Source organism: Astyanax mexicanus, unplaced genomic scaffold, assembly GCF_023375975.1.
Source record: "Astyanax mexicanus isolate ESR-SI-001 unplaced genomic scaffold, AstMex3_surface scaffold_41, whole genome shotgun sequence".
Taxonomy (NCBI): domain Eukaryota; kingdom Metazoa; phylum Chordata; class Actinopteri; order Characiformes; family Acestrorhamphidae; genus Astyanax; species Astyanax mexicanus.
This window is the reverse complement of record NW_026040051.1, coordinates 1,049,077-1,152,500: the sequence shown is the minus strand read 5'-3', so window position 1 is coordinate 1,152,500 and position 103,424 is coordinate 1,049,077. Positions and strand designations below refer to the sequence as shown.

The 103,424-nt window shown below is 42.8% G+C and overlaps 3 protein-coding genes and 1 long non-coding RNA gene across 4 annotated transcripts; 1 reads left to right on the top strand and 3 right to left on the bottom strand.

Moving 5' to 3' along the window:
* Positions 1 to 13,471: 13,471 nt before the first annotated feature.
* On the bottom strand, positions 13,472 to 16,922 carry LOC125794539 (uncharacterized). The gene is made up of 9 exons (XM_049473610.1): positions 16,827 to 16,922; positions 16,366 to 16,446; positions 15,564 to 16,242; positions 15,262 to 15,436; positions 14,938 to 15,161; positions 14,765 to 14,836; positions 14,521 to 14,684; positions 14,149 to 14,400; positions 13,472 to 14,055 (listed from the first exon to the last, which is right to left on the bottom strand). Exons 1-9 carry the CDS (start codon positions 16,920 to 16,922, stop codon positions 13,918 to 13,920), a joined length of 1,881 nt encoding a protein of 626 aa, XP_049329567.1. The 3' UTR covers positions 13,472 to 13,917.
* A 7,337-nt stretch (positions 16,923 to 24,259) lies between these two features.
* LOC125794546 (uncharacterized) lies at positions 24,260 to 27,207 on the top strand. The gene is made up of 3 exons (XR_007433647.1): positions 24,260 to 24,853; positions 26,648 to 26,756; positions 27,070 to 27,207. It is a non-coding gene; the product is annotated as an uncharacterized LOC125794546 (long non-coding RNA).
* Positions 27,208 to 59,440: 32,233 nt separating this feature from the next.
* On the bottom strand, positions 59,441 to 73,882 carry LOC125794538 (cationic amino acid transporter 2-like). The gene is made up of 9 exons (XM_049473609.1): positions 73,803 to 73,882; positions 73,541 to 73,677; positions 72,465 to 72,687; positions 66,236 to 66,372; positions 64,591 to 64,693; positions 64,334 to 64,449; positions 62,664 to 62,824; positions 61,254 to 61,362; positions 59,441 to 59,588 (listed from the first exon to the last, which is right to left on the bottom strand). The coding sequence occupies exons 1-9, from the start codon at positions 73,880 to 73,882 to the stop codon at positions 59,497 to 59,499; spliced, it is 1,158 nt and encodes a 385-aa protein (XP_049329566.1). The 3' UTR covers positions 59,441 to 59,496.
* Positions 73,883 to 86,672: 12,790 nt separating this feature from the next.
* On the bottom strand, positions 86,673 to 90,478 carry LOC125794543 (cationic amino acid transporter 2-like). Its single transcript, XM_049473633.1, has 4 exons — positions 90,146 to 90,478; positions 89,889 to 90,004; positions 88,217 to 88,377; positions 86,673 to 86,915 (listed from the first exon to the last, which is right to left on the bottom strand). The coding sequence occupies exons 1-4, from the start codon at positions 90,241 to 90,243 to the stop codon at positions 86,751 to 86,753; spliced, it is 540 nt and encodes a 179-aa protein (XP_049329590.1). The 5' UTR covers positions 90,244 to 90,478; the 3' UTR covers positions 86,673 to 86,750.
* Between the last annotated feature and the right edge of the window lie 12,946 nt (positions 90,479 to 103,424).

Sequence of the window (103,424 nt, the reverse complement as noted above, 5' to 3'; positions counted from 1 at the left end):
GCGAGCTTAGCTTCCTGATGAGGTTCTGTGGGATGATGGTGTTGAATGCTGAACTGAAGTCTATAAACAGCATTCTGATGTAAGTGTCCTTCTTCTCCAGGTGGGTGAGGGAGAGATGAAGGGTGGTGGTGATGGCATCGTCCGTGGAGCGATTGGGACGATACGCAAACTGCAGTCGTGTCTTGATGTTTCTCATGACTAGCCTCTCGAAGCACTTCATGATGATGGGTGTAAGTGCAACGGGACGGTAGTCATTGAGGCAGGACACTGTGGACTTCTTCGGCACGGGAACGATGGTGGTGGACTTGAGGCACGTTGGGACAGTGGCGCTGCACAGGGAGATGTTGAAGATGTCCGTGAGAACATCTGTCAGCTGGTCTGCGCACTCCCTGAGCACTCTGCCGGGGATGTTGTCTGGAGCTTTTCATGGGTTGACTCTGCGCAGAGTGTTCCTCACATCCACTGCAGTCAGGCACAACACCTGCTCGTCCGGCTTGGGCATGGTCTTTCTCGCCATCGTGTTGTTTTGTGCCTCAAACCGTGCATAAAAGTTGTTCAGGGCATCAGGGAGGGAGGCATCACGTTCACAGGACGGTGGCATTGTCCTGTAGTTGGTGATTGCCTGGATGCCCTGCCACATACACCGCGCGTCACCCGTGTCCTTGAAGTGGCTGTGGATTCTCTGGGCGTGTGCGCACTTTGCCTCTCTGATGGCTCTTGACAGGTCGGCTCTCGCTTTCCTCAGGGCCACCTTGTCACCCACTCTGAAGGCGGAGTCACGGGTCCTCAGCAGCGCACGTACCTCAGCAGTCATCCAAGGCTTCTGGTTTGGGCATGTAGTGATGGTCTTGGAGACAGTGACATCATCAATACACTTGCTGATGTAGCCAGTGACTGATGCTGCATACTCCTCCAAATCAACAGAATAGCCTTCAGTAGCAGCCTCCCTAAACATGTCCCATGCAGTGCACTCAAAACAGTCCTGAAGGGCAGAGATGGAGCCTGCCGGCCAGGTTTTCACCTGCTTCTGAACTGGTCTGGAGCGTCTGATGAGTGGTGTGTATGTTGGAGTCAGCCAAACACACATGTGGTCCGAGAAAGCGAGGTGGGGGCGGGGCTCCGCCCGGTACGCCCTGGGGATGTTTGTGTAAACAAGATCCAGCGCGCTCGCTCCTCTCGTTGCAAAGTCCACATGTTGGTGGAATTTAGGGAGCACTGACTTGAGATTTGCGTGGTTGAAATCTCCGGCGATAATAAACAGTCCGTCTGGGTGTTTGTTCTGCAGATCGCTGATAGTCCGATAGAGTTCACACAGAGCCTCTTTAGCATTAGCACCAATGCTAGCGCTGGGTGGGATGTAGACAGCAGCTATTAGCACGGCGGAGAACTCCCGTACTAAATAAAAAGGTCTGCACTTGACTATCAGGAACTCCACCAGCGGAGAGCAGTGTTTGGCGACAGTCACAGCGTTGTTACACCATTCCGTGTTGATGTAAACACACACGCCTCCACCGCGGGTCTTCCCGGATAGAGTATAGTGCAGAGTATTCTGCAGAGTATAGTGTCTGACACACAATCCTTAAATCTAAAATTAATTTAGAGGCAACCCCAGAGGTGACATTTGGCCTACGTTAACTTCTGTGGCATGAAACTCTGCAGGCGATCATAAAGGCATGATTCTCTGATGGAAATCCCAGAGGGTCCAGTTGGACAGCATATTTTGATTTCAGACCTCTGGGTGCTCGAAGGAAGGAGTTTGGCCCACGTTAACTTCTGTGGCACGAAACTCTGCAGGCAACCCTAGAGGTGCTATATGGACAACATAGTGCAATTTCAGATGTCTGGGTTGTTGGGGGAAGGAGTTTGGCCTACGTTGACCTTTGTGAACCAAAACTTTACAGGCAATCCTACAAGTGCTATATGGACAACATATTTCGATTTCAGACCTCTAGGTGGTTGGGAGAAGGAGTTTGGCCTACGTTGACGTCTGTGGCACGAAACTCTGATAGCAACTCCAAAGGTGACAGTTGGACACTATACTGTGATTTCAGACCTCTTGGGAGTCAGGGGAAGCAGTTTGGCCCGCGTTGACTTCTGTGGCACAAAACTCTGCTGGCAACTCCAGAGGTACCAGTTGGACAACATACTGTGATTTCAGACCTCTTGGTGGTCGGGGGAAGGAGTGTGGCATACGATCACTTCAATGGCACGAAACTTTACAGAGAAAGCCAGATGTGCTATTTGGACATCGTATTCCAATTTCAGACCTCTGAGTTGTCAGGGGAAGGAGTTTGGCCTACGTTGACTTCAGTAACACGAAACTTTACAAACAACACCAGAAGTGCTATTCGGACAACATATTACAATTTCAGACCTCTGCGTTGTCAGGGGAAGGAGTTTGGCCTACATTGACTTCTGAGGCACGAAACTTTACAGGCAACCTCAAATGTGCTATCTGGACAAAATATTACAATTTCAGACCTCTGGGTTGTCGGGGGAAGGAGTTTGGCCTACGTTGACTTCAGTAACACGAAACTTTATAAACAACACCGGAAGTGCCATCCGGACAACATATCTCGATTTCAGACCTCTAGGTTGTCAGGGGAAGGAGTTTGGCCTACGTTGACTTCAATAACACGAAACTTTACAAACAACACCAGAAGTGCCATTCGGACAAAATATTTAAATTTCAGACCTCTAGGTTGTCGGGGGAAGGAGTTTGGCCTACGTTGACTTCTATGGCACGAAACTTTACAGGCAGCCTCAAATGTGCTATTCGGACAACATATTACAATTTCAGACCTCTGGGTTGTCGGGGGAAGGAGTTTGGCCTACGTTGACTTCAGTAACACGAAAATTTGTAAACAACACCAGAAGTGCCATTCGAACAACATATTTCGATTTCAGACCTTTGGGTTGTTGGGGAAAGGAGTTTGGCCTACGTTGACGTCAGTAACACGAAACTTTACAAACACCAGAAGTGCCATTCAGACAACATATTTAAATTTCAGACCTCTAGGTTGTCGGGGGAAGGAGTTTGGCCTACGTTGACTTCTATGGCACGAAACTTTACAGGCAGCCTCAAATGTGCTATCCGGACAACATATTACAATTTCAGACCTCTGTGTTGTCGGGGGAAGGAGTTTGGCCTATGTTGACTTCAGTAACACGAAACTTTACAAACAACACCAGAAGTGCCATTCGGACAACATATTTCGATTTCAGACCTTTGGGTTGTTGGGGGAAGGAGTTTGGCCTACGTTGACGTCAGTAACACGAAACTTTACAAACAACACCAGAAGTGCGATTCAGACAACATATTTAAATTTCAGACCTCTAGGTTGTCGGGAGAAGGAGTTTGGCCTACGTTGACTTCTGTGTAACGCAATTTTACAGGCAACCTCAAATGTGCTATCCGGACAACATATTACAATTTCAGACCTCTCGGTTGTCGGGGGAAGGAGTTTGGCCTACGTTGATTTCAGTAACACGAAACTTTGTAAACAACACCAGAAGTGCCATTCGGACAACATATTTAAATTTCAGACCTCTAGGTTGTCGGGGGAAGGAGTTTGGCCTACGTTGACTTCTATGGCACGAAACTTTACAGGCAACCTCAAATGTGCTATCCGGACAACATATTACAATTTCAGACCTCTGGGTTGTTGGGGGAAGGAGTTTGGCCTACGTTGACGTCAGTAACACGAAACTTTACAAACAACACCAGAAGTGCCATTCGAACAACATATTTCGATTTCAGACCTTTGGGTTGTTGGGGGAAGGAGTTTGGCCTACGTTGACGTCAGTAACACGAAACTTTACAAACAACACCAGAAGTGCCATTCAGACAACATATTTAAATTTCAGACCTCTAGGTTGTCGGGAGAAGGAGTTTGGCCTACGTTGACTTCTGTGTAACGCAATTTTACAGGCAACCTCAAATTTGCTATCCGGACAACATATTACAATTTCAGACCTCTCGGTTGTCGGGGGAAGGAGTTTGGCCTACGTTGATTTCAGTAACACGAAACTTTACAAACAACACCAGAAGTGCCATTCAGACAACATATTTAAATTTCAGACCTCTAGGTTGTCGGGGGGAGGAGTTTGGCCTACGTTGATTTCTATGGCACGAAACTTTACAGGCAACCTCAAATGTGCTATCCGGACAACATATTTCGATTTCAGACCTCTAGGTTGTCAGGGGAAGGAGTTTGGCCTACGTTGATTTCTATGGCACGAAACTTTACAGGCAACCTCAAATGTGCTATCCAGACAACATATTTCGATTTCAGACCTCTGGGTTGTCAGGGTAAGGAGTTTGGCCTACGTTGACTTCAATAACACGAAACTTTACAAACAACACCAGAAGTACCACTCAGACAGAAATTTACCAACACGTGAACATCCCAACGCGAGGTAATAATACGTTAGACAGCGTTTATTCCTCCGTGAAAGACGCTTACAGGGCATTCCCGCGCCCCCACCTCGGGCTTTCAGACCACATCTCCATCATGCTGGTCCCCGCATACCACCCCCCGCTGCGACGCTCCAAACCCACACAGAAGACCATCACTGTGTGGCCCAGTGACGGCGACGCTGTGCTGCAGGACTGCTTCGGCTGCACAGACTGGCAGGTCTTCAGGGATGCTGCTGAGTGTGAGGGGGAGCTGGATCTGGAGGAATACACATCTGCTGTTCTTGGGTACATCAGCAAGTGCACTGAGGATGTCACCACCACCAAGACTGTGACTTGCTACCCCAACCAGAAGCCCTGGCTGAACGCAGAGGTGCGTTCTCTGTTGAAAGCCAGGGATGCTGCCTTCAGGTCTGGAGACCCAGACGAACTCAGAAGGGCTAGAAGAGAGCTGACTGTTGGAGTTAAGAGGGCAAAAGCTGCATATGCTCAGAAAATCCAGGGACACTTTTCCTCCCAGGATCCACAGAGCATGTGGAGGGGCATCAAGTGCATCACGGACTACAAATCCAACGCTGCACAAAGCTCCAAAGACCCATCCCTGCCTGAGGTTCTCAACAAGTTCTACGCCCGCTTTGAGAATCCTGACACCCCCCCCAGCACCAGACTCCCACACTCACCAGGAGAGGAGCCCCTCAGCGTGACACCAGCAGAAGTAAGGAGAACGCTGAGAAGGATCAACCCCCGAAAAGCTGCTGGCCCGGACAACATCCCCGGACGGGTGCTAAGAGACTGCGCAGACCAGCTCTCGGACGTCCTGGCCGACATTTTCAACGCGTCCCTCATCCAGGCAGCTGTCCCCACTTGCCTGAAGACCGCCACCATCATCCCAGTCCCCAAGAGCTCCGCAGTGACAGGTCTGAATGACTACCGGCCAGTGGCCCTCACTCCGATAGTCACAAAGTGCTTTGAAAGACTGGTTCAGACCCACATCAAAGCCACCATCAACGTCACTGTGGATCCACACCAGTATGCATACAGGAAGAACCGATCCACAGAGGATGCCATCTCCTCCGTGGTCCACACTGCCCTCACCCACCTGGAGCAGAAGGATTCCTACGTCCGTATGCTCTTTGTGGACTTCACATCCGCTTTCAACACCATGATTCCACAGACCCTGATAAATAAACTCTCCTCACTAGGACTGAGCTCTTCGCTGTGCAACTGGGTCCTAGACTTCCTGACCAACAGGCCGCAGTCTGTGAGAATTCACAACATCTCCTCCCCCACTATAATCCTCAGCACTGGCTCCCCTCAGGGCTGTGTGCTGAGCCCCCTCCTGTTCACACTGCTCACATATGACTGCTCACCTCTCCATCCAGGCTGTCATATTGTGAAGTTTGCAGACGACACAGCAGTGGTTGGATGCATCACAAACAGAGATGAGTCCAGCTACAGGCAGGAGGTGGAACACCTGGAGGGTTGGTGCAGAGAGAACAACCTCTGCATCAACGTAAAGAAGACGAAGGAGATGATTGTGGACTTCAGAAGAGGCCAGCATGCCCACCTCCCCCTGCACATTGGAGGATCTGCGGTGGAAGTGGTCGACAGCTACAGGTACTTAGGGGTGCACCTGAGCAGCAACCTCACCTGGAGCAACAACACCTCCACTCTGGTCAGGAAGGCACATCAGCGGCTCTACTTCCTCAGGAGGCTGAGACGAGCTGGACTCGGGAGCGCAGTCCTCACCTCCTTCTACAGATGTGTGGTGGAGAGCGTCGTGTGCTCCAGCATCAACGTGTGGCATGGAAGCTGCTCTGCTGCAGACAGGAAAGCTCTGCAGAGGGTGGTGAAGGCTGCACAGAGGATTGTTGGAGTCAGCTTCCCCAGCACCATGGACATCTACACCTCCAGATGCAGGAAGAGGGCCACCTGCATCAGGAAGGATCCCACCCACCCAGCACACGCACTTTTTGTCCCGCTTCCCTCAGGACGGAGGCTGCGGAGCATCAAGTGCAAAACAACAAGACTCAGAAACAGCTTCATTCCGGAAGCTGTAAGACTCTTAAACTCCACTTAACAACACACTGCACTGACACCAAGGACAATTACTGTACAAACACGGTCACTTTACTTGCACTGAGACACTTTATTTTCTACTGCTCTAATTCATTTCATGCTGCTATAGCACATTTGCACTCTGGACTTGTTGTTACAACCTGTCTACTCTTTCTATTTATTTCATTTGGGGTATTTATCTTTAACTATTTTGTATATTCTATTTTTATTGTATTCCTTTATTGTACTTTTATCTATATATCTATTTAATAACAGCTCCTGGGTGTAAACTGGATCGTGAGATCACAATTTCGTTCCACCTCATGTACCACATAAGATGCGAATGACAATAAAATCTCCTTGATTCCTTGAATCCTTGAAGACAACATATTTAAATTTCAGACCTCTAGGTTGTCGGGGGAAGGAGTTTGGCCTATGTTGACTTCTGTTGCACGAAACTTTATAAACAACACCAGAAGTGCTATTCGGACAACATATTACAATTTCAGACCTGTGGATTGTCGGGGGATGGAGTTTGGCCTACGTTGACACTCAGAAACTAAGATGGCGGCGCGTGCACACGCTGCGGCTTCTCGCTCTCCCGAGGATACAGCGCTTTCGTGTTTTTTGTCCTGTTTTTGTACGTCTTTGTCATGCGTTCACGTCCTGAAACGCACCTACAGCCGTGAGTTTCTGCTGGAAGCCGGTAGAAACTCACTTTTGGATTTAAACCGCGATCTCCGAGAAGAGCTGCGAGCCTGCGGCGTGCTCCGGACACCCGCACCCCCACCGACCCCCACCGCTGCAGCTCGCCCACAATGGAAGCGCCACAGGCGGCGGGAGAGACGGCAGAAGCGCGGTAAGCGGGGAGGTATCCGAGCGAGGCTAGCAGCTAGCCCACACAAGCCAGCTATCCCCACCATGCTTTTGGCGAATGTAAGATCGTTGGACAATAAACTGGACTACATCCGCTTACTTCAGTCAACTCAGAAGACCGTGAGAGACTGTTGTGTTTATATTTTCACGGAAACTTGGCTCAACAACAGTGTCCCGGACCATGCCGTTCAGCTGGAGAGGCTAACATGCTATCGGGCAGACCGCGCGCTAGCTGACGGAGGTAAGAGCCGCGGCGGCGGACTCTGTGTTTACATCAGCGATGCTTGGTGTCGGAACGTTGTTGTGGTCTGTAAACACTGCTCACCGGTAGTGGAACTGATGATTATCAAATGCCGTCCGTTCTATCTACCGAGAGATTTCTCCGCCGTGCTGATCGCTGCTGTTTACATCCCTCCGACCTCCAACAACAGCGTGAGGAGTGAAGCACTGAATGAACTGTACCAGTTCATCAGTGAGCAGCAGACAGCACACCCAGATGCTTTTCTCATTCTGGCTGGAGATTTCAACCATGCAGACCCAAAGAGTGTGTTTTCTGGACTTTTTAAACACATAGACTTTCCAACCAGGGGAAACAACACTTTGGACCAGGTCTTTACTACAAAAAGAGGGGCTTACAGAGCCTCCCCCCTCCCCCACCTCGGAGCGTCTGACCACCTCACCATTATGCTAATGCCAGCTTACAGACCACTGGTTAAAGTCTCCAAACCAGTTCTGAAGCAGGTACGAGTGTGGCCAGAGGGTTCCTCAGAGGCACTTCAGGACTGTTTCAGCACAACAGACTGGAACATGTTTAGAGAGGCTGCCACCCACAACAACTCCACGGACATTCAGGAGTACACAGGAACTGTCTCTGCCTACATCACCAAGTGCATTGATGATGTAACCGACCTCAAGACCATCACTGTTCGGGCTAATCAGAAGCCATGGCTGACAGGAGAGGTCCACAAGCTCCTGAAGGCTAGAAATGCAGCCTTCACAGCTGGAGACCAGGCAGGCCTGAGGACAGCCAGGGCCAACCTGTCCCGCGGCATCAGGAAAGCTAAGAGGCAGTACTCCAAGAAGATATCCCAACGCTTCAGCGACAGCAGAGACACACGGAACCTGTGGCAAGGGATTCAGTCTATCACAGGCTACAAACCCCATCCACAGACCTGCAACAGCGACACATCTCTGCTGAACGACCTGAATGGATTCTTCGCAAGGTTCGAGCCACTCAACAACACACCCGCCCAGAAATCCATCCCTCCTCCTGGTGACCAGGTGCTAACGCTCTCCCAAGACAGTGTGAGGAGAGCATTCAGCAGGATCAATGCTCGAAAATCTCCTGGTCCTGACAACATTCCTGGTCGTGTGCTGAAGGACTGTGCCTGGGAACTCGCAGAGGTTTATACGGACATCTACAACACCTCTCTGAGTCAGGCGGTGGTTCCCACATGCTTCAAAGCCACCACCATCATCCCTGTCCCTAAGAAGGCATCGCCATCCTGTCTCAACGACTATCGTCCGGTTGCACTCACCCCCATCCTCATGAAGTGCTTCGAACGACTAGTCATGCACCATATCAAGTCTTCACTCCCCTCCTCCCTGGACCCCTACCAGTTTGCATATCGGTCAAATCGCTCGACCGATGATGCCATCTCCACTGTTCTCCACTCAGCCCTCACACACCTGGACAAGAAAGACACCTACGTCAGAATGCTGTTTGTTGACTTCAGTTCAGCATTCAACACAATCATCCCCCAACAGCTCATACACAAACTGGACAGTCTGGGGCTGAGCACTTCCCTGTGCAACTGGCTGTTGGACTTCCTGACTGGTAGACCACAGGCAGTGCGGGTTGGCAGCAACACATCCAGCATCACCACACTGAACACAGGGGCTCCCCAAGGATGTGTACTGAGCCCCCTCCTGTTCACTCTGCTGACCCACGACTGCACACCAGAACACACCTCCAACCTCTTTGTCAAGTTTGCGGATGACACGACGGTGGTGGGTCTCATCAGCAACAACGATGAGTCACACTACAGGAGCGAGGTGAGCCGCCTGGCCTCCTGGTGCAAACACAACAATCTCTCTCTGAACACAGAGAAGACTAAGGAGATTGTTGTGGACTTCAGGAGAACTCACACACTGCACACTCCTCTGTCCATCAACGGAACTGCTGTGGAGAGGGTGAGCAGCACCAAGTTCCTGGGTGTGCACGTCACAGAGGACCTCTCCTGGAGCACCAACTCAGCATCACTGGCCAGGAAGGCAAACCAGCGTCTCTACTTTCTCCGCAAGCTGAGAAGAGCTGGAGCCCCCACCCCCATCATGACCACTTTCTACAGAGGGGCCATCGAAAGCATCCTGACCAGCTGTTTCACCGTGTGGTACGGGGCCTGCACAGCATCCTGCCGCAGGACCCTCCAGCGCATCGTGAGAGCAGCTGAGAAGATCGTTGGCACCTCTCTCCCCTCCCTTCAGGACCTGTACAGCTCCCGCCTCACGCGGAAAGCCCTCCGTCTGGCTGGAGATCCCTCCCACCCACTACACAGCTTCTTCAGCCTGCTGCCATCAGGGAGAAGACTGCGGAGTCTCGTGTCTAGGACCAGCAGACTGCGAGACAGCCCCATCCATCAGGCTGTGAGGATGCTGAACTCTCTTCCCGCACTACCCCCCATCCCAATCCTGCCCACAGCACACACACTCATCATCCTGACCCCACATCCTCCCACCAACACAGTACTGAAACTCTGCACTAGAACACACACAGTACTGTAACTTTTGTAAAAGGACCTGCACTACACACCCAATACCTGCACTACTGTTACGCTGCACTGTCATACACACTTTAATTCCCCAAGAACTGGGAACTTTACCAGTCTTAAGCTAGATACAACATTGCACTACTGTTATACGGGTTCTATTTATATTGTCACTTGATCTTAATCACCATTAATATTGCACTATTATCTTCTGTCTCACAAATGTCTATTGTGTTTTTGTTGTATTGTACATATAGTGTCTCCCACTCATTTAGATTTAGATTATATATTTATTTCTTTTTATTTCTATTTATATATCTATTTCACCCCACCACTACTGCACCTTGTTCTGTCTCATGTATGTCTGTGTCCCTGCTGCTGTATTGTACACATAGTGTCTCCCCTTTTTCTTTATTTTTCTTTATTATCCATTATCTGTACTTGCTGTAAAATTGGGAAGGAGAGTAACGTAATTTCAATTCTATGTATGTCCTGTACATATGCAGCATTGACAATAAAACTACTTGACTTGACTTGAGTAACACGAAACTTTGTAAACAACACCAGAAGTGCCATTCGGATAAAATATTTAAATTTCAGACCTCTAGGTTGTCGGGGGAAGGAGTTTGGCCTACGTTGACTTCAGCAACACGAAACTTTACAAACAACACCAGAAGTGCTATTCGTACAACATATTACAATTTCAGACCTCTGCATTGTCAGGGGAAGGAGTTTGGCCTACGTTGACTTCTGTGGCACGAAACTTTACAGGCAACCTCACATGTGCTATCCGGACAAAATATTACAATTTCAGACCTCTGAGTTGTCGGGGGAAGGAGTTTGGCCTACGTTGACTTCAGTAACACGAAACTTTACAAACAACACCAGAAGTGCCATTCAGACAACATATTACAATTTCAGACCTCTGGGTTGTTGGGGGAAGGAGTTTGGCCTACGTTGACTTCTGTGGCACGAAACTTTACAGGCAACCTCAAATGTGCTATCCGGACAACATATTTCAATTTCAGACCTCTGAGTTGTCGGGGGAAGGAGTTTGGCCTACGTTGACTTCAGTAACACGAAACTTTACAAACAACACCAGAAGTGCCATTCAGACAACATATTTAAATTTCAGACCTCTAGGTTGTCGGGGGAAGGAGTTTGGCCTACGTTGACTTCAGCCACAGGAAACTTTATAAACAACACCGGAAGTGCCATTCGGACAAAATATTTAAATTTCAGACCTCTAGGTTGTTGGGGGAAGGAGTTTGGCCTACGTTGATTTCTATGGCACGAAACTTTACAGGCAACCTCAAATGTGCTATCCGGACAACATATGACAATTTCAGACCTCTGGGTTGTCGGGGGAAGGAGTTTGGCCTACGTTGATTTCTATGGCACGAAACTTTACAAACAACATCAGAAGTGGCATTCAGACAACATATTTCAATTTCATACCTCTGGGATGTCGGGAGAAGGAGTTTGGCCTACGTTGACTTCAGTAACACGAAACTTTACAAGCAACACCAAAAATGCCATTCAGACACCATATTTCAATTTCAGACCTCTAGGTTGTCGGGGGAAGGAGTTTGGCCTACATTGACTTCAGCCAGAGGAAACTTTATAAACAACACCGGAAGTGCCATTCGGACAAAATATTTAAATTTCAGACTTCTAGGTTGTTGGGGGAAGGAGTTTGGCCTACTTTGATTTCTATGGCACGAAACTTTACAGGCAACCTCAAATGTGCTATCCGGACAACATATTTCGATTTCAGACATCTAGATTGTCGGGGGAAGGAGTTTGGCCTACGTTGACTTCAGTAACACGAAACTTTGTAAACAACACCAAAATTGCCATTCGGACAACATATTTAAATTTCAGACCTCTAGGTTGTCGGGGGAAGGAGTTTTGCCTACATTGACTTCTATGGCACGAAACTTTACAGGCAACCTCAAATGTGCTATCCAGACAACATATTACAATTTCAGACCTCTGGGATGTTGGGGGAAGGAGTTTGGCCTACGTTGACTTCTGTGGCACGAAACTTTACAGGCAACCTCAAATGTGCTAACCGGACAACATATTACAATTTCAGACCTCTGGGTTGTCGGGGGAAGGAGATTGGCCTACGTTGATTTCTATAGCACGAAACTTTACAGGCAACCTCAAATGTGCTATCCGGACAACATATTACAATTTCAGACCTCTGGGTTGTCGGGGGCAGGAGTTTGGCCTACGTTAACTTCAGCAACACGAAACTTTAAAAACAACACCAGAAGTGCTATTCGTACAACATATTACAATTTCAGACCTCTGCGTTGTCAGTGGAAGGAGTTTGGCCTACGTTGACTTCTGTGACACGAATCTTTACAGGCAACGTCACATGTGCTATCCGGACAACATATTTCAATTTCAGACCTCTAGGTTGTCGGGGGAAGGAGTTTGGCCTACATTGACTTCAGCCAGAGGAAACTTTATAAACAACACCGGAAGTGCCATTCGGACAAAATATTTAAATTTCAGACTTCTAGGTTGTTGGGGGAAGGAGTTTGGCCTACGTTGATTTCTATAGCACGAAACTTTACAGGCAACCTCAAATGTGCTATCCGGACAACATATTACAATTTCAGACCTCTGGGTTGTCGGGGGCAGGAGTTTGGCCTACGTTAACTTCAGCAACACGAAACTTTAAAAACAACACCAGAAGTGCTATTCGTACAACATATTACAATTTCAGACCTCTGCGTTGTCAGTGGAAGGAGTTTGGCCTACGTTGACTTCTGTGACACGAAACTTTACAGGCAACGTCACATGTGCTATCCGGACAACATATTTCGATTTCAGACATCTAGGTTGTCGGGGGAAGGAGTTTGGCCTACGTTGACTTCAGTAACACGAAACTTTGTAAACAACACCAAAATTGCCATTCGGACAACATATTTAAATTTCAGACCTCTAGGTTGTCGGGGGAAGGAGTTTGGCCTACATTGACTTCTATGGCACGAAACTTTACAGGCAACCTCACATGTGCTATTCGGACAACATATTACAATTTCAGACCTCTGGGTTGTCTGGGGAAGGAGTTTGGCCTACGTTGACTTCTGTGACACGAAACTTTACAGGCAACCTCACATGTGCTATTCGGACAACATATTACAATTTCAGACCTCTGGGTTGTCGGGGGAAGGAGTTTGGCCTACGTTGACTTCAGTAACACGAAACTTTGTAAACAACACCAGAAGTGCCATTCGGACAACATATTTAAATTTCAGACCTCTAGGTTGTCGGGGGAAGGAGTTTGGCCTACATTGACTTCTGTGGCACGAAACTTTACAGGCCACCTCAAATGTGCTAACCGGACAACATATTACAATTTCAGACCTCTGGGTTGTCGGGGGAAGGAGTTTGGCCTACGTTGACTTCTGTGGCACGAAACTTTACAGGCCACCTCAAATGTGCTAACCGGACAACATATTACAATTTCAGACCTCTGGGTTGTCGGGGGAAGGAGTTTGGCCTACGTTGATTTCTATAGCACGAAACATTACAGGCAACCTCAAATGTGCTATCCGGACAACATATTACAATTTCAGACCTCTGGGTTGTCGGGGGAAGGAGTTTGGCCTACGTTGACTTCTATGGCACGAAACTTTACAGGCAACCTCAAATGTGCTATCCGGACAACATATTTCGATTTCAGACCTCTAGGTTGTCAGGGGAAGGAGTTTGGCCTACGTTGACTTCTATGGCACGAAACTTTACAGGCAACCTCAAATGTGCTATCCGGACAACATATTACAATTTCAGACCTCTGGGTTGTCTGGGGAAGGAGTTTTGAGTGTTGAGTGGCAGGTAGAACTTTGCTGCCACAGCTTCGCTGTGGCACATCTGCCTGTGCACAGCTGCCTTCTTAGAAGGGCTTAGGTCCTTAGTCTGAAAAAAAATCAAACAAATAAGCAAATTATTAAAACTTGAGTTCAGTCTAGCCTTGGTTGTTTAGTGTATGTCAATAGCCCATGTACTTACGTAGTGCACCACTGAAGTTCGGAGGTTACGGAACGTAAAGGAGCCCTTCAGCCCCATCTTCTTCCACTCCTTCTGGAAGTAATACAGAAGCTTTCTGCATTTTCCTCCAGAAGCAGAAAAGAAGAAGTAGGGGCTGTCGGACCCCTCAAAGTTGTCTCGCATGTCAAGCAGGGACATGAACCAGCTGTATTCCTTTTCGTTCACTGACACCTGAGCATGCCCATAGGTGCCCGCAGATTTGTGGCTTTGAACCTATGAGAAAGGGGAAAATAAAAAACATAAAAATAAAGAAGCTGTAAACATCCGTTTAGGGACAAAGTTCACAAAAGTGTGGCTGTTCACCAAACTGTATTTTGATCAAATAACACATACCTCAATGATGCTGCGGTTGTCCTCAAGTTCGGCCTCTCGGACCTCGGACACGAGCATGTTTGCCATCACCCCTGTCCGATGTCCAGAGAGGCTGATGAAGTACCCCGCCAACAGACCGAACACTTCACAGAGTCCCTTTCTGGAAGGATCCTTCTCCAATGCACCTATGAAAAGGATATGGCACTAAGTATGCTTGTATTAAAAGAACAATTTTTTAGCCTTTTTTCATAAAAATAATACTTACTCAGTTTCATGGGAAGGATCCTCCGCGCCTTCTTTCTAAAGGCTTTTGAAGAGTCAATTGGCACTATATTTCCTGTAGAATAAAGAACACATAAAAAAATAATAATTACAACAGTGTTTAGGTAAACAAAAAAAAAAAAAATAATAATAATAATAAAATAATTAGATACTTACTTCGGCCGGCTTTCCGGATCTTCTGCCGGTGAATCGTCACATCTCTGTGGAGGTCCCTCAGCCGCTGTTTGAGCTGGCTCAGGAGGCGATCAAAGGCCTTATCACTGACCTTTGTGACCCCGACCGGCTGGTCTTTCAGGAAGAGCACGAATTTCCTAATATTTATTAGGTTCACCCTGATAGTAGTTGGCTTCATGCCATCCTCCTTTAGGACCTGCACCCAGCTAAAATAAATACATAATAGAACAAAGCAAACAGTTAATAAAAAGTAAAAAAAAATAATAATAATAATAATAATAAATAAAGTATTTAACAAATACTTACTCAGATACTACTTTGGCTTCCTTAAGGAAGGCAAAGTCCCCTCTCAACAGCTGCCCCTCTCCTGAAAAAAGCAGGAAACGCCGTACGTGGCTGCGGCACGTGTTTCCGTTGTCTTTTACTTTACTGCTCGGGTTAGACCCGACACAGTATAGAAAAAAGTCATTGAGCATTTGTTCTGTAACACACAGGTAATAAAACTTTGTTAAAATGTTATTAAACAGTCATTACAATAAATAAAACATTCAGTTAAAATTCTAAAACAATTTTGTATAAACAGGTAGAATGAACATATATGCACTTACCATATTTGGGGTTATGCTCATCTTCAAAGGAGTCTTTTCTTGTAAACTTTTTCCTTGTCTTCTTCTGGGGGCTTGACATATAGAGCCGGACCAGCCGGGCCAGCTCTTCGTCTCGTGACTTGCAGTCCTGCCTGGGGCAGGCCCCCGGACTCAGCCCCAAACGTGCCATAAGCTCCATATTTTGGCGGCGGAGGTCCTCCTTCTCCCTATCGCAAGCCTCATTCCCGCAGGATGTGCATGGGATGAAGGGGTCCTCCCCGCCGCTTGCCCCGCCTCTGCTTGCAGCTCCTCCGCTAGCCGCGCCGCTGCCGCTTGCCGCTCCGTCGCCGCTTGCCGCTCCGTCGCCGCTTGCCGCTCCGTCGCCGCCGCTTGCCGCTCCGTCGCCGCTTGCCGCTCCGTCGCCGCTTGCCCCGCCGCCGCCGCTTGCCCCGCCGCCGCTGCTGCTTGCCGCGCCGCCGCTGCTTCCCGCTATGCTTCCTCGTCCTCCGCCGCCTCCGCGACTGGTGGACGGCCCGCCGATGGCCCCCCCGCTGGTGCCCAGCCCGGCACTTGCTGGCCCGATCCCCACATCAAGCACGCTGACCATGGGTATGGCCGGGGAGGACGCCCTTAGCTTGGCCAGCTGTTGCAGAACGTAGTTCTGTTTACATTTTTGGATCTGCCACTGTGCTTTTGGGAGCTATAAAGTAAACAAACGTATAAAAAAGTATTCACTAAGCATGTTACTACCAATGTACAACTAATTCAATTCAGAATGCTAAATATATATACACATATAAACATATATATTAGTTTTACATGCCTCAATATCGCCGTGGCAGTCCACATAGTGGCGATCCAAACGCTTCACTGTTTTGCCACATCCTAGCTCCTGGCAGACGAACTGCCCAGAGACACTAAACATCAAAAAAAACATTAATATTACTTCAATCCTATACAAATGTACTCGGATAACACGTTTTTTTAAACTAATTAAGCATCAAGTGTAACTATTACTAGCCTAATATGCGTAAATAAATGAGTTTTTACCGTCCGCTGGAGAGGCTAAGCAATAGCAGCTTCTCCTCGTTTGCAACGTTATGAATGCCTGAGAGGTGTTTAGGCAAGTTGCTATACACCACATGGCACAAAGGGCACAACTGTTGTCTCATTTCTGCCACAAAACATAAGCAACATCAAAACAATCACTTTAGGTTAAGACAAATCCGTTTTTATTCTAATTTATCACTAAAATCTGAAGAGCTCTAATGTAACGCTACTTACTTGGTCAAACTCCGACGACTCCACTGACTGACGAATACGCTTACTCACTGTAACAAAGAGGACTCCACTGACGCATGCGCTCTTCGGGTGTCGCATTGCGGAAAAAAGGGGCGGTGCCCCGTTAGCGATGACGTGGCGCTATGTTCACTAAAGGGTGGATGTTCACTTAACTGTATTTTGACCAGTTTTGAAGAAATGACAAGTCAAATAACATCCATTCTTAATGTAGGTTATTTTAGGCAACTATACTGTTCAAACTACACACTTGGTGGTGTTAAAAATGTTTGTTTAAACTTAGTTAGGAAACATGATCACATAAACGTGGCTGTTCACAAAAGTGTTATTTTTCCACTTTAAATCCACCTGTAAGTCACACCTTCACCAAACCACGGTTAGGTTGTTCAGGGCGCCCAGTCAGATAAACTGACATTTGTAAGCTGTTTATTACGTTGTAAAAAATCATGGTTAGGTGGACTTAAAGTGGAAAAATAACACTTTGGTGAACAGCCACGTTTATGTGAACAAGTATCCTAACCATGTTTTTTACAACGTAATAAATAGCCCAAAAAAAGTGTCATTTGATCGGCCTGGGCGCCCTGAAGAACCTAACTGTGGTTTGGTGTATGTGTGACTTAAAAATGGCGTTAAATTGGAAAAATAACACTTTGGTGAACCCCCACGCTTTGGTATAACATTTAAATGTGTTTAATTACATTCAAATACGTATTAGGTCAATGAGGAGAACAGGTATGTCAACATAATGCACTTTTTGGGGGTGTGAAAGGTTTTTTAGTTAGGAGTTAGGAGGTTAGGAGTCAGGTTCACCAAAGCGAGGCTGTTCACCAAACTGTTTTTTTATCAATTTTGGACAAATGAAAGGTCAAAGATAAAATATTTTTAGTGTAGGTTACTGTAGGGGAGGAGACTGTTCTAATGACATATTTTTTTGCTGTGTAAAATCTTTTTTTCAAGTAGTTAGGAACTTTGTTCACCAAACTGTATCAAGTTCACCAATACGTAGAAAGTTCACCAATACGTAGAAAATTCACCAACATGTCGTTGTTACCTAACCCTAACCAAACGTTACCAAATATGGTGGTGGATGAGTCACAGGGGGTGTGGCCAAGTTCACCAAAGTGTATTGGTACCGTTTGGTGAACTTCATGCCTACCCCTAACCGAACTTTACCAAATATGTTTGTGGATGAGTCACAGGGGGTGTGGCCAGGTTGACCAAAGCGTCCAGGTACCGTATGGTGAACTCTTTCCTAAGTAACATTTTTTTCATGTCCGAAATCGGTGGGCGTGGTCTGGGGGCGTGGCCACGCCCCCTTAACGGGGTTTCAGAGTGATCTAAAGCTAACTTTTGAACCTTGACTTGTACAGCTAAACCAGAAAACTTAGCCATTTATCGGATTGGAGTACAGTGTTTTAGGGTTAGGGACCAGGTTCACCGAACTGTATTAAGTTCACCAATACGTGGAAAGTTCACCAACAAGGTATTAAGTTCACCAACATGTTGCTGTGACTGAATCCTCAAACAGACCCTTTCTTTCCAAGTTATGAGTGTTTGAATCTTGGGTTTTCTAGGTTGTTTTTTGAGTTCAACATGCCGACTTCTGCCAAAGGTCACTAGGCTTTTCCGTTAGGTTGTTCAGGTCAACTATACGGACATTCTGACAGTGGGTTCGAGTGTCTTTGTCCCATACTTTAGGAGATAGGACTTCAAGTTCACAAATCCGTTATGGGTTCACAGAGGTGTTATGACTTTGGTCTGTATGTTTTTTTCACGCATGTATAACTTTTTGCCCAAACATCCTAAAATTATGGGACGCCCATGAGGGCGCCCTACGCGTCATGAGGATGATGCCTGTGTCATTTACGTGCGAATCGGAGACATTTTGTTGAATAGGTGTTAGGACTGACCAAGACAGTTCAGTGAACCAATGACAGTTTGGTGAACTTTCGGCTATGGACTGATCATGGTCTCCTCTTTCAAATTAGGAGAGTTAGGAGTGACGTTTACAAAAATGTTACTCACTGTGAACGCCATCTGGTGGTTTGGCTGCGGTACTGCAATTTTTACTAACATGGAAACGGAAGTAGATAGAAACGCCATTCCAATTTAAAAAAAAACTAGGGCCTCCCTGGATCACTACACAGTTGGAATGGTGTCTCTAGCTCTTTCCTACGATCGTCAAAGTTTTTCTATGGGATTTCCCATTCATTTTTTTTGACCTTTGAACTTCAATAACTTTTGATAGAAAGGTCAAAGGTCAATTCTGACACCACCACTGGATTCCATTTTTCGAGTAGATAATTATAGACCCCATGTTCACAAAAGCGTATCGTGCCCTAATTAGGGTTAGTGTTTAAGAAATTGGCTGGGCTGAAGATTCTGAGCTCGTGCTTACGTCCTCACATGTCGCGGGAAGTTCAGTGTTCACGTGTCTTCAGTGAGAGCTGCTCCCAGGCAGAGAGCTACATACGTTTGGCTCCACGTTTCTCCGTGAAGAGTCATTTAATTTACATTTTAAAGTCATTTTCTGTTCCTTCTGTGCGTCATAGAAGATTTTCCTCCACCTATACCCAACGTTCTCACATACGTCAGCAGCGCATCACTCTGCTCGGCGCAGTTGTTTTGAGAAGGACCGCTCTTCTTTCACCATGCCTCACTCCAAGCCTCAGAGATGATCAAGTCTGGAATGAACATTGGTCGTTTGAACTTCTCCCACGGTTCTCATGAGGTTTGGCCTTTTGTTTTTCCCACTATTTTTTACGTCACTGTGACGAGCAGACAGGCTTCTGTGCTTGCTAAATTTCCTTCGTGATCAATAAAGTATCTATCTATCTGTCTGTCTGTCTGTCTGTCTGAGCCCAGGCAGCCGCAGGAACGTCCGGTTTCCTTTTATGCACCACATCCCCCGTATCCCTTGGTTCTGGAGGAGAGTGGTCCAAGGCCTCATTATGACAACTTGGAGGATAAGGTAGACAAGAACGAGATGCCGAGGCCGATGCCGACCACTGACATTTTCTTCAAGGAGCTACCACACACACGTAAGTATTATTCCTATTGAGAGGTTTAACAATTGTTATTTTAATAGAAGCATATTAATTGTTCTGTGCTTTTAATAGACTTGTTACAGAAGGACCCAACACGGGTCCGCCTGTGCGGAGTGTTCGGCCTTCTGGCCGGATATTTCATAGGAATATGCGGCCACAGGACAGGAGTCCTGACAAATATGTTGGTCTCGGAAGTCCGGGAAGCCCAGCTAGAAGGTGAAACTGTGAGTATGTTACAGGAATGATTCTTACATATTTGGAAAGTACACAGGAAATTTGGCAGTGTTAAATGAACACTGTTAGTGTAAAATTAACACTTATTAGTGTTAAACTTTACACTCTCAGTGTTGATTTAACACTGCCAAATTTCCTGTGTACTCACCCCCTGTGTTACAGGAAGTCTAAAAATACGCTTTGGTAAACACAGACACTTTAGTAAATATATTTCCTAACTCCCTAACCCTAGCTCTCAGGAAGCTCAAAATGTACCAGTCTTGTCTGTCTAGTCTCCATAATAAACATTATATAAACGATAAATACATATTCACTGAAATCAACTTTTAATGGGTTGCTCTTTTTTTGTTTCTCATTTTTCAGGGAGCAGGGAGAAAGTGATAGCGAGGAACCGGACCTTCGCCAAGGACACCATTATTATTATTTTTTTTTTTGTAAATAGTTAATATTTGTAAATATATTTACAAATATTAATAAAAATATGTTTTTATATAGAATAGCAAAATGTGTCAATCTGTCCGTCTAGACGCCAAAATAAACCTAATGCTACCGATAATTACATATAAGTTAACATTATTAAAAAACTTCAAAAATACACCTTTGTAAACTAAGACACTTTAGTAAACACATCCCCTAACTCCCTAACCAAAGGTTTTGGGAGGCTCAAAATGTGTCAATCTGTCCGTCTAACCCCCCATAATAGCTGGTATTCCCCCCTTTATATTGATATACCATTAAGAGAAATTTATTTTTCTTTATTAACAAAAGGTATTATGTCTAATATAAAAATATATTTATATTTATATCCAATTAATAGAAGATTCACAGTTCACTTTTTTTTTCCTGTTTCCCTTTTTTGCCCCAGGGAAGAAGAACAAATTGCGAGTGTATTATCTGTCCTGGCTGAGGAACAAGATCTTGCACAATGACCCGGAGGTGGAGAAGAAGCAGGGCTGGACCACAGTTGGGGACCTGGAAGGCTGTGTCCACTACAAAGTTGGTAAGTTCCAAGTTCATTTCTGGACACAAGACAGTAAAGCCGTTTCAGTTTTAAAGAATTAACTGAATCCTGCTGTGACTTTAAAGAAGTCATTTCTTACGCTGGTGCGGTAGATTAATGCACCCCCTGTGACTCATCCACCACCATATTTGGTAAAGTTCGGTTAGGGTTAGGCAGACAGTAAAAGTACAAAAAGGAACGTTGGACGAGGAGTGAGATGAGGAAGTTAGGAAAAATAAAAATACACCCTGGTAAACACAGACACTTTAATAAATACATTTGCCAGTCTTGTCTGTCTAGTCTCCATAATAAACATAATATAAACAATAAATACATATTCACTGAAATCAACTTTTAATGGCTTGCTCTTGTTTTGTTTCTCATTTTTCAGGGAGCAGGGAGAAGGTAATAGTGAGGAACCAGACCTTCGCAAAGGACACCATTTTTTTTTTTTTTTGTAAATAGTTAATATTTGTAAATATAAAAAGTTTTGAAGTTTGCTGTGTTTGTGAGTGTGTGTCTCTGTGTGTGCAAATAAATATGTTAATGTTTAAGAAATGTCTCTTTTTTCTTGTAGTGTAATACATTAATAACATATAAACAACATTTTAAATTAAGTTTAATTATATTCTAATAGGTATTAGGTTATTGAGAAGAACTAAATAGAAACTTTAGATACTTAATATTCGACGACTCTGTTAAGAAAAGGTGTTATTTAAACATATTTTTGATGTTTTTATATAGAATAGCAAAATGTGTCAATCTGTCCATCTAGACGCCAAAATAAACCTAATGCTACCGATAATTACATATAAGTTAACATTATTAAAAAACTTCAAAAATATCACGTTACATGTCCCAATGTGTCATGATTTTTCATTTCTAGGGCTCTGGCAACACTTTGGGACATTGTTTACATACTTGTTAATCTTGAATAAATGTTATTAATGGTTAAGAAATGTCTCTTTCTTGAACATACACATCAATATAATAAGTCAATATAATATACACGATGTATAAGTAGTGCAGGGTTCTTTTGCAGGGTCCATGGTGGTAAGTTAAATGTAAAACCTGAAGAAACACCCCTTTTAAATTTTTCTTTTTGGTTTAGGACTAAGGATCACGAAAGCGTGGCGGATCTCCAAAGTGCTTATTTGTCATTTTTGGCTAAACCTTACGTCCTATTTTCACCAAACCTATACCTATGTGTTGGGGACGGCAAGCCGCACCAGATGACACAAAATTTTTGACCAAAAGTATTTACTGTAAGGAGATAGGGCCCAGTTGTTTTTTTACAGAAAGCGAAGGGTTAATCCACTAATTCATTGGTCACTTGGTCCGGCTCGGCGTGCCGACCCACCCCAACAAGTTTGGTAGTGGTCAGACTTACGGCTTAGCCAAAAAATGCAAAAAAGCGCTTTGGAGATCCGACACGCTTTGGTGATAAAAGCCCTAACCAGATGATTTTACACTTAAAAAAGCTTTTTAATTGCTAAAAAGTGAAATGTGTGGAAGAAGACCCAAGTACAATGAACATATGCGAGTTTGGTGACCCTAGGGTCAAAGGTCGCTGAGATACGATTTTTTTTTTCAAATTTTTTTGAAGCCTGAGTGTAGGCCAGAAAATCCCTTTTTTGCTCCCATGAGGGCTAGGAAGGTCACGAAATTTGGTTTGCATATTGTATTCATCATTCTGAAAAACATATCCAAATTTGGTGAGTTTGTTTTGGCAATTTTTATTTATTTATATGTTTAGGACTAAGGATCACGAAAGCGTGGCGGTTCTCCAAATTGCTTTTTTGTCATTTTTGGCTAAACCAAGTTTTGGCTAAACTAAGTCCTATTTTCACCAAACCTATACCTATGTGTTGGGGACGGCAAGCCGCACCAGATGACACAAATTTTTTGACCAAAAGTATTTACCGTAAGGAGATAGGGCCCAGTTGTTTTTTTACGGAAAGCGAAGGGTTAATCCACTAATTCATTGGAGTAAATGTGACATAGGGCTTTGGACGTGGGAGGGGCCTGCGAGGGAGGGGGAGGGGCTAGGGCCGCAGGACCACTGCAGGCCACAAGGGGGCGGTCGTGTGCTTCACATATCCGAAGCACTTGTCCCTACCACCTAAAGAAAGGAGAGAAGAAAAAGTGTCCTGAAAGACGACCTGCAGCCTTTCAGAAATGGTATATCAAAGGAGCTGATGCTGAACACGGTGCAGCGAGGTGTGGGAACACATTACCAGGTTATCGGGCACAAGCTCTACCGAGAACAGGACTGCATGTTCCCGGCAAGGTGCAGTGGAGTGGAGCATTTTATCCTGGAAGTGATTGGACGTGAGAGATAAATTTGAAGGGGCTGAACGTTAATTTTAATTAGTTGCTTTTGTTTTCTTATTTTTCAGACTAAAAACCTCTCACCAACCAAAAAGGCGGCGGTGCGCAGGTACATGTGCCACTCGGAGGCAGTAGCCTCCAAGTTTTATGTGCCACTTAGCACCGAGGAGGCCCGGATGAAGAGGAGGAAGAGGATGTACAGGAGGAAGAGGACAGTGAAGAAGAGGAAGAAGAGGAAGAAGAAGGCCCAGAAGAACCAGAAGAAAAAGAAGAGGCCGACCGCCACTCCGGAGAGGCCATTCTCAGTTCTCCACGCTATAAAACATACAGCAAAAGACATTTTAAAATATTAAGGGATGGGAATTTTCTTTTTTGTGCAGTACATTGCTTTAATTTTTTTTTTTGTTGCTTTTACATAGTTTTCATTGTTTTTGAATAGAAACCTTTTATATTGTGTAGTATTTTTAAAGAATGAAAACTTAATGCTTGCTTTTATTTGTTTTCCCCATTGTTTATTATTATTATTATTATATTTAATTTTATTTTGTTTAGTGTCTTTTTTTTTGCTTCTTTTTCTATTTATTTTTTATTTCTGTATTTTATTTATTTATTTTTTAACATTGTTTTCCTATTTATATTTGGTTTTCCTTCTGTAGTTTCTTAAAAAAAAGAATGCTTGCTTTTATTACATTTAATTGTCCTCTGTTCATTTATTGTTGTTGTTTTTTAATAAAGTCGCTGCTTGAATTATTTTTCCGCTTGTTTATTGTGCATACTTTATTGCATCTTTCTGAAAATAAGCAATTTTATAGTGTTATTAAAACACAGACAAGCATGCTATTAGAAAATGTAACAGGTTACTAGCAATCAAAACAACTAGCTAAGTTAGCCGATTTTGTCAATGAATGTTTTATATTACAACACAAACCTATTGCCTACATCTCAGTCAAACCTAGAATCTCCTAGGTATTTAGTTCGCTAACCAGATATATTAATATTCAAATTCCACAAAAACGTTACATCTCAGTCAAACCTAGAATCTCCTAGGCACCCCAAACCCAAAAAGTATAAAATATATTTGTAAAGTATAAAGTTCATTAAACTATTGTTGCTTGTTATAACCGTGGTTTCGTACAATGAGCAGTCGGCCAAGTTGACTTTTATTTTGAAGCATGTGAAAAAAAACTGTGGTGACGTCGTTTCCGGGACTCAGGGACGAGCTAGGTGTCGTAGAAGAGGTCGACTGACAAATGATATCTGCGGCCTGACGCTGTTGGCTGAAAACCGAGAATATATTTAGAATATATTCTTTCCTCCTCAAATTTTTTCAAGCACTAGTGGGATAAAACTGTGGATTATAGGAGACTGGATTGACTCTTAAGTTTGGACGCGTTTTGAAGGTAAGAGCTTGGGCTAGCGCTGAGGGGTGTTGAGGGGGATGTGGGGTTTCCCGCCGCGGTAAACAAACAGTTTTTAACTGTAAACATGCGCTTCGACGCGCTTTTTCAGCTCTAATTCAGTAAAACAGAGCACAGTTTCGGAATCAGGAGAGCCAACCGATTAGAATGGTGTATAACATGACCGCATTCGATCAAATATGAACGAACTATAAACGCAAATATGAGAGTTATGTATTCTTATATTCATAACCAAGGCATATTTCGCCCTAAATGTTTATTTTCTGAAAGGAGATACTGCTAAATAGGCTAAATAACTGAAAAAGCAGATATTCTAAGCTTTAAAATTATATATTGTTTGTCTATAATGAGCCTATAAGTGTTCATAACTATTCATAAACACATCCATATATTATTTTTCATTTCTGGCCCGCCGGCGGGCCAGGGCGTGTTAAGAGGTTAACCTCTTAAGCTCCAAGCCTATTTTGACCATTTTCCACCTGAAATTACATACTCACATTTGAAGGCTTATCGCTCTAATATTAAATAATTCAGAGTCAAATCTATGAATTAATATTACTTAAAAGCCTTTACACAATTCATTTAAGACACTTTAATTATTCAATTGAACATGTAATGGCCAAAATATGGTAAAAAAACAAAACAGGAACATTTTAGGCGCTTTTCAGATTTTCTATTTTTATTTTTTTTTTCAGACATATAAAATGAACTATTTATATGGATGAAGGGTTTTACTAGCTAACATCGTAAAATTTGTCCGATATAGCCATAAAATTTTGGTGATTTTAGGACTTACTGTGGCCGAGATATTTAGCTTTATTTGCGTCAGTGCGTTTATAAGGGCCAGCGTTTGGTTAGAGAGTTAGGAGGTGTGTTAACAAAAGTGTATATTTCATGTTTTTGAATTAAAACTAATTTTGTCTTTTAAAAAGATTAAAACCCAATCTTACAAATTTTAGAGTACCTCCCTCCTCCATCATCAACCTCGTAAGGACACTTTAGGGACCCATCAGCTATTCACCTAGGTATTTCTCGGTATAAGTAGGTTTATTAGGGCGACTAGACAGACAGATTGACACATTTTGGGCTTTCTAAAACCTGTGGTTGGGGAGTTAGGGTATTCATTCACCAAATGGTCTCTGTTCACAAAAGAGTATATTTTAAGTTTTTGAATAATGGTAAATAATATGTATTTCTCGGTATGTTTATAAGGTTTATAAGGGCGACTAGACGGACAGATTGACACATTTTGGCATTTCTAAAACCTTTGGTTGGGGAGTTAGGAGGTGTGTTAACCAAGAAGCTCTGGTGAGTAAAATTTACCTGCTGATAGATAGCACTGATAGATTATGATGCTATACTTAAACTGGTGTGTATCTAAGCAGAAAATGCAGAATAAATGTAGCTGAATTGACCGGGGCAAGTTAAAACGTCAAAATGCAAGTTACCTTATTAGTTACCTCTTAATTTCAACAGTTGCATTCATTTGTATGTTTATAGATGTATAACAACCTGCTGTAGAATTATTTGTATATTATATAAGTAGTAGTCATTAACGAAAACTTGTAATTTTAAAGAAATTTTGTCTTTTAAAAATCTTAAAACCCAATCTTACAAATTTTAGAGTACCTCCCTCCTCCATCAGCAGCCTCGTAAGGACACTTTAGGGACCCATCAGCTATTCACATGTTAAGCACTTGAGGTGCGAACACGCCCCCCGTTATACAGGTATAAGTAGAAGCACACTTCTTCACTAGTTCACTTCTTTCCCTACAGACTGGAGGAACAGACTGCTGAATCTCCGCTGCTGATCCAGGAACACACCGCTGAAGCTACGCTGCCGACTGCTTGTTCTCCGTTGCTGATCAAGGATCAAGAAGCTCTGGTGAGTAAAATTTACCTAGCACTAATAGATTATGATGCTATCCTTAAACTGGTGTCTAGCTAAACAGAAAATGCAGAATAACTTTAGCTGAATTGAGCAGGCAAGTTAAAACGTCAAAATGCAAGTTACCTTGTGTAACTATAGTTAAAGCTAGTTTTTAGCTTGATTTTTTTTTAAATTGTACACCATAGAAAGCAGGTTGACTCAAGGTATGGATTGGCAATAAGTTAATGTGTGTTTCAAAAGATGTTGTTGTCATGAGTTTCGTCGAATTTATTTGTCCTATGTTTAAAAATGTGCTCATTTATTTCAGATGGCTCCCTGTCCAGTTTGCCAGAAGGTGCTGTCCTCCATCTCTGCGCACCTTTCCACAGTACATCATGTGGAAAACGTAGAGGAGAAGAAGATCCTGATTCAGCTGGCGAATCAGAAAGTGTCGATCCTGACATCTCCGTGTTGTAGCGGCTCAGTGGTTTAATACCTGGTGCTAATTGAGATGTTGAAATATTTTTTAATTGGGCGCCAGTTATTAAATTAATTTAATTAGATTAATTAATTAATTAATTAATTAATCAAATTAATTAATAACACAAGACATCTCAGGGTGTGGTTTCTACAGGTGACAGAAATTTTCATAACCAAGTTATTCAGAAAAACACACTGAAATGACAGGTTTTGTAAAATAAAAGTATTTATTAAATCACACAGATATGAGTAAATAATTCATTAAAAAGTCATAAATGTAGCCATTAGATATCAAATCATAGTGTAGAATAATAAATGAGAAGTAAAACAACAAACACGTTATAATGCTGACATGAAAGGAATAGAGATTAATAGAACTATTAAGTGAATATTTCTAAATAAGGGTCTAAATGTAATGAGGTCAAACTAATCAAATGAGAACACTAAAATAAGTAGATAAGTAAGATATTTTACGGCCTACAAAGATCATCCCTTTCGCCAAATAACTAAAAATTAATCTATACTACGAAGAGAGTTAAGAACAATAACCAAACTAGACTTGACCAACCAAAACACCAATTGCTGAGAGAAATACCCAAACTGCCTTACTCTGAGACGTCTACAAAGGGGGGTCCCCATCGGTTCGGTCCGCTGTTTAAACCTCTTGTTCGGCTGACATCCTGCACCCCTAGAAGGTCCGGTGTGGACCCATCCGCAGGGTAAAGATGGTGCTCTGTGGGCCAGCGGCGCACCTGGACGACACCCGCTTCTAGTCTCTGCACAGGGAAGGCCTTCCCTGGAGCTGGCTCGGCTGGCGTACCCTCTCGGTGATCCGTCGGTTGGTCTAGTTGGTTTACTGAACTATATTAACTATCTTGGCAAGCAGGAGAACTCTGTAGATCATAAAATAGCCTAGTTATTTAAACTAGGATAGCTAATATTAATATACTTGAAGATTAAATGCACTAGTCTAAGAAAACTAACTTAAGATGACTACACTAATAGTCTATCCTTTCTCCATCTCTGGGCTCCCTAACCTCTCTCCTCTAACTGTTTTCCTCAACTCATCTTCTTCCACTCCTTCTCTAACTCCAACTGAACTGCTGCTTCTCCTCCAACTGCTCCGAACTGCACTGCAAACTCTACTGGAAACTGAACTGTGTCTGCCCAGTTTAACTATTAGACTCTGTGGCCTGTTTGGCCCTCGAGCTATGATTGGCCCTGTGGCCCAAATGTCTTTGTTTTGATTGGTCTAGGAGCAATTTCAAACTTTGGCAGGGATTCACAAAGGGCCATAAACCCCCCCTCGCTCACATGGTCAGCATGCTTCAGCATTTTTCTAATAGATCAAACCAAAAGAAAACTCAATTAAACAGTGGATCAAAATACATTTTTCAGCATATCAGTTTGTGATGATAAATTCAGGAAACACAATCTTACAATTGAATCACAATAAATGTAATATATATATATTGCCCACAAACAGTTTTGTAATACTCAAGATAATCTTAGAAATACAATGATGGATGGTACTCTGTCAGAAAGAGATCAAGAGTCATGATATTATTTAAACCCAATTAAATCACTAAAATACATGGTTAAACCACTGATAACCAAATAAAGCTAAATTATCAAATGCTAGTTAAACCTTGTTGATTCAGACTTGAATGGGTAGGAAAATTTAAATCAGGACACATCCAGACACATATACCATATACCAGACACATATACCATTATTTAGTAAACATTCTATAAAACACCTTTTTTATATAGTCAATATATATGTATTTTAAGCAAAATCTTCTCAGTGAGAAATTCCTCTTCTCTGCTGAGTGTAGATAAGCGGTTGGCATCGGAATTTACGATGGTGGGGGAAGGAGTTCTTCCTGCACCCCACAGAATTTGAGCCTGCAATGTTGAAAATGGAATCCCAAGCTTAGACCATTTCTGTCAACTTATTTCTTAGTGCTTTGCAGAAATAACTAGGCACAAACCCCTAAATTGGTACAACATTTGGTGAATTAACAATTTCCAAGGCATTAATTAAGTTTTGACACTCTCTTAAGTCCGCAGTCCCGTCCTAGTGATGCAAATGTTGCAAATGTGTTGCAAATGTTCCAAATGTTTACATTAACTCCGAGGTTTATGACTTGGAGGAATGTAAACAGAATTTTACCCTAAACTCGCATTTAGGGCTCTCGGGCGAGGCTGAGTGAAGAAATAGTCAGTAAATGTCATTTTGAAATTTAAGGTTGTTTGAAAAAAAGATTACTCCAAGGTTTTTTAGAGTGTTCTGGGTTCGAAGTTTCCTTATAGGCCGTAAAGTGGGGGTAGTGTGTGTTTGTGTCCAAGCAATGAAGAAATCCTCTGGTTAATCCACTACATTCCCCCCCCATCGATCGATGGGCCACTGGACGTTGGGTCATCGGTCGATGTCAACCTGGATTTCTGTAGACAGAGCACGTTAGGGTACATCTTTCATGCAATTGGTGTCTTGTTGGTCATGCTTTCTTAAGACAATCTACTACAAGGTCGCTGACAGAGTTTTTGGTCTAATGGATATACAATTTCTCTTTTGAGGTATCTATCAGTTTGTTTTTTTTTTGTAGCTATTGGCTTTTGGTTCTGAATAAAATAGTTAATTTAATGTGATAGTGTGGCAACAAGCATAGGAAAGGGTCACAAATAGTTTGCTAGCTATTTGTTCCTTTATAACTTTATCAAGACAACCTACCCATAAGGTATGCTTCAATAATTAGCCACTACTTAGTCAACAATTGAGAACAATATAGCGGAGCAAACGTAGTCAGAAGGGAAACAAAATATGTTTTGGGCACCTGAAGAGAGGAGAAAGAAAAAAAAAAAAAATTGGCACCCCCCCTCTCCACGTATTTATTATACTGCTATGCTAATGGTTTGAAATGGTGATTCAAACTCTAGGTTTAACAAAATATCCAATTTGTTGTGGGTTATGCTACTCGGATAGGTGAGTTCCAGACAATGAATGTGTGGTACGTTCTCAATTTAACAATTGCGTCAGGCCAGAAAATGGTGGACAATGAACACTCAGTGTGTCTAAGTATTTGGCCCAGTATTATGATTTAACCTAGGGCATTATTGGTCCCGACTTGTCCCATGGGGCTTTTGCATAGTTTAATTGGGTTACAGTGAACTTGTTTGAGAATCAGTTTAATAAAACACTGACGATGCGGGATTTGGTTCCAGATGCGAGGCAGTTTGTCTGCCTTTGCCTGAGGACCAAACCAATGAGACCTGAGCTCGCGAATTGTTTTGCCAGTGCTGTGCTGGGACCTCACCAGTAGCTTGTCAGCAGTGTAGCACAATGGTTGGTATCCAAGCGTGCTTTTTCCCAGTTTTGGGTGTTTCCGCAGTTCACCGCTAGAACGGTGAGATATACCAACACCTGAGAAAGTGTGGTTCAGCGAAAAAGTTGTGGCCTGAGCCATTTCAATAGGGTCTGGGGGACGTCCCCCCCATCTGGCAAATGCACCTGCCACAGTGATGAGATGTTTGTTCCTTCGGACAAATTTCATGAGTCTTTCGACCCAATCCATTTGTGGAATTGGCCATATACCACACAGATCTTCTGAAGATTGGGGCTGAAAACACACTAGCCTTTTTCCAACAAGTGGCAGATATGTCAATTGTGGGAATGCTCGGTGTGTTTCCCCCATCATTTTGTGGTCCACCCATGGGTGATCGAGGGCCTGGGCTAGGCTCTCCCCCCCATGGCGCTGAGGCACCACGAATGAAGATGAAGCGTGTGTATCTGGGGCATAAACAAACAGGCCCTTGAGCATCCTGAAAGACGCACAGTAAGTGGCAAGTGGATCAAGTTGAAATGCCAGTGTTCTGAAAGAAGTGTTGCCACATGCACCAATTGTCATGTTAACTTTCCATTTGATTTGAGCATTCCGAAAAGCACATCCATCTGTGTAGATGGTGGGAATGTTTTTACATTCATAAGAATCCAAGGGACTGTGTTTGTCTGGAACCACTGGTGCAGGAACACGAAGAGAACAATCCTTTTGGTGCATGAACAGAGGATCACAGTTAGTCCGTGGCAAGGAACCTGCAGGTGGTCTGTGAACAGCTGACTTGTCAGCCCATGGAACAAAGATTTCACCGTTGACCGTTGTGTTAAGAGTGAATGACTTTCCAGCTTTTGGGTTGTACTCATCTACAGCCATAGAGGGAGTCAATGCCCATGAACAGGTGTTTTGTTTTAGAGTCATGCTAGGGGACTCTAAAGATGGTGGTTTCAGAATCCTGACTGTGAGCTTCTCATTGATTTCCGTGGAATTTGAAGGCTCAATGTTGCTAGCAACATGATAGCATTGAACTCTATCCTGTGCCTTAGGACAGGGCAGGGGTTCGCAAACCTGTGCCCAGATTCTACGATGCTGAAAGTCAATCAATGGTTTGAATCGGTCAAGGAGGTCTTTGCCAAAGAGCAATGGGACATTCTCCAATGGAGAAATGTGAATTGGATGGGTGAGGCTCATTGGACCGATGGCAACGTGCGCCAGGGCTGCAGAATGCAGAGTGATACCAGTGTGCGAATGTGGTTGAAGGTGAAGAGCACACTTTTTCAGAGGTATCTCTTTGTTGTTTCGGCGGGCTGTCGCCCTCACCTGGTCAAAAAGTGAATTTGACATCAAAGAAATGTCTGACCCCGTGTCCAAAAGAGCTTCATACCCGAACACATCTTCCAGCCTGGTGGCTAGATAGAATTTTGGTGTTGTCCCTTTCTCGGTTAAGAAACCCAAGAATTGTTTAGGTGGTGGATCCTCCAGGCTGAGGGAAGGAGCTTCCTCAGTGTGGTTGTCTTCAGCGTCTGGCTGTACAACCAAGGCGGCATTGGAGTGGATGGATTTCGCACCCCCCCAAGCAGGTTGATCTGGAGCATGGACAATTGGCAAGAATTCAGATTCAGCATTGTCCTGCTTGCGTATTTCGTTACGAAATTGTCTGAGCAGACTGCCGTCTTTAGTGCTCAGGTTAGTTGGATATCTCTCATGCTTGTGCCCTTTAGGTGGACACCAACGTTTGTGGTGCTTTGGGCTCTTTCTCCTGAGCGGAGATTGAAGTTTGCTGGAGCTCTGTGCTCGAGCATGGTGCTGTGAGTGTTTGCCATTCCAACTGCGTTTTATCCTACCTTTCCTTCGATAGGAGGGCTTTTGGTCACTTTGCTTGGCCCAATGTAGGGACGAGCGACGCCAAGAGTGGAACACTCTCTGGTTTTTGTGGTTTAACTGGGTCTTAGGTGGCATTGGAGCCTTGTGTGCCCCTTTTTGCTTGACGTGGGAGGACTGCTCATTAATTATCAGGACGTCATTTGACTCTGATTTTTTATTAATGTTTTGTTGGAACTTAGCAAATCCTCTGAGAGCCAAATCACGCAGCTGCCGGCTTGTTAGCGTACGAGGGCAGGCTGCGACTCCAAAAGAGTGACTGGTGGAGGGATGGAGGTTTCTCACGAACAATGTTTTGAAAACTTCCTCTTCCTCCATTCCAGGCTCATTTCTATAGCCGAAATAAGCTAGCCTGAGGCGGTGATAGTACTGTAGGGGTGTTTCCTGGCGGCTCTGCTTAATTGCAAGAGCTGCAGCAAGGCCGGTTTGAACAAGGTGGTTGGAGAACTCATTCTCCAAAGCCTTGCAAAGAGCAGGATAATCTCTCTTAACCTGGGGTGGTTGGCGCTCAATGAAACGTCCAACTTCCCGACTAGAGGACACCTTAATGAGGTAGATTTTATCATCTACCGTGGCCTTGGGGAAACGGCGTAAGAAGAAGTCAATGTCGCGAAGATACTGGTGGACATCATTAGAACCGTCCGGTTCTGGTTCAAAGCGTGGGATGTTACGCGCAATTTTGTCCAAATCTCTATCAGAGGGTGCTTGAGGTTGCACAGAGGTCCCATGTGGCTGGGAACGCTGAGTGAACCTTGGTTCTACTGGCGCTTCAGCACCTTTAAGGGAGACTAGAGGGATTGTATTTGTGGATGGTTGTTGCTTAGGATCCGGAACCCCAGGGGTTCCTGATTTACCAGCTGGATTGATGGGGGAGTCTCCCTCCATCATCAGCTCAAATGTTAACTCTGTTTGGTCTCGAGTTAATTTGACTGCATTGTTAGCATGTGCTAATTCAGTTTGTAGCTCAACCTGTCTTGCAATAGCATGTTTTAGTTTTTCCTGTGACTGATCTGCAAGTTGGGTAGCTATGTTGGCTTCCTTTTGAAGCAGCTGCACTTCGGTTTTGAGGTCTCTTTGGTTCATTTCAGACTGTACAGTTTTGTTCTCTAGGTCTGCAACTCTATCATTTAAAGTCACAATCTCTGCTTGGAGATTTTGAATGGTTTTGGAGGAAGCAGCAAGTTGATCCTGTGACAACAGCAGTTGTTTCCACAGTATTAGGGAAATCGGATCCACTTGTTGCTTGCCCTCAAGGATTTTAGATACACACTCATTGAGGCTTTTGGCAATTAGTGCATGGAGACCCCCACTGTCCATTTGTTGGACTGGGACGGTAAGTCCTGGGGGTAAACCAGCTGTAAGCTCTAAAAGAGCTTTTTCAGTGACACACATTTTGATTTACGTAAAGCACGTGGAATTAAACACTTTTGATGACAAACAAGTTTATTTTATGTTCGAGTTAATTAGCATTGTGCCTTTTCTAAGAAGAAAATCTGTAAAAGTGGGTGACCTAAGGTTACAATTAGTAGATTAATTTTGAAAGAATAGTTAGATTTGTTGTCAGTGGTGCTAGTGAACAGTTTAGTAACTGTAGGCCACTATACACAGTATGTCTAAATATGAGTATAGTTATTAACTATGTACAGGATGGGAGAATTTAACTATGTATTAAGCACAGGTGTGCTGGGTATATGGTTGAGTAACTGATAACTGGATAGGTTTTTTTTTTTTTTTTTTTTTTTTTTTTTTTTTTTAGTGGTTAATTAATTAATTAATTTCAATCAGTTATTAATAATTGATCTTAATCGATCAATAATTAAGCTTAATTTATTTGAAGATGGTTGAATTAAATTGAAATTAATTAATTAACAAAAATTTTATTAACTTTACTTAATCAAATTGATTAAAATGACCAGTTAATTATTTTATGTTGTGATTAGTTACTCAATGGAGATAGCTATTTAGCTTGGTTCAATGTAACATAAAGAGTGATGTTTGAGAGAGCAGACCTGAAACTTAAATTTAACTATTTAATATAAACCGATTAAATGAATGCAGTTATTTGTTTACTTATTTAGAAACCATTTAACCAAACCACAATGCAAATTCCCTTTATTAACTTAACGAAAAGTTTGTTTGAAATTGGCACCCTCTGGCGACAGAAACTCTAAATGCACTCTACAGGATGATAGCAATTACACAAATACAACACCAGGTGGCGACACAGCTATATGGCTAAGTGGCTCCCTCTGGTGGTCAAACAAATGAAATGCACCTTTCTGCACTGTATGCAGTTAACCAAATCAAACACCAGATGGCGATGTGGCAGTGTACCCCCCCTAGTGGTGAGGGGTAGTAAAACACCCTTTGAGTTTGAGTGTAAATAGTCAGGCTGTCCACCAGATGGTGGCAGAGGCCGACTGGTGGGAGTGGTCACGCCCACTGATGATGCCACGTTAAGGACCGCCCCTTGGGTCTGGGACCTGGTCAGCAGATTTGACTGACTCAGTCGACTGTGAATAGCAGAGGAGAAGGACACGGCTGTCCGAAAGTTTAACACAGCAGCAACACACTTCACAAGATGAGCAAAGAGGATTTACATCCTGGCGTGGTTAGTTTAATCACGCACACAATAAACTTCCTGCCACTCAGGGTGGTGTTACGTAAAAGTTAGCTACTCTTTTACGCACGTGGAAGTGTCCAGTACTGCAGGATTTTACGGATTTCGCGCAAAAACCGGCAGTTTTAACTGGAGCGCGGAGTCAATGAGCCGGAAATCCGCGACTCAGACCTGCGCGAAGGCCTTATCAGATCAACACTGGCAAAATATGTCTATTTTACCGGAAACAGTTCGAACTTTATGTAAGTACACACGTATATACACGTATATACACCCGGGTTTAAGGTTGCCCACACACGGCGGTGTGTCAACCAAGCTTATTTTACAAATAAGAGTAATGTTTTCAAGAGCGCTCAAGTACCACACACACAACTGTACACGTTATACAGACACACAGGGAACTGTGCGCGCGACGCACACACAGCGGGGGACTGGCCAGTCCTGAATTGTAAACAAAGAACACGTGTAGAACATGTGCGTGTGTTTCTAACACGCTAGGTTTATGCAGTTAACTCCAGCTAGGCCAGCTAGCCAGCAGCTAACGCATTTAATAATAAAAACAAAATACACTTTATTCTGCAACTTACAGCGCTATTTTCTGGAACTGGTTATGAAATGTGTATATTCTGGTCTCGCGGCGGAGAACCAATAAGAATATAATCCTGCCCCACGTTGGCGCGCCAATTATGTAGCGGCTCAGTGGTTTAATACCTGGTGCTAATTGAGATGTTGAAATATTTTTTAATTGGGCGCCAGTTATTAAATTAATTTAATTAGATTAATTAATTAATTAATTAATTAATCAAATTAATTAATAACACAAGACATCTCAGGGTGTGGTTTCTACAGGTGACAGAAATTTTCATAACCAAGTTATTCAGAAAAACACACTGAAATGACAGGTTTTGTAAAATAAAAGTATTTATTAAATCACACAGATATGAGTAAATAATTCATTAAAAAGTCATAAATGTAGCCATTAGATATCAAATCATAGTGTAGAATGATAAATGAGAAGTAAAACAACAAACACGTTATAATGCTGACATGAAAGGAATAGAGATTAATAGAACTATTAAGTGAATATTTCTAAATAAGGGTCTAAATGTAATGAGGTCAAACTAATCAAATGAGAACACTAAAATAAGTAGATAAGTAAGATATTTTACGGCCTACAAAGATCATCCCTTTCGCCAAATAACTAAAAATTAATCTATACTACGAAGAGAGTTAAGAACAATAACCAAACTAGACTTGACCAACCAAAACACCAATTGCTGAGAGAAATACCCAAACTGCCTTACTCTGAGACGTCTACAAAGGGGGGTCCCCATCGGTTCGGTCCGCTGTTTAAACCTCTTGTTCGGCTGACATCCTGCACCCCTAGAAGGTCCGGTGTGGACCCATCCGCAGGGTAAAGATGGTGCTCTGTGGGCCAGCGGCGCACCTGGACGACACCCGCTTCTAGTCTCTGCACAGGGAAGGCCTTCCCTGGAGCTGGCTCGGCTGGCGTACCCTCTCGGTGATCCGTCGGTTGGTCTAGTTGGTTTACTGAACTATATTAACTATCTTGGCAAGCAGGAGAACTCTGTAGATCATAAAATAGCCTAGTTATTTAAACTAGGATAGCTAATATTAATATACTTGAAGATTAAATGCACTAGTCTAAGAAAACTAACTTAAGATGACTACACTAATAGTCTATCCTTTCTCCATCTCTGGGCTCCCTAACCTCTCTCCTCTAACTGTTTTCCTCAACTCATCTTCTTCCACTCCTTCTCTAACTCCAACTGAACTGCTGCTTCTCCTCCAACTGCTCCGAACTGCACTGCAAACTCTACTGGAAACTGAACTGTGTCTGCCCAGTTTAACTATTAGACTCTGTGGCCTGTTTGGCCCTCGAGCTATGATTGGCCCTGTGGCCCAAATGTCTTTGTTTTGATTGGTCTAGGAGCAATTTCAAACTTTGGCAGGGATTCACAAAGGGCCATAAACCCCCCCTCGCTCACATGGTCAGCATGCTTCAGCATTTTTCTAATAGATCAAACCAAAAGAAAACTCAATTAAACAGTGGATCAAAATACATTTTTCAGCATATCAGTTTGTGATGATAAATTCAGGAAACACAATCTTACAATTGAATCACAATAAATGTAATATATATATATTGCCCACAAACAGTTTTGTAATACTCAAGATAATCTTAGAAATACAATGATGGATGGTACTCTGTCAGAAAGAGATCAAGAGTCATGATATTATTTAAACCCAATTAAATCACTAAAATACATGGTTAAACCACTGATAACCAAATAAAGCTAAATTATCAAATGCTAGTTAAACCTTGTTGATTCAGACTTGAATGGGTAGGAAAATTTAAATCAGGACACATCCAGACACATATACCATATACCAGACACATATACCATTATTTAGTAAACATTCTATAAAACACCTTTTTTATATAGTCAATATATATGTATTTTAAGCAAAATCTTCTCAGTGAGAAATTCCTCTTCTCTGCTGAGTGTAGATAAGCGGTTGGCATCGGAATTTACGATGGTGGGGGAAGGAGTTCTTCCTGCACCCCACAGAATTTGAGCCTGCAATGTTGAAAATGGAATCCCAAGCTTAGACCATTTCTGTCAACTTATTTCTTAGTGCTTTGCAGAAATAACTAGGCACAAACCCCTAAATTGGTACAACATTTGGTGAATTAACAATTTCCAAGGCATTAATTAAGTTTTGACACTCTCTTAAGTCCGCAGTCCCGTCCTAGTGATGCAAATGTTGCAAATGTGTTGCAAATGTTCCAAATGTTTACATTAACTCCGAGGTTTATGACTTGGAGGAATGTAAACAGAATTTTACCCTAAACTCGCATTTAGGGCTCTCGGGCGAGGCTGAGTGAAGAAATAGTCAGTAAATGTCATTTTGAAATTTAAGGTTGTTTGAAAAAAAGATTACTCCAAGGTTTTTTAGAGTGTTCTGGGTTCGAAGTTTCCTTATAGGCCGTAAAGTGGGGGTAGTGTGTGTTTGTGTCCAAGCAATGAAGAAATCCTCTGGTTAATCCACTACATTCCCCCCCCATCGATCGATGGGCCACTGGACGTTGGGTCATCGGTCGATGTCAACCTGGATTTCTGTAGACAGAGCACGTTAGGGTACATCTTTCATGCAATTGGTGTCTTGTTGGTCATGCTTTCTTAAGACAATCTACTACAAGGTCGCTGACAGAGTTTTTGGTCTAATGGATATACAATTTCTCTTTTGAGGTATCTATCAGTTTGTTTTTTTTTTGTAGCTATTGGCTTTTGGTTCTGAATAAAATAGTTAATTTAATGTGATAGTGTGGCAACAAGCATAGGAAAGGGTCACAAATAGTTTGCTAGCTATTTGTTCCTTTATAACTTTATCAAGACAACCTACCCATAAGGTATGCTTCAATAATTAGCCACTACTTAGTCAACAATTGAGAACAATATAGCGGAGCAAACGTAGTCAGAAGGGAAACAAAATATGTTTTGGGCACCTGAAGAGAGGAGAAAGAAAAAAAAAAAAATTGGCACCCCCCCTCTCCACGTATTTATTATACTGCTATGCTAATGGTTTGAAATGGTGATTCAAACTCTAGGTTTAACAAAATATCCAATTTGTTGTGGGTTATGCTACTCGGATAGGTGAGTTCCAGACAATGAATGTGTGGTACGTTCTCAATTTAACAATTGCGTCAGGCCAGAAAATGGTGGACAATGAACACTCAGTGTGTCTAAGTATTTGGCCCAGTATTATGATTTAACCTAGGGCATTATTGGTCCCGACTTGTCCCATGGGGCTTTTGCATAGTTTAATTGGGTTACAGTGAACTTGTTTGAGAATCAGTTTAATAAAACACTGACGATGCGGGATTTGGTTCCAGATGCGAGGCAGTTTGTCTGCCTTTGCCTGAGGACCAAACCAATGAGACCTGAGCTCGCGAATTGTTTTGCCAGTGCTGTGCTGGGACCTCACCAGTAGCTTGTCAGCAGTGTAGCACAATGGTTGGTATCCAAGCGTGCTTTTTCCCAGTTTTGGGTGTTTCCGCAGTTCACCGCTAGAACGGTGAGATATACCAACACCTGAGAAAGTGTGGTTCAGCGAAAAAGTTGTGGCCTGAGCCATTTCAATAGGGTCTGGGGGACGTCCCCCCCATCTGGCAAATGCACCTGCCACAGTGATGAGATGTTTGTTCCTTCGGACAAATTTCATGAGTCTTTCGACCCAATCCATTTGTGGAATTGGCCATATACCACACAGATCTTCTGAAGATTGGGGCTGAAAACACACTAGCCTTTTTCCAACAAGTGGCAGATATGTCAATTGTGGGAATGCTCGGTGTGTTTCCCCCATCATTTTGTGGTCCACCCATGGGTGATCGAGGGCCTGGGCTAGGCTCTCCCCCCCATGGCGCTGAGGCACCACGAATGAAGATGAAGCGTGTGTATCTGGGGCATAAACAAACAGGCCCTTGAGCATCCTGAAAGACGCACAGTAAGTGGCAAGTGGATCAAGTTGAAATGCCAGTGTTCTGAAAGAAGTGTTGCCACATGCACCAATTGTCATGTTAACTTTCCATTTGATTTGAGCATTCCGAAAAGCACATCCATCTGTGTAGATGGTGGGAATGTTTTTACATTCATAAGAATCCAAGGGACTGTGTTTGTCTGGAACCACTGGTGCAGGAACACGAAGAGAACAATCCTTTTGGTGCACGAACAGAGGATCACAGTTAGTCCGTGGCAAGGAACCTGCAGGTGGTCTGTGAACAGCTGACTTGTCAGCCCATGGAACAAAGATTTCACCGTTGACCGTTGTGTTAAGAGTGAATGACTTTCCAGCTTTTGGGTTGTATTCATCTACAGCCATAGAGGGAGTCAATGCCCATGAACAGGTGTTTTGTTTTAGAGTCATGCTAGGGGACTCTAAAGATGGTGGTTTCAGAATCCTGACTGTGAGCTTCTCATTGATTTCCGTGGAATTTGAAGGCTCAATGTTGCTAGCAACATGATAGCATTGAACTCTATCCTGTGCCTTAGGACAGGGCAGGGGTTCGCAAACCTGTGCCCAGATTCTACGATGCTGAAAGTCAATCAATGGTTTGAATCGGTCAAGGAGGTCTTTGCCAAAGAGCAATGGGACATTCTCCAATGGAGAAATGTGAATTGGATGGGTGAGGCTCATTGGACCGATGGCAACGTGCGCCAGGGCTGCAGAATGCAGAGTGATACCAGTGTGCGAATATGGTTGAAGGTGAAGAGCACACTTTTTCAGAGGTATCTCTTTGTTGTTTCGGCGGGCTGTCGCCCTCACCTGGTCAAAAAGTGAATTTGACATCAAAGAAATGTCTGACCCCGTGTCCAAAAGAGCTTCATACCCGAACACATCTTCCAGCCTGGTGGCTAGATAGAATTTTGGTGTTGTCCCTTTCTCGGTTAAGAAACCCAAGAATTGTTTAGGTGGTGGATCCTCCAGGCTGAGGGAAGGAGCTTCCTCAGTGTGGTTGTCTTCAGCGTCTGGCTGTACAACCAAGGCGGCATTGGAGTGGATGGATTTCGCACCCCCCCAAGCAGGTTGATCTGGAGCATGGACAATTGGCAAGAATTCAGATTCAGCATTGTCCTGCTTGCGTATTTCGTTACGAAATTGTCTGAGCAGACTGCCGTCTTTAGTGCTCAGGTTAGTTGGATATCTCTCATGCTTGTGCCCTTTAGGTGGACACCAACGTTTGTGGTGCTTTGGGCTCTTTCTCCTGAGCGGAGATTGAAGTTTGCTGGAGCTCTGTGCTCGAGCATGGTGCTGTGAGTGTTTGCCATTCCAACTGCGTTTTATCCTACCTTTCCTTCGATAGGAGGGCTTTTGGTCACTTTGCTTGGCCCAATGTAGGGACGAGCGACGCCAAGAGTGGAACACTCTCTGGTTTTTGTGGTTTAACTGGGTCTTAGGTGGCATTGGAGCCTTGTGTGCCCCTTTTTGCTTGACGTGGGAGGACTGCTCATTAATTATCAGGACGTCATTTGACTCTGATTTTTTATTAATGTTTTGTTGGAACTTAGCAAATCCTCTGAGAGCCAAATCACGCAGCTGCCGGCTTGTTAGCGTACGAGGGCAGGCTGCGACTCCAAAAGAGTGACTGGTGGAGGGATGGAGGTTTCTCACGAACAATGTTTTGAAAACTTCCTCTTCCTCCATTCCAGGCTCATTTCTATAGCCGAAATAAGCTAGCCTGAGGCGGTGATAGTACTGTAGGGGTGTTTCCTGGCGGCTCTGCTTAATTGCAAGAGCTGCAGCAAGGCCGGTTTGAACAAGGTGGTTGGAGAACTCATTCTCCAAAGCCTTGCAAAGAGCAGGATAATCTCTCTTAACCTGGGGTGGTTGGCGCTCAATGAAACGTCCAACTTCCCGACTAGAGGACACCTTAATGAGGTAGATTTTATCATCTACCGTGGCCTTGGGGAAACGGCGTAAGAAGAAGTCAATGTCGCGAAGATACTGGTGGACATCATTAGAACCGTCCGGTTCTGGTTCAAAGCGTGGGATGTTACGCGCAATTTTGTCCAAATCTCTATCAGAGGGTGCTTGAGGTTGCACAGAGGTCCCATGTGGCTGGGAACGCTGAGTGAACCTTGGTTCTACTGGCGCTTCAGCACCTTTAAGGGAGACTAGAGGGATTGTATTTGTGGATGGTTGTTGCTTAGGATCCGGAACCCCAGGGGTTCCTGATTTACCAGCTGGATTGATGGGGGAGTCTCCCTCCATCATCAGCTCAAATGTTAACTCTGTTTGGTCTCGAGTTAATTTGACTGCATTGTTAGCATGTGCTAATTCAGTTTGTAGCTCAACCTGTCTTGCAATAGCATGTTTTAGTTTTTCCTGTGACTGATCTGCAAGTTGGGTAGCTATGTTGGCTTCCTTTTGAAGCAGCTGCACTTCGGTTTTGAGGTCTCTTTGGTTCATTTCAGACTGTACAGTTTTGTTCTCTAGGTCTGCAACTCTATCATTTAAAGTCACAATCTCTGCTTGGAGATTTTGAATGGTTTTGGAGGAAGCAGCAAGTTGATCCTGTGACAACAGCAGTTGTTTCCACAGTATTAGGGAAATCGGATCCACTTGTTGCTTGCCCTCAAGGATTTTAGATACACACTCATTGAGGCTTTTGGCAATTAGTGCATGGAGACCCCCACTGTCCATTTGTTGGACTGGGACGGTAAGTCCTGGGGGTAAACCAGCTGTAAGCTCTAAAAGAGCTTTTTCAGTGACACACATTTTGATTTACGTAAAGCACGTGGAATTAAACACTTTTGATGACAAACAAGTTTATTTTATGTTCGAGTTAATTAGCATTGTGCCTTTTCTAAGAAGAAAATCTGTAAAAGTGGGTGACCTAAGGTTACAATTAGTAGATTAATTTTGAAAGAATAGTTAGATTTGTTGTCAGTGGTGCTAGTGAACAGTTTAGTAACTGTAGGCCACTATACACAGTATGTCTAAATATGAGTATAGTTATTAACTATGTACAGGATGGGAGAATTTAACTATGTATTAAGCACAGGTGTGCTGGGTATATGGTTGAGTAACTGATAACTGGATAGGTTTTTTTTTTTTTTTTTTTTTTTTTTTTTTTTTAGTGGTTAATTAATTAATTAATTTCAATCAGTTATTAATAATTGATCTTAATCGATCAATAATTAAGCTTAATTTATTTGAAGATGGTTGAATTAAATTGAAATTAATTAATTAACAAAAATTTTATTAACTTTACTTAATCAAATTGATTAAAATGACCAGTTAATTATTTTATGTTGTGATTAGTTACTCAATGGAGATAGCTATTTAGCTTGGTTCAATGTAACATAAAGAGTGATGTTTGAGAGAGCAGACCTGAAACTTAAATTTAACTATTTAATATAAACCGATTAAATGAATGCAGTTATTTGTTTACTTATTTAGAAACCATTTAACCAAACCACAATGCAAATTCCCTTTATTAACTTAACGAAAAGTTTGTTTGAAATTGGCACCCTCTGGCGACAGAAACTCTAAATGCACTCTACAGGATGATAGCAATTACACAAATACAACACCAGGTGGCGACACAGCTATATGGCTAAGTGGCTCCCTCTGGTGGTCAAACAAATGAAATGCACCTTTCTGCACTGTATGCAGTTAACCAAATCAAACACCAGATGGCGATGTGGCAGTGTACCCCCCCTAGTGGTGAGGGGTAGTAAAACACCCTTTGAGTTTGAGTGTAAATAGTCAGGCTGTCCACCAGATGGTGGCAGAGGCCGACTGGTGGGAGTGGTCACGCCCACTGATGATGCCACGTTAAGGACCGCCCCTTGGGTCTGGGACCTGGTCAGCAGATTTGACTGACTCAGTCGACTGTGAATAGCAGAGGAGAAGGACACGGCTGTCCGAAAGTTTAACACAGCAGCAACACACTTCACAAGATGAGCAAAGAGGATTTACATCCTGGCGTGGTTAGTTTAATCACGCACACAATAAACTTCCTGCCACTCAGGGTGGTGTTACGTAAAAGTTAGCTACTCTTTTACGCACGTGGAAGTGTCCAGTACTGCAGGATTTTACGGATTTCGCGCAAAAACCGGCAGTTTTAACTGGAGCGCGGAGTCAATGAGCCGGAAATCCGCGACTCAGACCTGCGCGAAGGCCTTATCAGATCAACACTGGCAAAATATGTCTATTTTACCGGAAACAGTTCGAACTTTATGTAAGTACACACGTATATACACGTATATACACCCGGGTTTAAGGTTGCCCACACACGGCGGTGTGTCAACCAAGCTTATTTTACAAATAAGAGTAATGTTTTCAAGAGCGCTCAAGTACCACACACACAACTGTACACGTTATACAGACACACAGGGGACTGTGCGCGCGACGCACACACAGCGGGGGACTGGCCAGTCCTGAATTGTAAACAAAGAACACGTGTAGAACATGTGCGTGTGTTTCTAACACGCTAGGTTTATGCAGTTAACTCCAGCTAGGCCAGCTAGCCAGCAGCTAACGCATTTAATAATAAAAACAAAATACACTTTATTCTGCAACTTACAGCGCTATTTTCTGGAACTGGTTATGAAATGTGTATATTCTGGTCTCGCGGCGGAGAACCAATAAGAATATAATCCTGCCCCACGTTGGCGCGCCAATTATGTAGCGGCTCAGTGGTTTAATACCTGGTGCTAATTGAGATGTTGAAATATTTTTTAATTGGGCGCCAGTTATTAAATTAATTTAATTAGATTAATTAATTAATTAATTAATTAATCAAATTAATTAATAACACAAGACATCTCAGGGTGTGGTTTCTACAGGTGACAGAAATTTTCATAACCAAGTTATTCAGAAAAACACACTGAAATGACAGGTTTTGTAAAATAAAAGTATTTATTAAATCACACAGATATGAGTAAATAATTCATTAAAAAGTCATAAATGTAGCCATTAGATATCAAATCATAGTGTAGAATGATAAATGAGAAGTAAAACAACAAACACGTTATAATGCTGACATGAAAGGAATAGAGATTAATAGAACTATTAAGTGAATATTTCTAAATAAGGGTCTAAATGTAATGAGGTCAAACTAATCAAATGAGAACACTAAAATAAGTAGATAAGTAAGATATTTTACGGCCTACAAAGATCATCCCTTTCGCCAAATAACTAAAAATTAATCTATACTACGAAGAGAGTTAAGAACAATAACCAAACTAGACTTGACCAACCAAAACACCAATTGCTGAGAGAAATACCCAAACTGCCTTACTCTGAGACGTCTACAAAGGGGGGTCCCCATCGGTTCGGTCCGCTGTTTAAACCTCTTGTTCGGCTGACATCCTGCACCCCTAGAAGGTCCGGTGTGGACCCATCCGCAGGGTAAAGATGGTGCTCTGTGGGCCAGCGGCGCACCTGGACGACACCCGCTTCTAGTCTCTGCACAGGGAAGGCCTTCCCTGGAGCTGGCTCGGCTGGCGTACCCTCTCGGTGATCCGTCGGTTGGTCTAGTTGGTTTACTGAACTATATTAACTATCTTGGCAAGCAGGAGAACTCTGTAGATCATAAAATAGCCTAGTTATTTAAACTAGGATAGCTAATATTAATATACTTGAAGATTAAATGCACTAGTCTAAGAAAACTAACTTAAGATGACTACACTAATAGTCTATCCTTTCTCCATCTCTGGGCTCCCTAACCTCTCTCCTCTAACTGTTTTCCTCAACTCATCTTCTTCCACTCCTTCTCTAACTCCAACTGAACTGCTGCTTCTCCTCCAACTGCTCCGAACTGCACTGCAAACTCTACTGGAAACTGAACTGTGTCTGCCCAGTTTAACTATTAGACTCTGTGGCCTGTTTGGCCCTCGAGCTATGATTGGCCCTGTGGCCCAAATGTCTTTGTTTTGATTGGTCTAGGAGCAATTTCAAACTTTGGCAGGGATTCACAAAGGGCCATAAACCCCCCCTCGCTCACATGGTCAGCATGCTTCAGCATTTTTCTAATAGATCAAACCAAAAGAAAACTCAATTAAACAGTGGATCAAAATACATTTTTCAGCATATCAGTTTGTGATGATAAATTCAGGAAACACAATCTTACAATTGAATCACAATAAATGTAATATATATATATTGCCCACAAACAGTTTTGTAATACTCAAGATAATCTTAGAAATACAATGATGGATGGTACTCTGTCAGAAAGAGATCAAGAGTCATGATATTATTTAAACCCAATTAAATCACTAAAATACATGGTTAAACCACTGATAACCAAATAAAGCTAAATTATCAAATGCTAGTTAAACCTTGTTGATTCAGACTTGAATGGGTAGGAAAATTTAAATCAGGACACATCCAGACACATATACCATATACCAGACACATATACCATTATTTAGTAAACATTCTATAAAACACCTTTTTTATATAGTCAATATATATGTATTTTAAGCAAAATCTTCTCAGTGAGAAATTCCTCTTCTCTGCTGAGTGTAGATAAGCGGTTGGCATCGGAATTTACGATGGTGGGGGAAGGAGTTCTTCCTGCACCCCACAGAATTTGAGCCTGCAATGTTGAAAATGGAATCCCAAGCTTAGACCATTTCTGTCAACTTATTTCTTAGTGCTTTGCAGAAATAACTAGGCACAAACCCCTAAATTGGTACAACATTTGGTGAATTAACAATTTCCAAGGCATTAATTAAGTTTTGACACTCTCTTAAGTCCGCAGTCCCGTCCTAGTGATGCAAATGTTGCAAATGTGTTGCAAATGTTCCAAATGTTTACATTAACTCCGAGGTTTATGACTTGGAGGAATGTAAACAGAATTTTACCCTAAACTCGCATTTAGGGCTCTCGGGCGAGGCTGAGTGAAGAAATAGTCAGTAAATGTCATTTTGAAATTTAAGGTTGTTTGAAAAAAAGATTACTCCAAGGTTTTTTAGAGTGTTCTGGGTTCGAAGTTTCCTTATAGGCCGTAAAGTGGGGGTAGTGTGTGTTTGTGTCCAAGCAATGAAGAAATCCTCTGGTTAATCCACTACATTCCCCCCCCATCGATCGATGGGCCACTGGACGTTGGGTCATCGGTCGATGTCAACCTGGATTTCTGTAGACAGAGCACGTTAGGGTACATCTTTCATGCAATTGGTGTCTTGTTGGTCATGCTTTCTTAAGACAATCTACTACAAGGTCGCTGACAGAGTTTTTGGTCTAATGGATATACAATTTCTCTTTTGAGGTATCTATCAGTTTGTTTTTTTTTTGTAGCTATTGGCTTTTGGTTCTGAATAAAATAGTTAATTTAATGTGATAGTGTGGCAACAAGCATAGGAAAGGGTCACAAATAGTTTGCTAGCTATTTGTTCCTTTATAACTTTATCAAGACAACCTACCCATAAGGTATGCTTCAATAATTAGCCACTACTTAGTCAACAATTGAGAACAATATAGCGGAGCAAACGTAGTCAGAAGGGAAACAAAATATGTTTTGGGCACCTGAAGAGAGGAGAAAGAAAAAAAAAAAAAAATTGGCACCCCCCCTCTCCACGTATTTATTATACTGCTATGCTAATGGTTTGAAATGGTGATTCAAACTCTAGGTTTAACAAAATATCCAATTTGTTGTGGGTTATGCTACTCGGATAGGTGAGTTCCAGACAATGAATGTGTGGTACGTTCTCAATTTAACAATTGCGTCAGGCCAGAAAATGGTGGACAATGAACACTCAGTGTGTCTAAGTATTTGGCCCAGTATTATGATTTAACCTAGGGCATTATTGGTCCCGACTTGTCCCATGGGGCTTTTGCATAGTTTAATTGGGTTACAGTGAACTTGTTTGAGAATCAGTTTAATAAAACACTGACGATGCGGGATTTGGTTCCAGATGCGAGGCAGTTTGTCTGTCTTTGCCTGAGGACCAAACCAATGAGACCTGAGCTCGCGAATTGTTTTGCCAGTGCTGTGCTGGGACCTCACCAGTAGCTTGTCAGCAGTGTAGCACAATGGTTGGTATCCAAGCGTGCTTTTTCCCAGTTTTGGGTGTTTCCGCAGTTCACCGCTAGAACGGTGAGATATACCAACACCTGAGAAAGTGTGGTTCAGCGAAAAAGTTGTGGCCTGAGCCATTTCAATAGGGTCTGGGGGACGTCCCCCCCATCTGGCAAATGCACCTGCCACAGTGATGAGATGTTTGTTCCTTCGGACAAATTTCATGAGTCTTTCGACCCAATCCATTTGTGGAATTGGCCATATACCACACAGATCTTCTGAAGATTGGGGCTGAAAACACACTAGCCTTTTTCCAACAAGTGGCAGATATGTCAATTGTGGGAATGCTCGGTGTGTTTCCCCCATCATTTTGTGGTCCACCCATGGGTGATCGAGGGCCTGGGCTAGGCTCTCCCCCCCATGGCGCTGAGGCACCACGAATGAAGATGAAGCGTGTGTATCTGGGGCATAAACAAACAGGCCCTTGAGCATCCTGAAAGACGCACAGTAAGTGGCAAGTGGATCAAGTTGAAATGCCAGTGTTCTGAAAGAAGTGTTGCCACATGCACCAATTGTCATGTTAACTTTCCATTTGATTTGAGCATTCCGAAAAGCACATCCATCTGTGTAGATGGTGGGAATGTTTTTACATTCATAAGAATCCAAGGGACTGTGTTTGTCTGGAACCACTGGTGCAGGAACACGAAGAGAACAATCCTTTTGGTGCACGAACAGAGGATCACAGTTAGTCCGTGGCAAGGAACCTGCAGGTGGTCTGTGAACAGCTGACTTGTCAGCCCATGGAACAAAGATTTCACCGTTGACCGTTGTGTTAAGAGTGAATGACTTTCCAGCTTTTGGGTTGTACTCATCTACAGCCATAGAGGGAGTCAATGCCCATGAACAGGTGTTTTGTTTTAGAGTCATGCTAGGGGACTCTAAAGATGGTGGTTTCAGAATCCTGACTGTGAGCTTCTCATTGATTTCCGTGGAATTTGAAGGCTCAATGTTGCTAGCAACATGATAGCATTGAACTCTATCCTGTGCCTTAGGACAGGGCAGGGGTTCGCAAACCTGTGCCCAGATTCTACGATGCTGAAAGTCAATCAATGGTTTGAATCGGTCAAGGAGGTCTTTGCCAAAGAGCAATGGGACATTCTCCAATGGAGAAATGTGAATTGGATGGGTGAGGCTCATTGGACCGATGGCAACGTGCGCCAGGGCTGCAGAATGCAGAGTGATACCAGTGTGCGAATATGGTTGAAGGTGAAGAGCACACTTTTTCAGAGGTATCTCTTTGTTGTTTCGGCGGGCTGTCGCCCTCACCTGGTCAAAAAGTGAATTTGACATCAAAGAAATGTCTGACCCCGTGTCCAAAAGAGCTTCATACCCGAACACATCTTCCAGCCTGGTGGCTAGATAGAATTTTGGTGTTGTCCCTTTCTCGGTTAAGAAACCCAAGAATTGTTTAGGTGGTGGATCCTCCAGGCTGAGGGAAGGAGCTTCCTCAGTGTGGTTGTCTTCAGCGTCTGGCTGTACAACCAAGGCGGCATTGGAGTGGATGGATTTCGCACCCCCCCAAGCAGGTTGATCTGGAGCATGGACAATTGGCAAGAATTCAGATTCAGCATTGTCCTGCTTGCGTATTTCGTTACGAAATTGTCTGAGCAGACTGCCGTCTTTAGTGCTCAGGTTAGTTGGATATCTCTCATGCTTGTGCCCTTTAGGTGGACACCAACGTTTGTGGTGCTTTGGGCTCTTTCTCCTGAGCGGAGATTGAAGTTTGCTGGAGCTCTGTGCTCGAGCATGGTGCTGTGAGTGTTTGCCATTCCAACTGCGTTTTATCCTACCTTTCCTTCGATAGGAGGGCTTTTGGTCACTTTGCTTGGCCCAATGTAGGGACGAGCGACGCCAAGAGTGGAACACTCTCTGGTTTTTGTGGTTTAACTGGGTCTTAGGTGGCATTGGAGCCTTGTGTGCCCCTTTTTGCTTGACGTGGGAGGACTGCTCATTAATTATCAGGACGTCATTTGACTCTGATTTTTTATTAATGTTTTGTTGGAACTTAGCAAATCCTCTGAGAGCCAAATCACGCAGCTGCCGGCTTGTTAGCGTACGAGGGCAGGCTGCGACTCCAAAAGAGTGACTGGTGGAGGGATGGAGGTTTCTCACGAACAATGTTTTGAAAACTTCCTCTTCCTCCATTCCAGGCTCATTTCTATAGCCGAAATAAGCTAGCCTGAGGCGGTGATAGTACTGTAGGGGTGTTTCCTGGCGGCTCTGCTTAATTGCAAGAGCTGCAGCAAGGCCGGTTTGAACAAGGTGGTTGGAGAACTCATTCTCCAAAGCCTTGCAAAGAGCAGGATAATCTCTCTTAACCTGGGGTGGTTGGCGCTCAATGAAACGTCCAACTTCCCGACTAGAGGACACCTTAATGAGGTAGATTTTATCATCTACCGTGGCCTTGGGGAAACGGCGTAAGAAGAAGTCAATGTCGCGAAGATACTGGTGGACATCATTAGAACCGTCCGGTTCTGGTTCAAAGCGTGGGATGTTACGCGCAATTTTGTCCAAATCTCTATCAGAGGGTGCTTGAGGTTGCACAGAGGTCCCATGTGGCTGGGAACGCTGAGTGAACCTTGGTTCTACTGGCGCTTCAGCACCTTTAAGGGAGACTAGAGGGATTGTATTTGTGGATGGTTGTTGCTTAGGATCCGGAACCCCAGGGGTTCCTGATTTACCAGCTGGATTGATGGGGGAGTCTCCCTCCATCATCAGCTCAAATGTTAACTCTGTTTGGTCTCGAGTTAATTTGACTGCATTGTTAGCATGTGCTAATTCAGTTTGTAGCTCAACCTGTCTTGCAATAGCATGTTTTAGTTTTTCCTGTGACTGATCTGCAAGTTGGGTAGCTATGTTGGCTTCCTTTTGAAGCAGCTGCACTTCGGTTTTGAGGTCTCTTTGGTTCATTTCAGACTGTACAGTTTTGTTCTCTAGGTCTGCAACTCTATCATTTAAAGTCACAATCTCTGCTTGGAGATTTTGAATGGTTTTGGAGGAAGCAGCAAGTTGATCCTGTGACAACAGCAGTTGTTTCCACAGTATTAGGGAAATCGGATCCACTTGTTGCTTGCCCTCAAGGATTTTAGATACACACTCATTGAGGCTTTTGGCAATTAGTGCATGGAGACCCCCACTGTCCATTTGTTGGACTGGGACGGTAAGTCCTGGGGGTAAACCAGCTGTAAGCTCTAAAAGAGCTTTTTCAGTGACACACATTTTGATTTACGTAAAGCACGTGGAATTAAACACTTTTGATGACAAACAAGTTTATTTTATGTTCGAGTTAATTAGCATTGTGCCTTTTCTAAGAAGAAAATCTGTAAAAGTGGGTGACCTAAGGTTACAATTAGTAGATTAATTTTGAAAGAATAGTTAGATTTGTTGTCAGTGGTGCTAGTGAACAGTTTAGTAACTGTAGGCCACTATACACAGTATGTCTAAATATGAGTATAGTTATTAACTATGTACAGGATGGGAGAATTTAACTATGTATTAAGCACAGGTGTGCTGGGTATATGGTTGAGTAACTGATAACTGGATAGGTTTTTTTTTTTTTTTTTTTTTTTTTTTTTTTTTTTTTTTTTTAGTGGTTAATTAATTAATTAATTTCAATCAGTTATTAATAATTGATCTTAATCGATCAATAATTAAGCTTAATTTATTTGAAGATGGTTGAATTAAATTGAAATTAATTAATTAACAAAAATTTTATTAACTTTACTTAATCAAATTGATTAAAATGACCAGTTAATTATTTTATGTTGTGATTAGTTACTCAATGGAGATAGCTATTTAGCTTGGTTCAATGTAACATAAAGAGTGATGTTTGAGAGAGCAGACCTGAAACTTAAATTTAACTATTTAATATAAACCGATTAAATGAATGCAGTTATTTGTTTACTTATTTAGAAACCATTTAACCAAACCACAATGCAAATTCCCTTTATTAACTTAACGAAAAGTTTGTTTGAAATTGGCACCCTCTGGCGACAGAAACTCTAAATGCACTCTACAGGATGATAGCAATTACACAAATACAACACCAGGTGGCGACACAGCTATATGGCTAAGTGGCTCCCTCTGGTGGTCAAACAAATGAAATGCACCTTTCTGCACTGTATGCAGTTAACCAAATCAAACACCAGATGGCGATGTGGCAGTGTACCCCCCCTAGTGGTGAGGGGTAGTAAAACACCCTTTGAGTTTGAGTGTAAATAGTCAGGCTGTCCACCAGATGGTGGCAGAGGCCGACTGGTGGGAGTGGTCACGCCCACTGATGATGCCACGTTAAGGACCGCCCCTTGGGTCTGGGACCTGGTCAGCAGATTTGACTGACTCAGTCGACTGTGAATAGCAGAGGAGAAGGACACGGCTGTCCGAAAGTTTAACACAGCAGCAACACACTTCACAAGATGAGCAAAGAGGATTTACATCCTGGCGTGGTTAGTTTAATCACGCACACAATAAACTTCCTGCCACTCAGGGTGGTGTTACGTAAAAGTTAGCTACTCTTTTACGCACGTGGAAGTGTCCAGTACTGCAGGATTTTACGGATTTCGCGCAAAAACCGGCAGTTTTAACTGGAGCGCGGAGTCAATGAGCCGGAAATCCGCGACTCAGACCTGCGCGAAGGCCTTATCAGATCAACACTGGCAAAATATGTCTATTTTACCGGAAACAGTTCGAACTTTATGTAAGTACACACGTATATACACGTATATACACCCGGGTTTAAGGTTGCCCACACACGGCGGTGTGTCAACCAAGCTTATTTTACAAATAAGAGTAATGTTTTCAAGAGCGCTCAAGTACCACACACACAACTGTACACGTTATACAGACACACAGGGGACTGTGCGCGCGACGCACACACAGCGGGGGACTGGCCAGTCCTGAATTGTAAACAAAGAACACGTGTAGAACATGTGCGTGTGTTTCTAACACGCTAGGTTTATGCAGTTAACTCCAGCTAGGCCAGCTAGCCAGCAGCTAACGCATTTAATAATAAAAACAAAATACACTTTATTCTGCAACTTACAGCGCTATTTTCTGGAACTGGTTATGAAATGTGTATATTCTGGTCTCGCGGCGGAGAGCCAATAAGAATATAATCCTGCCCCACGTTGGCGCGCCAATTATGTAGCGGCTCAGTGGTTTAATACCTGGTGCTAATTGAGATGTTGAAATATTTTTTAATTGGGCGCCAGTTATTAAATTAATTTAATTAGATTAATTAATTAATTAATTAATTAATCAAATTAATTAATAACACAAGACATCTCAGGGTGTGGTTTCTACAGGTGACAGAAATTTTCATAACCAAGTTATTCAGAAAAACACACTGAAATGACAGGTTTTGTAAAATAAAAGTATTTATTAAATCACACAGATATGAGTAAATAATTCATTAAAAAGTCATAAATGTAGCCATTAGATATCAAATCATAGTGTAGAATGATAAATGAGAAATAAACAACAAACACGTTATAATGCTGATATGAAAGGAATAAAGATTAATAGAACTATTAAGTGAATATTTCTAAATAAGGGTCTAAATGTAATGAGGTCAAACTAATCAAATGAGAACACTAAAATAAGTAGATAAGTAAGATATTTTACGGCCTACAAAGATCATCCCTTTCGCCAAATAACTAAAAATTAATCTATACTACGAAGAGAGTTAAGAACAATAACCAAACTAGACTTGACCAACCAAAACACCAATTGCTGAGAGAAATACCCAAACTGCCTTACTCTGAGACGTCTACAAAGGGGGGTCCCCATCGGTTCGGTCCGCTGTTTAAACCTCTTGTTCGGCTGACATCCTGCACCCCTAGAAGGTCCGGTGTGGACCCATCCGCAGGGTAAAGATGGTGCTCTGTGGGCCAGCGGCGCACCTGGACGACACCCGCTTCTAGTCTCTGCACAGGGAAGGCCTTCCCTGGAGCTGGCTCGGCTGGCGTACCCTCTCGGTGATCCGTCGGTTGGTCTAGTTGGTTTACTGAACTATATTAACTATCTTGGCAAGCAGGAGAACTCTGTAGATCATAAAATAGCCTAGTTATTTAAACTAGGATAGCTAATATTAATATACTTGAAGATTAAATGCACTAGTCTAAGAAAACTAACTTAAGATGACTACACTAATAGTCTATCCTTTCTCCATCTCTGGGCTCCCTAACCTCTCTCCTCTAACTGTTTTCCTCAACTCATCTTCTTCCACTCCTTCTCTAACTCCAACTGAACTGCTGCTTCTCCTCCAACTGCTCCGAACTGCACTGCAAACTCTACTGGAAACTGAACTGTGTCTGCCCAGTTTAACTATTAGACTCTGTGGCCTGTTTGGCCCTCGAGCTATGATTGGCCCTGTGGCCCAAATGTCTTTGTTTTGATTGGTCTAGGAGCAATTTCAAACTTTGGCAGGGATTCACAAAGGGCCATAAACCCCCCCTCGCTCACATGGTCAGCATGCTTCAGCATTTTTCTAATAGATCAAACCAAAAGAAAACTCAATTAAACAGTGGATCAAAATACATTTTTCAGCATATCAGTTTGTGATGATAAATTCAGGAAACACAATCTTACAATTGAATCACAATAAATGTAATATATATATTTTGCCCACAAACAGTTTTGTAATACTCAAGATAATCTTAGAAATACAATGATGGATGGTACTCTGTCAGAAAGAGATCAAGAGTCATGATATTATTTAAACCCAATTAAATCACTAAAATACATGGTTAAACCACTGATAACCAAATAAAGCTAAATTATCAAATGCTAGTTAAACCTTGTTGATTCAGACTTGAATGGGTAGGAAAATTTAAATCAGGACACATCCAGACACATATACCATATACCAGACACATATACCATTATTTAGTAAACATTCTATAAAACACCTTTTTTATATAGTCAATATATATGTATTTTAAGCAAAATCTTCTCAGTGAGAAATTCCTCTTCTCTGCTGAGTGTAGATAAGCGGTTGGCATCGGAATTTACGATGGTGGGGGAAGGAGTTCTTCCTGCACCCCACAGAATTTGAGCCTGCAATGTTGAAAATGGAATCCCAAGCTTAGACCATTTCTGTCAACTTATTTCTTAGTGCTTTGCAGAAATAACTAGGCACAAACCCCTAAATTGGTACAACATTTGGTGAATTAACAATTTCCAAGGCATTAATTAAGTTTTGACACTCTCTTAAGTCCGCAGTCCCGTCCTAGTGATGCAAATGTTGCAAATGTGTTGCAAATGTTCCAAATGTTTACATTAACTCCGAGGTTTATGACTTGGAGGAATGTAAACAGAATTTTACCCTAAACTCGCATTTAGGGCTCTCGGGCGAGGCTGAGTGAAGAAATAGTCAGTAAATGTCATTTTGAAATTTAAGGTTGTTTGAAAAAAAGATTACTCCAAGGTTTTTTAGAGTGTTCTGGGTTCGAAGTTTCCTTATAGGCCGTAAAGTGGGGGTAGTGTGTGTTTGTGTCCAAGCAATGAAGAAATCCTCTGGTTAATCCACTACAGTGTCCTGTTCCGGGATGTGGGTATCAGAAGTCTCGTCTTGACCGCCATCTGACCAGCTGCCACCGGGACCTGTCCGACCAGGCCAGGGATAGATACATACAGACGGCACAGAGGATCAAAGCCATTACTCTCCTGAGAGAGTTGAGGGCCAGCAGTCCGAACGTGCCCATGGCCACTCGCTTGGACTTGGCTGCTGCTGACGTGTGAGTGGCACTTTCTAAATAGCACTGTTAGTTAAAAGTTCATATTTATTTTCATGTCTCTATTCTAATGTGTTTTTTTTTCCTGTCTTTCATGTTTATCTCTCTGATAGATCTTCAACGCACGACTACGACCGAGTACTCGAGTCAGCGAAACCTGGCGTCCTCGATATCAGTCGTAGACTGAGAATGGGACAACAGGTGGAAGAGAGTCTGCAGACACTGTTCCGGTACGTCTGTGAGGCGATACTACTGAAGGAGCATCAACTGGCAGAGAGTGCTGTGCTGAACTTCAAGGTAGCTTTTCTTGCTGTCCTTAATGCCTTGCATTTCTCTCAAATGTTTTATAAATACAAACTGGCTAATGAAGATATATTTTTTTCACCCATACAGGTAGAGCATTGGGTAGCTCGAACCCCGTCAGCCAGTGGCATTGTCCTTGACCACTTTGACATCAGTCTGACTCCCCAACAGGAAGAGGTACAAGATGTATAATATAGATGTATAATTTAAAATTCAGTTTTGAATGTAGTTTGTCAAATACACTAAATGAATAATGTTCCTTTTTTATTTTTTGTTTCAATACAGTGGCTGGAGATGTACTTCGCTCACATCAGGTCATGGAGCGTGAAAAAGTCCAGCCCCGATGTTCATGATGGAGGCAGCTTCTTTCTCAGCCAGAAAGGAGCTCCTGTGGTTAATCTGCAGCTTGATATGAAGCGGCTATGGGAACTGTAAATCCATCAGATTAAAGGCTCATCCAAAAGCACTGCTCCACATATAGCTTTATAATAACATTGTGTGTGTCTTTTTTTTTTTTAACACAGGTATCCACAGGCTTCAGGGACCGACCTGCCAGCAGTTGCCCCCAGTAGCCAGCTGAGGTAATTTTAAGCAAGGCATCTTATATAACAAACGCTGTTGTTTTTTCACTGTTGTTGTTTTTACTTATGGATTGATCTTTATAACACTCGCCCCATCTTTTAGCTCTGCTGTAGGTTCTGAAGAGGGGGACGATGAGCAGCCTTCCTGCTCACATGCTGTGGGACAGGCAACTGGACAGCCACAGGCTCCGAAGAGGGACCACTCCCCTTCATCCTCTTCATCGGATGGAGACACAGAAGAGCCTAGTGGTAGTCGGTAAGCTTTGTGTCATTTCATAAATGAATAAAAGGCATGTTTATATGAGCATGATTGAAAGCTTGTTGTTTCAGACAGTGCTGTCAATATGTGTTCTTATAATGTGTGAATGTCTATTTCAGCTCTGCGATTGCAAGGAAGCGGAGGGCTAAGTCCACCTGGCTTAGTTTTCTTGCCCTTGCCCTGACTGTTCATGCCACGACACCCACATCTGAGGAAATTGTCGGCGGTGGGTTTGATCGGGAATCCCTCCGTTACTTTCGCAACAAATGGAGGACAGTCCAGCGGGAACAGCGCATCCAATATATCTTGGGTAATGACTTCCTCTCTATTTTATCAACACACAGTCTCTGGGCAAAATGTCTTATCTATGAAGAAGATGCAAGAAGAAGAAGAAAAAAAATAGTATAAATTTAGAACCATTTGTTTTAAATAAATATATGTACATAAAACATTTAAATAACAAAAAAAAATATTTACCCGCAAATAAGGGTGGTGCTGGCCATAATGACGCTGAAGGCTGTCAACAATGGCCCCACACCCACCCTCTGGGCAAATAAACTCAATTATTACTACTCTGTTACACAAGTAATAAAATAACCCATACGTGTATTTCTGTCACATGCTCACGTTCTAACCAACTAAAATGTCCTCTCTCTTTTTCACAGATAAGTGCAAGTTCAGGAACCGCCCCTCAGAGGCCAGGGTATACCATCTGCTCCGTGCTGAGAACTGGTCGGCCAACTGTCCAAGCGCCATGGATGTGGTCAAGTCTTGGGTCCCCGTAAAGGACCACATCAAGAGTCCGGACATCATCCGGCGCATTCAGGCACAGTCTTGGAAAGGACTTTGGGCCACCAAAGAACAAAGGTAAGGCCATTTGATGTTATGCCAGGATTCTATTAAAAGTGTCATATTTAAAAATTTTTTTTTGCAATTTTTATATTACCACCCTAACCATTAACATTTGTAATATTACCACCCTTACCATGAATTCTTTTTAATAGTACCACCCTAACCACTATGTCTTATTCTCTTTTGAAGGGGTGATTTCGACGATGCCCTTTTCCAAGGGAGAGGTGGTGTGCGACTACCATGGAGAGTACGTCACCCAGGAAGAAGGGAATCGGTGAATGGAACAGCTGTTAGACGAAGCCTGTTACGTCTTCTTCTTTGCGGGATGTGGGGAAAAGGTCTGCATAGACGCCCAACATTCTCCATGCCAGTGTCACCCACACCAGGACACGTTTGGTCGTCGGATGAACCATTCAAGGAGAAGTCCAAATGTGAAGCCACACGTTTTCAAACTTCCACTCCCAGAGGGAACAAGATGGCATCCCATTTTCCTCGCGCTTAAGGACATCCAAGTCAACGAGGAACTTCTTTGGGACTACGGTGTCCTCTGCGACGAGGGATTTGGAGGCGAAGCTGCTGCACTGGACTGGTTGGCTAGTTGAAGTCCTGGACAACAACCTACCCCTCTGCCATCTCATACGAACTCACTGCACGCGGCACTTTACTTCACCCTGCACCACAACTCATTCTGTACCTGTACTGTCGCCTACTATACTTCACACACACACACACACACTGGGCTTTGGGCTTTATTTAATTTGGTCAAATCTCTTAAAATGACAAGCAGACATTCAAGTGGGCTGATGTGGGTGAAATCTGTGGACTGACCATTGGGGGCGCTATTAATGATATACCTGTTTGTTAAATAAAAAAAAAACAAACGAATAAAAAAAAAAAATAACAGAATAAAGAAGCTAGCAGTTATCTAACAGCCCGTGGCTCTATCAAAAAATCTTTAATAAATTTTTCTGTTTTGGAAAATTAAGTTTCTAAATAAAGAGCATTTTTGAGACGGACAGTGCGATTTTTTTTTACATTATAGTTCAACCTCACGGGCCAGATGTTTCTTGCTTGCGGGCCGCCTATTGCCGACCTATGACCTAATACCTATTAGAATATAATTAAACTTATTTTACACTGTATTATTATATAATTACTGTATTTCAACAAGAAAAAAGAGACATTTCTTGAACATTAACAGATTTATTATATAAAAAACACAGAAAAACACAAAAAAGAACAACACTGCACACACACACACACACCAAACTTCAGATAAAAAAACAAACAATACCTATTTACAAAAAAAAAATAGCTGCCTAACCGCACACACACACACACACCAAACTTCAGATAAAAAAAACAAACAATAACTATTTACAAAAAAAAAAAAGCTGCCCAACCGCACACACACACACACACACACACACGCACACACACACACACACACACCAAACTTCAGATAAAAAAAACAAACAATAACTATTTACAAAATAAAAAAGCTGCCCAACCGCACACACACACACACACACACACACACACCAAACTTCAGATAAAAAAAACAAACAATAACTATTTACAAAAAAAAAAAGCTGCCCAACCGCACACACACACACACACACACACACACACACCAAACTTCAGATAAAAAAAACAAACAATAACTATTTACAAAAAAAAAAAGCTGCCCAACCGCACACACACACACACACACACACACACACCAAACTTCAGATAAAAAAACAAACAATAACTATTTACAAAAAAAAAAGCTGCCCAACCGCACACACACACACACACACACACACACACACACACACACACACACACACCAAACTTCAGATAAAAAAAACAAACAATAACTATTTACAAAAAAAAAAAAGCTGCCCAACCGCACACACATTTTTTGTAAATAGTTATTGTTTGTTTTTTTATCTGAAGTTTGGTGTGTGTGTGTGTGTGTGTGTGTGTGCGGTTGGGCAGCTTTTTTTTTTTGTAAATAGGTATTGTTTGTTTTTTTATCTGAAGTTTGGTGTGTGTGTGTGTGTGTGTGTGTGTGTGTGTGACTCAGTTTAGAGCTTGGTTTGAGGCAGAGTCGTTACAGAGCCGTTTCTATCAGTCGGGGAGGAGCTTCTTCACGCTTCTTCTGGACGCTGTGCCAAACTCCATACCCGAAATAGATCAGCAGACCTGAGGTCAGAATGAGAAGAAACAGCTCAGTTTTTGCAGATTTTACCATATCTAGTGGAGTCCCACAGGGTTATATTGTAGGGCCTATGCAACTAATGGTAATTCTGACAATAATGTAGCTATGAAAGCAAAAGTAAGTCTATTTTACGTAAAATTGAATATTTCCAATCATTACTCAGATACTTAGAGTTAAATCAACTTATAATAACTTGAGTTTTGTCTGTTTTCTATTGGTTTTGGCACAATTTATTTGCATACTGGGTATTTCCACCAGTTGCTGACCCTCACCATCAGTGTGTAGTCACCCCCCAGGCTACCTTAGGTAAACTTGGTTTGATGTACTGTATTTTTCACACTACAAGGTGCACCGGATTATAAGGCTCATTATGCGACTCTAGTAAGGAACAGGGGTGTCCCCATGTTTTCCTTCTAATTCAGCTGGTCTATAAAGCTAAGCTAAGTTAAGTAAACAAAACTGTAATTCTTAAAAAACATTTTCTTTTAAAGTTAAACGAGCGCTGGATGTTAATCTACACAGATTTATCTCCTTAAAACGGGTTATCTGGGTGAATAAAGCACTTCTGTTTATTTACAGTTAGATACGCTTAGATTTCCAGAGTTCCACTAAGACTAGCTGCGGTTAGCGGCTAATGCTGCCCGACAGTGCTACACTGAAGAACCCTGAGTGTTCTGGTAATCCAGGGCAACATTAGCTAGTGGTTCGTCCTACCAATAATACTAGCCTCTGAACGTTGAAAGAGATAGCGTTTGGCATTGTTAGCAGCTAATGCTAATGTTCCAACAGTGCTAGCCAGGGATAGCAGCAGGCTACAGGCTGATTATTCTCACCTCTGAACGGCGAAAGAGGTAGAGCTTAGAGTGGTTAGCGACTAATGCTAATACTGCTGCAGCAATGCTAGCTGGGGTTAGCAGCAGGCAACAGTTCGATCATTCTCAGCTCTGAACGGCGAAAGAGGTAGAGCTTAGAGCGGCTAGTGGCTAATGCTAATGCTGCTCCAGCAGTGCTAACTGGGGTTTACAGCAGGCTACAGGCTGATCCTTCTCACCTCTGAACGGCAAAACAGCTAGCACTTAGCACAGTAAGCAGCTAATGCTAATGCTGCTGCAGCAATGCTAGCTGAGGTTAGCAGCATACTACAGGCCGATAATACACACAATCTGACTGATAAAATTCATAATTTTTTTTTCTGGAAATTTAAGGATTTTAAGTGTGCCTTACAGTGCGAAACATACAGTAGGCTGTAGGTCATAAAACCAAGCTTAGCTGCTAATTCATATTTTAGTTAAATAAAATCAAAAGGAAGACTAAATACAAATCTATTTTTTCATCTGAACATAAAATTTGACATTTTTTTAATGGTGTTTATGCTGAGTGTGACTGAGGTGCTGGTGGATGTCGGTGATTCAGGGTCGCCCTCATGTCTATGTTACCTCCTGTCTCTCTCTCTCTATCTCTACCATTAATAAAGCTGTTACAGTCAGACCTGCTTTAGCCATTAGCCGCTAAAACTGAAACTGACGTACTGTAGTTTCAGCCCTCAGATGAGAACATTAGTCGTATTTGTTGGATTTGATTTGGTTTAATTTGTTAAAAAAACTTTCCAACACAACAGTGGAAACCCCAGCTTGAGATGTTCATCTTACCTATTGCCATCCAGACGGCGTAGCGGATCCACGTATCTGCTCCCAGCTGAACCATCAGATAAACATTCACAAAGGTGCTAACCACAGGAAGCACCGGCAGCAGAGGAACCTGCAGAGTTTAGCATGAACAAAATAGTAAATAGAATAATATAGTATATTAATATAGCTATTTATAGGTTTATGTTTGAGTAAAATGAACATTGTTGTTTTATTCTATAAACTACAGACAACATTTCTCCCAAATTACAAATAAAAATTCAGAGCATTTATTTACAGAAAATGAGAAATGTCTGAAATAACAAAAAAGATGCAGAACTTTCAGACCTCAAATAATGCAAAGAAAACAAGTTCATATTCATAAAGTTTTAAGAGTTCAGAAATAATCAATATTTGGTGGAATAATCCTGGTTTTTAATCACAGTTTTTTTTCATGCATCTTGGCATCATGTTCTCCTCCACCAGTCTTACACACTGCTTTTGGATAACTTTATGCTGCTTTACTCCTGGTGTAAAAAATTAAGCAGTTCAGTTTGGTTTGTTGGTTTGTGATCATCCATCTTCCTCTTAATTATATTCCAGAGGTTTTCAATTTGGTAAAAACAAAGAAACTCATAATTATTATACCCCCATCTGAAGAAACTCAACAATAGATGAGAAAACATGGAATGCTGGTGAACCTTCCCAGGAGTGACCGGCCGACCGAACAAAATTACTCCAAAAGGGCATGAAGAACTCATCCAGGAGATCCCAAAAGAACCCAGAACAACATTTAAATAACTGCAGGATCTCACTCACCTCAGTTAAGATCAGTGTTAATGATTCAATAATAAGAATAAAGAGACAAACGGGTAAAAATGATCTCCATGGGAGAATTGCAAGATAAAAAACACTGCTTTTTACATACTGAACGTAAAATGTAAAACATGGTGGTGGTAGTGTGTGTGTGTGTGATGATGGTCTGGAGCTGCTGGACTTTAACTTGCTGTAATGGATGGAAGTAGGAATTCTACTGTTCTCTAACATAAAATCCTGAAGGAGAATCAGAATCCGTCCATCTGTTCCTTACTGACCTCAAGCTCAGCAGTACTTTACTTGGGTTCTGTAGCAGGACAATGACCTAAAGAACACAAACCTCTAAAGTTCACTGTCTCTGAATGGATTAAAAACTAAAAACTAAATGAAGGTTTTGGGGTTAAAGGTCTAGTTAAAGTCTGGATGATTGAGATGCTGTAGATGATCTTAAACAGGACTTTTATTCTGGAAAATGCTCCAATGTGTCTGAATTAAAACTGTAATTCTATAAAGAAGAGTGGAACTAAATTCCTCCACAGAGATGAGAAAGGGCTAGATTGGTTTGGATAATCTGAAAAATATCAGTATTACAAAAAATCCCAGCTGGGTGACTCTCACCATGAAGGCAGCTTTGACGCCGCTCTGTGGTTGCCTCCAGATGATGATAACGGTGATGAGTAGACACAGCAGAGCTACGGTGATGATCAGGATCATCCACCACTCGCCCACCGACTGTATTCCCTTAGTCAGGATCACACTCAGAACCACTGCAAGAGCAACTGCACAAAAAAAACAGACAAAAATAGGGTTTTTCAGTGAGACTGAGGTGGAACTGTATGTAGATAAAGGCATGATGTTGTACAATCAAACTACTGAAAACCAAAAAAAAAAAAAACGTTTTATTGCTTTAGTTTAAGTGATATTAGAATGTTTTTTACATAAGTAGTAGTTCCCAGCTAGACATTATTGAAACATTATGAGAATGTTAGAAGTGACGTTCCCAAAACTTTTTGCAACAGTGATGTTGCAGCAACGCTTGAAAGGGTTTAAACATTCTGAAAATTTCTGATATGATAATTGGTTAATTGTAAACCAGCTAGACATTCTGGATACATTATACTGTACGTGTACACTTAGTTCCGACCCTGCAATGTGATTGGCTGAAAGGCGTTCTATGAGTGCCGTTTTCAGCCTGTAATGCACTGTAACCAAAGCTCTCCATGTGTTACTCCACGTACAGGTAACCCAGCAACGATGCAGCGCTTACAAACCAAACACAAACCAAATACGATGTGATTATACACCACTGGGGGGCGCTGGTCTCCATAGAGGCAGTGCAGAAAAAACATGTCTCTAATAGGTGGCGTAGACAAAGACGTGGCCTTACGATTTAAAAATATGCATTAATACACACATTTTCAGCCACTAATATCAGGTTAAGAGTTGTTATTATTAAAATAAAAGCTTAAGTGTATATATTTTTATATTTTCTAGTTGATATTGGGTATTTTAAGCTGAATGTAATTTAAAGCTTGTAATTTCACAGTTCCTGCTGCTGGGGGGGCGAGGTAAACAAAACTTTCTTAAAAAAAAAAAATAATAAATAAAAATCAGTCAAACGAGCGCAGGACTTTAATCTACACAGATTTCTCTCCTGAAAACTGTTTATTTGGGTGAGTAAAGCGCTTCTGTTTATTTACAGTAAGATTAGATTTCCACAATTTTGACTGAAATGGTTGATAATGCCATGACAAGCAGAGCAGCAATTAAACTATTTTAACTGGCGGAGTTTTATAACAGATCCTATTTTCTCCTCCTCTTTAACTCAAAATCTTTTAATAAACAGTGATAATGCAAAACAAAGCAGTTACAGCACGAACTTCAAGTGTATTATTGCATTTATTATACCACAATTCCATTATCACTGTTTATTGAAAGATTCTGAGTAAAAGAGGAGGAGAAAATAGGATCTGTTTGGTTATAAAAACTCCAGCAGTTAAAATAGTTCCATTGCTGCTCTGTTTGTAGCTGCGTTTGTGCAGTTTGGCTTGTAAGCGCTGCATCGTTGCTAGGTTACCCTGTACAGTATGTGGCGGAGTAATACTGTACATGGAGAGCTTCGGTTACAGTGCATTACCGGCTGATAACGTTACTCATAGAGTGCCTCTCAGCCAATCACATTGCAGGGTCAGAACTAACTGTGGTATAATAAAGATTCTAAAAAATCGATGATAATCGATTAATCGTTGATTAAATGCAATAAAGAGCAATAAGTTTACAGGACTTACTGGTGCAGATGGTCAGGTACGACACGACGCTTGAACTTGTTGAGGTTGGTGAAGACGGCGGCCGTAGAAGATTCCACTTCTGCTTGTAGTTCATCTCATTTGGATCTGCTTGGTATCTGCAGTCATACAACGTTTGTTTTTTAGATTGCAGAATGTCCATGTTGGTTTTTCCAATATACTCAACTGGCCCAAAGAAACAGTCGCTAAAAAACGAGAACGTTAGCAGTGAAGTCTTTGTTCAGAAGAGTGGAACGTACCTGAGGATGAGGATACAGATGGCCACCAGGGTGTAGGCAAACAGTGTCCCAATGGACATCATGTCCACCAGAGCCTTCAGATCAAACACCAGAGCCATGATAGCTGTAAAACAGGTACACTGATTCCTCACATTCTGTTCAACTTTAAAATTACTGCTATCTGTAAGATTAAGTCCTATTCTATTGGCAATACTTTCCTACTATAGGAATTAGACAGGCTGTGTGTGTGTCAGCAATGGATGCAACTAAGTAGTTGAATGCAGCGATTTTCTCTTTCTCAACTGCAACCGTCTGGTAACCACTTAGCAACCACCACCAATATTATAGCAACACCTTAACTACCACCTAGCAACCACTTAACAATGACATATCAACCTTCATGTATACCATTGCAACACCTTAGCAACCACCTAGCGGCCACCACAGATACCCTCGCAACACTTTAGCAACCAGTTGGCAACACCATGGCAATCACCCAGAAACCACTGAGCAACACTATAGTAATCACCACAGATACCATCGCAACGCCTTAGTAACCACCTAGCTACCACGTAGCAATGACATAGCAACCAATACAGATACCATACCAACCCCTTAGCAATCAGTTAGCAACACCATAGCAACCACCACGGTTACATTGCAACACCTTAGCAACCACCTAGCGGCCACCACAGATACCAATGCAACACCTTAGCAACCACCTAGCCACAACTTAGCAATGCAACAGCAACCACCACAGATACCATACCAACCCCTTGGCAACTACCTACCAACCACCACGAACACCTTGAAACACCGTAGCAATAGCAGATACCATAGCAACACCATGGTTACCAACCAGCAACCACCTAGCAACACCATAGCAACCACCACAGATACACTGCATCACCTTAGAAATCACATAGCCACAATTTAGCAATGACATAGCAACCACCACGGTTACATTGCAACACTTTAGCAACCACCTGGCAAACACTACAGATACCCTTGCAACATCTTAGCAACCAGTAAGCAACACCATAGCAATCACCCAGCAACCACTGAGCAACACTATAATAACCACCACAGATACAGTACCATAGCGACACCATGGTTACCACTCAGCAACCACCGAGCAACACCTTAGCAACCACCTACCAACCACCACAGACACATTGCAACACCTTAGCAACCACCTAGCAGCACCATAGCAACAAATGCATAGCAACACCCTAGCAATAGCAGATACCATAGCAACACCTTAGCAACGACCTAACGACCACCACAAACCACCTAGAATCACCATACCTAGCAGCACCATAGCAACAAGTGCATAGCAACACCCTAGCAATAGCAGATACCATAGCAACACCTTATCAACTCCTTAGCAACCACCACACACACACTGCAACACCTTAGCAACACCTTAGCAGCACCATAGCAACCACATGGGATAGCATAGCCACCACCTAGCAACACCTTAAAAACAACCACATTGCAACCACTTAGTAACACTATAATATGACATGAGATGACCCTACTAATCAGTGTGAGCCACATTAGCTGTGCAATGATCCTCTGTTTCCCTCAGAAAATTCACTTTTTTTTGTTTTTTATTAAATTAAAACTACAAGTAACAGAGCTGGTGAATTCTCAGGTGTGTTACCTGCCGCGACTCCTGAGGTGAGGGTGGCGATGACGGGACTCTGGCGGGAGCTGATGTTACTCAGAGGTTTGAAGAGCAGTCCGTCTCTAGCCATGGCGAACAGGACCCGGGGCATCGGGAACATCATCCCCAGCAGACTGCAACAAAACAACCAATCAGAGGGCATTAGATCAACAGTATTCAGTTTATGTAACAAAGTAACAAATGGACATTTGTGCACAGCATAATCTTAACCGGAAACAACTGCGTACATTTAATAGGCTATATGTCATACTGGGGATTAGTGAAGAACTCAAAAAAAAACATTTTGTGATTTTGTGAAAACTTTGATTTTCATTGGTGCACTTCTTTTCTTGATATTTATCAATAGCAATTACAGATTCCTAAGGTGTTTTCAAGCTTAGCAGCAAGTCTACGTATCTTATTCCCACACTATTGAAGCAATTATCGCTTGTAAATTATCGTAAACATCTGGGAAACCCTGTCATGAGTAGCTGTGTTAAAAAGAGTTTTGATTTTAAGATGTTGAAAACAATTGATGCAAATTCTCTAAAAACGAAGGATTGAAATGTGTGTTTTATCACAGCTGATTTATTCTAGTCTCAAACATTATGAAGGCAGTGTATTATACGTATTATTAGGAGCACTAAACTGAGCAATAAACGTTTATTTTCTGGTGTATTTTCATCCGTAAGGCGCACCGGACTATTAGGCTCATTAAGCGACACTTAGCAACACTATAGCAACCACCATGGATACCATAGCAACACCATGGTTACCACCAAGAAATCACTGGGCAACACTATAGCAACCACCATAGATACCATAGCAACACCTTAGCAAGCACCTAGCAACCACTGAGCAATGACATAGCAACCTCAATGGATACCATAGCAACAGCTTAGCAACCACCTAGCAACCCCTTAGCAATGACATAGCAACCTCAATGGATACCATAGCAAAAGCCTAGCAACCATTTAGCAACATAGCAACCACCACAGATACTATCGCAATGCCTTAGCAAACAGTCAGGAACACCATACCAACCATGCAGCAACACTATAGCAACCAACACCGATATTATCGCAACCCCTTAGCAATCAGTTAGCAACACCATAGCAACCACCACGGTTACATTGCAACACTTTAGCAACCACCTAGCGATCACCACAGATACCCTCGCAACACCTTAGCAACCAGTTAGCAACACCAAAGCAAACCCCCAGCATCCACTGAGCAAAATTATAATAACCACCACAGATAGAGAACCACAGCAACACCATGGTTACCACCCAGCAACCACCTAGCAACACCATATCAACAACCACAGATAGCACAGCAACATCTTAGCAGCCACCTAGCCACAACTTTGCAATGCCACTGCAACCACCACAGATACAATACCAACCCCTTGGCAACCACCTACCTACCACCAGGGACACAAATCGAAATGTGAGCATGGGTGTCGCCATGTTTCACTTCTAATGGGGAAGCTGGGGAAGCGCCTAATTAAACAAAACTGTAATTCTTAAAAAATAAATTTTCTTTCAAAGTTAAACGAGTGCTGGATGCTAATAGCAGATTTCTCTGCTGAAAATTTTTTATTTGGGTGAGTAAATAGCTTCCATTTATTTACAGTAAGCTTAGATTTACAATATTTTGTCTAAGGGTGAGTTTTCAGTGAAGTTTCTCCAGCACTAAGGCTGGGTTCAGCAGCATTAGCATTAGCATTAGCCGCTAACTACAGTGGATAGCGCTAGACTAAGGAACCAACTAGCGGCTCATCCCATGTAGCTTATTACAACATGGCGAACACGCAGACAGCTCAATATACTCACCTCTGAATGGTGAAAGAGCTAGCACTTACTGTGGTTAGCAGCTAATGCTAATGCTGCTGCACCCAGCCTTAGTGCTGGAGAAACTTCACTGAAAAATCACCCTTACAAAGTGCTGTACTTCAATGTTAAAGTGGCTTTACTTCTCCTTAATACCTGACTGGTAGAATTCATACATAAGGAGCACCGGATTATAAGGTGCACTGACTATTTTTAGACAAATTAAAGCATTTTATAGTCAACACAGTTTATTTTACAGCTGTATTTGCCTTTTTAACAGCACAATCGGTCTCAACCTGTTCCAGACCCATTTTAACTGGACTGAACTGCATTAGCTGTTACTGGAATCTCTTAAAGACCAGCATTATCTGTCCTGTAAATCCTGACGAGTAAATGTTTAACTTTTCTCAGCATCGCAGAGCTCGGCATTATCCATCACACACTCATTACCAAGCGAATCAGGAACCATTTGGAGTTACGAGTTTCCGCTTGCTCGTCTTGTAAGAAAAGACAGTGGCGCCTCATGTTGCATCGAAAACGAGCCCTAGAATATCTAGGTTTAGTAGAATAAAGAGAGTTCAAAAGAAAATCTAGCAGAACCAAAAAAATACAGGTTTAAACATGCCAATTTCACATCCCCAAAACTGTTACATCACAGTTTTGACTGATAAAATTTGCATTCCCAATATTCACATAAACCCAGTGCACTAGTGTAAGCCATTAGCTGTGTCTAGGCTGCATTTCTCAGCTACTTCTACATCATAGAAGATTAGGAGGACGCAGCTGATGTATCCTTCACATTCTTCAGTTACCCACACATAACTGTGCACATGCATTTTTTAAATATAGGTATTTTTGTTCGAAATATATTTAATTTCCCTGACGAAATGATGTGGGACCTTTTTGATGGGCGTGGTGTTCTGGAAATCTCTATCTTGGCAACAGAAAACACAGGATGTCATACCTGACTGGGATCAGGCAGAGAGAGAGAGAAAAGGGAGACACTGCTGGGATGGAATACGAAGCAGTTGTGTTTATTAAGAAACACGGGAATAATATAAAACTCAAAAATGGAAAACAAATGAAAACACAATGAACATGCAACAATAACTAACTGGGGAAAACTAGAAACAAACTTAGAAACTGACAAATAAAGTGGGACTGGGCAAAGTAAAGAAAAAGCTGAAAAACGGGAGAAACGGAAAACGGCCAAAACAATAAAACCAGGAAGTGGCCAAAACAATAAGACCAGCGCGTAGCGCAGTACAAAGGGGAAAACGGGACAACTAGGCTACAAACTAGAACGAAAAACTACTAAGCAGAGCTTAGGGAAAATGGCTAGACTAAAAAACTCAAACTGGGCAAAGAAACAAAATAAGAAAATATAACAGAAAATACTTAGGCAAAGGGGACTGCGGGAAAACGGGAAGACAGGATCGTCTGAGAGAACGCTTTGTAAGACAGCTAACAGGCTGGAACTGCAGGGAAACACAGACCATGATAGTGACCATTACTCGGCGAAGAGTGGAGGAGAACAGCGTGCTTTTAAGCTGCTCTCCACAGCTGAAGCCAGTCTGTGATCAGGGCTGAGCAGCCGTGTGTGTGTGTGTGTGTGTGTGTGCTCTGAAGGAGCGGATGTCCTTATATGGGCATAGTGCTCTCTCAGAGAGTGCCGGAGGGGGGGCGCGGTTGCTCAGGCCTGACACAGGAGCTCCACTGACTGAATAAAACCTAGACAGACGCCAACAGTCAGACGTTCATCGCTATCTTGACAACTTTTACATCAACAATAAACAGAATAGTAAATAAAATAACATTGCTGTTCCCGTAAATGAGCTGCTGGAGCTCCTTCACAGCGTCAACCAGCAGCTCAGTTTCCTCTGCTGAGAAGAGTCTGTTGGACACGTCCAGGTAGCTGCACCGTTACAATAGCAATCCACCAAAGTCAGAGCTCACCTGACTCTTAAAGAGAATGATGAGCAAGAGACACTCTGATTGGTTTTTTATTTCACATTACGCCCAAAATGAACCACACCCATGATTAATTAAGAGAATTAGTACGTCTTTTACGCAATTTGAGCTAAGCAAAGTGTACTTTTCTCATCATTACGATAGCAAAGACACACTGACACATTCTAAATCAAGTTGCACAGTGCAAGTTTCATCCCTTTAAATCGCAAAAAGTAGGGTCCAATGACTGATAACTTAATATATTAAATGTAAGACAATGTTTTTTTTACTTTAGCATGTAAAACATGAACATTATATTGAGTATCTTCACATTTTTATGCCCAAATTTGAGAGATTTTAAGCAAAACTGTAGATTTTTAAGATTGAAACACATTTAATATAGGAAATTAAACAACAATAGCCCACAATACTTACAGTATATCCCCTTTTCTACAGGTTTGTTGGTTTATTTCACGTTATGCCCAAAACAACCATGATTAATTAAGAGAAATAGTGCATGCCCAATGGGTGTACTTTTCCCGTCGTTATGATAGCAAAGACAGTTTAATTAGAACCCCAGTCTATAATAAAGGTGGCCACATGAAATTTTAATAATTTGATCACAATTTTGCCTTTTTGAGTTATTTTCAGAGGAAAGTAAATACACACTAGAATAGAATATATTTTTTGCAGAGACGTAAGTAGTGTACTCACTTTTGGAGGATATTGTATTGATTTTCTTTTTGTACTTGAATTTGTTTATTTGGATGATGCATTCTTAATTTATTTTAAGTTTTTTTTTATTTAATTGTGCATTTTATTTCATTTATTTTATTATAATGTTGTGCAAATGTAGTGTCTGTACCTTCAACCGTCCTTATTTTGACCATAAAAAAAAAAAAAAAAAAATATATATATATATATATATATATATATATATATATATATATATATATATATATTCTTTCTTTTCTTACTTCTGTCTTTTATTAAAAATAATGCAACTTTATGTTTTATAGAGATTTTTGGCTAAAATTTCTTTATCTAAATGTTACATACTGAAAAGATACTTATTTTACCTTGGGTGAATTGACAAATATCTTACAATTATGATTACTTATCTTAGTATCTATAATTACATAATCATTGTGTGAAACCTTGTATTTTATACGCATTAACCAATACTCACATTATATTTGATCATTTTTATTACTCACGGTGTATTTTACACGCATTTATATAGAAGATTAACCAATAATCAAAATATATTCTTTACATATATAGTAAAACATTGTTTGATCAGGCATGTGACTAACACAGACTCTATTGTGACAAATTAACCCACACGATACATAAGGCATTTACTAACACATAGGGTCTATTGTATGGCGGTCTAACCACGCGCTACTAACACATTAACATATAACATATGAAATTCATTGTGAGACTTGTGTAGCTCATGCTTGAAGTATTTCGTTCACTGCATGTCTCAGACTAACGGCCATCAATCATCAACTGGTGCACTCTGTACGAACTGAATTGATACAAAGGAGACTTCAGGACGAACAGTGCGGCCTTTCTCTCTGTGTGTGTAAAATCCTTCACCTACCAAAGCGGGAGGAGGACGCACGCACATAGTGAGGGCGGCACTGTCTAATTACTGAAACAATATCACACTGTCCGGCTGGACACAGTCAAGGCCAAACACTAGTGGTCCGGTCAGACATGTGAATCTTGAGTACTAACACGTGAAATTATGCATATTAACATGAGCTAATCGTTAGCAACGCCTCATCAGCAGGTTTCACGTCATTTTGGGGTATAAACATGGAGTCGGATCAGAGGGGTTCAGAACTTATGCTGGGACGGCTGTTAGACGGTCTTTCATGTGTGGGTTCTCCTGAATATTCAGTACTTTGTAATAAATACTTGGTTTGCTTTCAACTCCGCTCCACCTGTCTGCGACTCTCTATCAAACGAACACGTAGGGGAGTTGTACCCTGGATGAGGGGTGGGTGTGGACCCATCTTACATTTTCTTTTCTACAACAATACCCAAACCTTCCCAGTCTTTTAGCAGAACACTATATTACCCAGAAGGCGTTTTTATTGCAGTATATTGTGATGTATTGTTATTGTTGCGTTTCATTGTTCTCATCACTGACCTTGTGTGTAAAGCCAGTGAATTCAGAACCCCTGCCAGGAAAAGCACCCTCTCTCGGGAGCGTACCCACGTCTATTAAGCTTTAATTGCACTTAGAAAATGGAAATACCCAAGATACTGTTCTAAGCTACGCTGAAATAAGGAAAAAAGAACCTGCAGCTTCTCCCGAGAGAGGGTGCTTTTCATGGCAGGGGTGCAGAATTTGAAAGTAAAAAGATAATTTTAAAACAATGACTTGACTTTGCTATGTCAGTGTATGTAATATTTAAGAGCAGTATTACCTGGTGGAAAGCGCACACTGTGATCCCACAGCTACAACGTACTTGGCCGGATCCCAGCCCACGTGGGTGAAGGCTACGGGCAGCGGGCTCTGAACGCTCAGCTGGTAGTACGGCATCATCAGCGTGAGAGCGGCAGACACGCCAAAATACACCACAAAGCAGATGAGCAGAGAAGCTACGATACCGATCGGGATGGACCTCTGGGGGTTCTGGACCTCCTCACCTGAAGAAGAGAGAGAAATCCAGGAAAGAATGCTAATAATCGTATTTTACGGACTATAACATGCAATTAAACATACTTTAATATCCCTAAAAATCATCAGTATTAGCATTAGCCGCTAACCACAGCGCTAAGCTCTAGGTCTTTCCCTGTTCAGAGGTGAGTATTATTATTATCAGCCTGTATCCTGCTGTTAACCCTGGCTAGCACTGCTGGAGCAGCATTAGCATTAGCCGCTAACCACAGTGCTAAGCGCTAGCTCTTTCCCTGTTGAGAGAGTTGAGTATTATTATTATCAGCATGTACCCTGCTGTTAACCCAGGCTAGCACTGCTGGAGCAGCATTAGCATTACCCGCTGACTTTTACACTAATTAATTACACTTTTTGTTGTTGTTGTTTTGGTCGTGTTTAATTTTTAGTTAACTTTTAAAACCTATGATTTTATGATTCCTACTAAATTCTTTTTTTTTATCTTATTTGTTTTATATCTTATTATATCTTTTTATTTATTTATTATTTTTCTTTGACAATCTGATTTACTATGAATTATTCAGCATCTACTATGAATTATTCAGAATCCCTTAATAATTATTCAGTATCTACTATGAATTATTCAGTATCTCAATTCCTACTATTTTTATTGAATTTGTTTTATATCTTATTTTAAATGATCTTATATAACTTTATTAAAATGCTGGGTCTTTTTATTGGCTCAGCTACACTGTAATGTAACTGTAACTCAGTTTAAATGTAACTGTAACTGAGTTTAAATAAAGGTTGATTGATTGATTGATTAATTGGTTGATAGATAGATTGATTGATAATATATATAGGAATAAAGGAGGGTAGACTCACCTGTAGTGGCGATACAGTCAAATCCCACGAAGGCATAGAAGCAGGTAGCGGCTCCCGCTAACGTTCCCTCAAACCCGAACGGGAAGAATCCTCCCACTCCGTAATTCACCGGAACAGTGGAGTTTATACTCGAGTTTCTATAGAGAGCAGAATACACAATACAATACATAATCAATACATTATCAATACATTATCAATACATTACAGAAGAACATTAAAATTATACATTTCTAAAGATCTAATATAAAACAGAAACTCTTACACTGAGACTGTGGCGTTGATGATGTCCTCCTCAGTTAGCTGCCAGTTCGCAATATCACCTGAATTAATCACATATCTCATTAATTATTCAGTACACACTGTGAATTATTCAGTATCTAATATGATTTACACAGTAAATACTATACAATAATCAGTATGCACGTTCAACTATATATTATGTATTATGAATTGCTCAGTGTATGTTATAAATTATTCAGAATCCACTCTAAATTATTTAGTGTCCACTATGAATTATTCAGTATCTACTATAAATTACTGAGTACTTCTTATTATTTAGTATTCACAGTTAATAAATTCAGTATCTACTACAATTCTTTCAGTATCCACTCTGAAGCATTCAATATCCACAATGAGTTATTCTGTTTCTACTATGAATTATGTAGTATCTCCTATAAATTATTCAGTATCTACTATGAATTATTCAGTTTCTCCTATGAATTATTCAGTATACACTATGAATTATTCAGTATACACTATGAATTATTCAGTATCTCCTATGAATTAATCAGTATCTACTATGAATTATTCAATATCCACTATGAATTATTCAGCATCCACTAGAAATTGTTCAGTATCTACTAAGAATTGTTTAGTATCTCCTATAGATGTTACAGTTTAGCCCGTGTCTGTCTTCTGTTTCTCCCTCGTTTGGTCTCTTGTGCTCCTGCCCCTCTGTTTTCCTGTCAAGTGTTCCCAGCCATGTGCTTGTGTTGTTGTTTTTGTCTCCACCATAGCTCCGCCCCAGCCCTGCCCTAGCTATTAGTGTTCTCACCTGTGTCCTGTTTGTAACCCCGCCCCCTCGTCATCCCAGCCCAGGTGTTTCTCACTCCCCTCCTGTATTTAAGCCCCTCTGTTTGAATGTTCAGTGTCGAGTCTTTTGTATTTTGTATCCTGTATATTTTGTATCCTGTATCCGAGATCCTTAGTCTGTATGTATCCTTGCTGCCCGTATGTTTCCTAGTTTCTTAGTCTGTGTTTCTTAGTTTGTTATCCCAAGTCTTGTTGTTTTGCGTTACCCGTGTTTTATTTGTTTTGATTTATCTTGTTTGTTAAAAAATAAATATCTTTGCACTTACGTCCTCCTCCATCCCTCCGTCTCCCCTGTAACATAAGACTCGACCGATATGGACGTAGCAAAGTGGAATGCCACGAGGAAGGCGGACCTGGAGTATCTCCGGTTCCTCGCGGAGCTAATTCGGGGGGATGAACCGCTCCCGGCGCCTCTCCGCGGGGTGGAGAGTGTCGGCCCAGCTCCAGCTAAGCTAACTAGCATGTTAGCTCCACCGCACTCTCCAGCCCGGCCGACTTCCAGCTCTCCAGCGCGGCCGGCTTCCAGCTCTCCAGCGCGGCCGACTTCCAGCACTCCAGCGCGGCCGGCTTCCAGCTCTCCAGCGCGGCCGACTTCCAGCACTCCAGCGCGGCCGGCTTCCAGCTCTTCAGCGCGGCCGACTTCCAGCACTCTAGCCCGACCGGCTTCCAGCTCACCAGCCCGGCTGGCTTCCAGATCTTCGACTCCGGCTCCGGAAGCAAGCTCCGGTCCGGTGTTGACAACCACGCCCACTGCTGAATCTGCAGCTCCTGTCCGGATCTTGGCGGCAGCCGCACTCTCAGCTCCCGCTGAAGCGGCTTCTTCGCCAGCGGTGCCAGCCGCCTCCAAGCCCGCGGTGGCAGCCGCCTCCACGTCAGCGGCGCCTGCCGCGCCCACGCCAGCAGGACCCACCGCCTTTGCTTCAGCGCTGCCCGCGGCTCCGGCCGCCTCTGCTTCAGCGCTGCCCGCGGCTCCGGCCGCCTCTGACTCTGTGCCCGCGGCTCCGGCCGCCTCTGACCCAGTTCCCGCGGCCCCGGCCGTCTCTGACCCAGTTCCCGCGGCCCCGGCCGTCTCTGACCCAGTTCCCGCGGCCCCGGCCGTCTCTGACCCAGTTCCCGCGGCCCCGGCCGCCTCTGACCCAGTTCCCGCGGCTCCGGCCGCCTCTGACTCTGTGCCCGCTGTTACCCCAGTTCTTGTGCCTGGGGGTCCAGCCTCTGCTCCTGTGCCTACTCCCAGGTCACGAGCTCCTAGACCCGACGCGCCTGCTCAAGCTGCACCCGCCGCGCCTGCTCAAGCTGCACCCGCCGCGCCTGCTCAAGCTGCACCCGCCGCGCCTGCTCAAGCTGCACCCGCCGCGCCTGCTCAAGCTGCACCCGCCGCGCCTGCTCAAGCTGCACCCGCCGCGCCTGCTCAAGCTGCACCCGCCGCGCCTGCTCAAGCTGCACCCGCCGCTACAGCCTCAGCTCCAGCTCAAGCACCAGCAGCACCCGCCGCTCCAGCCTCAGCTCCAGCTCAAGCACCAGCAGCACCCGCCGCTCCAGCCTCAGCTCCAGCTCAAGCACCAGCAGCACCCGCCGCTCCAGCCTCAGCTCCAGCTCAAGCACCAGCAGCACCCGCCGCTCCAGCCTCAGCTCCAGCTCAAGCACCAGCAGCTTCTGCTGCTCCAGCCTCAGCCTCAGCTCCAGCACCTGCTGCCTCAGCTCCAGCACCTGCTGCCTCAGCCTCAGCTCCAGCACCTGCTGCCTCAGCCTCAGCTCCAGCACCTGCTGCCTCAGCTCCAGCTCCAGCACCTGCTGCCTCAGCTCCAGCTCCAGCACCTGCTGCCCCAGCTCCAGCACCTGCTGCCCCAGCTCCAGCACCTGCTGCCCCAGCTCCAGCACCTGCTGCCCCAGCTCCAGCTCCAGCACCTGCTGCCCCAGCTCCAGCTCCTGCTGCCCCAGCTCCAGCTCCAGCACCTGCTGCTCCAGCTCCAGCACCTGCTGCCCCAGCTCCAGCTCCAGCACCTGCTGCCCCAGCTCCAGCTCCTGCTGCCCCAGCTCCAGCACCTGCTGCTCCAGCTCCAGCGCCAGCAGCTCCCGCTGCTTCAGCTCCAGCTCCAGCTCCAGCAGCTCCCGCGGCTCCAGCCGCCTCTGACCCTGTGCCCGCGGCTCCGGCCGCCTCTGACCCTGTGCCCGCGGCTCCGGCCGCCTCTGACCCTGTGCCCGCGGCTCCGGCCGCCTCTGACCCTGTGCCCGCGGCTCCGGCCGCCTCTGACCCTGTGCCCACTCCCAGAACTTTGTATGCCCCCAGGCCTATCCCCAGGCCTGCTCCCAGGTCACGGGCTCCTAGGCCCGCCCCAAGGCCCCCGGACCTCTGCCCAAGAACTGTGCCCAGGCTGGCCCCTCTAACTACCCCACAGACTTTAGCCAGTCCTGGGCATCCCCAAGTTTTGTTTGTTCCCGTGTCTCTCCCTGTTTTGGTCCCTGTCTCAGTTTGTGTCCCTGTACCCATCTCAGTCTCTGTTTCTGTTCCTGTCCCCATCACCATGTTCTTGTCCGTCCCTGTCCATGTATTTGTCCCAGTTCCCCTGTCCAGTTTTGTCCAGTCCCCGTCTTCTGTTCGGTCTGCTGCCCAGTCTCCGTCTCCTGTTCGGTCCCCTGTCCAGTCGTTTGTCCAGTCCTTGCCCCATGTCCAGTCTGTGTCCCCTGTCCAGTCTCAGCCCTCTGCTCGGTCGTTTGTTCAGTCTCAGCCCTCTGCTCGGTCGTTTGTTCAGTCTCAGCCCCCTGTCCAGTCTCCGTCTACTGTCCAGCCCTGTGTCCTGTCCCCTGTCCAGTCCCAGTCTCCGTCCCCTGTCCCGTCTCCATTCCAGGTCCTGTCCCCGTTTCGTGTCCAGTCTCATGTCCAGTCTCAGCCCCTGTTCGGTCGTTAGTCCCGTCTATGTTCCCTTCCTCTGTTCCCTCTCTCTCGGCGCCCCTGGCAGTGGCGCCGTTGAAGGGGGGTTATGTTACAGTTTAGCCCGTGTCTGTCTTCTGTTTCTCCCTCGTTTGGTCTCTTGTGCTCCTGCCCCTCTGTTTTCCTGTCAAGTGTTCCCAGCCATGTGCTTGTGTTGTTGTTTTTGTCTCCACCATAGCTCCGCCCCAGCCCTGCCCTAGCTATTAGTGTTCTCACCTGTGTCCTGTTTGTAACCCCGCCCCCTCGTCATCCCAGCCCAGGTGTTTCTCACTCCCCTCCTGTATTTAAGCCCCTCTGTTTGAATGTTCAGTGTCGAGTCTTTTGTATTTTGTATCCTGTATATTTTGTATCCTGTATCCGAGATCCTTAGTCTGTATGTATCCTTGCTGCCCGTATGTTTCCTAGTTTCTTAGTCTGTGTTTCTTAGTTTGTTATCCCAAGTCTTGTTGTTTTGCGTTACCCGTGTTTTATTTGTTTTGATTTATCTTGTTTGTTAAAAAATAAATATCTTTGCACTTACGTCCTCCTCCATCCCTCCGTCTCCCCTGTAACAATAGATGATTCAGTATCTATTATGAATTATTCAGCATCTACTATAAATTATTCAGCATCCGCTAAAAATTGTTCAGTATCTACTATGAATTATTCAGTATCTATTATTAATTATTTAGTATCCACTTTAAATGATTGATTATCTGCTATAAATTTTTCATTATCTCCTATTAATTATTCAGTATCTACTATTAATTCTTCTGTATCTGCCATGAACTTTTCAGTATTCACTATGAATTATTCAGTATCTTTTATGAACTATTTAGTGTCCACAATGAATTATTTAGTATCTACTATTAATTATTCAGGATCCAATATAAATGATTTAGTATCTACTATTTATTATTCATTATCTCTTATTTATTATTTAGTATCCACTCTGCAATACTCCGAATCCACTATGAATTATTCAGTATCTACTCTGCAATACTCAGAATCCACTATGAATTATTCAGTATCTACTCTGAAATATTTAGTATCTACTATGAATTAATTAGTATCTACTATTAATTATTCAGTATCTCTTATTAATTATTCAGTATCCACTCAGAAATATTTAGTATCTACTACAAATTATTTAGTATCTACTATTCATTAAATTATTACGTTTTTATATAAATTACTTAGTATCCGCGATGTATTATTCAGTGTGTACATATCCAGTATCACCTTTGATGAATCCAGAGATAATGTGGGTGTATAAGGTTTATTATTATTATTATTATTATTATTGTTATTATTATTATTATTATTATTATTATTATTCAAAAACTTAAAATATACAATACTAATACTTTTTGTTGTCTATTGAACCATCCTATCTCTAGCGCGAAACTATTTATGCGCATTATAAACGCATTGACGCAAATAAACCTAAATATTTCGGCCGCAGTAAGTCCTAAAATCACTAAAATTGTATGGCTATATCGGACAAATGTTACGATGTTAGCTACTGATTTTGGTGTCAATTGAACCATCCTATGTCTAGCGCGAAACTAAAACGCTATTTATGCGCAATATAAACGCATTGACGCACATAAAGCTAAATTTTTTTAAGGTTGCGCTACTGCGCATGTGCGAACTTGACGTCGGCAAGAAGCAGCAGCATGATTGGTTGCCACGTGACGTGACGCACCATCTACCTGGTGGGACATCACTATTTTGGCGCAGGCGGTGTGTTGGAGAGACAGAAAGTAAGTACAGCGCTTTGCGGTGCAAATTTGACTATTGTAAGTCAATTTCAGGAGAAAAATGTCTAATTTACAGTAAATTTGGTTAACGGAGTACTGTTAGACACTGTAACGTTATGTTTGAAGCTTGTTTTAGTTAGGAACAATGTTTAAAAAGGGTCTATTTTTATTATTATTACTTTTTATTATTATTATTATTTTAGAAATGACACTGTAACGTTACGTTTGACGCTTGTTTTAGTTAGGAACAATGGTAATGCGATGTAATGTAGTGTGATATGGGACTAGGTCCATTGCTAGCTTTTAACAGGTTATCTATTCATTTTTTTCTTTTTTTCTTTTTTCAGAAATGCAAAATCTAACAACAAGGTGCAGGTTTTGCAATGCATCATGTGCCAATGTGGAAATCCATTTGGCCATGATGCATGGCGTAACCACAATAGTGCAGCGAGTTCGAAAGTAAGTATTATTTTATTACTTGAATTGTTATATACTTACCTTTAATTCTAACCCTTAATTGTTATATTTGTGTAGTATACTGAGGACACATGCAACACGTCACCTATACTCTGGCCAGCTATCGCCTTTTTGGGTAAATATATATATATATATATTTTGTTATTTAAATGTGTTATGTACATTTATTTATGTTAACCCTTGTGTGGTGTTCTGGTGTTCTGTCCCTGCGCATTTATATTACATACAGTATGTTTAGCCAAGGGCTAATAAACATTGCTTCATTTGTAAATTTGAAACTAAACAAATTTTCTACTCAAATCTTGAGTTTAATTCATTTTCTTTTACATTTTATTAAAAAACTAATAAAAAAAGAGTAGCACTTTTTAAAAGAAATGTAACATAAAAAAGGTAAAGGGCAAATATTAACAATGTAAGCTGTTTATATTTCTTGCAATTTAGGTGAAGCGAGCATGTGTAAAGCATTTTAATGTAGAATTGCTTAATTTAGCTGAATTAAATACAAGTTACAAAAGTAAACGAGTGACAAAAATATGAACACCACACAAGGGTTAAACAAATGGTTCTAAATTAATACTATTTTTTTCTTCTTCTTCTTCTCCTTCTTCTTTGTAGACTCACACTCTTGCATTGGAATTATTTGGCGAGGACTCCTGGGCTACAGTTACAAGGCCAAGGGGCCAGGAGGAGGAGGTGGTGAAGAAGGAGGAGATGGAGGAGGATGGGGGCCAGCAGCAGCTGCAGGTGGTGAAGAAGGTGGAGGAGGATGGGGGCCAGCAGCAGCTGCAGGTGGTGAAGAAGGTGGAGGAGGTGGAGGAGGATGGGGGCCAGCAGCAGCTGCAGGTGGTGAAGGTGGAGGAGGTGGAGGAGGATGGGGGCACTCCACACACTCCACACACCCCACGAATTCCATACCACACACACTCCACACCCCACACACTCCACACTCCACAGCCCCCACCCTACACACACTCCACACCACATTCTCCATACTACACACACCGGACACACTACACAACTTAGTAACTATTTGACAAGCCAACTTAAAGTTTGTGAATGAACTTTGCCTTTTCTAGTTGTTATATACTTACCTAAATTTTTTTTTTGTGTCTATTTTCAGAAAATAACAAAGCTGTGAAGAGGAGAGAAGCTGTGCCCCAATAACGTGTGTGTGTGTGTGTGTGCGTTGATGTTTGTGCGTGCGTGTGTGTGGTGCGTGTGTGTGCGTGTGTGTGTGTCTGTGTGTGCGTGGATGTGTGTGTGTGTGCGTTGATGTTTGTGCGTGCGTGTGTGTGGTGCGTGTGTGTGGGTGTGTGCGTGTGTGTGTGTGTCTGTGTGTGCGTGGATGTGTGTGTGCGTGTGTTTGTGTGCGTGGGTGTGTGTGGTGCGTGTGTGTGCGTGGGTGTGTGTCTGTGTGTGCGTGGATGTGTGTGTGCGTGTGTTTGTGTGCGTGGGTGTGTGTGGTGCGTGGGTGTGTGTCTGTGTGTGCGTGGATGTGTGTGTGCGTGTGTTTGTGTGCGTGGGTGTGTGAGTGCGTGTGTTTGTGTGTGCGTGGATGTGTGTGTGCGTGTGTTTGTGTGCGTGGGTGTGTCTGTGTGTGCGTGGATGTGTGTGCGTGTGGGTGTGTGCGTGTGGGTGTGTGCGTGCGCGTCATACAAAATACATATATATAAATATATATTATATATATATATATATATTATAAAATATATATTTTATATATATAAAATATATATAAAATACAATTGATATATGTATAAAATCTGTTGCAATAAACCTTTTAATGTTGAAGAAATGTCTCTTTGTCCTTCTATTAATAAAGTAATTGCATAGTAATAACTTTGTAAAATGAGTTTAATTATATTCAAATAGGTAATAGGTTTTAATGCGGAGAATTGGTAAGTCAAGGTAATGCCCTTTATGTGGGTGTATAAGGTTTATTATTATTATTATTATTATTATTATTATTCAAAAACTTAAAATATACAATACTAATACTTTTTGTTGTCTATTGAACCATCCTATCTCTAGCGCGACACTAAAGGGTGATTCTCACGAAGACCTTCACATTAACATAAAAAAGTTTTTCACCTCATTGCAGCGTTTTTTCAAGTTGAGAACGTAAAATAGAATGTGTATTTTACTATTTTGAATATTTTTCAATATATATATTTTTTTAAATAGAATTTTATCATTTGAAGCTTATAGGATCCAGAATAATTCTCATCACCGTTACAGTAAATGAAGAAGCTAGATCAACGGTTCAAAACATTTTTTGATGATTAATTTCATATTTCCACAACATATCCCATCAACTTAACAGCACAGTACCTGACAATTACTTTGATCTTGTTTTTTTATTTATTTATAGCTAAGAAACTCATTACCGAAACAACATTTGTAAAATATATTTTAATTTTTTAATTGATGGACATGATTTTAGAATATGTTTGATCAAAAAAGTGACAACAAGTGAGGGATATAAACTTTTTTTTTTTTTTTTTTACATTTTAGAGCCATAACGGTAATGAGAACACAATAAAACGGTAAAACATGGAACCAGAAAAACAAGCAAATTTCAGTGAATCAAAAGATTAATCAAAAGAGTAAAAACATCAATGACATTGTTTTATATATACATAAGGTTGCGCATGTGCTAACTTGATGTCGGCAAGAAGCAGCAGCCTGATTGGTTGCCCCCCATTATACAGGTATAAGTGGAAGCACACTTCTTCATTAGTTCACTTCTTTCCCTACAGACTGCTGATCCAGGAACACACCGCTGAAGCTCTACACTGCCGACTGCTTGTTCTCCGTTGCTGATCAAGGATCAAGAAGCTCCGGTGAGTAAAATTTACCTATAGCACTAATATAGATTATGATGCTATCCTTAAACTGGTGTCTAGCTAAACAGAAAGTTAACTAGGGTTAACTAATATGTATTTCTCGGTATAAGTAGGTTATAAGGGCGACTAGACGGGCAGATGGACACATTTTGTGCTTTCTAATAAATTTGTTTTACTGAGTTAGGGGATTTGTTTACCAAAGCGTCTATGTTTACCAAATTGTATATTTTAAGTTTTTGAATAAGGGTAAATAATAGGTATTTCTCTGTATACGTAGGTTTATAAGGGCTACTAGACGGTCAGATGGACACATTTTGCACTTTGTAAGACCTTTGGTTAGGGAGTTAGGAGGTGTGTTTACCAAGAAGCTCTGGTATAAGTAGAAGCACACTTCTTAACTAGTTCACTTCTTTCCCTACAGACTGCTGAATCTCCGCTGCTGATCCAGGAACACACCGTTGAAGCTCTACACTGCCGACTGCTTGTTCTCCGTTGCCGATCAAGGATCAAGAATCTCCGGTGAGTAAAGTTTACCTATAGCACTAATATAGATTATGATGCTACCTAAACAGAAAATGCAGAATAAATGAAGCTGAATTGACCAGGCAAGTTGAAACGTCAAAATGCAACTTACCTTGTGTAACTATGATTAAAGCTAGTTAAAACAAGCAAGTTTTTTTAAGTGTACACCATAGAAAGCAGGTTGACTCAAGGTATGGATTGACATTAAGTAACCTAATGTGTGTTTCAAAAGATGTTGTTGTCATGAGTTTCGGTTAACTTATATATTTATTTTTTGATTGGCACGTGCGTAAAATACACTTACTCCACCTACTCCAAAGCGCTGGATAGCACAATTTATGGTAACACTTTACTTGGATGGTCCACTTTATGGCCCTGTTGATGCTCAACTGACATTCAACTAACATTTAATAGACATGGTGTCTGGGATCGCCAAAGTGTTTTTTTTTTGCCATTTTTAGCCAAACTATAAGCCCAATCTTCACCAAATACATACCTATGTGTTCAGGGTGATGAGCCACACCAAATGACACCAAAAGTTTTGACCCAAAATATTGCTGTAAATAGATAGGGCAAGGTGTTTTTTCCCCCAGAAGCAAAGGGTTAATAACCAATTTAGTCGGTCATTTGGTGCGGCACGGCACGCTGACCCACCAGGACAAGTTTGGTGCCGGTGAGACTTTTGGTTTCGCCAAAAAAAAAAAAAAAACACTTTGGTGATCCAAGACACTTTGGCGATACATACCCTAACGATTAGGGCTTCTCTTCTGAAGCTGGTAGAATAGAGAAAAATGTTGATTATGATAGAGGGTGCACCCCTGATACCTGCTGAGCAGTTTTTGAAGCTTTTTCCTGTTTTTGACACTTTGGGACTGCAAAAATACAGTTTGGGACTGCGAATACACTTTGGGACCCCCACACCTACAGAGTACCAGACATGTCATGGGTTTGCATTTTAGGTCCTTAAAACGTGTTTCTAAAGTTTTTTTTTATGTTTAGGACTAAGTATCACCAAAGTGTGTGGGATCGCCAAAGTGTTTTTTTGCCATTTTTAGCCAAACTATAAGCCCATTCTTCACCAAATACATACCTATGTGTTCAGGGTGATGAGCCGCACCAAATGACACCAAAAGTTTTGACCCAAAATATTGCTGTAAGAAGATAGGGCAAGGTGTTTTTTTCCTCCAGAAGCAAAGGGTAAATAACCAAATCAGTCGGTCATTTGGTGCAGCTCGGCACGCTGACCCACCAGGACAAGTTTGGTGCCGGTGAGACTTTTGGTTTCGCCAAAAGGAAAAAAAAAAACACTTTGGCGATCCAAGACACTTTGGCGATACATACCCTAACTAGGGCTTCTCTTCTGAAGCTGGTCGAATAGAGAAAAATGTCAATTATGATAGAGGGTGCACTTCTGATGCCTGCTGAGCAGTTTTTGAAGCTTTTTCCTGTTTTTGACACTTTGGGACTGCGAATACACTTTGGGAGTGGTTTTTTGCCATTTTTAGCCAACTACTACTACCGAGATTTCCATAGAACCCCCGGAAATTTCATCCTCTGTAATCCACTTGTAAATGCAGGAGGCTCTCAGACTTAGACCCAGCAAGACCGTTGTTTGGTTTCATATTGAAATAAAGCTTTCTTTCCAGCGGGGGGCGCTGCGCGCCCAAACTCCAGATATGCGTTAGAGGGGCTCCCCTTAGACAGACCAATGAGGTATCGTTGGATGCGTCTCGGGCAGTGGAGTCCAGTGAGACACAAATTTGTTTCGTAGGATGCCCCCTTGTGGAGAAACAAGCAATTAACTCCCTGCATCTCTCTGTCTGACGTAGTTCTGTAGGTGTGACCTACATGGGACCTACATAGTTGTGATCGGCATCCCTTAGAATGGGGGGGTAGCCAAAATCTGGAGTCAATTTGACCTAGGGAACCCCGTGAAAAGTCGAGTGTCATTCTCCTCATAGCTCCCCATTCAAAATGTAACGAAAAAATACCCCGAGTTCTCCAAAACCTAAGTCCAAAATGAATGGGGCTTCTATGGCAGCCACAATTTCCGGTCAACCTAGACAGACCACTGAGGTACCGTTGGATGCGTCTTGGGCAGTGGAGTCCAGTGAGACACAAATCTGTTTCGTAGGATGCCCCCTGGTGGGGAAACAAGCAATTAACTCCCTGCATCTCTCTGTCTGACGTAGTTCTGTAGGTGTGACCTACATGGGATCTACGTAGTTGTGATCGGCATCCCTTAGAATGGGGGGTAGCCAAAATCTGGAGTCAATTTGACCTAGGGAACCCCGTGAAAAGTCGAGTGTCATTCTCCTCATAGCTCCCCATTCAAAATGTAACGAAAAAATACCCCGAGTTCTCGAAAACCTAAGTCCAAAATGAATGGGGCTTCTATGGCAGCCACAATTTCCGGTCAACCTAGACAGACCAATGAGGTACCGTTGGATGCGTCTTGGGCAGTGGAGTCCAGTGAGACACAAATCTGTTTCGTAGGATGCCCCCTGGTGGAGAAACAAGCAATTAACTCCCTGCATCTCTCTGTCTGACGTAGTTCTGTAGGTGTGACCTACATGGGACCTACGTAGTTGTGATCGGCATCCCTTAGAATGGGGGGTAGCCAAAATCTGGAGTCAATTTGACCTAGGGAACCCCGTGAAAAGTCGAGTGTCATTCTCCTCATAGCTCCCCATTCAAAATGTAACGAAAAAATACCCAGAGTTCTCGAAAACCTAAGTCCAAAATGAATGGGGCTTCTATGGCAGCCACAATTTCCGGTCAACCTAGACAGACCACTGAGGTACCGTTGGATGCGTCTTGGGCAGTGGAGTCCAGTGAGACACAAATCTGTTTCGTAGGATGCCCCCTGGTGGAGAAACAAGCAATTAACTCCCTGCATCTCTCTGTCTGACGTAGTTCTGTAGGTGTAGGCAACAGTTTGATCCTTCTCAGCTCTGAACGGCGAAAGAGGTAGAGCTTAGAGCGGCTAGTGGCTAATGCTAATGCTGCTCCAGCAGTGCTAACTGGGGTTTACAGCAGGCTACAGGCTGATCCTTCTCACCTCTGAACGGCAAAAAAGCTAGCATATAGCACAGTAAGCAGCTAATGCTAATGCTGCTGCAGCAATGCTAGCTGAGGTTAGCAGCATACTACAGGCCGATAATACACACAATCTGACTGATAAAATTCATAATTTTTTTTTCTGGAAATTTAAGGATTTTAAGTGTGCCTTACAGTGCGAAACATACAGTAGGCTGTAGGTCATAAAACCAAGCTTAGCTGCTAATTCATATTTTAGTTAAATAAAATCAAAAGGAAGACTAAATACAAATCTATTTTTTCATCTGAACATAAAATTTGACATTTTTTAATGGTGTTTATGCTGAGTGTAACTGAGGTGCTGGTGGATGTCGGTGATTCAGGGTCGCCCTCATGTCTATGTTACCTCCTGTCTCTCTCTCTCTATCTCTACCATTAATAAAGCTGTTACAGTCAGACCTGCTTTAGCCATTAGCCGCTAAAACTGAAACTGACGTACTGTAGTTTCAGCCCTCAGATGAGAACATTAGTCGTATTTGTTGGATTTGATTTGGTTTAATTTGTTAAAAAAACTTTCCAACACAACAGTGGAAACCCCAGCTTGAGATGTTCATCTTACCTATTGCCATCCAGACGGCGTAGCGGATCCACGTATCTGCTCCCAGCTGAACCATCAGATAAACATTCACAAAGGTGCTAACCACAGGAAGCACCGGCAGCAGAGGAACCTGCAGAGTTTAGCATGAACAAAATAGTAAATAGAATAATATAGTATATTAATATAGCTATTTATAGGTTTATGTTTGAGTAAAATGAACATTGTTGTTTTATTCTATAAACTACAGACAACATTTCTCCCAAATTACAAATAAAAATTCAGAGCATTTATTTACAGAAAATGAGAAATGTCTGAAATAACAAAAAAGATGCAGAACTTTCAGACCTCAAATAATGCAAAGAAAACAAGTTCATATTCATAAAGTTTTAAGAGTTCAGAAATAATCAATATTTGGTGGAATAATCCTGGTTTTTAATCACAGTTTTTTTTCATGCATCTTGGCATCATGTTCTCCTCCACCAGTCTTACACACTGCTTTTGGATAACTTTATGCTGCTTTACTCCTGGTGTAAAAAATTAAGCAGTTCAGTTTGGTTTGTTGGTTTGTGATCATCCATCTTCCTCTTAATTATATTCCAGAGGTTTTCAATTTGGTAAAAACAAAGAAACTCATAATTATTATACCCCCATCTGAAGAAACTCAACAATAGATGAGAAAACATGGAATGCTGGTGAACCTTCCCAGGAGTGACCGGCCGACCGAACAAAATTACTCCAAAAGGGCATGAAGAACTCATCCAGGAGATCCCAAAAGAACCCAGAACAACATTTAAATAACTGCAGGATCTCACTCACCTCAGTTAAGATCAGTGTTAATGATTCAATAATAAGAATAAAGAGACAAACGGGTAAAAATGATCTCCATGGGAGAATTGCAAGATAAAAAACACTGCTTTTTACATACTGAACGTAAAATGTAAAACATGGTGGTGGTAGTGTGTGTGTGTGTGATGATGGTCTGGAGCTGCTGGACTTTAACTTGCTGTAATGGATGGAAGTAGGAATTCTACTGTTCTCTAACATAAAATCCTGAAGGAGAATCAGAATCCGTCCATCTGTTCCTTACTGACCTCAAGCTCAGCAGTACTTTACTTGGGTTCTGTAGCAGGACAATGACCTAAAGAACACAAACCTCTAAAGTTCACTGTCTCTGAATGGATTAAAAACTAAAAACTAAATGAAGGTTTTGGGGTTAAAGGTCTAGTTAAAGTCTGGATGATTGAGATGCTGTAGATGATCTTAAACAGGACTTTTATTCTGGAAAATGCTCCAATGTGTCTGAATTAAAACTGTAATTCTATAAAGAAGAGTGGAACTAAATTCCTCCACAGAGATGAGAAAGGGCTAGATTGGTTTGGATAATCTGAAAAATATCAGTATTACAAAAAATCCCAGCTGGGTGACTCTCACCATGAAGGCAGCTTTGACGCCGCTCTGTGGTTGCCTCCAGATGATGATAACGGTGATGAGTAGACACAGCAGAGCTACGGTGATGATCAGGATCATCCACCACTCGCCCACCGACTGTATTCCCTTAGTCAGGATCACACTCAGAACCACTGCAAGAGCAACTGCACAAAAAAAACAGACAAAAATAGGGTTTTTCAGTGAGACTGAGGTGGAACTGTATGTAGATAAAGGCATGATGTTGTACAATCAAACTACTGAAAACCAAAAAAAAAAAAACGTTTTATTGCTTTAGTTTAAGTGATATTAGAATGTTTTTTTACATAAGTAGTAGTTCCCAGCTAGACATTGTTGAAATATTATGAGAATGTTAGAAGTGACGTTCCCAAAACTTTTTGCAACAGTGATGTTGCAGCAACGCTTGAAAGGGTTTAAACATTCTGAAAATTTCTGATATGATAATTGGTTAATTGTAAACCAGCTAGACATTCTGGATACATTATACTGTACGTGTACACTTAGTTCCGACCCTGCAATGTGATTGGCTGAAAGGCGTTCTATGAGTGCCGTTTTCAGCCTGTAATGCACTGTAACCAAAGCTCTCCATGTGTTACTCCACGTACAGGTAACCCAGCAACGATGCAGCGCTTACAAACCAAACACAAACCAAATACGATGTGATTATACACCACTGGGGGGCGCTGGTCTCCATAGAGGCAGTGCAGAAAAAACATGTCTCTAATAGGTGGCGTAGACAAAGACGTGGCCTTACGATTTAAAAATATGCATTAATACACACATTTTCAGCCACTAATATCAGGTTAAGAGTTGTTATTATTAAAATAAAAGCTTAAGTGTATATATTTTTATATTTTCTAGTTGATATTGGGTATTTTAAGCTGAATGTAATTTAAAGCTTGTAATTTCACAGTTCCTGCTGCTGGGGGGGCGAGGTAAACAAAACTTTCTTAAAAAAATAATAATAAATAAATAAAAATCAGTCAAACGAGCGCAGGACTTTAATCTACACAGATTTCTCTCCTGAAAACTGTTTATTTGGGTGAGTAAAGCGCTTCTGTTTATTTACAGTAAGATTAGATTTCCACAATTTTGACTGAAATGGTTGATAATGCCATGACAAGCAGAGCAGCAATTAAACTATTTTAACTGGCGGAGTTTTATAACAGATCCTATTTTCTCCTCCTCTTTAACTCAAAATCTTTTAATAAACAGTGATAATGCAAAACAAAGCAGTTACAGCACGAACTTCAAGTGTATTATTGCATTTATTATACCACAATTCCATTATCACTGTTTATTGAAAGATTCTGAGTAAAAGAGGAGGAGAAAATAGGATCTGTTTGGTTATAAAAACTCCAGCAGTTAAAATAGTTCCATTGCTGCTCTGTTTGTAGCTGCGTTTGTGCAGTTTGGCTTGTAAGCGCTGCATCGTTGCTAGGTTACCCTGTACAGTATGTGGCGGAGTAATACTGTACATGGAGAGCTTCGGTTACAGTGCATTACCGGCTGATAACGTTACTCATAGAGTGCCTCTCAGCCAATCACATTGCAGGGTCAGAACTAACTGTGGTATAATAAAGATTCTAAAAAATCGATGATAATCGATTAATCGTTGATTAAATGCAATAAAGAGCAATAAGTTTACAGGACTTACTGGTGCAGATGGTCAGGTACGACACGACGCTTGAACTTGTTGAGGTTGGTGAAGACGGCGGCCGTAGAAGATTCCACTTCTGCTCGTAGTTCATCTCATTTGGATCTGCTTGGTATCTGCAGTCATACAACGTTTGTTTTTTAGATTGCAGAATGTCCATGTTGGTTTTTCCAATATACTCAACTGGCCCAAAGAAACAGTCGCTAAAAAACGAGAACGTTAGCAGTGAAGTCTTTGTTCAGAAGAGTGGAACGTACCTGAGGATGAGGATACAGATGGCCACCAGGGTGTAGGCAAACAGTGTCCCAATGGACATCATGTCCACCAGAGCCTTCAGATCAAACACCAGAGCCATGATAGCTGTAAAACAGGTACACTGATTCCTCACATTCTGTTCAACTTTAAAATTACTGCTATCTGTAAGATTAAGTCCTATTCTATTGGCAATACTTTCCTACTATAGGAATTAGACAGGCTGTGTGTGTGTCAGCAATGGATGCAACTAAGTAGTTGAATGCAGCGATTTTCTCTTTCTCAACTGCAACCGTCTGGTAACCACTTAGCAACCACCACCAATATTATAGCAACACCTTAACTACCACCTAGCAACCACTTAAAAATGACATATCAACCTTCATGTATACCATTGCAACACCTTAGCAACCACCTAGCGGCCACCACAGATACCCTCGCAACACTTTAGCAACCAGTTGGCAACACCATGGCAATCACCCTGAAACCACTGAGCAACACTATAGTAATCACCACAGATACCATCGCAACGCCTTAGTAACCACCTAGCTACCACGTAGCAATGACATAGCAACCAATACAGATACCATACCAACCCCTTAGCAATCAGTTAGCAACACCATAGCAACCACCACGGTTACATTGCAACACCTTAGCAACCACCTAGCGGCCACCACAGATACCAATGCAACACCTTAGCAACCACCTAGCCACAACTTAGCAATGCAACAGCAACCACCACAGATACCATACCAACCCCTTGGCAACTACCTACCAACCACCACGAACACCTTGAAACACCGTAGCAATAGCAGATACCATAGCAACACCATGGTTACCAACCAGCAACCACCTAGCAACACCATAGCAACCACCACAGATACACTGCATCACCTTAGAAATCACATAGCCACAATTTAGCAATGACATAGCAACCACCACGGTTACATTGCAACACTTTAGCAACCACCTGGCAAACACTACAGATACCCTTGCAACATCTTAGCAACCAGTAAGCAACACCATAGCAATCACCCAGCAACCACTGAGCAACACTATAATAACCACCACAGATACAGTACCATAGCGACACCATGGTTACCACTCAGCAACCACCGAGCAACACCTTAGCAACCACCTACCAACCACCACAGACACATTGCAACACCTTAGCAACCACCTAGCAGCACCATAGCAACAAATGCATAGCAACACCCTAGCAATAGCAGATACCATAGCAACACCTTAGCAACGACCTAACGACCACCACAAACCACCTAGAATCACCATACCTAGCAGCACCATAGCAACAAGTGCATAGCAACACCCTAGCAATAGCAGATACCATAGCAACACCTTATCAACTCCTTAGCAACCACCACACACACACTGCAACACCTTAGCAACACCTTAGCAGCACCATAGCAACCACATGGGATAGCATAGCCACCACCTAGCAACACCTTAAAAACAACCACATTGCAACCACTTAGTAACACTATAATATGACATGAGATGACCCTACTAATCAGTGTGAGCCACATTAGCTGTGCAATGATCCTCTGTTTCCCTCAGAAAATTCACTTTTTTTTGTTTTTTATTAAATTAAAACTACAAGTAACAGAGCTGGTGAATTCTCAGGTGTGTTACCTGCCGCGACTCCTGAGGTGAGGGTGGCGATGACGGGACTCTGGCGGGAGCTGATGTTACTCAGAGGTTTGAAGAGCAGTCCGTCTCTAGCCATGGCGAACAGGACCCGGGGCATCGGGAACATCATCCCCAGCAGACTGCAACAAAACAACCAATCAGAGGGCATTAGATCAACAGTATTCAGTTTATGTAACAAAGTAACAAATGGACATTTGTGCACAGCATAATCTTAACCGGAAACAACTGCGTACATTTAATAGGCTATATGTCATACTGGGGATTAGTGAAGAACTCAAAAAAACATTTTGTGATTTTGTGAAAACTTTGATTTTCATTGGTGCACTTCTTTTCTTGATATTTATCAATAGCAATTACAGATTCCTAAGGTGTTTTCAAGCTTAGCAGCAAGTCTACGTATCTTATTCCCACACTATTGAAGCAATTATCGCTTGTAAATTATCGTAAACATCTGGGAAACCCTGTCATGAGTAGCTGTGTTAAAAAGAGTTTTGATTTTAAGATGTTGAAAACAATTGATGCAAATTCTCTAAAAACGAAGGATTGAAATGTGTGTTTTATCACAGCTGATTTATTCTAGTCTCAAACATTATGAAGGCAGTGTATTATACGTATTATTAGGAGCACTAAACTGAGCAATAAACGTCTATTTTCTGGTGTATTTTCATCCGTAAGGCGCACCGGACTATTAGGCTCATTAAGCGACACTTAGCAACACTATAGCAACCACCATGGATACCATAGCAACACCATGGTTACCACCAAGAAATCACTGGGCAACACTATAGCAACCACCATAGATACCATAGCAACACCTTAGCAAGCACCTAGCAACCACTGAGCAATGACATAGCAACCTCAATGGATACCATAGCAACAGCTTAGCAACCACCTAGCAACCCCTTAGCAATGACATAGCAACCTCAATGGATACCATAGCAAAAGCCTAGCAACCATTTAGCAACATAGCAACCACCACAGATACTATCGCAATGCCTTAGCAAACAGTCAGGAACACCATACCAACCATGCAGCAACACTATAGCAACCAACACCGATATTATCGCAACCCCTTAGCAATCAGTTAGCAACACCATAGCAACCACCACGGTTACATTGCAACACTTTAGCAACCACCTAGCGATCACCACAGATACCCTCGCAACACCTTAGCAACCAGTTAGCAACACCAAAGCAAACCCCCAGCATCCACTGAGCAAAATTATAATAACCACCACAGATAGAGAACCACAGCAACACCATGGTTACCACCCAGCAACCACCTAGCAACACCATATCAACAACCACAGATAGCACAGCAACATCTTAGCAGCCACCTAGCCACAACTTTGCAATGCCACTGCAACCACCACAGATACAATACCAACCCCTTGGCAACCACCTACCTACCACCAGGGACACAAATCGAAATGTGAGCATGGGTGTCGCCATGTTTCACTTCTAATGGGGAAGCTGGGGAAGCGCCTAATTAAACAAAACTGTAATTCTTAAAAAATAAATTTTCTTTCAAAGTTAAACGAGTGCTGGATGCTAATAGCAGATTTCTCTGCTGAAAATTTTTTATTTGGGTGAGTAAATAGCTTCCATTTATTTACAGTAAGCTTAGATTTACAATATTTTGTCTAAGGGTGAGTTTTCAGTGAAGTTTCTCCAGCACTAAGGCTGGGTTCAGCAGCATTAGCATTAGCATTAGCCGCTAACTACAGTGGATAGCGCTAGACTAAGGAACCAACTAGCGGCTCATCCCATGTAGCTTATTACAACATGGCGAACACGCAGACAGCTCAATATACTCACCTCTGAATGGTGAAAGAGCTAGCACTTACTGTGGTTAGCAGCTAATGCTAATGCTGCTGCACCCAGCCTTAGTGCTGGAGAAACTTCACTGAAAAATCACCCTTACAAAGTGCTGTACTTCAATGTTAAAGTGGCTTTACTTCTCCTTAATACCTGACTGGTAGAATTCATACATAAGGAGCACCGGATTATAAGGTGCACTGACTATTTTTAGACAAATTAAAGCATTTTATAGTCAACACAGTTTATTTTACAGCTGTATTTGCCTTTTTAACAGCACAATCGGTCTCAACCTGTTCCAGACCCATTTTAACTGGACTGAACTGCATTAGCTGTTACTGGAATCTCTTAAAGACCAGCATTATCTGTCCTGTAAATCCTGACGAGTAAATGTTTAACTTTTCTCAGCATCGCAGAGCTCGGCATTATCCATCACACACTCATTACCAAGCGAATCAGGAACCATTTGGAGTTACGAGTTTCCGCTTGCTCGTCTTGTAAGAAAAGACAGTGGCGCCTCATGTTGCATCGAAAACGAGCCCTAGAATATCTAGGTTTAGTAGAATAAAGAGAGTTCAAAAGAAAATCTAGCAGAACCAAAAAAATACAGGTTTAAACATGCCAATTTCACATCCCCAAAACTGTTACATCACAGTTTTGACTGATAAAATTTGCATTCCCAATATTCACATAAACCCAGTGCACTAGTGTAAGCCATTAGCTGTGTCTAGGCTGCATTTCTCAGCTACTTCTACATCATAGAAGATTAGGAGGACGCAGCTGATGTATCCTTCACATTCTTCAGTTACCCACACATAACTGTGCACATGCATTTTTTAAATATAGGTATTTTTGTTCGAAATATATTTAATTTCCCTGACGAAATGATGTGGGACCTTTTTGATGGGCGTGGTGTTCTGGAAATCTCTATCTTGGCAACAGAAAACACAGGATGTCATACCTGACTGGGATCAGGCAGAGAGAGAGAGAAAAGGGAGACACTGCTGGGATGGAATACGAAGCAGTTGTGTTTATTAAGAAACACGGGAATAATATAAAACTCAAAAATGGAAAACAAATGAAAACACAATGAACATGCAACAATAACTAACTGGGGAAAACTAGAAACAAACTTAGAAACTGACAAATAAAGTGGGACTGGGCAAAGTAAAGAAAAAGCTGAAAAACGGGAGAAACGGAAAACGGCCAAAACAATAAAACCAGGAAGTGGCCAAAACAATAAGACCAGCGCGTAGCGCAGTACAAAGGGGAAAACGGGACAACTAGGCTACAAACTAGAACGAAAAACTACTAAGCAGAGCTTAGGGAAAATGGCTAGACTAAAAAACTCAAACTGGGCAAAGAAACAAAATAAGAAAATATAACAGAAAATACTTAGGCAAAGGGGACTGCGGGAAAACGGGAAGACAGGATCGTCTGAGAGAACGCTTTGTAAGACAGCTAACAGGCTGGAACTGCAGGGAAACACAGACCATGATAGTGACCATTACTCGGCGAAGAGTGGAGGAGAACAGCTTGCTTTTAAGCTGCTCTCCACAGCTGAAGCCAGTCTGTGATCAGGGCTGAGCAGCCGTGTGTGTGTGTGTGTGTGTGTGTGCTCTGAAGGAGCGGATGTCCTTATATGGGCATAGTGCTCTCTCAGAGAGTGCCGGAGGGGGGGGCGCGGTTGCTCAGGCCTGACACAGGAGCTCCACTGACTGAATAAAACCTAGACAGATGCCAACAGTCAGACGTTCATCGCTATCTTGACAACTTTTACATCAACAATAAACAGAATAGTAAATAAAATAACATTGCTGTTCCCGTAAATGAGCTGCTGGAGCTCCTTCACAGCGTCAACCAGCAGCTCAGTTTCCTCTGCTGAGAAGAGTCTGTTGGACACGTCCAGGTAGCTGCACCGTTACAATAGCAATCCACCAAAGTCAGAGCTCACCTGACTCTTAAAGAGAATGATGAGCAAGAGACACTCTGATTGGTTTTTTATTTCACATTACGCCCAAAATGAACCACACCCATGATTAATTAAGAGAATTAGTACGTCTTTTACGCAATTTGAGCTAAGCAAAGTGTACTTTTCTCATCATTACGATAGCAAAGACACACTGACACATTCTAAATCAAGTTGCACAGTGCAAGTTTCATCCCTTTAAATCGCAAAAAGTAGGGTCCAATGACTGATAACTTAATATATTAAATGTAAGACAATGTTTTTTTTACTTTAGCATGTAAAACATGAACATTATATTGAGTATCTTCACATTTTTATGCCCAAATTTGAGAGATTTTAAGCAAAACTGTAGATTTTTAAGATTGAAACACATTTAATATAGGAAATTAAACAACAATAGCCCACAATACTTACAGTATATCCCCTTTTCTACAGGTTTGTTGGTTTATTTCACGTTATGCCCAAAACAACCATGATTAATTAAGAGAAATAGTGCATGCCCAATGGGTGTACTTTTCCCGTCGTTATGATAGCAAAGACAGTTTAATTAGAACCCCAGTCTATAATAAAGGTGGCCACATGAAATTTTAATAATTTGATCACAATTTTGCCTTTTTGAGTTATTTTCAGAGGAAAGTAAATACACACTAGAATAGAATATATTTTTTGCAGAGACGTAAGTAGTGTACTCACTTTTGGAGGATATTGTATTGATTTTCTTTTTGTACTTGAATTTGTTTATTTGGATGATGCATTCTTAATTTATTTTAAGTTTTTTTTTATTTAATTGTGCATTTTATTTCATTTATTTTATTATAATGTTGTGCAAATGTAGTGTCTGTACCTTCAACCGTCCTTATTTTGACCATTAAAAAAAAAAAAAAAAAAAATATATATATATATATATATATATATATATATATATATATATTCTTTCTTTTCTTACTTCTGTCTTTTATTAAAAATAATGCAACTTTATGTTTTATAGAGATTTTTGGCTAAAATTTCTTTATCTAAATGTTACATACTGAAAAGATACTTATTTTACCTTGGGTGAATTGACAAATATCTTACAATTATGATTACTTATCTTAGTATCTATAATTACATAATCATTGTGTGAAACCTTGTATTTTATACGCATTAACCAATACTCACATTATATTTGATCATTTTTATTACTCACGGTGTATTTTACACGCATTTATATAGAAGATTAACCAATAATCAAAATATATTCTTTACATATATAGTAAAACATTGTTTGATCAGGCATGTGACTAACACAGACTCTATTATGACAAATTAACCCACATGATACATAAGGCATTTACTAACACATAGGATCTATTGTATGGCGGTCTAACCACGCGCCACTAACACATTAACATATAACATATGAGATCTATTGTGAGACTTGTGTAGCTCATGCTTGAAGTATTTCGTTCACTGCATGTCTCTGACTAACGGCCATCAATCATCAGCTAGTGCACTCTGTATGAACTGAATTGATACAAAGGAGACTTCGGGATGAACAGTGCGGCCTTTCTCTCTGTGCGTGCAAAGTCCTTCACCTACCAAAGCGGGAGGAGGACGCACGCACACGAGGGGGGGGGCGGCACTGTCTAATTACTGGAACAATATCACACTGTCTGACTGGACCCAGTCAAGGCCAAACACTAGTGGTCCGGTCAGACATGTGAATCTTGAGTACTAACACGTGAAATTATGCATATTAACATGAGCTAATCGTTAGCAACGCCTCATCAGCAGGTTTCACGTCATTTTGGGGTATAAACATGGAGTCGGATCAGAGGGGTTCAGAACTTATGCTGGGACGGCTGTTAGACGGTCTTTCATGTGTGGGTTCTCCTGAATATTCAGTACTTTGTAATAAATACTTGGTTTGCTTTCAACTCCGCTCCACCTGTCTGCGACTCTCTATCAAACGAACACGTAGGGGAGTTGTACCCCGGATGAGGGGTGGGTGTGGACCCATCTTACATTTTCTTTTCTACAACAATACCCAAACCTTCCCAGTCTTTTAGCAGAACACTATATTACCCAGAAGGCGTTTTTATTGCAGTATATTGTGATGTATTGTTATTGTTGCGTTTCATTGTTCTCATCACTGACCTTGTGTGTAAAGCCAGTGAATTCAGAACCCCTGCCAGGAAAAGCACCCTCTCTCGGGAGCGTACCCACGTCTATTAAGCTTTAATTGCACTTAGAAAATGGAAATACCCAAGATACTGTTCTAAGCTACGCTGAAATAAGGAAAAAAGAACCTGCAGCTTCTCCCGAGAGAGGGTGCTTTTCATGGCAGGGGTGCAGAATTTGAAAGTAAAAAGATAATTTTAAAACAATGACTTGACTTTGCTATGTCAGTGTATGTAATATTTAAGAGCAGTATTACCTGGTGGAAAGCGCACACTGTGATCCCACAGCTACAACGTACTTGGCCGGATCCCAGCCCACGTGGGTGAAGGCTACGGGCAGCGGGCTCTGAACACTCAGCTGGTAGTACGGCATCATCAGCGTGAGAGCGGCAGACACGCCAAAATACACCACAAAGCAGATGAGCAGAGAAGCTACGATACCGATCGGGATGGACCTCTGGGGGTTCTGGACCTCCTCACCTGAAGAAGAGAGAGAAATCCAGGAAAGAATGCTAATAATCGTATTTTACGGACTATAACATGCAATTAAACATACTTTAATATCCCTAAAAATCATCAGTATTAGCATTAGCCGCTAACCACAGCGCTAAGCTCTAGGTCTTTCCCTGTTCAGAGGTGAGTATTATTATTATCAGCCTGTATCCTGCTGTTAACCCTGGCTAGCACTGCTGGAGCAGCATTAGCATTAGCCGCTAACCACAGTGCTAAGCGCTAGCTCTTTCCCTGTTGAGAGAGTTGAGTATTATTATTATCAGCATGTACCCTGCTGTTAACCCAGGCTAGCACTGCTGGAGCAGCATTAGCATTACCCGCTGACTTTTACACTAATTAATTACACTTTTTGTTGTTGTTGTTTTGGTCGTGTTTAATTTTTAGTTAACTTTTAAAACCTATGATTTTATGATTCCTACTAAATTCTTTTTTTTTATCTTATTTGTTTTATATCTTATTATATCTTTTTATTTATTTATTATTTTTCTTTGACAATCTGATTTACTATGAATTATTCAGCATCTACTATGAATTATTCAGAATCCCTTAATAATTATTCAGTATCTACTATGAATTATTCAGTATCTCAATTCCTACTATTTTTATTGAATTTGTTTTATATCTTATTTTAAATGATCTTATATAACTTTATTAAAATGCTGGGTCTTTTTATTGGCTCAGCTACACTGTAATGTAACTGTAACTCAGTTTAAATGTAACTGTAACTGAGTTTAAATAAAGGTTGATTGATTGATTGATTAATTGGTTGATAGATAGATTGATTGATAATATATATAGGAATAAAGGAGGGTAGACTCACCTGTAGTGGCGATACAGTCAAATCCCACGAAGGCATAGAAGCAGGTAGCGGCTCCCGCTAACGTTCCCTCAAACCCGAACGGGAAGAATCCTCCCACTCCGTAATTCACCGGAACAGTGGAGTTTATACTTGAGTTTCTATAGAGAGCAGAATACACAATACAATACATAATCAATACATTATCAATACATTATCAATACATTACAGAAGAACATTAAAATTATACATTTCTAAAGATCTAATATAAAACAGAAACTCTTACACTGAGACTGTGGCGTTGATGATGTCCTCCTCAGTTAGCTGCCAGTTCGCAATATCACCTGAATTAATCACATATCTCATTAATTATTCAGTACATACTGTGAATTATTCAGTATCTAATATGATTTACACAGTAAATACTATACAATAATCAGTATGCACGTTCAACTATATATTATGTATTATGAATTGCTCAGTGTATGTTATAAATTATTCAGAATCCACTCTAAATTATTTAGTGTCCACTATGAATTATTCAGTATCTACTATAAATTACTGAGTACTTCTTATTATTTAGTATTCACAGTTAATAAATTCAGTATCTACTACAATTCTTTCAGTATCCACTCTGAAGCATTCAATATCCACAATGAGTTATTCTGTTTCTACTATGAATTATGTAGTATCTCCTATAAATTATTCAGTATCTACTATGAATTATTCAGTTTCTCCTATGAATTATTCAGTATACACTATGAATTATTCAGTATACACTATGAATTATTCAGTATCTCCTATGAATTAATCAGTATCTACTATGAATTATTCAATATCCACTATGAATTATTCAGCATCCACTAGAAATTGTTCAGTATCTACTAAGAATTGTTTAGTATCTCCTATAGATGTTACAGTTTAGCCCGTGTCTGTCTTCTGTTTCTCCCTCGTTTGGTCTCTTGTGCTCCTGCCCCTCTGTTTTCCTGTCAAGTGTTCCCAGCCATGTGCTTGTGTTGTTGTTTTTGTCTCCACCATAGCTCCGCCCCAGCCCTGCCCTAGCTATTAGTGTTCTCACCTGTGTCCTGTTTGTAACCCCGCCCCCTCGTCATCCCAGCCCAGGTGTTTCTCACTCCCCTCCTGTATTTAAGCCCCTCTGTTTGAATGTTCAGTGTCGAGTCTTTTGTATTTTGTATCCTGTATATTTTGTATCCTGTATCCGAGATCCTTAGTCTGTATGTATCCTTGCTGCCCGTATGTTTCCTAGTTTCTTAGTCTGTGTTTCTTAGTTTGTTATCCCAAGTCTTGTTGTTTTGCGTTACCCGTGTTTTATTTGTTTTGATTGATCTTGTTTGTTAAAAAATAAATATCTTTGCACTTACGTCCTCCTCCATCCCTCCGTCTCCCCTGTAACATAAGACTCGACCGATATGGACGTAGCAAAGTGGAATGCCACGAGGAAGGCAGACCTGGAGTATCTCCGGTTCCTCGCGGAGCTAATTCGGGGGGATGAACCGCTCCCGGCGCCTCTCCGCGGGGTGGAGAGTGTCGGCCCAGCTCCAGCTAAGCTAACTAGCATGTTAGCTCCACCGCACTCTCCAGCCCGGCCGACTTCCAGCTCTCCAGCGCGGCCGGCTTCCAGCTCTCCAGCGCGGCCGACTTCCAGCACTCCAGCGCGGCCGGCTTCCAGCTCTCCAGCGCGGCCGACTTCCAGCACTCCAGCGCGGCCGGCTTCCAGCTCTTCAGCGCGGCCGACTTCCAGCACTCTAGCCCGACCGGCTTCCAGCTCACCAGCCCGGCTGGCTTCCAGATCTTCGACTCCGGCTCCGGAAGCAAGCTCCGGTCCGGTGTTGACAACCACGCCCACTGCTGAATCTGCAGCTCCTGTCCGGATCTTGGCGGCAGCCGCACTCTCAGCTCCCGCTGAAGCGGCTTCTTCGCCAGCGGTGCCAGCCGCCTCCAAGCCCGCGGTGGCAGCCGCCTCCACGTCAGCGGTGCCTGCCGCGCCCACGCCAGCAGGACCCACCGCCTTTGCTTCAGCGCTGCCCGCGGCTCCGGCCGCCTCTGCTTCAGCGCTGCCCGCGGCTCCGGCCGCCTCTGACTCTGTGCCCGCGGCTCCGGCCGCCTCTGACCCAGTTCCCGCGGCCCCGGCCGTCTCTGACCCAGTTCCCGCGGCCCCGGCCGTCTCTGACCCAGTTCCCGCGGCCCCGGCCGCCTCTGACCCAGTTCCCGCGGCTCCGGCCGCCTCTGACTCTGTGCCCGCTGTTACCCCAGTTCTTGTGCCTGGGGGTCCAGCCTCTGCTCCTGTGCCTACTCCCAGGTCACGAGCTCCTAGACCCGCCGCGCCTGCTCAAGCTGCACCCGCCGCGCCTGCTCAAGCTGCACCCGCCGCGCCTGCTCAAGCTGCACCCGCCGCTACAGCCTCAGCTCCAGCTCAAGCACCAGCAGCACCCGCCGCTCCAGCCTCAGCTCCAGCTCAAGCACCAGCAGCACCCGCCGCTCCAGCCTCAGCTCCAGCTCAAGCACCAGCAGCACCCGCCGCTCCAGCCTCAGCTCCAGCTCAAGCACCAGCAGCACCCGCCGCTCCAGCCTCAGCTCCAGCTCAAGCACCAGCAGCTTCTGCTGCTCCAGCCTCAGCCTCAGCTCCAGCACCTGCTGCCTCAGCTCCAGCACCTGCTGCCTCAGCTCCAGCACCTGCTGCCTCAGCCTCAGCTCCAGCACCTGCTGCCTCAGCCTCAGCTCCAGCACCTGCTGCCTCAGCCTCAGCTCCAGCACCTGCTGCCTCAGCTCCAGCTCCAGCACCTGCTGCCTCAGCTCCAGCTCCAGCACCTGCTGCCTCAGCTCCAGCACCTGCTGCCTCAGCTCCAGCACCTGCTGCCCCAGCTCCAGCACCTGCTGCCCCAGCTCCAGCTCCAGCACCTGCTGCCCCAGCTCCAGCTCCAGCACCTGCTGCCCCAGCTCCAGCTCCTGCTGCCCCAGCTCCAGCTCCAGCACCTGCTGCCCCAGCTCCAGCTCCAGCACCTGCTGCCCCAGCTCCAGCTCCAGCACCTGCTGCCCCAGCTCCAGCTCCTGCTGCCCCAGCTCCAGCACCTGCTGCTCCAGCTCCAGCGCCAGCAGCTCCCGCTGCTTCAGCTCCAGCTCCAGCTCCAGCAGCTCCCGCGGCTCCGGCCGCCTCTGATCCTGTGCCCGCGGCTCCGGCCGCCTCTGACCCTGTGCCCGCGGCTCCGGCCGCCTCTGACCCTGTGCCCGTGGCTCCGGCCGCCTCTGACCCTGTGCCCGCGGCTCCGGCCGCCTCTGACCCTGTGCCCACTCCCAGAACTTTGTATGCCCCCAGGCCTATCCCCAGGCCTGCTCCCAGGTCACGGGCTCCTAGGCCCGCCCCAAGGCCCCCGGACCTCTGCCCAAGAACTGTGCCCAGGCTGGCCCCTCTAACTACCCCACAGACTTTAGCCAGTCCTGGGCATCCCCAAGTTTTGTTTGTTCCCGTGTCTCTCCCTGTTTTGGTCCCTGTCTCAGTTTGTGTCCCTGTACCCATCTCAGTCTCTGTTTCTGTTCCTGTCCCCATCACCATGTTCTTGTCCGTCCCTGTCCATGTATTTGTCCCAGTTCCCCTGTCCAGTTTTGTCCAGTCCCCGTCTTCTGTTCGGTCTGCTGCCCAGTCTCCGTCTCCTGTTCGGTCCCCTGTCCAGTCGTTTGTCCAGTCCTTGCCCCATGTCCAGTCTGTGTCCCCTGTCCAGTCTCAGCCCTCTGCTCGGTCGTTTGTTCAGTCTCAGCCCTCTGCTCGGTCGTTTGTTCAGTCTCAGCCCCCTGTCCAGTCTCCGTCTACTGTCCAGCCCTGTGTCCTGTCCCCTGTCCAGTCCCAGTCTCCGTCCCCTGTCCCGTCTCCATTCCAGGTCCTGTCCCCGTTTCGTGTCCAGTCTCATGTCCAGTCTCAGCCCCTGTTCGGTCGTTAGTCCCGTCTATGTTCCCTTCCTCTGTTCCCTCTCTCTCGGCGCCCCTGGCAGTGGCGCCGTTGAAGGGGGGTTATGTTACAGTTTAGCCCGTGTCTGTCTTCTGTTTCTCCCTCGTTTGGTCTCTTGTGCTCCTGCCCCTCTGTTTTCCTGTCAAGTGTTCCCAGCCATGTGCTTGTGTTGTTGTTTTTGTCTCCACCATAGCTCCGCCCCAGCCCTGCCCTAGCTATTAGTGTTCTCACCTGTGTCCTGTTTGTAACCCCGCCCCCTCGTCATCCCAGCCCAGGTGTTTCTCACTCCCCTCCTGTATTTAAGCCCCTCTGTTTGAATGTTCAGTGTCGAGTCTTTTGTATTTTGTATCCTGTATATTTTGTATCCTGTATCCGAGATCCTTAGTCTGTATGTATCCTT

Excerpts from the sequence above, each read along its gene's own strand:
- LOC125794539 (XM_049473610.1), bottom strand. The coding sequence starts at position 16,922 with ATGCGACACCCGAAGAGCGCATGCGTCAGTGGAGTCCTCTTTGTTACA. Across the intron at positions 14,837-14,937 it reads GATCCGGAAAGCCGGCCGAA|GAAATATAGTGCCAATTGAC; the intron begins GTAAGTATCTAA and ends TTTATTCTACAG. Across the intron at positions 14,401-14,520 it reads ACAACCGCAGCATCATTGAG|GTTCAAAGCCACAAATCTGC; the intron begins GTATGTGTTATT and ends CCTTTCTCATAG.
- LOC125794538 (XM_049473609.1), bottom strand. The coding sequence starts at position 73,882 with ATGAGATATGTGATTAATTCAGGTGATATTGCGAACTGGCAGCTAACT. Across the intron at positions 72,688-73,540 it reads TGACTGTATCGCCACTACAG|GTGAGGAGGTCCAGAACCCC; the intron begins GTGAGTCTACCC and ends TCTCTTCTTCAG. Across the intron at positions 59,589-61,253 it reads CGCCGTCTGGATGGCAATAG|GTCTGCTGATCTATTTCGGG; the intron begins GTAAGATGAACA and ends TTCTGACCTCAG.
- LOC125794543 (XM_049473633.1), bottom strand. The coding sequence starts at position 90,243 with ATGGCTCTGGTGTTTGATCTGAAGGCTCTGGTGGACATGATGTCCATT. Across the intron at positions 90,005-90,145 it reads ATCTGTATCCTCATCCTCAG|ATACCAAGCAGATCCAAATG; the intron begins GTACGTTCCACT and ends GTATGACTGCAG. Across the intron at positions 88,378-89,888 it reads GTACCTGACCATCTGCACCA|TTGCTCTTGCAGTGGTTCTG; the intron begins GTAAGTCCTGTA and ends TTTTTTGTGCAG.